Consider the following 121,896-nt stretch of genomic DNA (forward strand, 5'->3'; position numbering starts at 1 on the left):
GAAAACAAGACAAGACATTTCATACTTTTAGTCTACAGAAATAACATTCACAGATATTTGATCCAAATAGTTATATCATACATACCAATCTACCAGTGGATGCCAAATGACTCAATCTTTCCTGGACATTTCTCTCTTGGGACAGATCTTCAGGAGGTGCTGGTACTGGTTTGTTTGCACACCCTATAAAAGTTAAACAATGCAGAGTTTCAGTACATCACAAGAGCCCGTTCAGCAGGGGTACCAAAGTGAACTGTATTGCCTTATAGGAAAAAAGGTTATATGCAGGTAAGTTAATATTCCATTGAAAACCTTTCAACTGGGAAAGAATCGCTGATCCGAGTTGAATTAGGGCTGAAGCATCTTTCTACTCATCACTCAGGAATCTGACATCCTAACCAGCATCGTCAATAGGCTCATTTTTTGCACTTAAATGCATTTAATGTTGTGCCAACCCTTTCTGTGTGGCACGCTTAATTCATTACCTCACGTTACTTAACACTAGCACTTCATCCTAGATCAAAATTCTTTCATCAGATAGGTTTGGAATAATTATACTTCTGGGCATTTTCCACAGTTGCAAGTGGACGCGGTGCAATAATGTCACATCCCCACCAGATACGTTACTGAAATCGCAATGACAACACTGTTACACAAGGAGGCATGAGGTCGATGATTCATACCTAAATTTCGTAGACGTAGCCAATTATTCCTGACATTAACTTAAGGAAAGCTTCCCTAAATAACACTAGCACAAAATAGTGACTTTTTAATTTATTTCACACTTTAAAGCACCCAATTTTCTTCACTGTTGGTAAAGTGGAACTAATGCTTCTAAAGACCTAAAGAACAAAATAACATTTACAGCAGACCAGCTCATAAGAACATAAGAAGCAGGAGCAGGCCATACAGCCCCTCGGGCCTGCTCCGCCATTCAATAGGATCATGGCTGATCCGAGCCTAGACTCACGTCCACTTCCCTGCCCGCTCCCCGTAACCCCTAATTCCCTTATCTGCTAGGAAACTGTCTATCTCCGTTTTAAATTTATTTAATGTTGCAGCTTCCACAGCTCTCTGAGGTAGCAAATTCCATAGATTTACTACCCTCTGAGTGAAGAAGTTTCTCCTCATCTCAGTTTTGAAAGGGCAGCCCCTTATTCTTAGATTATGCCCCCTAGTTCTAGTCTCACCCATCAGTGGAAACATCCTCCCCGCATCCACCCGATCAAGCCCCCTCACAATCTTATGTTTCGATAAGATCGCCTCTCATTCTTCTGAATTCCAATGAGTAGAGGCCCAACCTACTCAACCTTTCCTCATAAGTCAACCCCCTCATCTCCAGAATCAACCGAGTGAACCTTCTCTGAACTGCCTCGAGAGCAAGTATATCTTTTCTTAAACATGGAAACCAAAACTGTATGCAATATTCCAGGTGTGGCCTCACCAGTACCCTGTATAACTGAAGCAAGACTTCCCTGCTTTTATACTCCATCCCCCTTGCAATAAAAGCCAAGATTCCATTGGCCTTCCTGATCACCTGCTGTGCCTGGATACTAACCTTCTGTGTTTCATGCACCAGGACCCCCAGATCCCTTTGTACTGTAGCACTTTGCAGTTTCTCTCCATTTAGATAATAACTTGCTCTTTGATTTTTTTCTGCCAAAGTGCATAACCTCACACTTTCCAACATTATATTCCATCTGCCAAATTTCTACCCACTCACTTAGCCTGTCTATGTCCTTTTGCAGGTTTTTTATGTCCTCCTCACTCACTGCTTTCCCTCCCATCTTTGTATCGTCGGCAAACTTGGATATGTTGCACTTGGTCCCCTCTTCCAAATCGTTAATATAGATTGTAAAGAGTTGGGGTCCCAGCACTGACCCCTGCGGAACACCACTAGTTACTGATTACTACAGACACAAGAACAAAAATATGTAGAATTTATTAAAACAAAATAAAATTACTGCTCTGACCTATGTTTAAAAACACAAAAGTTAAAGGTTTGTTTGGTTTGATGTAGAATCATTCCTTTACTTTCTAAGACTGTACTGTAGATGTGGGTGTATGACTGCAGTCTGCCAAATTCCCAACCATAAAACATTCTGTAGGGAGGAAGAGAGAACTTGTAAGCAGTTTTGTCAGTCACTCTTGCACATCACTTAGCAGGCAGCGCAGGACATATACAGGTGAAGGCATGGGTTGTTCACCTTCTTGGCTACAGTTTGTGTGAGACCTAGGTAAACCTGAGTTTTGTGGGGGTTGGGCAGGCAAAAATAGAGGGGTAGTATGACCCATGAGGAGTTCCTAACTAGGGTCATGTTAATGTAGCAGCATTTTAACTAGAGGCCAGATACTTCACCCAAAGGTTGGGAAGAGAGCATCAAAACCAACTAGGACCATTTATGAACATCCCATCCCATCAAGCTGGCGATAGCCACACCAGAAAAGACCTACCACCACATCACCTGTCAGCCCTTTCAGCCAAGGGTGGTGCAGATAATAGAAAAATATAAATGAGCTCTGGAGACAATTAGATGCATTCAGAGAAGGAAAGATTTAAATTGACAGCTGTCAAAAAGGGATAGGATTGTTGGGCTCAGTGGAGAATTCTTATTCCTAAAAAGTTCTCATTAGCGCACCTCAAAACAATTTAAACCATTTTAACACCATGGTTGCAAAAGCATGCATATCAAATTCCTCCATAAAGAATAACCACTGTATAAATAACCTTCTCAATTCTATTTTCCTCTCTCCCTCCCAAATGCCACCAGCAGGCATTGACTCTTGCCGAGATGCAGGTCCATGGTTACTAGTGCTTTCCAGTAACGTGCCCTAGTGGTCGTTCTTTATGCATGAACCTAGACAGCGGTATTGGCAAACTATTTGCCCGAGGGGACATTGCAGTTAAATCCAATCCTGTGCTCGCCCAACGTCTACACACAAGCACATCCAGAAGAGCTCGCTGGACAGCAATTGAATGGGAAACTAGACAGATTTTACTTCATCTATATGGTTCAGCGATTCAAGAGAATAAAACCAATATGCTGGGGAAAGCCCCAAGTTCCACTTTATAGTGGAGTAGAGGACTCGGCCATGCGACTTGTGCAATGTGTCCAATGTCCACTATGAAAACACATTTGTATGTGCAATTACACAGATATTGGAGCATTTCTTGAAGCCCAGACATGACCAGTCAGTTGATCACTCAACATTCACTCTAATAATACTCCATCTCATAAACTGCATTGCCTACCATCATTTAAAGTTTCACCTCCGATAGAGCTCTATTCGCCTTTCGAAAAATAGTTTGTTATTGTCCCAGGTAACAGTAGAGCGGGAAATTACTGTATAGCAAAAATGCACATTCCTGTGATAACTAGAAAGATCCAATAGCCAATTTCATTTTTGATACATATGCATCACAAACTGGCCTTCAGATCCTTTCCGCCACTCCAGTTTCACAACACTTCATCTCGTTTCCCCAGAGACATGATTATGTGCGTCAAATCAGTTGGCAAAATTCTGTGTAGTTTTCTTTGCGCTTCTGATGTCTCCTTAGTTCCACCCCGTGCTTGTGATTTCACTTCACCCCGCCCTGTTATGCTCTTCGATTTTCTTTTTTTTTCCCCACTTGTGTTATGCCTTGATACATTTCATGGGGCTTCTAAGAATGATCATGCCGCCCAAATTGTAGCTTCTAGTGGTTGTGGTATTTGTGATCGCGATGCTGTTCCAGAGAACCAGATCCAGAAGCTGGAGGAATCTCGGGGAAAACTGTTAGTGTTTGTGGGATAAAACCCCATTCTGCACCTAGAGCTTTTGTAGTAACATAGACTGGAACCATGTAATTTATTTTTATATGTATCTGTTGTGTTTGTACTGCTATACACAACTACATAAACTAATAAAGCAGCAGAGACAGAGTAACTTCAAGTGATCTTTACTAGGTAACTGGATCTTCGGCACTGACTATACAAATCGATACGCGTCTGTTATATACGCTCGCAACTAAGGATGTACATTCGCAAAACAAAGTAGTCCCTTCAATGTTGTATACATTACACTTCCTCCCCCTTTAGTTTAATAGTATATTAATGCAAAATTTCTATAATTAACATACAGAGCCTGTCTTTACAGTAACCTTTTGGTTTTCTTAAAAGTAACAAAATTCAAATTCCAACATGACATTTTATTTTGTCAACAGCCCTTTTACAAGTCAAGTCTCTGGGGAGGCCTTCTCTGCCTCTCTGGGTAACGTCTCTCCAGACTCTTTTGCTTTGGGGAATGTGACTGTACAGGTACAGATGCATCAGGTGAGCTATCAGCACAGGATGAGGCTGGTGCTGATGCTGATGAATCAGGAGTGTCTGTTTCCATGTCAGGTGAGTCTGGGCGAGGTATAGGGGTGTTTTCCACCTGAACATCCAGAATTTGGTCCACATGACGTCTCAAAACATTCTCTCCCACATCCACAGTATACATCAGTGGTCCCTCTCTTGTGGATTTTGTCCCTGGTTGCCACTTTTCCGTCCGGAAATCACGAGCAAGAACTGACTGTCCCACACTGAAGCTTCTTGTTGGCTTAGCATTCAAATGTTTGAACTGTTTGTTCTCTACATCACGACATACATTCGGTTTAAGAAGGTCCATGCGAGATCTCAGGTTCCTGTTCAGAAACATCATCGCTGGAGTCTGATTAGTGGCTGCGTGTACTGCGTTCCGATAAGCAAAGAGGAAATTGTCCATCTTGTGTTGCAGTGGTAGGATTCTCGCTGTACATTGCTTTGATGGCCTTCTTGAAAGTTTGTACGAATCTTTCTGCCAAGCCATTTGTAGCTGAATGGTACAGGGCAGATGTGTAGTGCTTGATTCCATTTTTCCTCATGAAACCTTGGAATTCGTCAGAGACAAATTGTCGTCCATTGTCTGTGCAGATTTGTTCTGGTAGGCCATTTCTAGCGAACATGGTCCTCAGAACTGAAATGGTCTTTTCAGATGTGGTTAATTTCATTTTATTGACCGTGGGCCATTTGGAATGTGCATCGACTGCAATCAAGAACATGGAGTCCATGAACGGTCCAGCAAAGTCAATGTGCACACGTTGCCATGGTGATGAGGGCCATTCCCATGGATGGATGGAGAGGGGCTTGTGGTGGTGCATTCTGGACCTTTTGACATCCTGAGCAGCTCTTTGTCAGGTCCTCGATCGGTTTGTCAATTCCCGGCCACCACACGTAACCACGGGCAAGGCTTTTCATCTTTACCATACCCAAGTGTCCTTCATGCAGTTCATCTAGCACTCGGTTACGAAGCTTGGGAGGAATCACAACTCGTGAGCCGCACATCAGTGTTCCCTGACACACTGATAACTGCTCCCTTCTAGCTGAGAATGCTGGAAACAATGAGTCACCATGCGCTGGCCATCCCTTCACAGTGATGTCATAAACTTTTGACAATGTAGGGTCATTGCGTGTTTCTCTTTCAATGAGGGAGTTTGTCACTGGTAGCTGCTCAACTATTGTTGTGTGAAATACCTCTGCTGAGTCAACTGTTGTAGTTCTCAGAGGTCGGCAGTGGTAAACGTGACAACCCATCGGCGTTGCCATGTTGCTTGGTCCCCTTGTATTCAATGTCATACAGGTGAGCCCCTAGGAAGAGTGACCATCGCTGCAGCCGTTGCGCCGTCATCACTGGAACGCCCTTCCTTGGGTTGAAGATTCAAACGAGAGGCTGGTGGTCAGTTAACAGTGTAAACTGTTGACCATACAAGTAGTGGTTGAATTTCTTGACTCCCCACACAAGGCTGAGGGCCTCTCAGTCAATCTGTGCATAATTGCGTTCAGCTGTAGTCAATGATCTTGAGGCAAAGGCTATTGGTCTTTGAGCCGTCTGGGAACTTATGTGACAACACGGCACCAATGCCATGGGGTGAAGCATCACATGCCAGTCGAATAGGTAAGGATGGGTCAAAGTGAGCTAGCACCTCTTCTGAAGTAATGAGCCCTTTACTCTCTTGAAAAGCTTGTTCACAGCCGTCACTCCACTTCCATTGTGACCCTGTCCGTAGCAGTGCATTTAGTGGATGTAACACTGGATAGGTTGGGCAAGAACTTGTGATAGTAGTTCACCAGTCCAAGATATGATCTCAACTGAGACACATTTTCAGGTGTTGGTGCATTAATCACAGATTCAATCTTGTCTGGAGACCTGTGTAAACCGTCCTTGTCAATCACATGTCCACAGTATGAGATTTCCTTTTTGAAAAACTCACACTTGTCTCGGTTCGCTCGGAGCCCATACTCCCGTAACCTGATGAGCACCTGTTCAAGGTTGGAAAGGCGGTCGTTGTCATTCTTGCCAGTAATGATGATGTCAAGATAACACCGAGTACCTGGGATCCCCTGCAGGACTTGGTCCATTGCCAGATTGCAGGAGCTGATGCTATCCCGAATACCAGCCAATTGTACTGGTAAAGGCCTTTGTGCGTATTTATTGTCAGGTACTTCTTTGATGCATCATCAATTTCCATTTGGAGATAGGCCTGGGCCAAGTCAATCTTTGTGAAGCGTTCCCCTCTTGACAGGGAAGCAAAGATGTCCTCAATGCGAGGCAATGGGTACTGTACTGTGTGGAGGACTGGGTTAACAGTCACTTTAAAGTCTCCACAGATGCGCACTTTTCTTGGCTTTCCTGGTTTTGTGCTGGAGGTTTTCTTCATCACTGGAACTATAGGTGTGGCCCATTCACTCCAATCCACCTTGGACAGGACCCCGAACTGCTCCAAGTTCTCCAGCTCTGCTTCCACTGAAGGACGAATTGCATAAGGCACTGGTCTGGCCTCGTGGAACTTTGGATTTGCGTTCTCCTCAATCTTAATTTTTGCTTTCATGCCCTTAAGTGTTCCTATTCACTTCTTGAACACTTGCTGAGAGTCAGAGAGTATTTGTGACAGTCTCACAGGAGAGGCGTTGCTGTCCTCCTTTGCTGACACAAACAGTGCTTGGATGATGTGCCAATCCAACTGTATTTTCCTGAGCCATTCGCGTCCCAGCAATGGTGGTCCTCCATTTTCCACTACATAGAGGTTCAATTGCGGTATTTTTTTTTCTTTGTATGTCACTGTCACTTTTATTTTACCTTTGGGGCACACTCTTTGTCCTGTGTATGTCTTTAACAGTACTTTAGTTGGCCTTAGCGGTATGTGTGAAAACAGTCGTTTGTAGTCATGTACAGAGATCACTGTTAAAGCTGAGCCTGTGTCCAACTCCATTTTCAGCCTAACTCCTGCCACTTCTAAGTAACCCATATTATTCTGTGATCCTCTGTTTCTTTCACACTGTGTAGTTTTAGACAAGCCAGATCCTCTTCCTCCGAGTCTGTGTCACTTTTTTCTTTATCCGAACTGTCTCCAGTCACGTGGTGTACCTTCGTGTATCTATCTTTGAAAGGTTTCTTGTTTTCAGTCACTTGATGTACCTTCTTGTTACTCTGTATTGTATCAGTTTTCTGCTTCTTATTTGCTTTGCAGACTCTTTCAATGTGCCCTCGTCTGCCACATTGTCTGCAGTCTTTATCTTTAAACCAACAGTCATTGTGGTCATGTGACATTTTGCCACAGCGATAGCAATTCTTTTCTTGTTTCAGTGACATTTTATTAGTTGAATATTCCAGGGATTTTTGTTGAATTTCTAAAGCGCCACGTGCTGCTGCTTCCATTGATATTGCGATACTCAGAGCCTTCTCCAATGTGAGGTCTTTTTCAGACAGGAGCTTCTTTTGTGTGCTTTCACTTTGCATGCCACACACAAATCTGTCCCTCAATGCGTCTGAGAAGCCCACTCCAAATTGGCAATGTTCTGATAATTTGCGCAACTTTGCCAAATATTCAGAAATGCTTTCATTTTTGCTCTGGTTCTGTTTATGGAATTTATAAATCTTTCAGCTGTGAGCAGTGGTTTGGGGCTTAAATGGTCTTGGAGTGTGTCCACTATTTGAATGTTTTGTTTGCTGGCTTTTCAGGGGTTAATAAACTACGTAGCAGCCCGTATGTCTTTGCACCCATAACACACAGCAAAACAGTGGCTTTCTTTTCTACCTCCACTCCGTTAGCCTCACAGTACAACTCCACTCTTTCAATGTAAGTTGCCCAGTCTTCAATGCTGCTATCAAATGCTGCAATCGTGCCAATCATCGCCATTTTTTTTTTCCAAACCCGTTTTTCTTTCTTTACTAGTTAGCTAGCGTCATGCAAGTCCTGTGCACTTTTCACTTGACCTACGTATCCCCTGCCTAGCTTAGCAAGCGTGCTCCATTTTCTCTACCTTCTCGCTCCTTTCTTCCAAATTTCGGTGTCCTCTGGATGCGATGCCAGAATAGGAAGACGTAGGTTCATAATTCTCGTCGCCAATTTGTTGTGTTTATACCGCTATACACAACTACATAAAATAATAAAGCAGCAGAGACTGAGAGTAACTTCAGGTGATCTTTACTGGGTAACTGGAACTTCGGCACTGACTATACAAATCGATACGCGTCTGTTATATACGCTCGCAACTAAGGATGTACATCCGTAAAACAAAGTAGTCCCTTCAATGTGTATACATTACAGTATCTATTACATAATAAAAACTCATTTCCTAATCCCAAACCATCCCCTTGATGGCACATTATCAATAAAGCAGCTGCACTTAACAAATCTTGTGTTTGTTTGTAAATGTTTTATTTTGATGCCGTTTGCAAGGCTGCAGCTGGCATGGGCTAGGCCTGTGCTGGGTAGTTACAGCCGTTGCACGAAAGCCCAAAATTTGGAAGTGTTTATATGTCTTTGAAGTCAGTATATGCATGTGCCATTTGACTGAAAAAACCACTGGTCAAGATCGGGCTTGCTGTGCAACTGAATTATATTAAACTAATAAATCATTAATGCAGATATTGCATATGTATATTGGCCCAGAAATTCGGGTCTCCACGGGTGAGTACGCGCTGGGTACTCACCCGTAGGCTCAACGAAAGTGCCGGTTTCGTGCATGCACTGCGCATGCGCGGGAAACCGGAACTTCCGTTCCCTTAAAGGAAGGGGTTCAGAGGTCAAACGCGTGCGCCGGAGAAGTAGCGCGTACGCCTGGAACTTAGGTTTTTATTCCAGGTTTCTCCGGGAGGGTAAGTCTCCAGCAGTTACACTTTTTAAAAAAAAAAGCAGGCGCAAGGCCTCCTTTTAACAAGGTAAGTGGTGAATTAATTAAAATTAAAACATTTTTTCCACAGGTTTATTATTTTTAAATACTTTAAAGGTAAGTTTATTTTTAGCCCCGTTAGAAAATGTAATTAATTTTTCCAAAAATTTAAATTATTGTTTAAAATAGTTATTTTATGTAATTTATTTTAAAAATGTGATTTAAAAAAAAAAATGTATTTGACGTTTTAGTGATGTTTTGGGGCTTATAGTATTTATAGTTTTGACAGCTCTTCCCGTCAATTTTATGAATGAAGCTCTCCATGGCCCACGTGATCCCAGGGGACGCTTCGAACTAACTGCGCCCCTGGGATACGCAAGCACTGCGCTGGCAGTTGGAGACGGCCCAGGATCGGAATCCCACGCGGGCCCACAGCACAACGGCCGGCGCGCAAGGTATGTGCAGGTCAGAGGCTTGCGCCCGCGGGAAGCCCCCGACCCGAATTTCTGGGCCAATATGGTTTTGTAATTCCATGAGTGAATTTACAAGAGTGGGAAAGTTGCAATGATGTTATTGTCTGCTGCACCATTGGGAATGAGAATTGCGTTCAGTACCATATTTATACAGTATGTATATTTTTCAAAAATGCTTGCTTAAGGTACAAAGAACTTGCAAATTAGAAAGATAATTACATGAGATGTCTCTGGTCAGTCGGAGTGTGGAGAAAAGAGAGAATCTCAGACCAAGAAGGGGAAGGACTGGAGGATAGCAGTCAAGTTGTATGTAAAACAAAATTAATAATAAATATATGTTCAATTGTAAAACTAATTTATATACAGAAAATGTGTGTGTTGTGTTACAGGGGGGTCTGTAGAGAGTTTTTCCTAACACGGGAGGAGCAAAAAGGTTGAGAATCCCTGTTCCAGACAAGCCTGCTGGCACTTACTCAAACATGCATAATGGATAATTGGCAAGTACTGGAGGACAACTGTTACCCATGCAAAAACAAGCTACAACGTGAGACAAAAAGTTCTTGCAGATAGCAACAGTGTGTGTAATCAGGGCTCCATTGTACTTCTTCCACAATGACATCTTACATTTATACATGCTTCATACATTTGTACAGTTATTTCAATAGAGGTGCGAAAAAAATATATATTTAGGAAGCGCACCAAGAAAAACAAAGTGACTGTGGGTGGGCATTTAAACAGATTTTTAAATCAACTGCACTTAGACAGTAGCAAGGTCCTGAACGTCAGCTCTCAGTCCCATGGCATTTTAAACTACATTCCACTTTAGCTGGTGACTCCCAAGTCTCTGATTCACCACTGTAACGTACTACCTGACACTGCACCACCATCTTTCCCATTAGTAGAAACACATTATGCAGCATTGAAGATTCTCCATATTGAGAATGTATTTTGCTTTAGAGGTAAATAGCCGAGTAGCGTGGATTCCATAAACTAATAGCTGAATTAAGGACCAGTATTAAGCGGATCATTTCCTTAGAGCCTCAGTAAATATCAGCTTTGTGTTTGCCTTCAGGGCCCCGAATAAAAATATAATTTCTATATTATAAAGTTAAACGGTGCTTACTAGAAAATTACCAGAGTATTTTTGTGATCTGTAAACGTGTATTGTACTTGCATATTGATGTATATGGCTTAGGCCCTTCATTGCTAAACATTCACTAATGTTTCTAAAGGCATTAGAATGTAACAAATTTACATATGCTTTAAATTGGCCATTCTTCATTCAACATGGCAAAACACTATCTTAAATTATGGCCATTTGTCCCATCTTAGTTCATTCATCTACTGTATAAAGACCCAAGTTGCACCATCTAATTGTTTCTTAAATGATTCTAAGGGTTTTTGTTTCCACTACTCTGTCATTCCACGTGTTGATCACGCCTCAGTGCTGAACTGAAATGCCAGCCGAGATTATGTGTTCAAGTCCTCGGAGCGGGGCTTGAACCATGACCTTCTGACTCAGAGGAGACAGCGCTACCACTGAGCCAAGTTGGCACCAGCAACAACTGAGGGAAGACAAGGCACCAAGAGAACTCGACATTTCTTCAAATAGTGCCACTGGATCTGTAAACTTCCATCTGAACAGGCAGAGGCGAGTTTGGTTTACAACTCACGCTAAAGAGGTCAGACCTCACTATTGACAAAATAGATGGGAATCTATGAATTCTTGTTTGCTCAAGAGTACAGTTTGGTGTTGCACACACTCTAAAAGCTTCTTGGTCTCATTCGACATCCATCTGCTTGAAAATTCTGTGCTGCACAGTGCCACTACAGCTTTCCCCTTCCACCTGTCTCCTGAAGGTATGGACATGCTGGAGCACAGTTCCATGGGTGCTGGTAACCACCTAGTATCTCACTGAACTGTAGACATATGCATGGGGCCAGGTAATGCTGGCAGATTATGAGATTATTTGGGCCATCACAACCAAACCCAAACTGTTTGTCCACTCCACAGTGACACCTACACACTTTATCTACAGTTTAGTGGTGCCATTAGCCATGTATGCTCCGGTTTTAGAATTCATCTTGAAGTTAAAATGCTTTTGCATCTGCTTCATTAGAAGGTTCTCAGTTATGGCACGAGGCAGTTATATTATATATACAAAGCATGCATTCTCTTTTGCTCCACCCTCACCACATATCAGACCCCAGCTGAGCCGATAATCGATATTTCGCTCCAAAGTCTGAGCCAATAATAAGTGAGCCAGTTGTCATTTGGCACGTGAACGAAGCCGGGGCTTTTTTTGGGGGGGGGGGAAAGAGAATAGAGCAACCACCCCTTCCTCTGTGGGGTAGATGGAGGGTGGAACATAACTGGTCACATCTCAACACATTTCTTCCAATTACATTTACACTAATCTGTGAAGCATTTATTACAACACGCATCGCATGAAAGATGAACAAGCCATCTATAAGTAACAGAAAACACTTTTCTGCAAAGGCCAACTCAAAATTAAAAGAAAATAGCTGCTTATACTAGTCTTCGCACACGACTTTTTCCAATGAATTTCCACACTATTTTGTGATTTCTGATCAATTCTCATGCTTTACTGTGCACTTTTTTTTGGAAAATGCTGATCAGGATGTTCGTATGTAGCAGTCTGAGGCCCTTAAATAAATTGTGAACAGTTGGTGATAAAGCTGCAGTTTAATCTGGGGAGCGGGAGGACACCAGACACAGAAAAATCAGAAGAGCAAGTTTTGAATTGCTTAAGGAAATCACCTGGAAACAAAACATCATCACAGTTCTTCTTACTCGAGGTATTCATTTCCTCCCTTGACCCTCTTATTTCAAACAGAAACATGCTTCAGGGATAAGAATATAGCTGAAATGAGCGTGCCGAATTCCCCAAAGTGAAATTGGAATCTCACAAGAAAGCACGCATAGCCGGAGGAGGCAATTATCTAGGAAGACAGACCAATACCACATCACCAACAAACAGTTTATCTGCTCATCTCATTTGCTGTCCGTGGGATCTTGCTATGCACAAATTTGCTGCCTTATTTGCCTACATAAGAATCACGACTGCACTGCAAGGTTATTCAATGGATAGGAAGCACTCTGGGACGCCCTAAAGACATGATAAAGAAGCTACTGTATGTAAATTCAAGTTCTTTCTTTCCGAGGTGGATCTTCTATTTTACAAGTTGAACAGCAATCTAAACATATACACAAAGTGCAGGAACCATTTCTATCAAGCCAGAATTGTAACATAGTTTACCAGGCAAATTAGAAAATGAATTTCATACGAAATATAATTCCATACTTGTACTGTTTGCACGCTTAAGCTCACATGCAAAATAGCAGCATTTTCACAAACAATGAAAATTCCAGGCCTGTCATTGACTTGACAACTGGCAATTTCATCAGCTCTAGTTCTGACTCCAGCTAATGCTTACTTTGCTTATAGTCATGCATCTTTGATCATCCTTACAAGGGGCATTGGGAAGGTCGGACTGCAATTATTGCAGTAATCAGTATCAAGCCGAAATAACAATGCCTCCTGCAAGGTTACACAGTATGCTACTGTGTTGGTAAATATGCACACAGCAGCATACTTGCAGTAGCCAAGTATCAAAGGCCTGATGACTCGAGCGCAGACAGAGTTGTACTGAGCTTAACAAACTATGTAGTGTCATAGACCGCTTTGCGGAACACCTCCGTTCAGTCCGTAAGGGTGACCCCGAGCTTCCGATCGCCTGTCATTTTAATTCACCGCTCCATTCCCACTCAGACCTCACCGTCCTCGGCCTCTTGCATTGTTCCACGGAAGCTCAGCGTAAGCTCGAGGAACAGCACCTCATCTTCCGATTAGGCACTTTACAGCCTTCCGGACTCAATATCGAGTTCAACAATTTCAGATCATAACCTCGGCCCCTATTACATTTTTACTTATATTTTTTATCCACACCTTTGTTTTGGCCCTTTCCCCCCACCCCCCCTTCTTTTTTTTTCTCTCTCCCACATGGCAGCTGTCTCCCATTCTGCCAGCGCATTTCACACCTAATCTAGAGCCGTCTTTTGTCTCCACTAGTCCCATCACCATCTCGTCTCGTTTTGAATACCTCTTAATGTCTCTTCTATTTTGTTCTCCCCCAGCCTGGCCTCTTAATCTATTTCATTTCCTGTGCTTCTTTAGTCTTGACAAAGGGTTTTCACCCGAAACGTTGACTATTTTTCTCTCCATGGATGTTGCCTGGCCTGCTGATTTATTCCAGCATTTTCTGTTGTTATTTTGGATTTCCAGCATCTGCAGTATTTTGCTATCATATGTAGTGTCATTTATTATTTCAGCCAATACACAATTGCAAAGTTTATCTTGTTGATACTGGAAATAGGAAGCAGATTGCAGAATGGATCCAACCAACTAAGTGCCGTCACCAGGGTGTCAAGAAAGTTCAACTGTGGGCGTTTAAAATTTTTGCACTGTGTCCACTTGAACTATGAAAACACCAGTTAAAGACTGTGTCCTTCCAAACATGGTTTGTGCCTAGGACACCAGCTGGAAGAGTATTAAAATGAGGATGAAGCATTGGTAGTTACATGCCGCTGGTGGGAGCAATTTGATGGAATGAACTGAACATCATGCAACATTAAGCATATTGATTAAAAAAAATACAACAGGAAAAATTTTGCATCAAATAAAATTATATTTAAACAAATGTTATCACTTGGGAGGGGAACCAATATATTAACTATGTGCTATGGAACACTTATTATGCACCCTCTCAGTTTAGGCATAAACCAGTACCACCTCATTTGCAGGCACCATGAGCAGCGTCAATTCAAGTGGACTAGGCTCATTACCCAAAGCACGGCTATTCCATGCCTGGTCATGTGTGCTAACTCGCACCAAGTCGCGTTCACCCATCTCCCCTGTGCTTACTGACCTACATTGGCTCCCAGTTAATTAACGCCTCGATTTAAAAATTCTCATCCGTTTTCAAATCCCTCCAAGGCCTCGCCCCTCCTTATCTCTGTAATCTCCTCCAGCCCCATAATCCAGCTAGACCTCTGCGCTCTGCCTATTCTGGCCCTTTGAACATTCCCGATTTTAAATGCTCCACCATTGGTGGCCGTGCCTTCAGCTGCCTGGGCCCTAAGCTCTGGAATTCCCTCCCTAAATCTCTCCGCCTCTCCACTTCTCTTTCCTCCTTTAAGATGCTCCTTAAAACCTACCTCTTCGACCAAGCTTTTGGTCACCTGTCCTAACATCTCCTTGTCATGTCAATTTTTTTTTATAACACTCCTGTGAAGTGCCTTGGAACATTTTCTTACGTTAAAGGTGTTACAGGAAACTTTCTGGTATCCGGCACGGACGGGACCGACGTGGTGCCGGTTCATCAACAATTCCGGATAACCGAACGCTATAGTAAAAGATACGGACCTTAGAGCTCCATATAAAGCAACAAACCCTGTTGCTTAGCAACAGCTTCAGAACAACGTCCACAAGGTGCAAGCGTCTCTGTAGCTTAGCAACAGCTGCAGCCAAACCCTTGCCTTCCTCCATTTGTTGCTGTGCAAGTAATAAAAGTTACCTGAACCGACTCCTGAATTTTGCCGGTTAACTGACATTTCCGTTTATTTAGGGGCCGGTTAATCGAAAGTTTCCTGTATGTAAATATAAGTTGTGTTGTCATGTGACTAAAATCTGTTCAATTATTTTGAAATCCAAGCAATCCACCCCACTACCGAAGGAGAAAAAACAAATGTACTGAGTAGAGAAGAATGCTAGGAACTGAGCTATGCACAGAAATGTCATTTTCGATTAGAATGCTAGGAAACCTCACAAAGCTCAGAGTCCAGAGTGTCTGATAAAAAAATAAAGGTATGCTTCCCATGAATGATAAGAATAGTCCACGGTAGAGGGCTACTCGAAAAAATTCCTCTGAAGCAGAGAAATAACTGGAATCATAGTAATCATTTATAACTCAAAACTGTCCCCTGTACAATATGAAATATATGTGCATGCAGCACTAAAAGCTATTAAAAATTCATTTCAGTGTCTGTGCCTCATAATAGCAGGTAGATAATGTTTAACTGCTGCACTAAACAGAGCGATACATTTTTCAAATCACACTGCAGTTTTTGATCTTTTCGGAGATGGACCCTTAAGCAGAAGTTTACAAAAAAATATACAAATTCAGTTTTGCAAATTGCGATTGATGTACTAATAAATTTACAAATGGGTTTGACTAGTCTCAGTCTATTTCCAAGTAGATGTGCATGTACAGAACAATGTTTTCCCCACATTCAGTATCAAATGCCATTTTGGAAAAGTTACTTTCAGTAGCCAAAAGATTACTGATATATCAGATGCCCGAGCCAATGAAAAACGATGTCTTTTCATGAGGAACGTCTTCTAGAAATAGTGTTTTATACTATGTGCACAGCTGTGCCAACCCCAGCGCAGCATAGATAAATTAGGTCAGTTTTACCAGGGAAGAAAATCTGAAACTTTAGGAGCTAAAATCAAAAGGTTTATAGTTTAAGAAACACGAGTGGGAAAGACCACTGCAGTCCATCTGGTCGATCTAGCAGTTTCAAAAGTATCATACGCTATTTTCTGCACCACTCTCTCTCACAAAATTCATGCACGTGAACTGTACTCAAGTGTTATAATGTTCCAATTCTGTGGGAAACATGATAATGTTTTTTGTAGAATGATAGTCAGTGTCTAATAAAGGTGGAGTAAATATATTGGGCTCACATCCTGGAGTTTCTGTTCCATTACTAACCTCAGCAGTATCTGATCATTGAACAAAATTCAGTGCGTTATTCAGCAAGATCAGTGGCATCCCAAAAAAAGGCCTGCCGTTGGGTCTCACTGTTGCTTCTTGCTCATTTACCACAAATTACCAATACTGTGGCTCCTCTGTTACCTGTTAATATCTAGGGATGTTTGGGGGTTAAATTGGATGCTGTATCGTTGAGTATATTCAAGGCTGAGATAGATTTTTAGACTCAAAGGGAAATCAAGGTATATGGAGATCGGGCAGGAAAATGGAGTGGAGGTCGAAGATCAGCCATGATACTGAATGGCAGAGCTGGTTCGAGGGGCCGTATGGCCTACTCCTGCTCCTAATTCTTATGTTCTAAATGTATTCATTTTTCACAATGTGCATGATCCAGTACTATGTGCACAGCCATGCCAACTCCAGCACAGCATAAATAAATGGGCCAGTTTTACCAGGGAAGTAAAACTGAAAATTTAGGAGCCAATATCAAAGGTGGCACTGCATTATAATTTGGCAATCCCCTCTTCTCTCTCTCCTCCACCCTGCTCCAATCTTCCCTTCCAAACAAGAAGGTTTTCTGCAATTTATTACTACAAAACTCAAATGCAGCCATTCATTTGTAAATAGTTTCAAAATTAAAAGCAGTGCCTTTTGGCTGAATGGGTGAATCCAATACTTGGGGTGGAGCAAGAGCCATGCAGATCGGCACGATCATGGTTTTGATCCAAAGTCTGTGTTGAGTTAGCTGACTTCTGTCTCCATGGCGATAGAACTGACGTAAGGAGCTTCCATGCCCCAAAGCCAGAGAAAAAAATAATGACCTGAGGTTCCCACTTTCGAGCGTCTCTGGGCGGGCATCAGGTAGGAGCATTGGGCTCAGTACTTGAAGCTCCCCGCAGTCAGACAACCTGACAACAGTCACGCTGTAGGCAGACACACTAAGGGTAACCACTTGGGCAATGTACCAGAAGCCTGTGCTTCCACAGTTAAGTAGTAGTCAAATAGCTTCAGGACAAGAAAACGAGGAGTAAAGAGCTACAGTAAACCACAGTTTTATTACATATACAGTTATCCTGACTATGTTGTTGATTTCATAACCTGTTCACCTGAGCAACATTAATACGATAGCAAAATACTGCGGATTCTGGAAATCCGAAATAACAACAGAAAACGCTGGAAAAACTCAGCAGGCCAGACAGCATCCGTGGAGAGAGAAACAGAGTTAACGTTTCAGGTCGAATTGTTGGGTTACCTCCACAAGGATCTAGAGGAAACACAGTGAAATAATAAACGGCACATTCACAGCTGTTTTTTCTATGGCGTATTGTTCCATCGACATTAAAAGTGTGAATCACAAAATTGCTGGGACATTTATCCTGAAGCGACTGAGGATGAATCAGCTCAGGAAGTGAAACTAGTTGGGGCAGTTATTTTCCCAAACTGTAGCTGCAACAGTTTTCTAAAATTATTTAATAGAATTACTGCACAGCAGGATCAAGATCTGATCGAAATCCCCATCCCTGAACCACAGCGATACTGCAGTACTCGGGTGTTCCAAAGTGCCATATCAGAGCAGCAGGGCGCAGGGTTCAAACTCTCTCATCCCCTATCTACTGAGTTCCCAATCTTGACCATGCCATCAAGGGAGAATTAGAGATCAGGCATTATCCTTTAGAAATAAAGGGAAATATTACACTGCAAATTACTCTGTGCAGTTCTCTTGAACCTATCAGCATTAAGTAAAACAATATTGGCACTGGACTGACAACATGCTTTCAGTTAAGAGAATAATGCCCATGAGTGAACTGCAAGGTAAAAATAAGCACTCCCTCCAAACAGCGCAAAGCATCAGTTCTACGAAAGAGGAATTGAACACTGGTGTCACAACAAAAACAAGTTATACATAGGCATGTGGTTGTCAGAGGTAAATTTGTAAAGACTGTAAGCTATTTGTAAGAGCACAGCGCAGTGACACATCTGAATTCTTGAGTATTCACAAACCAATCTCCATGGTCACTTGAGCACCGCCACAAATATTGGTTTCGATCACACGTTCACTTCAAATCCTACTTCTACGATCCAAGCCCCCGGGCATCCAACTATCATTTGAAGCTCCCTACCTCATGGCAGCAAGGCTTTTAAGGGGAGGCAAATCGTGATGGTAGGACCTGTCATTGCATCGCTGACCAGATGTCAGAGCAGTACAGTCCCCACCACTTACACTGTCCCCATTTATCCCAGGCAGCCACCTACAGTATATCGGGTAAATGGTGCTAACCATTTGCAATTACCATAGGCATCAACTACACGGGACAACTATTTCAGGCCATTTAAGCAGCTATAACAACAGAAAATGCTGGGAATACTCAGCAAGTCAGGCAGCATCTGTGGCGAGAGAAACCGAGCGAACGTTTCAGGTCGATGACCTTTCGTCGTTTAAACAGCTGCTCCCGCTCCATAGCCACATTCTTCAGAATCACCTTGAAAGGCAAGAACATTCCTAAATTCCTTTTCCTCACGGCCAACCACCTCCTCCGGTCTTCCTCACTAACTGTGACAGGCCAGCCCAAGTCTGCAGCTACTTTGTCGACTCTCCTTCCAAGTCAAGTCCGCACATCGCCTTTAAATTTCCAATTTCTCCAGCTTCACCATGAATTTTGTCCATGAATTCCATCACCTGATCCCATAACTCTATCCACCGCTTCCTGGTCCTAGGCTAGCTTACATCATCAACTTATCCCTATCCTCTTGCACCATCCACACCCCTTTCAAAACTACTCTCTTCACCCCCCTAAGAATGCCCTTGTGAGCTCGCTTTCTCCAAATGAGTCATTACCATAAAATTCTGTGCTCTTCTCTCCCAAAGCCTCTTTTCGTTTCTTCAATCCAACTTACAACTTTGGGTGGGCGTGTGTGCTGTGAGGAGGATGCCGAGAAACTCCAGGATGATTTGGACAGGTTGGGTGATTGGGCAGAAGCATGGCAGATGCAATATAACGTGGATAAATGTGAGGTTATCCACTTTGGTGTCAAAAACAGGAAGGCAGATTATCTGAATGGCAATAGATTGGGAGAAGGGGAAGTGCAACGAGACCTGGGTGTCCTTGTGCACCAGTCGCTGAAGGTAAGCATGCAGGTGCAGCAGGCGGTTGTAAAGTCCGCGCCGCAATAATACACGGACTTCGGGAGAACAGTTTAACAGGTACTTTACTGAACAGGAGGGCAACGTCAGACTGAAATACAGAAGCCTGCTAGGGCCTTTTATACAGGGGTGGTCACTGCCGGTACTGCAGTCTAAAACTAGTTATTCCCTTAAAGGTACATACACAACAGCGGTTAAGGAGGCAAATGGCATGTTGGCCTTCGTAGCGAGAAGGTTCGAGTACAGTTAGTTAACCTGCAGTTGTACAGGGCCTTGGTGAGACCACACCTTGAGTATTGTGTGTGGTTTTGGTCGCCTTATCTGAGGAAGGATGTTCTTGCCATGGAAGGAGTGCAGCGAAGATTCACCAGGCTGATACCTGGGATGGCAGGAATGACGTACGAGGAGAGATTGGGTCGATTGGGCTTGTCCTTGCTGGAGTTTAGAAGACTGAGAGGGGATCTCATCGAAACTTATAAAATTCTAACAGGACTGGACAGACTAGATGCAGGAAGGGTGTTCCCGATGGTCGGGGAGTCCAGAACCAGGGGTCACAGTCTAAGGATAAGGGGTAAGCCATTTAGGACAGAGATGAGGATGAATTTCTTCACCCAGAGAGTGGTGAACCTGTGGAATTCTCTACCAAAGAAGGCAGTAGAGGCCAATTCATTAAATATATTCAAGAAGGAGTTGGATATATTTCTTAAGGCTAAAGGGATCAAGGGGTATGGGGAGAAGGCAGGGACCGGGTACTGAATTTGGATGATCAGCCATGATCTCATTGAATGGCGGAGCAGGCTCGAGGGGCCGAATGGCCTACTCCTGCTCCTATCTTCTATGTTTCTATGTTACAACCCATCGGCAGTAGCGAGGCTGCCCTAGTCAAAATCAGCAGTGATGGCTTATTTGACTGCGATTGCAGCATGCTGCCCCAGCTTGATCTCTCTGTTGCCATCAGCCACTCCATCCTCCTGCACTGCCTCTGCACCACGGTCTGTCTTCACAACAGCTATTCCTATTCGCCCCAATGTAATCATGATATTTCCTCTTCTGCCTGCACTGTCATCTGTGTAAGCTTATGTCTCCATCCTTGGTCTCCTCATCATCTACATGTTAGTTCCCAGCAACACCATCTAGAGCACAGGGTCAGCAACCATAACTGATTTTACTTCACCACCAGTCAAGTCTATGGTTGTTGTCTCCTTTTAGGACTGTCTGACATTAAGTCGTGGATTTGCCCAACCTTCTTTTGGCACTTCAGAACAATCCTCTTTGCTTCAGACTACCACCTACAAGCCTGTGTCACAACTCATCAGCCTCCCAGACTGCGTGCTCCGGTTGAACCAGGCATTCCTACCTCTCTCTTGCTGCCAAAATCTTAATCCACACGTCCACTACTCAAGATTGATTTCTCAAATATTATGATCAACTTCTCTAGTCTTCAGAGACACCAGTTAATCCAGACCCCTGCTGCTCATGTTCTCTTCCACACTGAATGTCATGCACAGGCACCTATACCCTTGCCGCGTTCCACAGCCCTCCAGTGCATCAACTTAAAGGTCTTTGCCTTCATCTCTGCCCATGGTCTTGCTCCAGCAATCTTTCCCAGACCCACAGCCTCCGCTCCTCCGCCTCCATATTACAGCTTGTCCCAGCTCTCTGCTCCATCAGAGGCTCAACTTTTAGCAACTTTGGTTTCACTCTTGTAACTCTTTTCCAAAACTAGTTCCACTTCAAAAAGCTTAATGCTCCTTTTCATTTACCCCCCAAAATAAATCCCTACGTTTCTCCTGATTGGAGTTCTCTTCTCCCCCTCCTAATGTGCTAACATCCTTTTGCACAAAGGGCATTACATAAATGCAAATTATTGCATAAAAGTTCCAGAACCAGTCCATTCAATTCTACATTTTGCTGAAACTTTAAAGTCATCAGCATAAACTCACCCTGTAACAAATAAAATATATTATCGTAACAATAATAGTCACTGCAGTGCCAACAATTTCTTTTGGCGTGAAGAACTGGATTCTAACAGTAAACCATCAGCTCTGGCCTGAGTCAAAGCGAAACTATCAAGCCCTTTCTATTTCCTGCAATTGCCACACTACAAGTAATTAAGCTGCACTCTTACTGCCAAGCGGAAGTTTACAATGCTCCGACGTCGGCACAATTTTTCTTGGCACCCAGATTCTTAATAAGTGAGTCATAAACCACGAAACATTACAAAAATACTCCCATTAAAACAGGTCTTTCAATACACGTCATAGCAATTTTTTTAGTTTTTATTTTTTTTAATTTTTTTTTAAAAAAGGCTCCCTTTGTGCTAGACATAGAAGTAGAAATAAAATGGAATCATGTCCCAAGATGAATCACTGCCTTTGGGAAAAACTGGGGAAGAAAGCAAATTCTTGAAATACGACTACAGCAACAACATCTGATTTTATAAATCAGAGTAATTTTAAAAAGAATTGCATTTATATATCGTGCCTTTCATAACCTCAGGACGTCCCAAAGTGTTTTACAGCCAATGAAGTACTCTTTGAAGTGTAATCACTGTTGTAATGTAGCAAAACGCAGCAGCCAATTTGCGCACAGCAAGGTCCTACAAACAGTAATGTGATAATGAGCAGCTAATCGGTTTTAGAAATGTTGGGCGAGGGAATAAATATTGGCCAGGGCGTTATGAAATATTTACTTTCAAACACCTGTTATTTTAGATGCCGCTTTCCAAAATGACTACCCTTAATACAGACTTTAGAGCCACGTTTCATTTGGGAATCTTTAGAAGGCAGTCAATAGCTACAGGTTGAAGACTTTACTTACTCAAATTATTAGGTGGTCTTTCTGTACAGATAGTCCAAGATTGGTTAATATACCTGGGCTACATTGTACAGCCCACACAACAGCCATGAGATACAATTTTACCCAGAATACTCTTTCTCCATACAAGGAGATGAAGTCTGCAATGTAAACAAATAATCTGCAGATATTTTCAATAGTTCAACTGTGGAGAAATTGTGTGTATCCTACAAACATTGCCATGACAACCCCACAACCTACAACACAGGTAACATTCCCATGTGTGCTAAGTACATGCAAAAGTCAAACACCACTTTATACACCTGTGCCAACATCACCTTTGATGTGCAAGAAACAATTTTATCAGGATAACCATCTTCTGAAGTATTCTAAAATAGTTTCCTATTTGCATTACACAAGTCTGATGGCAACACATCTTTAACTTGTAACAGTGTACAACCAGAGACAGATCAGGCACCCACATTTGCCTAAGGTATAGTACATATCCAAGGGTGCAGTGTAGTGGTGCTGAGCGGCTACGGCACTTTCCTGCAGGAAGAACGGAAAATCAGAGGGGAGAGAAAAATCAGTGGCCTGAGTGCTTATTGTAGCTAGCTATTCTGGCATAATCTGCCCCCACTCTCTCAGCCACAGAGGTCAAGATCATGTAGCCTGCAGATGGGAGATAATGTACATGGAAAATTGCATGAATATTTAATACAAAGTTTATGGCCAGACTCGACACTTTAAATACACACACACACACACAGGTGAAGCAAGAAGTGATATTCGAGAAGAGAAAAATGAAAACAGCAGCACAACACCCCAATCACAAACAGAAACAGCTGACTCACAAAGGGAAATTAATTTGGAGGTGCACACTTATTTATGCAGTTCAACATCCAAAGTCCACAATCAACTCTTTGAAATAATTTACATCACATAAAAAGGATACAAAACAAAATGCTAAACAATTTCATAGTGGCTGCCAACTCACTCCAGTCGCATTAGACATTGCTACACGCTGTATCTGTGGTGTCACAGGTTGAATAATGTGGACCTCAAGCAAGTATTCATTTTTATCACGTGTATTAAATGTTGGAAGTACAGTATGTCTGTTGAATGCAGCCCTGGAAGTCTGCACACTCTGCTCTCCATCATAGCAATTTTGATACACTAGTTGGGCATTCAACTTGCCTACAAGAGCTAACTACGTTAATCTCATTTCTCTGCCTTCTGCCTCCCAAACCCCATTTCCTAGAGAGAGTAAATGTGAAAACTAATGAAACATAAAAAGTTTTGCCTAAGTATGTATTAATTACCTCAAATATTCAAGTGTGTATGCATGTGTGCGAGTGACAGGAGAGGGAGAGAAAAAGAAACTATCTTTCCTCACAATAAACCGAACAGAGGTTAGAGGGTTCTTCAAGAGTATTACTGCATTTAAAATCAAATACCATACCTAGATGATTGAAGGCTATTTTTAGAAGCTTGTAAAGCAGGAAAAAAATTAACTTGCGTGGAATTCTCTGCCAAAGAAGGCAGTTGAGGCCAATTCATTAAATATATTCAAGAAGGAGTTGGATATATTTCTTAAGGCTAAAGGGATCAAGGGATATGGGGAGAAGGCAGGGACAGGGTACTGAATTTGGATGATCAGCCATGATCTCATTGAATGGCAGAGCAGGCTCGAGGGGCCGAATGGCCTACTCCTGCTCCTATCTTCTATGTTTCTATAACACCCGTCAAATCCTCTGGATGTCCCAAAGCCCTTCACAGCTGAAGTGCAGTCACTGTTCCTATGTAGTCAAACTTGGCAGCCAAATTAGCACACAGCAAAGTCCCACAAGCAATAATGTGAATGAATGACCAGTTAATCTGTTTTGGTGCGTTTGGTTGAAAAATAAATGCTGGCCATGGCACAGGGACAACTTCAAATGGCCTCCTTCTGTGCTGTACATTCTATGTCATTCGATACAACTCCCTGCTCTTCTTCCAAACGTTTCACAGGATTTTATAGCCATTTGAACAGTCAGAGAGGGTCTTTGTTTAACGTCTAATCTGAAAAATGGCACCTCCAACAATGCAGAACTCCCTCAGTATTGTACTGAGGTCTCAGCTTAGATTATGTGCTCAAGTCCTGGAGCTACCAATCTTAGACTTTTAAAATTAACCACTTTTTAATTGGATAAATATTTTCTAATTTTTATGGCTATATTTACAGCATTTTACTATAAAGAAAACTCCCATACTTTGGGGGCAATTTCACTTTACTCTAGTTAGAACGGAGTGTCCAATAGAGAAAGGGATAAAGCTGGGAGCAAGTGATGCTGCTTCAGCTCAGAATCCATAGTTACAAAACTTCGACAATGCTAGTGGTCAGCTGATGGTAACCTGCATTCAATATACATTAACTACATTAAACAATAATTTTGATGCAGTCCACAAATTAGCTGAGTTCATAACTCCTTCACATGTGCATGTTAAGAGTTCCTTAAGCTCAATGTAACAATCAGGCCTGTAATAGAAACAATTTTAATGCTTTTTCTCATCAGCCCTTCTCCTAAAAGTAGTTCACTCTTGGCTTGTGAATGGTTCCACAGGCACATGTCCTCTAGTAAAAGTGCCCAGTATCCATGTGTGAGCCTCTACAATGAGTGTTGGTAGGCTATTGGTGTGGGGAGGATCACAGCTGAGCTGTGCTTTGCGGATACCCATGCAAGCACTTGCAGCAGAGGACCCTGAACATGAACCCAGCTCATTTTTAGGGCAGTGGCGTACGGAACCTCGCCCATCATCCTGCACAGCAGACTGGACACCATCAGCAACCTTCTCGGTCTGCATGGCACAGGTACTCACAGGATAAATCCACAGCCTCATTGGAGGAGCCAGAACAAAGTTCAGGAACAATCCCAAAATGTTCTTCAAGGTCAAGACTGAAAAAAAATGAACGAACTCTAAGTTGAAGGAATGAAAGCACACGCTTAATGGAAAGGCATTAAAGGCTATCGACAAAGATTGGAGTTTAAAAATACATAATTCTCAAAGTGCAAGTTAACATAGATAGAGCCATAAAAATGGCCCATAGAATTGGAGTTTTATAAATAGGGTATAAGAGTAACAAAGTCATGATGAATTTATACAAAGCATTTGGTTAGTTCACAAATAGAGTACTGTGTGCAGTTTTGGGAACCCCATTATAGAAAGCATATTAAAACCAGAGAGAGCATAAAGTAGATTCATTAGAACAATGCAAAGGCTATATTTTAATTTTTTTAAATTCTAACAATGGAAAATGCCATCAAATAAAAGCTGCATAATGACATTCTAGATCACACACATATGCACAACAGAACTGCAGTCCATATCACATGGTTTTGACTGCAAGAGGCTGACTCTCATCTTTGGCCAAGACACCTGCAAAACAAAAATGCCCCAGAGAACTGCACCTACCGAGAACAGAGTAGAATACACACTGAAATGTGTTCCAAGGATGTAATCCATTTTGGAATTAGAAACATTCATAAACCTATCAAGTTTTTGCAATTGTACTTTGTGATATTATTGAGACTCCTTGACTTGTTATTCCACATACTGTAGCTATTGGAAAAAATTTACAAATATATCACTCTCAAGGTAGTCGCATATCTCAAGGTTCAGATGACGTATATAGGAGAACTGTTTTGAGCTTTGCTCTTAGTGCGTGGCAATCCGAACCTCTCAAAAGGTCAGTTTTGTAGCTAGACGCTACATTTAACACATGGCACCAAATGTTGAAGAAAAAAAAAAGTTACGCCAATCCAATACGCTTGTTGTGAGGAACTGGACTAATCGTCTCATATTTCTCGCAGTATTGCAAAGCACAAAAAAAAACAAAGCTTGGATGAGCAAAGTCTATAATTCCTTCCCTTGGGACTGCCCTTTGACATGGTGGGAAGGCTTGTGTGCTCCTATGACCCCCGAGAGCTACGTTGGCAGGAGTATAACTCAGGGTCGGGCCACCAAAGCCAGACAGGGCGATAGGTGGGAGCCAGTCTTGAGGCAGACCATCAGTCCCCCTGGCAGGTAACTGAGTCAGGCCAGCAACCTGTCGACGCAAAAGTGCTTTCTCGTTACAGATAAAACCCAGGAGGCAAAACAAGTCTGTTACAATGCTGCAAATATAAACACCAACTGGGGAAAACCACAATCTGCTGGATGCAAGTAAGGTAATACTCTGATCAGAGTCAAATATCTTGCTCTGGACAGGCAGTACTGGAAGAAATGGGTCACCTCATGTGTCACTAGGCATAGGAGACGATCAACCTAAACTCTACAATTGTATTACTCAGCATTTTTCACAGCTTTGTAGTTGTAAATTGTACAAAATTTTCTCGGAGTAAAGTTACTTCTTTTTTACATTCACACTCACACACTTACTGATTTCCACACGGATTACATTCCGATAACAGACAAACTTTATAGCCAACCTTAAACATTGGACATCACCAGAGTTGCATGAATTTGTTGCAGCCTTAAGAAAACAAGATACTTTATCCCTCTGCACATTAATGCAAAAGCTATTTTCTAAATTTAAAAGCATTATGTCTACTTGGATGCACTGTTAACAAATACGTTTCACAGTGATCTGATGCAAGTTGTGGGAATCATGATTTCTACCCGGATATGAAGGATCAAACAAAGTTTAACAACCCAACAACTGAATTAGAAAGTACAGTCTTACATCTAACTAAATATTCAAGAACCAATGAAGCCAGAATTATAAAACAAAGTTTGAGCAAACAGTACCAATACAATTAAGCTTTCTATCTTACAGATGAGATGCTAATCGGTAGCCCTGTTTACATGTTCAGTTGGATATAAAATATCCCAAGGCACTATTCGAAAACAGTAGGGGAGTTCTCCCAGTGTCTTAGCCAACAGTCATCCCTCAAAATGACACCACCAAAACAGGTCACCTTATTTATCTCATTTGCTATTTGTGGAACCTCGCAAATTGACTGCCACATTTGTCTAGAAGCCAATGACTACATATCAAAAGGCATTCATTGGCTATGAAGCATTTTGGGACATCGAGGACGTGAAAGGTGCTATATAAATGCAAGTTTTCTCTTTCCTACTGTAAAGCAAAACTAAATTAGAACTGTAAATACATGTTGACCTCTAGCTGTTAGCCTAAAGCAGAAATAGTAATCTTGTACTATGTGGGTTCATTCTGTGCAAGGTCAGCACATTTCTACAGCAATTGTGTTTCTGGTAAAATGTAAATATACATTAAAAGTTAATCAAACTTTTATGATAGCATCAGTTTGCCACAATAACTTGCATTTACATCACACCTTTAGAGTAAAACTTCCCACAGCACCTCACAGGAGGATAATCAGATAAAAATTGATATTATTACTGGACTACTGTACATGGTAAAGCACTTGGATTAGTACCAAGGTTTCATCTCCGATACCCTTTACTGTCCAAGGTCAGAGAGTTCCCACACACCTCAAAAAGATCATTAAATAATGCATCAGATTGTTTAAAGCCCCACCAGCATTGAACTTCGCACCTTAACCTTTTCAATAAAACTGGGAGGATTTGAAACCACTATCTGCTTAAACTGTCAAAAGAAAATGTTTGGGTGGAGTGGGGAGAGAACAGTCTGGGAAATGTGATGCGGGTCATGTCCTTATAAACACTAGATTGAAGGCTGGGAACAAGTGTCCATCCTTCCAAAAATCTAGCACAATAATCTAGGCTGACACTCCAGGGCAGTGCTGAGGGAGTGCTGCACTGTTGGAGGTGCCGTCTTTCGGACGAGACGTTAAACCGAGGCCCCGTCTGCTCTCTCAGGCGGACGTAAAAGATCCCATGGCACTATTTCAAAGAAGAGCAGGGGAGTTATCTCCGGTGTACTGGGCCAATATTTATCCCTCAACCAACATATCCAAAACAGATTATCTGGCCATTTTAACATTGCTGCTTGCTGTGCGCAAATTGGCTGCCGCTTTTCCTACATTACAACAGAGACTGCACTTCAAAAACGGATTCCATTGGCTGCAAAAGCACTTTGGGACGTCCTGAGGTGGTGATAGGCGCTGTAGAAATGCAAGTCAGTCTTTCGTTCCCATAAACCTCAAAAAGACCATTCAACAATGCACCAGATTGTTTAAAGTCCCTCCAGCACTGAACTTTGGACTTTAACCTTTGCAATAAAACTGGGAGGACTTGAAACAACTATCTACTGAAAACTGTCATAAAAAATGTCTTGTGGTGGGGGGGTCGGGAGAAACATTCTGGGAAATGTGATGCGGATGCGTGTCCTTATAAAAAATCGAGATTGCTGTTTGTGGGAGCTTGCTGCGCGCATCTTGACTGGCCCTTTTCCTACATCAACAACAGTGACTACACTTCAAAATAAAAAGTACACGATTGGCCGTAAGGTTGGTGAAAGGCGCTGTACAAATACAAGTTCTTTCGTTCCAAAAAAAAAAGGTGGTAAAAAAAGTTTCTGTGGACTGAAACTTTCCCACTTTATTTATGGGCATGTCAATATTATATAATGGTAAAAGAAAAACAGCCCGCAACATTGTCATCGGAAGTTGTTTGGGAAGCCTCGAAATGCGAGGCTGAACGGCCCCGGCAGAGGCCTTAGGGTGGTGGGGGGGGAAAAAAGAGAACTGCTCTCCCTGCCATTAGCCCCAGTTAACAAGTCCAAACGCCTCCCCCACCAATAATCACCTCATAAATAACCAGAGGTGGTGGTGGGGTTGGGGGACTGAAGCGGCGGCACAAAATAAAAATTTGCAATACCTGAAATTTCAGCGAAGACGGAAACTTTACCTGAGGGAAGAGAGAGAGAAAGCCGCTCAGATTTTTGATTGGGGGGGGATTAGTTGGGAGATTTCGCTCACAGCAACAGACTTCCCTCCGCCGCCATCTTGCAGCGCCCGTTCACGTGACCCGATCCTCTCTTTCTCTCTCTCCCCCCCTCCCCTCCGGAAACAATCTAGTCCCGCCCCTTCCCGCCTCGCTATTGGTCGCCCGACGTCATGGAAACCGACTGTCCTGCCGCGGCACGTCTATTGGTTGGCGCGCGCGTCAATCAAGGCGAAAGTGGCGCTGCCTGGCCAGAGGCGGCGCTAGTTCTGTTCTCACGCCTGTTGCCACCTGTGTGTGTGTTTTTGCCCCCACCACTCACTTCCAACTCTGTTCTCAGTTCATCAGTCAGCATGCTTTAATTCTAAAAGCACTTAAACCATAATTGCCCCCCCCCCACCTTTTGAGCACTGTAAAAAAGAAGGCTGAGGGGTGACCTAATAGAGGTCTTTCAAACTTGAAAGGTTTTGATAGAGTGGATACACTTGTAGGGAAGAGCATAACTAGAGGCCGTCAATGTAAGATAGTCACCAAGAAATCCAATAGGGAATTCAGCAGAAACTTTTTTACCCAGAGAGTGGTGAGAATGTGGAACTCACTACCACAGGGAGTGGTTGAAGCGTATAGTATAGATGCATTTAAGGGGAGGCTGGACAAACATAAGGTAGAAGGGAATAGAGGATTATGCTACTACGATAGCAAAATACTGCAGATGCTGGAAATCCGAAATAACAACAGAAAATGCTGGAAAAACTCAGCAGGCCAGGCAACATCCGTGGAGAGAAAATAGAGTCAACGTTTCAGGATGAAACCCTTTTTCTTGTAATGTAGGAAACGCGGCAGCCAAATTGCACACAGCAAGTTCCCACAAACAGCAATGTGATAATGACCAGATAATCTGTTTTTGTTTTATTGATTGCGGGATAAATATTGGCCAGGACACCCCTGCTCTTCTTCAAAGTAGTGCCATGGGATCTGAGAGGGCAGACAGAGCCTTGGTTTAATGTTTCAACTGAAAGACAGCACCTCTGACAGTGCAGCACTCACTCAGCACTGCATTGGAGTGTCAGCCTAGATTTTTTGCTCAAGTCGCTGAAGTGGGACTTGAACCCACAACCTTAATTAATTAATGATCTCGAAGTGAAGGATCCTCTTGGGAAGAGTGATCATAGCATGGTAGAATTTCAAATTCAGTTTGAGAGTGAGAAAGCCAGGTCTCAAACAAGTATCCTGAACCTAAACAAAGGTAATTACAAAGGTATGAAGGCAGACTTGGTTAAAGTGGACTGGGAAAATAAATTACAGGATAAGACTGTAGAAAAGCAGTGGCAAACAATTAAGGAGATATTTCATAGCTCTCAGCAAAGATATATTCCAGTGAGAAAGAAAGACTCTACGAGAAGGATGAACCATCCGTGGCTAACTAAGGAAGTAAAGGATGGTATCAAATTGAAAACAAAAGCATACAATGTTGCGAAGAATAGTGAAAGGCCAGAGGATTGGGAAATTTTTAAAAACCAGCAAAGGACAACTAAAAAAATGATAAAGAGAGAGAAGATAGCTTATGAGAGTAAGCTAGCAAGAAATATATAAACAGACAGTAGGAGCTTCTACAGGTATATAAAAAGGAAGAGAGTAGCTAAAGTAAACGTTGGTCCCCTAGAGGATGAGTCTGGGGAATTAATAATGAGAAACAGGGAAATGGTGGAGACTTTGAACAAATATTTTGTATTGGTCTTCATGGAAGAAGACACTAAAAGCATCCCAATAATGGATAATCAAGGGGCTATTGGGGTGGGGGGGGACTTAAAACAATCACTATCACTAGAAAGTACTAGGCAAACTAATGGGACTAAAGGTGGACAAGTCCCCTGGACCCGATGGCCTGCATCCTAGAGTCTTAAAAGAGGTGGCCGCAGAGATAGTGGATGCATTGGTTGTAATCTACCAAAATTCCCTGGATTGTGGCGAGGTCCCAGAGGACTGGAAAACCGCAAATGTAACACCCTTATTTAAGAAAGGAGGGAAACAGAAAGCAGGCAACTATCAACCAGTTAGCCTAACATCTGTCATTGGGAAAATGCTGGAGTCCATCATTAAGGAAGTGGTAGCAGGACATTTAGAAAATCATAATATAGTCAAGCAGAGTCAGCATGGTTTTATGAAAGGGAAATCATGTTTGACAAATTTGCTGGAGTTCCTTGAAGATGTAATGAGCAGGGTGGATAAAGGGGAACCAGTAGATGTTGTGTATTTGGATTTCCAGAAGGCATTCGATAAGGTGCCACATAAAAGGTTATAACACAAAATAAGAGCTCACAGGGTTGGGGGTAATATATTAGCATGGATAGAGGATTGTCTAACTAACAAAAAAGAGAGTCGGGATCATGAGTCATTTTCAGGTTGGCAAACTGTAACTAATGGGGTGCCACAGGGATCAGTGCTGGGGCCTCAACTATTTACAATCTATATTAATGAGTTGGATGAAGGGACCGAATGTAATGTAGCCAAATTTGCTGATGATACAAAGATAGGTGGGAAAGCAAATTGTGTAGAGGACGCAAAGAATCTCCAAAGCGATATAGATAGGCTAAGTGAATGGGCAAAAATCTGGCAGATGGAGTTTAATGTGGGAAAATGCAAGGTTATCCACTTTGGTAGGAAAAATAAAAAAGCAAATTGTTATTTAAATGGGGAGAGATTACAAAATGCTGAGGTACAGAGGGATCGGGGGGTCCTTGTACATGAACCACAAAAAGTTAGCATGCAGATACAGCAAGTAATTAGGAAGGCAAATGGAGTGTTGGCCTTTATTGCAAAGGGAATGGAGTATAAAAGTAGGGAAGTCCTGTGACAACTGTACAGGGTGTTGCTGAGACCACACCTGGAGTACTGCGTACAGTTTTGGTCTCCTTATTTATGGAAGGATATACTTGCATTGGAAGCAGTTCAGAGAAGGTTCACGAGGTTGATTCCGGAGATGAAGGGGTTGTCTTATGAAGAAAGGTTGAGCAGGTTGGGCCTTTACTCATTGGAGTTTAGAAGAATGAGAGGGGATCTTATTGAAACATATAAGATTCTGAAGGGGCTTGACAGGGTAGATGCAGAGAGGATGTTTCCCCTTGTGGGGGAATCTAGAACTGGGGGCATAATTTCAGAACAAGGGGGCACCCATTTAAATCGGAAATGAGGAGGAATTTCTTCTCTCAGAGGGTCGTGAATCTTTGGAATTCTCTTCCCCAGAGAGCTGTGGAGGCTGGGACATTGAATATATTTAAGGTGGAGATATGCAGATTTTTGAAAGGTAAGGGAGTCGAGGGTTATGGGGAGCGGGCAGGGAAGTGGAGATGAGGCTAAGATCAGATCAGCCATGATCTTATTGAATGGCGGAGCAGGCTCGAGGGGCCAAATGACCTACTGCTGCTCCTATGTCTTATGTCTTATGTTCTAACCTTCTGACTCAGATGCAATAGTGCTACCCACTGAGCCACTGGCTGACACTGACATTTACATATGTAAATGAATATATTTTATCATAGTTTCACACTGGTTTGCATATTTATGCATTTATTGTACATTTTGCTTTGGCGATTCATTCTGGGGATGTGGGCATCGTTTACAAGGCCGGCATTTATTGCCCATCCCTAATTTCCCTTGAGAAGGTAATGAGCCGCCTTCTTGAACCGCTGTAGTCCGTGTGGTGAAGGTACTCTCACAATGCTGTTAGGGAGGGAATTTCAGGATTTCGACCCAGCGACGATGAAGGATCGGCGATATTTTTCCAAGTCAGGATGGTGTGTGACTTTGAGGGGAACTTGAAGGTGGTGGTGTTCCCATGCGCCTGCTGCCCTTGTCCTTCTAGGTGGTAGAGTTCGCGGGTTTGGGAGGTGCTGCCGAAGAAGCCATGGTGAGTTGCTGCAGTCACAGTGCACTGGTGGTGGAGGGAGTGAATGTTTACGGTAGTGGATGGGGTGCCAATCAAGCGGGCTACTTTGTCCTGGATGGTGTCGAGCTTCTTGAGTGTTGTTGGAGCGGCACTCATTCAGGCAAGTGGAGAGTATTCCATCACTTCCTCCCCTTTCCAAAACGCATCCAAAACTCTACTGCCCGTGACCTAACTCACACCCAGTCCCATTGACCCTTCATCCCTGTACTCGCTGACTTACACTGGCTCCTGGTTAAGCAACATCTCAATTTCAAAATTCTCATCCTTGTTTTCAAATCCCTCCACCGCCTTGCCCCTCCCTATCTCTGCAATCTCCTCCAGCCCCACAACCACCCGACCCCACACCACCCCCGCCCCCCGAGATATCTGCATAGCTGTGCTCCTCTAATTCTGCCCTCGTGATCATCCCTGATTATAATTGCTCCACCATTGGCGGCCGAGCCTTCCGTTGCCAAGGCTCTTAGCTCTTGAATTCCCTCCCTAAACCTCTCTGCCTCTCCACCTCTCCTTCTTTAAGACACTCCTTAAAACCCACCTCTTTGACCAAGTTTTTGATCATCTGCCCTAATTTCGCTTTATGTGGCTCAGTGTCAAATTTTTTGTCTTATGACACTCCTGTGAAGCGTCTTGGGACATTTTACTACATTAAAGGCACTATATAAATACAAGTTGTTGTTTGTATTCCAGCCCCCTTGAAACAAAGGCCAGCATTCCATTAGAATATTGCTGTAGCTGCTATGGATCCAAAATTACATTACTCAGGCTTTCTCTCCTTCAGTTCCTACAGATTGATTCCCGGGATGAGAGAGTTGCCCTATAGATGAATTAATAGCGGAGATAGAAATTAATAGGTTTGATCTAATAGCCATTACGGAGACGTGGTTGCAAAGTGACTAAGGTTGAGAACTAAATATTCCAGGATACTTAGCTTTTAGAAGAGATAGGCAAAATGGAAAAGGTGGAGGGGTAGCCCTGATAATAAAGGATGGGATAAAGACTGTAGAGAGAAAGGATCTTAGCTCCGAAAATCAAGAAGTAGAATCAGTTTGGGTGGAGCTAAGAAACAGCAAGGGGCAGAAAACATTGGTGGGAGTTGTTTATAGGCCCCCAAACAGTAGTTGTAATGTAGGGCAGAGTATAAATCAGGAAATTAGAGGCGCGTGTAACAAGGGTAATACAGTGATCATGGGGGACTTTAATCTACATATAGACTGGGCAAACCAAATTTGCAGTAATAGTGTGGAGGATGAATTCATGGAATGTATACAAGATAGTTTTCTAGATCAGTATGTTGAGGAACCAACTAGGGAACAGGCTATTTTAGATCTAGTATTGTGCAATGAGAAAGGGTTAATTAATAACCTTGTAGTAAAGGGGCCCTTAGGGAAGAGTGACCATAATATGATAGAATTTTATATTAAGTTTGAAAGTGATTAAGTTAAATCCGAAACTAGGGTCTTAAATCTAAACAAAGCAAACTACGTAGGTATGAGGGGTGACTTAGTTAAGGTAGATTGGGAAACTACATTAAAAGGTATGACAGTAGACAAGCATTGGTTAGCATTTAAAGAATGAATACATAATTTGCAACAAAAATACATTCCTTTAAGGCACAAAAGCCCCACAGGAAAAGTGGTCCAACTGTGGCTAACAAGAGAAGTTAAAGATAGTATTAGATCAAAGGAAGAGACTTATAATGTTGCCAAAAAGAGTAGTAAGCCTGAGAATCGGGAGGATTTTAGAATTCAGTAAAGGAGGACCAAGAAATTGATAAAGAAAGGGAAAATAGAATACGAGAATAAACGAGCGAGAGACATAAAAACAGACTGTAAAAGTTTCTATAGGTATGTAAAAAGGAAAAGATTAGCGAAAGTAAATGTGGGTCCCTTACAGGCTGAGACAGGAGAAATTATAATGGGGAATAAGGAAATGGCAGAAAAATTAAACAAATACATTGTGCTGGATTTTCATTGGGCCGTGGAGTCGGGATTGGAGGCGTGTGGGGGTTTAAAATTCTGAAATTGGGGTTCCCGACCCCATCCCGCCCCCAACCCGCCTCCATGCCAGTTTCAAAGGAGGCGGGTACCCGCCCCACACTGGGACCCACCTCCCCGAGGCGGGAAGGTGATTAGTGCCAATTAACTGCCTGTTAACAGGTAGTTTACAGGCAGTTTTTAGTCTAATCCCTATTTTCATTGTTGAAATGTGGGATTTCCGACGGCTCCAAACCACGTCAAGTTAGCGAGGCGGGCCATCGGGATGAAGGGCTTGGAGGGTTCGAGATGTCCGGTGTTCAGGTGAGTGATGGGTGCCTGATTGCAGAGGTATGTGTGTTTGGTTTAAAGAAGTTCTACTAACCTTTACTTACGTTTACAGCCTTCCTTCCTTCAGGTCTCGGGAGTCCCTCATCTTACTGGCACAGAAAGCAGAATGGCCGTGAGCTGTCAAAATCTGCAGCCTCTGCTTTCTGTTCCAGGGAGATCTCTAAATCATTCTGAGAGGAAGGAATTAACCTGGAGTACAGATTGTCAGTGTTTGACAGCTTCAAACAGCTGTGAAACGTTGATATTTCATCTGTCAAAAGGCCTTGACAGGTGAAATTTCAATCTGTGACGTCACCTGTTGCCTGGTGGTCCTTAATTGGCCTGCTGAGCCTGCTGGGCGGGCTCAACAAGGTCAATCAAGTCTAAATCATGTAGGTTGGCTAGAACTCGATGGAGGCGGGACTACAACCCCAAAAGTTGTAGTCCCGCCTCCTACCCGTCTCCTCAATGAAAATCCAGCCCATTGTGTCTGTTTTCACAGAAGAAGACGCAAAAAACCTCCCAGAAATAGTGGAGAACCAAGGGTCTAGCGAGAATGAGGAACTGAAAGAAATCAGTATTAGTAAAAAAGTAGTATTGGAGAAATTAATGGGACTGAAAGCCAATAAATCCCCTGGACTTGATAGCCTACATCCTAGGGTTTTGAAAGAGGTGGCCATAGAGATAGTGGATGCATTGGTTGTCATCTTCCAAAATTCCATTGATTCTAGAACGGTTCCCACCGATTGGATGGTAGCAAATGTAATCCCACTATTTAAGAAAGGAGGGAGAGAGAAAAAACGGGGAACTACAGACCAGTTAGCCTGACATCAGTAGTAGGGAAAATGCTAGAATCTATTATTAAGGACGTGGTATCAGGGCACTTAGAAAATAATAATAGGATTGGGCCGAGTCAACACGAATTTATGAAAGGGAAATCATGTTTGATGAATCTGGTAGAGTTTTTTGAGGTCGTAACTAGCAGAATAGATAAGGGGGAACCAGTGGATGTGGTGTATTTGGATTTTCAGAAGGCATTCGATAAGGTGCCACACAAGAGGTTATTAAACAAAATTAGGGCTCATGGGATTGGGGGTAATATACTAGCATGGATTGAGGATTGGTTAACGGACAGAAAACAGAGAGTAGGAATAAACGGGTCATTTTCGGGTTGGCAGGCTGTAACTAGTGGGGTACCGCAAGGATCAGTGCTTGGGCCTCAGATATTCACAATCTACATCAATGATTTGGATGAGGGGACCAAATGTAATATATCCAAGTTTGCTGATGATACAAAGCTGGGTGGGAATGTAAGTTGTGAGGACGATGCAAAGAGGCTTCAAGGGGATATAGACAGGCTAAGTGAGTGGGAAAGAACATGGCGAATGGAATATAATATAGAGAAATGTGAAGTTATAATAGAAAAGCAGAGTATTTTTTAAATGGTGAGAGATTGGGAAATGTTGGTGTTCAGAGGGACCTGGGTGTCCTTGTACATGAATCACTGAAAGTTAACATACAGGTACAGCAAGCAATTAAGAAAGCAAATGGTATGTTGGCCTTTATTACAAGAGGATTTGAGTATAAGAGTAAAGATGTCTCAATGCAATTATTTAGGGCCCTGGTGAGACCATAGCTGGAGTATTGTGTACAGTTTTGGTCTCCTTACCTAAGGAAGGATATACTTGCCATAGAAGGAGTGCAACAAAGGTTCACCAGACTGATTCCTGGGATGGGGGGATTGTCCTATGAGGAGAGATTTAGCAGACTAGGCCTATATTTTCTGGAGTTTAGAAGAATGAGAGGTGATCTAATTGAAACATACAAAATTCTTACAGGGCTTGACAGGGTAGAAGCAGGGAGGATGTTTCCCCTGGCTGGGGAGTCTAGAACCAGGGGTCTCAGTCTCAGAATAAGGGGCCGGCCATTTAGGACTGAGATGAGGAGAAATTTCTTCACTCAGAAGGTGGTGAATCTTTGGAATTCTCTACCCCAGAGGGCTGTGGAGGCTCAGTCGTTGAGTATATTCAAGATATAAATCGATAGATTTTTGGATATTAAGGGAATCAAGGTATATGGGGATAGTGCAGGAAAGTGGAGTTGAGGTAGATGATCAGCCATGATCTTATTGAATGGCGGAGCAGGCTCGAGGGGCCGAATGGCCGACTCCTGCTCCTGTTTCTTATGTTCTTATATTGGGCCTAAACTCTCTGGAGTTTAGAAGAATGAGAGATGATCTCATTGAAACATATAAGATTCTGAAGGGGATTGACAGGGTAAATGCTGAGAGGTTGTTTCCCATGGCTGGAGAGTCTAGAACTCAGGGGCATCGTCTCAGGATAAGGGGTCAGCCATTTAAGACTGAGATGAAGAGGAATTTCTTCACTCAGAGGGTTGTGAATCTTTGGAATTCTCTACCTCAAAGGGCTGTGGATGCTGAATCGTTCAGTCTATTCAAGGCTGCGATAGTTAGATTTTTGGACTCTAGGGGAATCAAGGGATATGGGGATCAGGCGAGAAAATGGATTGAGGTAGAAGATCAGCCATGATCTTATTGAATTGCGGAGCAGACCCGAGGGTCTGTATGGCCTACTCCAGCTCCTAATTCTTACGTTCTTATGTTTGAAGTACTTACAGCACTGAAACAGGCCATTCGGCCGAACAGCTCCATGCTGTTTATGCTCCACACGAGCCTGCTCCCACCCCTTTTCATCTAACATATCCTTCTATTCATTTCTCCCTCATGTACTTATCTAGATTCTCCTTAAATGCATCTATGTTATCACGGCTGTCATTTGCCTCAACCACTCCCTGTGGTAGCGAGTGCCACATTCTAACCACTCTCTGGGTAAAGAAGTTTCTCCTGAATTTCTGATTGGATTTATTAGTAACTAGTTCTGGTCTTGCCCATAAGTGGGAACATCTTCTTTACGTCTACCCTATCAAACCCCATCATAATCTTGAAGACCTCGATCAGGTCACATCTCTTTTCTAGAGAAACGAGCCCCATTCTGTTCAAAAGCAATATACTGCGGATGCTGGAAATCTGAAATAAAAACAGAAATTGTGGAGAGAGATACAGATGCTGCCTGATCTGCTGAGTATTTCCTCACCAGGTCTTTGTGGGGTTATCCGGAGCCGAGTAGGAGACGACAAATCTATCCCTTCGGGTTTCAATGAGCCAGACTGGCTGAACTGTCACGAATACTGTAATGTCAAGCACCGTGAGCGTGCTCTGTTATCAGATTACCAAGCCTACCACAGGAATCGATTCTGTTCTAATCTGCCATCATCAAGCACATCATCTTAGCGCCAACTCAAAGAGACACCTTTTATTTTCAAGCACGACAAGGGAATATTTAGTACATATTCTAGGGTATGTCCCATTATAGCCCCTTGGTGAAAGAGGGTGTGCCTTCTGCTGATAAATGTGGTGGGATTTGCTACTCCAAAGGACCAATCCCATCAATGCTTGGAGATCTATTTGGAATTCTAAATCTAGAGAGTGAAGGAGTCATATTGGTAATGGCCATTTTCCCCCTCTCCTCTCCTCAGCTCATGGACTCTTGCTGAGGTACTATTTCGTGGTTGCCAGAACATCCACCACTTTGTTGAAGTGTCCATTCTTCAGGCATGAGCCTAGCAGAAGCAACTGGCTGTTCCATTGCAAGGAGTATTACAACTAAGAGCGATCCCTTCCTTACCCCTTGTCCACACCTTTTCTAGCAAGGGTTACTCAAATGGATGGCAACTGAAAATTGGATCCCTAGCTGAGGTCAATTACTGCTGCCTCAGTCAAGATTAACTAACTCAGTACAGACCAGGTATTGGACTTCAGCTATTCTTGCTCTACATTACGTCTGTAGCGTCAGGTCTCTAGTCACTGGTTAGGGGAGGTTTTTAAATGGTAAAACTGTCCTATTGGAAAAATCAAAAATCTTCCTCTTTAATACGAGTGGTCACAGTTCCTTCTCGACAATTGAGTGGAAATAAATGGCCCTTTGCAGCACGGAAAAAACAACAAATTAAAAGTTTGTTTTTTCTTTCATTCTCGGGATGTGGGTGTCACAGGCAAGGCCAACATTTATTGTCTATTCAGAGTTGGCCTTGAGGTGATGGTGAGCTTTCCTCTTGAACCGCTGCTGTCCATGTGGTGAAGGTGTTCCCACTATGCTGTTAGGTAGCGGAGGCGGCTGCAGTGCGGACCTGCGAGGGACGAGGCGACCGAGGCGGGATAAAAGCGCTAGAGTTCAGGTGAGGCCCCACAGCAGCAGCGGAGGCGGTGGCAGTGCGGACCTGTGAGGGACGAGGCGACCGAGGCGGGATAAAAGCGCCAGAGTCCAGGTGAGGCCCCACAGCAGCAGCAGAGGCGGCAGCAGTGCGGACCTGTGAGGAACAAGGCGACCGAGGCGAGATAAAAGCACCAGAGTCCAGGTGAGGCCCCACAGCAGTAGCGGAGGCGGCGGCAGTGCAGACCTGCGAGGGACGAGGTGACCGAGGCGGGATAAAAGCGCCAGAGTCCAGGTGAGGCCCCACAGCAGCAGCGGAGGCGGCGGCAGTGCAGACCTGCGAGGAACAAGGCGACCAAGGCGGGATAAAAGCGCCAGAGTCCAGGTGAGGCGTACCAGTCTCCAGGCTCAGAGGGAGGGAAGAGAAGTAAAAAGTAATTGAAGTGTGATGTCACCAGAAAGCAGGTAGGTGATTGGTTGGTGAGTATTTCTCTCTTTTTAAACTTTAACTCTGTGGTTTATAGTTACTAAGGTCGTTCTGGTGTAATGGGGACTGTTGGTAAACTATTTAACTGTAGTGTAATTGGTGGGATTGGTTGATTTAATTTAATTTCAATTAATTAAAGGGTAAGTCATGGCAGGACAGCCCGGCCATGTGGTATGCTCCTCCTGCGCGATGTGGGAACTCAGGGACACTTCCTGTGTCCCTGACAACTACGTGTGCAGGAAGTGTATCCAGCTGCAGCTACTGACAGACCGCATTGCGGCGCTGGAGCTGCGATTGGATGCATACTGGAGCATTCACGATGCTGAGGACGTCGTGAATAGCACGTTTAGTGAGTTGGACACACCGCTGGTAGAGGTTGGACAGGCAGGAAGGGAATGGGTGACCAACAGGCAGAGTACTAGGCGCAGGCAGGTAGTGCAGGGGTCCCCTGTGGACATCTCCCTCTCAAACAGATACACCACTTTTTCCGAGTACTGTTGCAGGGGATGGCTTATCAGAGGAAGGCAGCAGCAGCCAACTTCCTGGCACCAGGGGTGGCTCTGCTGCACAGGACAGGAGGAAAAAAAGGGGTAGAGCTATAGTAATAGGGGATTCTATTGTAAGGGGAATAGATAGGCGTTTCTGCGGCCGCAAACGAGACTCCAGGATGGTGTGTTGCCTCCCTGGTGCAAGGGTCAAGGATGTCTCAGAGCGGCTGCAGAACATTTTGGAAGGGGAGGGTGAACAGCCAGTTGTCATGGTGCATATAGATACCAACGATATAGGTAAAAACCAGGATGAGGTCCTAAAAGCTGAATATAGGGAGTTAGGAGGTAAATTAAAAAATAGGACCTCAAAGGTAGTAATCTCAGGATTGCTACCAGTGCCATGTGCTAGTCAGAGTAGAAATAGAAGGATATTTCAGATGAATACGTGGCTAGAGGAATGGTGCCAGGGGGAGGGATTCAAGTTCCTGGGACATTGGAACCGGTTCTGGGGGAGGTGGGACCAGTTCAAACCGGACGGTTTGCACCTGGGCAGGGCTGGAACCGAGGCCCTAGGGGGTGTGTTTGCTAGTGCTCTGGGGGAGGGTTTAAACTAAGATGGCAGGGGGTTGGGAACCTGAGCAGGGGGACAGAGGAAAGGGAAACAAGGATAAAAGCAAAAGGAAGGAAGGAGAAAAACAAAAGTAGCAGTCAGAGAAATCAACGGTTTAAATCAAACATGGCCACAGTAAATAATAATTCTAATAGGTCTAAGAGCGTTAAAAAAATAAACCTGAAGGCTTTGTGTCTTAATGCGAGGAGCATTTGTAATAAGGTGGATGAATTGGCTGCGCAAATAGAGGTAAACGAATATGATTTGGTTGGGATTACGGAAACGTGGCTCAAGGATGGCCAAGACTGGGAACTCAACATCCAGGGGTATTCGATATTCAGGAAAGATAGGCAAAAAGGAAAGGGAGGTGGGGTAGCATTACTGGTTAAAGAAGGGATTAACACAATTGTAAGGAAGGATATTAGCTCTGATGATGTGGAATCTGTATGGGTAGAATTGAGAAATACCAAAGGGGCAGAAAACGTTAGTGTGAGTGGTATATAGACCTCTAAACAGTAAAGCGGAGGTTGGGGATGGCATTAAAAGGGAAATTAAAGAAGTGTGCAATAAGGGCACAGCAGTCATCATGGGTGACTTTAATCTACATATAGATTGGGCTAACCAAATTAGTAACAATACTGTGGAGGAGGAATTCCTGGAGTGTTTACGGGATGGTTTCCTGGACCAATATGTCGAGGAACCAATCAGAGATCAGGCCATCTTAGGCTGGGTATTATGTAACGAGAAAGAATTAATTAGCAATCTTGTTGTACAAGGCCCCTTGGGTCGGAGCGATCATAATATGATTGAATTCTTCATTAAGATGGAGAATGAAGTAGTTGACTCAGAGACTAGGGTCCTAAATTTAAATAAAGGAAACTACGATGGTCTGAGGCAGGAGTTGGGTAGGATTGATTGGGGAATGTCACTCAAAGGGTTGACGGTGGATAGGCAATGGCAAACATTCAAAGACCGCATGGATGAACTACAGAAAATGTTCATCCCAGTTTGGCACAAAAATAAAACAAAAAAGGTGACTGAACCGTGGCTAACAAGGGAAATTAGGGATAGCATAAGATCCAAGGAGAGCACATATAAATTGGCCAGAAAAAGCAATAATCCTGAGGATTGGGAGCAATTTAGGATTCAACAAAGGAGGACAAAGGGATTAATTAAGAAGGGGAAAATAGAATGAGAGTAAGCTTGCAGGGAACATAAAAACTGACTGTAAAAGCTTTTATAGATATGTGAAGAGAAAAAGATTGGTGAAGTCAAGCGTAGGTCCCTTGCAGTCAGAATCAGGGGAATTTATAATGGGGAACAAAGAAATGGCAGCCCAACTAAATACATATTTTGGTTGTCTTCACAAAGGAGGACACAAATAACCTCCCAGAGATGCCGGGGACCATAGGGTCTGATGAAAGGGAGGAACTGAAAGAAATCAGTATTTGTAGGGAAATGGTGTTAGGGAAATTGATGGGATTGAAGGCCGATAAATCCCCAGGGCCTGATAATCTACATCCAAGGGTACTTAAGGAAGTGGCCCTAGAAATAGTAGATGCATTGCTGATCATCTTCCAACATTCGATGGAATCTGGAACAGTACCCATGGATTGGAGGGTAGCTAATGTTACCCCACTATTCAAAAAAGGTGGTAGAGAGAAAACGGGGAATTACAGAGCGGTAAGCCTGACATCGGTAGTGGGGAAAATGCTAGAGTCCATTATAAAAGATGTAATAGCAGAGCACTTGAAAAACAGTGACAGGACCGGACAAAGTCAACATGGATTCACAAAAGGTAAATTATGCTTGACTAATCTACTGGAATTTTTTGAGGATGTAACTGGTAAAATAGATAAGGGAGAACCAGTGGATGTGGTGTATCTGGACTTTCAGAAGGCCTTCAATAAGGTCCCGCATAAGAGATTAGCGTGTAAAGTTAAGGCACATGGGATTGATTTGGATAGAGAACTGGTTGGCAGACAGAAAGCAAAGAGTTGGAATAAACGGGTCCTTTTCCGAATGGCAGGCAGTGACTAGTGGCGTACCGCAGGGATCGGTCCTTGGACCCCAGCTGTTCACAATATATATTAATGATTTGGCTGAGGGGACTAAATGTAATATCTCCAAATTTGCAGACGACACAAAGCTGGGTAGGCGTGTGTGCTGTGAGGAGGATGTCGAGAAACTCCAGGATGATTTGGACATGTTGGGTGACTGGGCAGAAACATGGCAGATGCAATATAACGTGGATAAATGTGAGGTTGTCCACTTTGGTGGCAAAAACAGGAAGGCAGATTATTATCTAAATGGCAATAGTTTGGAAGAAGGGGAAGTGCAACAAGACCTGGGTGTCCTTGTGCACCAATCGCTGAAGGTAAGCATACAGGTGCAGCAGGCGGTTAAGAAGGCAAATGGTATGTTGGCCTTTGTAGCAAGAGGGTTTGAGTACAGGAACAAGGATGTCTTGCTGCAGTTGGACAGGGCCTTGGTGAGACCACACCTTGAGTATTGTGTGCAGTTTTGGTCGCCTTATCTGCGGAAGGATGTTCTTGCCATGGAAGGAGTTCAGCGAAGATTCACCAGGCTGATAGGTGGGATGGCAGGAATGACGTATGAGGAGAAATTGGGTCGATTAGGCTTGCACTCGCTGGAGTTTAGAAGAATGAGAGGTGATAAAATTCTGACAGGACTGGACAGACTAGATGCAGGAAGGATGTTCCCGCTGGTCGGGGAGTCCAGAACCAGGGGACACAATCTAAGGATAAAGGGTAGGCCATTTAGGACAGAAATGAGGAGGAATTTCTTCACCCAGAGAGTGGTGAACCTGTGGAACTCTCTACCACAGAAGGCGGCGGAGGCCAGTTCATTAAATATATTCAAGAAGGAGTTGGATATATTTCTTAAGGCTAAAGGGATCAAGGGGTATGGGGAGAAAGCAGGGACAGGGTACTGAATTTCGATGATCAGCTATGATCGCATTGAATGGCGGAGCAGGCTCAAGGGGCCGAATGGCCTACTCCTGCTCCTATGTTTCAAGGATTTTCACAGCAATGTTTGTCTAAGTCAGGATGGTTTGTGATTTGGAGGTAATGGTGTTCCCAATGAATCAGTTGCCTTTGTCCTCGGTGGTAGAGGTCGCGAGGTGCTGCCGAAGAAGCCTTGGCGACTTGCTGCAGTGCATCTTACAGGTAGTAGAAAATGCAGACTACACTGGGGGTGGTGGGGTTGGATGTTTAGGTTCGTAGATGAAATAGCAACAGCCATTTAGCCCCTGGCGTCTGTTCCGCTATTCAATAATTTTGGCTAATCTGTATCGCAACTCCATCCACCTGCCTTGCCTCTGTATCCTTTTATACCCTTGTCTGGTAAAAATGTATTGATCTCAGATTTAAAATTATTGAGCTAGCATCTACTGGTTTTTGCGCACAAGAGTTCCACACTTCTACCACCCTTTGTGTGAAGTGTTACCTAACTTCTCTCCTGAATGGCCTGGCTCTGATTTTATGATAAAATCCACTTGTCCTAGACTCACCCACCAACAAAAAAAAATCTCTCCACCTTCTCAATGCCTTTGAACATCCTAAAAACCTCAATCAAATCACCCCTTAACCTTCTAGATTGAAGGTAATACAAGCCCATTTGTGTAATCTCTCCTCATAAATACCGGTCAGACTGCTTGGTCCTGGCTGATGTTGAGCTTGTGCAGTTGCCACTGCACCCATCTAGGCAAGTGGAGAGTTCGGAGGTGAGCAACGCTCTGCAGAATATCCAGCTTTTGACCTGTTCTAGTAGCCATGGCATTTATTTGCACTACTCCAGTTGTGGTCAATGGTGACACCCCAGGATGTTGCTGGTGTGGTTGCTAGCAGATTACATGGGTAATAATTTTGTAGCTTAGTAAAGGCAAGACTGAGCCCACCTATGCATCAGCTCCTCTTCTTCATCTCAAATGTTGGAATTAACCAAATATATCAGTGTCGAATAATATGATGCAAAGTTGCGATATGGAGCTCCAACTGAATGTTGCTTTCCAAAATGTTGATGTAAACATCTGTTTTGTTTATCCTTAATATAAAAACTGGAATGAGGTAGTGTCCACTTATTCAGGTAAGCACAATTTGTCAAATACTTACCCAGATAGGAAACTCATTCTTTTAAAAAAGGGTTAGCGTTGAGCTTCATTGTGCGAGGCTTGTATACCGCTTTCCTGTGACACAATGTGCTTGATCAGGAATTAGAAATAACGAACTAAATGCACTTCCGTTTCTCAGCAGTCACAAAGCACAAAACGGACGGCAAAGATTGTAATCAATTGTATATTTATTAATAGGTCTAGAACAATTTTTCATATCATAAAATATCCAACACATTTTTTGATTGAGACAATTTGAAACAGTGCAGCCCCCGCCCCACCCGCCCCCTCTCCCTCCGCCCCTGCATAGCTTGCCAGTTTCGCCACGGCCAGGGTGCTCAGAAGCAGAGTCTAACTCGCACCTAACTTTATATGGCAAGCAGACAGCAAGTTTGCACAAAATTGCTATTTCTTTTATATGTAAAAGGACCGAGTGCAGAATTCCATAGATATTGTCCCACTGACTTGGGGTTTTTTTTTGGTGGGAGGGGGGCGGGGGAAACCAGGAACAGAGATGGGGGGGAAAAAATGGAGCAGTACTATTTTTAATTCCTCACTCATGTCCACTATTGGTAGAAGACCAGCAATGCAGCAGTAAAATATTTGTAGCAGTCAGAGAAACGTATGGTAAATATAAATATTGAAAGCTATAGCAAATATCCACAAACCCCAGTTTCCCATCCCAGATGTACAGTGCATAGCAGGAAACAGTAGTCAGAACCCAGCACATGTATACAGTGCGAAGAAAAAGAACTTGCATTTATATAGCGCCTTTCACTCCCTCAGGACGCCCCATAGCCAATGAAGTACTTCCTGAAGTGTAGTCACCAATGCTCCCTGGTACGCGGCCCATTCAAATTCCCGCCCATGTGCAGTTTTTTCCCTATTGTAAAGCCATCAAGCGGCCTGCGCAGAAGCTCCAGACAGCTGCGTGGTTAAAGGGAACATTGGTAGTCACTGTTATAATGTCGGAAAGAAGAACGAACTTGTATTTCTATAGCGCCTTTCACTACTGCAGGACGTCCCAAAGCGCTTTACAGCCAATTAAGTACTTATTGAAGCATAGTCACTATTGTAATGCAAGATATATTACATTAAAACAACATATTAAAAACAAGAATCAACTTTAAGAGTTTAGGAATGACAGAATTGTATGGAACACTTTTTAAACTCCCCTCTTTTATCTATTTTCTTCCTCTCTCTTAACTACAGATCAACCTTGGCTGAGAGGCAACTGCTTTACTGTTCTGTGATTGGCAATCAAGCTCACCAGTAACCCAAGATGACTCTATGGAAAGTATACAGCTGCCCCACAATGGCTGATGGTAACAATTCATCTAAACCCATACCTCATTATGCTTCTCAGCAACATCTCAAAGTGCTTCACAATGATTTAGTGTTAAGTGCAGTGACCATTATTATCTTGGCAAATGCAGCAGATATTTTGCACACAGCAAGATCACACAAGCTGAACGACCAGTTAGTTTGTTTCTGTGGTATTGGGTGAGGGAGGAATGCTGACCAGGACAAGGGGAACTCGCACGCTTTCTTCCACTAGTGCCATGGGATCATTAACGTCCACAACAGGCAGACGGTGTCTCCATCCAACCTCTCAGCTAAAAGACGGCACCCCCTGACAATGCAGCACTTCCTTCAGCACTGCACTGAGTGCGATGCTGGACTCCGTGCTAAAAATCAGAGTGAGACTCGAATCCACAACCTTCACGCGGATGAAATTTGGTAGGTGTACTCTTCAGCAACCAATGCCACACAGTCCAAGTTTCTACCCACCTCTGGGAATTGAATCGTTGCAAAGGTATGGTGCCACAGGCAGATGCCCTCCAATCTCTCACCCCGATGGACATTATTCAAACGTGAACCTTGACCGCGTGTCAGGAGGCTATTAAACAGCTGCAGGCAGCATAGCGGAGCCTCACACCCATTACCATGTACCTCCAAGCAGGGGTTACTGGAGAGCTATCAGCAGTGTAGATCCTGGTCGACTTTGCCCTCCGAGGTCAACAATAGCGATTCTATCGCCACCCCAGTTGAGATCAGCTCACTCAATGCTGACCTGCTGTCTACGGCTCACGGACTCACTTCGTTAAAATCTGCCGAGCCGTATATTTTATTTTTAATGCGGTTAATAGGCAATGCTGTCCCCCCTCGCAACTACCACCCCACCCCCCATCTCCAAGGTGAGAGGGGAAGCCAGAGTGTATTCAGTCGCGAAATGCAGTCAAGCTAAGAACTGCTGCCATCCTGTGGAGGAGACAAGTGAAGCCTGGAGATGGGCGATTCCACTCAGCATCACACTCGTTCTGGGAACTTTTTGGAGTATTCACATGGGAACTAAATCAGTGCAGTCGTGAAATCGCAATGAAACCATATTGACTGCAGTCGCATCAACCGATTTCAGCTTCACTTACAGAAGTTGGCTCGAAAAAGAGAAGGCTGAGAGGATGACCTGATAGAGAATGACCTGATAGAGAATGACCTGATAGAGAATGACCTGATAGAGAATGACCTGATAGAGAATGAAGGGGCTTGATAGGGTAGACAGAGAGAAAATGTTTCCACCTTGTGGGGGAGGATATAAATACAAGATAGTGACCATTAAACCCAATGGGGAATTCAGGAGAAACTCCTTTACTCAGAGAGTGGTTAGAATGTGGAACTCGTTACCACAGGGAGTGGTTGAGGCAAATAGCAGAGATCCATTGAAGGGGAAACAAGATAAGTACATGAGGGAGAAAGGAATAGAAGGATATGCCGATACGGTTAGATGAAGAGGGGTGGGAGGAGGCTCACATGAAGCATAAACACCGGCATAGTTGGGTTGAATGGCCTGTTTCTGTGCTGTAGACTCGATGTCACTTGATGTTTGTAGGTAAACCTAAATTGCACACAGGACTTTGGTCTGAAATAGGGAATCCAGATGAGCAGACCACAGCTCAAGAAAGGTCTTATGACCCAGACGCCTATTATACAATTCCTCCTCCACACATCGGGATACACTGAAGAAATCAGACAGTTTCTCTTCATAGCTCAGTCAGTGCAGGCAAGGTCACAGGTTTGACTGCTGGCATGTGCTAGATTAGCTAACCTTGGCTAAACTAGCATTGGGGAGCGAAGTGACCGGAGCGAGGTTTAAAAAAAAAAAGACATCATCCAGAATTTTCACCCCAGTGACCTCTGCTAGAAAGTATGTGTACATGTCGTGAGAGATTAGGCTTAGTTTTAATACCATGTCCTAGATGGTGGAATAGCCTGGCCACTTGAGTTAAGCGACAGAGGGCATCTGATGCCCAGAGAACCAAATCCCAGCCTGTCAATGGCTTCAGGAGGAGAAGAGTAAATTGCATGAGAAAAGTTATTTCCATAAACAATTTTAAAGAGGGACCTGGGGGTTTACGTACACAAATCTTTGAAGGTGGCAGGGAAAGTTGAAAGTATACTGGGTCCTTGACTTTATAAACAGAGGCAGAGAGTACAAAACCAAGGAAGTGATGCTCAACCTTTACAAATCACTGGTTAGACCTCAGTTGGAGTATTGTGTCCAATTCTGGGCACCAAACTTTAGGAAGGATGTGAAGGCCTTGGAGAGGGTGCCGAGATTCACTAGAATGGTACCAGAAATGAGGGACTTCAGTTACGTGGAGGGACTGGAGAAGCCGGGATTGTTCTCTTTAGAAAACAGAAGATTAAGGGGAGATTTAATAGAGGCGTTCAAAATGATGAGGGGGTTTTGAGAGAGTAAATCTCTGCCAGGAGGGTCGGTAACCAGAGGATACGGATTTAAGGTAATTGGCAAAAGAACCAGAGGGGAGATGAGGAGAATTCTTTTTACGCAGCGAGTTATGGTGATCTGGAATGCACTGCCTGAAAGGGCGGTGGAAGCAGAGTCAATAGTATTTTCAAAAGGGAATTGGATAAATACTTGAAGGGGAAACAAATGCAGTGCTATGGGGAGAGAGCACAAGGAGTGGGACGAATTGGATCGCATCCAGCAAAGAGCTGTCACAGGCACGATGGGTCGAATGGCTTCCTTCTGTGCTGTATAATGCTATGAATTGGCTATACTTAAAATACGTTAATATTTTGCAGCCAAGATTAATTTCAAGACTGTGTGGTTTACACACTGTGGCCGCTTTTGCATTTCATTCCGAGTTTTGATGCTGATGAATAGCAAGCCAGAGGCAAAAGATGATCAATCAGCGGTACAAGTGCATGCAGACACCTAAAACTAACCACCTCTCAAGCCAATCAGGGGTACCCGAGTAATTACCACATCTTAACAAAATTAATAAACAAGGTGGCTGCTGAACCATTTTTAAGTGAGAGAAACAGACTTATCTCCCTATTATTGCATCAGGCGACTTACCAGGATGGTAGAAGTCTTACTAGATGGGTCTTGATCTATCTTTCGTCCAACAATTCTTATGACCTGTTTCCTTTCACTGCTCTTGATCTCCCTTTCTGGTTCTTCCCTTCACTAGCTTTGCTCTTTTTATGCACGTTCAACACTTTATGTATCTCCCAGCATAGTGGGCGCGTATGATGGAAACTTCAGCATCCCACAGCGGACTGAATCGTACCAGTGTTAGAGTGCAGGGGACCGACATCTATGGCTAGGCATACAAATCCCAAGAGCAATTTACTTCAATTTAAACCACCACATTTAAAAAAAAGTCTACCCTTAATTCAGGTTATGCAATAAGTCATTTTTTAAGCAATACATTCCCACTTTGATGTGCTATTTTCAATCACAATTTATGTTATTGGCTAATTTCAAAAAATTTTTTAAGTGCAAACCCTCCCCCCTCACCCCACTTTGAATGATCTGTCACAAGGATTAGGGACATACTGAAAAATAAATGAGTCTCTGATGGCAGGTCACATAACAGATCACGCAGCTGTGTCAGCCTGACCTATCTGTGTACTCAATATATCAAAAAAAAATTCCGTGACAGAATCTTCTCGAGTGGGCAGCCTGGCCACCGGCAGATTCGACGCTGCAGGAGAAATGTTTTGAGATCAAGTCAAAAGCAGGTTGGGCGACAAGAGGCACTGGTCGACCAACAGCCAGCCATCATTTCTCCCACAGAAAGTGGACAGAAGAGAGATCGGAGGAAAGAGACACTGATGATGAATCACTCGCTTGCAAATTTGCATCTTAGCTCCGACACCTGCCCCGCACGCCCCTCTTTGAAGAAGGGACATCCCAAGTGGATTGTGGAAAGCCCTACGATATACTTGGTGGGGGGGGGGGGGGGGGGGGGGAGAGATGAGATGTACTTTTGAATTGTTAAGGCTGCCAATGTTCCCTCTAAATTGTCTTTGTTGTGCGTGACCTGTTTATTTCAATGCGTGGTTCCTTTAAACTTCTGCGCATGCGCTATTTCAAATGGAAAAGCTTGCGAGCGGCCTGCGCGGGACCTTGTAGATTATGGCACGGCCCACGCAGCTTAGAGGGAACACTGGACGCTGCCCCAACAATTATTTTCTTTTTATCCGACGTGGACAACCCCGTAAACAACTACAGATGTTTTACTTTATTTCCCGGTTTTGGATTGCCTTGATTCTCTTGGTCCTTTTTTTTGTCCCAAAACTGGAAGGTGATGAACCCTTCACTAAATCTTTGGTCGGGGAACGGCCTACCCCCTGCCCTGCCCCGCCCCCCCCGTTCCCCCAACCCAGCTCAAGCGAGGGGGGGGGGGGGGGGGGAAATGTGAAACATTTCTGTTGAACCTCTGCAATTTTAATGCTGTCTTCTGTACACACGTTGGGGGATCTGTAGCTCAGATAAGATAGGGCGTGTCCAGAACCGCCACCCCAGCAGACACTCCGCCGTCAGCAAACTCCGTGCTCTTTGTGCGAAGCAGGTGGCCAGGGCTTTCATTCATGACAATTTTATGACACTTCCTGGAAGATAGAAACACGGAGAGGGAGTTAATAGAAAAAAAAACCACACAAGCACAAATCATACACAAATCTACACGACACATGAAGTAGAGTCTCACCATCACGCACTGCATTTTCCCTTTTTATCTCCTCCAATTTTCCCCCCTTTCCTCTGCTGAGGGGGGTTGGCTCCTTGCTGAAGCAGAGTGCCATATATACTCTTGCCCTAATTGGCAATTCTACTTGCGAGAGCCTCGACAAGAGCATTAACCAGCAATTTTCCCTCCAAGCAATCAGAAAGGTCCTGCGTGGGGCCGCTCGCTGGCTTCTCCACCGTAAATACCGCACGTGCCCGTAAATTTAAAGGGACCGCGCACTAACAGAAACAGGCCGCGCAGAACGAAGCGCAGCTCACGGGGGGAGTGGGGGGGGGGGGGGGGAACATTGGTTACCAGACTTGCCAATTATGGAGCCCAGTTTTTGTACTTGCCCGAAGCGCACGCACACGCACTTCCAGCAGGGGCTGTCGGAGCAGTTACTTTGTTCGATTTGCCTCTTCCCAATTCCTTTTATGCATCACCCTGAATTCAGGCGCACAGACTGATCAGCCGAGGAACACAGGTGTAGGCTGGAGCTCAAGCTTGAAAGTGGCAGCACTGGCGTCAAATCAGCGTTGCACACTGATTGACGCCATATTTTGCCTGCTCTGCATGATGCCGGCAGTTGTTAAGTGTGCGCATGCAAACCCCTTTACCAAGATGGTGTCCGGCGCGCTTCCTGTCAGAAGTGTCTGTGCGCATCGCGGACATCATTTTCCACTGGTAGGAGGCCACGTATTGCCGAAAAAATGGATTCTACAGAGCCCAATTTCTTCCCCCATTTTCTTTAGACCCTGCCACCGATTCAACTGTCTCAAACTCACAATCCACTCATTTCATAGTTATCACAAAATCCTTATATTTCATAACTGACCCCCCGCTCTCCGGAGATGTACCGAGTACCACTGCGACCCAGAAAACATACAAACCGCTCTCACCGCCCCCCCCACCATGCTTTTTGTACCACCCTCAACAAAGCAGTGTCGCATTTCCGCTTCCCTTACTGATCAGGACCTGAAGGTTAAGAGGGTTTGCTAAACATTTGAATGAATAGCAGACAGAGCGTTTCGATCTCTTTTCACTTACGCTCCATCCAGACTGGCAGAAATAAAATTTCGATTGAAAAACAAAGCACGTATTACTGCCGTGGTTCCTTACCCGGCTAACTCCGTCACTAGAAGCACAGAACTGTCACAAGCACACACCAAAAGACACAACAATAGCCCTTTGAAACCCTCTTTCTCTATATACATCCACATTTAAAAACGGACAGTCGCTTATATCGGCCAAAGCGCGAAAACCACCAACCATTTGCATTAGCGGCTGTTTCAAATTGGCCGGTGGTTAGAGCGTCATAAACGCTCCGTTTATTTTGTGTAGCAACAGCTGTGTTTACTCACTAGTTGGCACCACGTTGAAGTACAATGAAACAAGAAAATAGCCCCTCTTTACACAACAGGTAATTGGGCATTATTACTTAAAACCCTTCTAAACCCCTGTAAGCAATGTTCCCTTCCATTTTTTTCCCGGGCGCACAGCCCCTTTAATGGACTGCGCGGCCCATTCAAATTCCCACGTGTAAAGCCGGCAAGCGGCCTGCGTGGGAGCTCCAGGCAGTTTTGCGACTGCGCAGCTTAAAGGGGAACATTGCCTGCAAATGGGGTGTGGGGTTAGAGTTTGTACTGAAGTCACGATTGCAGCAGCAAACATGGCTTCAATAGTGATCGACAGGATAGAGCATTGTTATAGCGCTACCCCGTCATCGCGTATAGCGGACAAATTGCATTTGCATGAACGCGCCCGCTATAACCGAAGGGGACTGTACGTGCCTTCTCCACCCTGGAGGTTGGTGGCCCCAAGAGAATGCAATATATTCCAGTCTTTGCACAAGTGATCAGTCCCTCATATTACACTAGCCCACTCCATCACAGGGCCATGCTCTTTGCCTGGTTACCGTTTTCACAGACAGTGACAAACCAACAACTTTCCTTGCGACTCCTGCACAATGTGCCCAGAGTCCACCATCTTTCTTATCAGAAGCAGCTTCATCAATTCTTCCTCCTCTTGTGCTAGTTCAAGGATTCTCTCCCAAGTCATTCTCATTGTCCATCCATTTTGAGCATGTCGCCATTCCTTCATCGTCGCTGGGTCAAAATCCTGGAACTCCCTCCCTAACAGCACTGTGGGAGTACCTTCACCACACGGACTGCAGCGGTTCAAGATGGCGGCTCACCACCACCTTCTTGAGGGCAATTAGGGATGGGCAATAAATGCTGGCCTTGCCAGCGACGCCCACATCCCGTGAATGGATTAAAAAAAAGTGACCAACAGCATGCTGACATAAAAACAGAAAATGCTGGAAATACTCAACAGGTCAGGCAGCATCTGTGGAGTGAGAAACAGAGTTAACGTTTCAGGTCGACGACCTTTAGTCAGAATTGGAAAATGTTAAAGATGTAACAGATTTTTAAGCGAGTGTAGTGACAGGGAAAGGGGGGGAGGAAAGAACAAAAGGGAAGGTCTGTGATAGGGCGGAAGGCAGGAGAGATTAAGAGACAAAAGGGATGATGGTGCGAGGCAAAAGGAGATGGTAATGGGACAGATAAACAAACAAAAGATGATTCTAGATGAGGTGTAAATGATAAAATAATCAACAGCTGCCATGTGAGAGAAAAAAGAATTGGGGCTGGGGATATGATCTGAAATTGTTGAACTCAATGTTGAGTCCGGAAGGCTGTAAAGTGCTTAATCGGAAGACAAGGTGCTGTTCCTCGATCTTACGTTGAGCTTCGTTGGAACAGTGCAAGTAGTACAAGTAAATCGCTTCACTACAAGCCCACTGACTCCCACAACTACCTGGACTACACTTCCTCCCACCCCGCTTCCTGCAAGGACTCTATTCCTTTCTCCGTCTCCGCCGCGTCTGCTCTGACGATGCCACCTTCCATACCAGTGCTTCTGATATGTCTTCCTTTTTCCTCAACCGAGGATTCCCCTCTACCGTGGTTGACACGGCCCTTGACCGTGTCCGTTCTATTTCCCCGCACTTCTGCTTGCACCCCTTCCCCTCCCTCCCAGAACCATGACAGGGTTCCCCTTGTCCTCACCTTTCACCCCACCAGCATCCCCATTCAACAGATCATCCTCCACCATCTCCGGCGTGATCCCACCACTAAACACATCTTCTCCTCCCCTTTCAGCATTCCGAAGGGACCTCTCCCTCCGCGACACCCTGCTCTGCTCCATCATCCCCAACACCCCTTCCCACATCAGCTACCCGTGCAAGCGCAGGAGATGCAACACCTGCCCTTTTACCTCCTCCCTTCCCACTGTCCAGGGCCCCAAACACTCCTTCCAGGTGAAGCAGCGATTTACTTGTACTTCTTGCAATTTAGTATACTGTATTCGCTGCTCACGATGCGGTCTCCTCTACATTGAGGAGACCAAACGCAGATTGGGTGACCGCTGTGCGGAACACCTCCGTTCAGTCCGTAAGGGGGACCCCGAGCTTCCGGTCGCCTGTCACTTCAATTCTCCGCTCCACTCCGACCTCTCTGTCCTCAGCCTCTTACACTATTCCAACGAAGCACATACATAGATACATAGAAGATAGGAGCAGGCGTAGGCCATTCGGCCCCTCGAGCCTGCTCCGCCATTCAATGAGGTCATGGCTGATCATCCAAACTCAGTACCCTGTCCCTGCCTTCTCCCCATATGCCTTGATCCCTTTAGCCTTAAGAAATATATCCAATATAGCACAACGTAAGCTCGAGGAACAGCACCTCATCTTTCGATTAGGCACTTTACAGCCTTCTGGACTCAACATCGAGTTCAACAATTTCAGACCATAACCTCGGCCCCTATTTTTTTGCTCTCACATGGCAGCTGTCGATCATTCCCATTTACACCTCCTCTAGACCCACTTTTTGTTTCTTTACTTGTCCCATTACCATCTCCTCTTGCCTTGCACCATCATCACTTTTGTCTCTTAATCTCTCCTGCCTTCCATCCTATCATAGGCCTTCCCTTTTGTTCTTTCCTCCCCTCCCCCCTTTCCCTGTCACTACACTTGCTTAAAAATGTTACATCTGTAACTTTTTCCAGTTCTGACGAAGGGTCATCGACCTGAAACATTGACTCGGTTTCTCTCTCCACAGATGCTGCCTGACCTGCTGAGTATTTACAGCATTTTCTGTTTTTATTTCAGATTTCCAGCATCCGCAGTATTTTGCTTTTGTGTCAGCATGCTGACATGCTTGCATTGAGCCTCTTGGTGTGATCCAGGTACTGTTATTATGTTAATAAAATGTACACGAAGTTTAAAAATAAAAATCCCACCGGGCTATGAGGAAAGGTCGGATAGGCTGGGGTTGTTTTCCTTGGAACAGAGGAGGCTGAGGGGAGACCGAATCGAGGTGTATAAAATTATGAGGGGACTAGATAGAGTGGATAGGAAGGACCTATTTCCCTTAGCAGGGAGGTTAATAACCAGTATTTGGTCAGAGGTTTAGAGGGGATTTGAGGAGAAATGTTTTCACCCAGAGGGTGGTGGGGGTCTGGAACTCACGGCCTGAAAGGGTGGTAGAGGCAGAAACTCTCATCACATTTAAAAAGTACTTGGATATGCACTTGAAGCGCCGTAACCTACAGGGCTACGGACCAAGTGATGGAAAGTGGGATTAGGGTGGAGAGCTCTTTGGCCTCCTTCTGTGCTGTAAATTTCTATGATTCTATGAGGGCACGACAATAGGCGTCAACACGCCAGGGTTAAGCAACAGCCAAAGCTCCCACTGCTGCTGGAACACCCACATGTGATGTTGGCGGAGAGCAAGAAATGACAACAGAAAACACTGGAAATACTCAGCAGGCCAGGCAATATCCGTGGAGAGAGAAACAGAGTTAATGTTTCAGGTTGAAACCCTTCTTCAGAACTGAGAAAAAAAAGCAGGAAATGAAACAGATTAAAAGGCAAGTTTGGGGGCTGGAAAATAGGGGAGGGGATGAAAGAACAAAAGGGAAGGTCTGAGAGGTGAAGAGACATTAAGAGATATTCAAGGCGAGACGAGATGGTAATAGGACAGGTAAAGAGACAAAGGATGGCTCTAGATGAAGTGTGAAATACGCTGGCAGAGTGAGAGACAGTTGCCATGTGGGAGAAAGGTAAAGGAAAAGGCACAAACCAAAAGTGTGGATAAAAAATATATAAAAATATAATAGGGACCGAGGTTATGATCGGAAATTGTTGAACTCGATATTGAGTCCGGAAGGCTGTAAAGTGCCTAATCGGAAGATGAGGTGCTGTTCCTCGAGCTTACGCTGAGCTTCTGTGGAACAATGCAAGAGGCCAAGGACGGTGAGGTCTGAGTGGGAATGGAGCGGTGAATTAAAATGACAGGCGACCGGAAGCTCGGGGTCACCCTTACGGACTGAATGGAGGTGTTCCGCAAAGCGGTCACCCAATCTGCGTTTGGTCTCCCCAATGTAGAGGAGACCGCATCGTGAGCAGCGAATACAGAATGACAAGGACTCCTTCAGATTCTGGAAAAAAAAATGCCTGATAGAAATGCAGACATTTTGGGGGGAGGGGTGGGGAAATCCACTGGATTAAAAAAAAAAATTTGTTCACGGGATGTGGGAGTTGCCGGCAAGTTATTGCCCATCCCTAATTGCCCTCGAGAAGGTGGTGTTCTTGAACCGCTGCTGTCCGTGTTGTTACGGTTTGGTACAATGGTGGCTTGCTCGGCCATTTTAGAGGGCAATTAAGAGTCAACCACATTGCTGTGGGTCTGGAGTCACATATAGGCCAGACCGGGTAAGGGCGGCAGATTCCCTTCCCTAAAGGACATTAGTGAACCAGATGGGTTTTTAAAACAATCCGATAGTTTCATGGTCACCATTACTGATACTAGCTTTTTATTCCAGAAATATTTAATTACCTGAATTTAAATTCCTCTGCTGCAGTGGTGGGATTTGAACTCATAGGAACAGGAGGCCGCCATTGAGCCCCTTGTGCCTGTTCTGCCATTCAACTGAGATCATGGCTGATCTACGACCTAACTCCATATACCCGCCTTTGGCCCATATCCCTTAATACCTTTAGTTAACAAAAAGCTATCAATCTCAGATTTAAAATTAAGAATTGATCTAGCACCAATTGCTGTTTGCGTTAGAGTGTTCCAAACTTCTACCACCCTTATCTCCAGATCATTTAGCGCAGGCCTCTGGATTCTTCTCCTTCTTAGGCAGTCCCTCGGAACCGAGGATGACTTGCTTCCACATTAAAAATGAGTTCTCAGGTGACTGATGAGTCCAATGCGGGACCTACAGTCTCTGTCACAGGTGGGGCAGATGGTGGTCGAAGGGGTGGGTGGGTGGGGTGCTTGGGTTGACGTACGCTCCTTGCGCTGCCTGCGCTTGGATTCCGCTTGCTTCCGGCGAAGAGACTCGAGGTGTTCGGCGCCTTCCCGGATGCTTCTCCTCCACTTTGTGCGGTCTTGGGCCAGGGATTCCCAGGTGTCGGTGGGGATGTTGCACTTTTTCAAGGAGGCTTTGAAGGTGTCCTTGAAGCGTCTCCTCCGCCCACCTGGGGCTCTCTTGCCGTGTCGGAGCTCCGAGTAGAGCGCTTGTTTTGGGAGTCTCGTATCGGGCATGCGGACGATGTGACCCGTCCATCAGAGCTGATCGAGCGTGGTCAGAGCTTCGATGCTGGGGATGTTGGCCTGAGCGAGAACACTGGCGTTGGTGCGCCTATCCTGCCAATGGATTTGCAGGATCTTGCGGAGGCAGCATTGGTGGTACCTCTCCAGTGCTTTGAGGTGCCTGCTGTACATGGTCCATGTCTCTGAGGCATGCAGCAGGGCGGGTATCACTGCTGCTCTGTAGACCATGAGCTTTGTCCTGGTCTTCAAACACTCTCTCCCTCAGGCGACCGAAGGCGGTGTTGGACTTCGTCATCGACATCTGCCCTTGTTGACAGTAGGCTCCCAAGGTCTGGAAAGTGGTTCACGTTGTCCAAGGCCTTGTCGTGGATTTTGATAATCGGGGGGGCAGTACTGTGTGGCGGGGGCAGGTTGGCAGAGGACCTTTGTCTTACGGATGTTTAGTGTAAGGCCTATGCTCTCGTATGCTTCGGTGAAGGTGTTGACGATGGTTTGGAGTTCGACCGAGTGAGCGCAGACGCAAGCGTCGTCTGCATATAGTAATTCGACGACAGAGGATGGGACGACCTTGGATCGGGACTGGAGGCGACGGAGGTTGAACAGTTTCCCATTTGTTCTGTAAATTAGCTCCACTCCAGAAACAATTACAGGAAACTTTCGTTTATCCGGAGGTTAAATGTCCGGAAAGCTCTATCTACCGGCAAAATTCAGGAGTCGGTTCAGATTATTTTTTTTTCTTTTCGTTGCTTCTTTTCTCCAGTCCTAGCTCTGTAGCTAAGCAACAGCTTCAGCTAGACGCTTGCAAGCTGCGCCGACTGTTTTGAAGCTGTTGCTAAGCAACAGGGTTTGTTGCTTCACACGGAGCTCTGAGCTCCGTATGTTTTAACATTAGCGCTGGTTTCTACGGCAGTTTTGATCTAACGGCACCAGCTCGGTCCCGTCGGTGCCGGATACCAGAAAGTTTCCTGTACTACTCCACTAACATCAACCACTATGCTACCATTCCTTTTAGAACATTTTCTTTACGATTTTGCTAGAAATTCTGAAACAGAAAACCCGCTGATAATGATGCCACCAACATATAGTTAATGGAAGAATTCTTTGTCCTTGGTGAGACAGGATCAGAATGGGCTGTACGTGGTTGAAAAGCCTGTCTATACTCAAAGCACTGCCATTCAGGCGAGGCTCCGGGGGTCTGCTCATCCCTGTGAAGCCATGCCACAGTGCGAGCCCAAGAAAGAAACTTTTAATTAAATAGCGGGATCTCGTCTCTCGGGAACATTTTAAAGCACTTCACAAACAAATAATTATTTGGAAAAGCAGAGAGAGTGTTATATAGGCAAACTGGCCACTATATTTCATGCAGCAAGATCCCACAACAGCACTGCAATGAATGATAAGAACACAAGAATTAGGAGCAGGAGGAGGCCATTCGGCCCCTCGAGCCTGCTCCGCCATTCAATAAGATCATGGCTGATCTTCAACCTCAACTGCACTTTCCTGCACTATTTTCATATCTCTCGATTCACCTAGAGTCCAAAAATCTCTCTCTCAGCCTTGAATATACTCAACGACGGAGCATCCACAGCCCTTGGGGTAGAGAATTCCAAAGACTCTCAACCCTCTGGGTGAAGAAATTCCTCATCTCAGTCCTAAATGACCGACCCCTTATCCTGAGACTGTGCCCCCCTGGTTCTAGACTCTCTAACCAGGGGAAACAATCTTTTTTAAAATTCGTTTTATGGGATCAGGGCGTCGCTGGCAAGGCCAGCATTTATTGCCTATCCCTAATTGCCCTTGAGAAGGTGGTGGTGAGCCGCCTTCTTGAACCGCTGCAGTCCGTGTGGTGAAGGTACTCCCACAGTGCTGTTCGGGAGGGAGTTCCAGGATTTTGACCCAGCGACGATGAAGGATCGGCGCTATATTTCCAAGTCAGGATGGTGTGCGACTTGGAGGGGAACGTGGAGGTGGTGGTGTTCCCATGCGCCTGCTGCCCTTGTCCTGCTAGATGGAAGCGGTCTCTCAGCATCTACTCTGTCAATCCTAGTAATATTGGTATCAGTAGATTACTAGATCATAGCAATGTTGGCCGTGACACTGGGAGAGCTCCCTGCTTGACTTCAAATACCCGACACACTGGAACAGATCTTATCTGAAGGTTGGTGCCTTTTGCAATGCCGCACTCGGTGCTCCACTGCAGGGTTGACCTGGGGCTCCTGGTCTTGGGAATGGTGCTTGGACCCACAGGAGGCGACAGTGCAACCAACTGAGTCAGCACTTCAGCAGAAAATGGGAGTGAGGGCGGGGAGCGAGAAAGGACAGAGCGTAATTAACGACAGATCAAGAACCTCTCCTTACCGGATGTAGACGCCAAACACTCCCAACTCAACCACACACTCTGACATTTTCAAAGCCGATCCTGGATGCAGCAAGTAATTCTTCACTGCCTGTGGCCGGATCCTGTCCATCAGGATATAGGCTGATCTCGTTGGCCCGTCTTTAATGTTCCCCAGAAGCTGCTTGAGCTCTTCTCCAAAAATGTTGTTTCCTGACGACAACGTGAAGAGCGAGAATTAAACACACAATATTTCGGTCAGGAAAAAAAAAAACATCTACTTTCACCAACCAATGGTTTCATCTTTGAAAAGGACAACATGCATTTTGACGTGTAGTAAACAACCCCAGCACGTTTGACAGAGGTAGGTGAAGAATGAATTGAGAAGAATTAGGGGTGGTAACTGAAGACATGGTTGAAGAGGTAGGTTCGGAGTGCGATCGACCTCGGATCCAGTGCCCTAGCTTGCTGCCACTCTTGCCTGGCCTAATGCAGCCGGCACATCTCCTGTAATGGCCTCTGCTCCCAATATGGTCATATTGGGTGTAGTCCAAAAATTCATTCTTGGTCTCCTCCTATTGCTTATCTACACGCTTCCCAAACCCAACTTCACTCCCCCATCGCCACTATGTTTATCCTACTGCTTAGCCAGTGACGTACGAAAACTTCTAGGCACTTGGTCTAAGCGTTAAAAAAAGCTTTAATCAACTGTTTTACAACATGGAGGTCTAGTTGTGTCCTTCACTAGTTCCTGTTAAGAATGTCCTGTGCAAGCTGGGCCCGTGCCCGAGTATTTATACTCTCCCTGGACAGCGCCACTCGCAGGCCGCTCAGTTGATTCATGTCAGCCAGTATTAAGTCCTGGATCAACAAGGATTTCCTTTCAACACAACATCGGCAAGACTAAAGCCACCTTTGTTCGCCTCTGGGCAAAAGCTTTGCACCGTAACACCTGCCTCCCGGACAGCTCCCTCAGACCAATAATTTGCAACCTCAGTGTGGACCCTGAGCGGAGCTTCAAGCCCCATATCCTAGCTACCTACCCTGCACAAAATCCCATTCCTCCAGTGCTCACCAACCTTCAAGGGCTTCCTATCTCTCCATGCACCGATTTTTAAACTTCTCGTCCTTATGTAAAAAATCTCTCCATGGCCTCAACCCTCTGTAGCCTCAATCAGCGCTATGTTCCCACACCCGTTCTTTGTTTCTCCCAATCCTGCTATCCCGTCGCATCCTCCATCCCACCTTCAGCTACAGAGCCTCGAAGCTCTTAGCCCCACAACACTCATTCCAAAGCCCTCATCCTTGCGACCACTTTGCCGTCCTTCAAAGGGCTTTAGTCACCCACTGCCAATACTTCCACTGCCACTTGCTGTCTGTTATTTTTCTCCTCCGTGAAGCCTCTTGGGATGTCCAAACCTACGAACCCACAACCTTCTGCCTCAAGAGGCGAGAGTGCGACCCACTGAGCTGAAATCTAGCACTCAAAAGGAACGAATCTTTTCTGTCGCCTCCCACCCACAGGGCGGTGTGTAAAATCGGACAGGATCGGTTAGGTGCGGATGATCCTCCTTGTCCGATTTTCCTCTCTGCGCGGCACCCAGGGCAAAAGGAAAAGTTGGCCTCCGATTTAAAATAAGAGAGTGCGACATCATCTTACCTCCTCCCTCCCTCTGTGGTTTCAGGACAAAGCTTTCTGGGTCTTCCATTGCTCGAGTTATCATTTCATCGCCCTCGGGACCCTGTCACCATAGAGAAAGTTCGAGTGAAATTATTAATTGTTTTTGGAGGTGCATGGTGAGTATGGACTTGTGGGTTAATTTTCTTCCATTTGCTAATGTAAGAAACCGGTTTTATCTTCACACTGACCAGATTTAGGAACAGCTTCTTTCCCAGGGCTGTCATCCTACTGAACTCCACAAATAAACTCTAAAGCCTGCACATCTGCCAATGCACTTTATTATGGTTATGTTTATGTTAATGTATTACAAGCCAAATGAATGTTGAATGTTTAAATGTCTTAATCTAAATGTACACTCTCGGGAGCCGCAAGCCTACATTTCGTTGTACTGCACTTGTGCACTAACAGTGACAATAAAGTTGATTATTATTATTATTAGTATACCCGCTTGCTGCTCAAAGTTTCCCCTCTCCCCATCCTCTAATTTTCTTCTCCACTCCTTCCTCTCCTGAAGCACTCAGTCAGGTTGGAGTCGAGTTTCCTGTGTACAGACAGACCTTCAGTACCCTCACTCATGAATGTCTCCTCTACCCCCCCACCCCCATTCTGCCACGAGGCATCAACTCCTCTTTTGAGGGTCATGGGTATCCTCTGGTACCTTACCCAAGTAGCCATTTATACATAAGTTTACGCACTGCGTGGACAAGCTCTCTGACCCCCAAGGGGCATCACTATTGAGTCCGTTCTGGCATTCACTTGGAAGAGCACACTCGTCGGTGGCGCGCAAAGCCAATAGGAGCATCCCTACTGTTGCTCAATTGAGATTCGATGCCTCAGCACAGAGTGTGTGTGTGTGTGTGTGTGTGTGTGTGTTGGGGGGGGGGGGGGGGGGGGCGGTTGAAGCTTGGACTTCCTTGGTCTGCATAGGCGAGGCTTTTATTCCCTCAAGTATAGAGGATTAAGGGGCGATCTAATTGAGGTGTTTAAGGTGATTAAAGGAATTGATAGGGGAGAGAGAGAAAGAGAAACCATTTTCGCTGGTGGGAGAGTCTGGAACAAGGGGGCATAACCTTAAAATTAGTGCTAGACTGTTCAGGGGTGATGTCAGGAAGCACTTCCTCACACAAAGGGTGGTGGGAATCTGGAACTCTCTCCCCCAAAAAGCTGTTGGGGGAAGACAATTCACAATGTCAAAATTGAGATTGACAGATTTTTGTTATTACGGAACCAAGGCGAATAGCTGGAGTCAAGATACAGATCAGCTGTGATTTAAAAAAATATTCGTTCATAGGATGTGGGCGTCGCTGGCCGGCATTTATTGCCCTCGAGAATGTGGCGGTGATTCTTTTTTTTTTGTAGCGGTTTGTCACAACTGAGTGGCTTGTTGGGCCATTTCAGAGGGCAGTTAAGAGTCAACCACATTGCTGTGGGTCTGGAGTCACATATCGGCCAGACCGGGTAAGGGCAGCAGATTTCCTTTCCTAAAAGGACATCAGTGAACCAGGTGGGTTTTTACGACCGTTTCATTCTACGTGCCTATATTTGTATCGTGGTCACCATTACGGATACTAGTCCAGTAACATAATCACTATACAGGAAACTTCGCGATATCCGGCACCGACGGGACCGGCGTGATGCCGATCTATGAAAACTTCCGGACAGACCAGCGCTAATGTTGAAGGATACGGAGGTTTTCATCTCCGTATCTGACAACAAACACTGTTGCTTAGCAACAGCTTGTAAACAGTCGGCCCGTACCTTGGAAGCGTCTCTGTAGCTTAGCAACAGCTTCAGAGAGGCTTTCCAGAGACTGACTTTTTTTCTTCTCCTAGCATTTTTTTAAACAAAAAAAAACCTAACAAAACGGCTACTGATTTCTGCCGTTAGATCGAGGTTTCCGGACATGCAACCTCCGGATAAACCAAAGTTTCCTGTACTACCGTTCTTGTATGGCGGAACAGGCTGGCGGGGCTGAATGGCCGACTCCTGTTCCTATGCATGGACCAGCTAGTCAATGCCTTAACCAGCGGAGCCAGCACTGTAAGAACATAAGACATAGGAGCAGGAGTTGGTCATTTGGCCCCTCGAGCCTGCTCCCCCATTCAATAAGATCATGGCTGATCTGATCTTGGCCTCAACTCCACTTCCCTGCCCGCTCCCCGTAACCCTCGACTCCCTTATCATTCAAAAGTCTGTCTATCTCCACCTTAAATATATTCAATGTCCCAGCCTCCACAGCTCGCTGGGGAAGAGAATTCCACAGATTCACGACCCTCAGAAGAAATTCCTCCTCATTTCCGATTTAAAAGGGTGCCCCCTTATTCTGAAATTATGCCCCCTAGTTCTAGATTCCCCCACGAGGGGAAACATCCTCTCTGCATCTACCCTGTCAAGCCCCTTCAGAATCTTATATGTTTCAATAAGATCCCCTCTCATTCTTCTAAACTCCAATGAGTATAGGCCCAACCTGCTCAACCTTTCTTCATAAGACAACCCCTTCATCTCAGGAATCAACCGTAAAATGCAAATGTAAATAAGTCTCCTGCACCATTTCCTACTCTATTTTAATATGACCTCCCTGACAATGCACTCAGGATAAAATTTTACATTTCCACCCGTGAGATTGACAGGAATATTTCAGTGTCACAGTTTGAACGGGAGGGGAAAGCTCGATTATCGACAGAGTGGGAGCAGTGAACGCAAAAAGCGGAGGGGTCAATGGTTCGCGTTTCACTCTAGGTGCCTATCTTTGCATCGCAAACCCACCCCCCGACTGCAACGCAACTTTCTTTAAACACATCAACGCGGCGTCTAGTCATTTGCGCAACCGGTCACAGGTAAGCATGTAGGTGCAGCAGGCGGTTAAGAAGACAAATGGTATGTTGGCCTTCATAGCGAGAGGATTTGAGTACAGGAGCAAGGATGTCTTGCTGCAGTTGTACAGGGCCTTGGTGAGACCACACCTTGAGCACTGTGTGCAGTTTTGGTCGCCTTATCTGAGGAAGGATGTTCTTGCCATGGAGGGAGTGCAGCGAAGATTCACCAGACTGATGCCTGGGGTGGCAGGAATGACGTATGAGGAGAGATTGGGTCGATTGGGCTTATATTCGCTGGAGTTTAGAAGAATGAGAGGGGATCTCATTGAAACTTATAAAATTCTAACAGGACTAGACAGACTAGATGCAGGAAGGATGTTCCTGATGGTCGGGGAGTCCAGAACCAGGGGTCACAGTCTAAGGATAAAGGGGTAAGCCATTTAGGATTGAGATGAGGAGGAATTTCTTCACCCAGAGAGTGGTGAACCTGTGGAATTCTCTACCACAGAAGGCAGTTGAGGCCAATTCATTAATATATTCAAGAAGGAGTTGGATATATTTCTTAAGGCTAAAGGGATCAAGGGATATGGGGAGAAGGCAGGGACAGGGTACTGAATTTGGATGATCAGCCATGATCTCATTAAATGGCGGAGCAGGCTCGAGGGGCCGAATGGCCTACTCCTGCTCCTATCTTCTAGGTTTCTATGTAACTTCCCCCTGCCCACTCCCAGAAAGAGCAGGCATTTAGAATGCGTGGCAGTGGTAAAGAGCGTCTTTCTTTACCTTATCAATGCTGTACAGGCCCACGAAGGTAGCGCGGATTCGCTCAGCAGATTCGGGGCAATCGGGCAAGAACTTCTCCACGACTCCAGCGCGCGTCAATTCCTGTTGCACTTTCTTGGTTCCCACCAGGTGGGTGGCAATATCCGGGCATTTAATTGCCTTGGAACGTTCAATCAACAATCGCGCATCCCAACACTAAGACAAAGACGGAAAAGAGAGAAAAAAAGGGTACATTACACCGTGTTAAAGGACAAATTGACATTAAGAGTCCTGTGTAAAAAAAAGTCTTGCATTTATATAGCGCCTTTCACAAACCTTGGGACGTCCCAAAGCGCTTTACAGCCAATGAAGTACATTTTTTTGAAGTGTTGTGATGTAGGAAACACGACAGCCAATTTGTGCACAGCAAGCTCCCACAGACAGCAATGCGATAAATGACCAGATCATCTGTTTCTTTAGTGATGTTGATTGAGGGATTTAAATATTGGCCCAGGACACTGAGGATAACTCCCCCGCTCTTCTTCGGAATAGTGCCACGGGATTCCGAGAGCGCGCGCAGACTTGGCCTCTGTTTAAACGTCTCATAGAAACACAGAAGATAGGAGCAGGAGTAGGCTATTCGGCCCCTCGAGCCTGCTCCGCCATTTAATGAGATCATGGCTGATCATCCAAATTCAGTACCCGGTCCCTGCTTTCTCCCCATATCCCTTGATCCCTTTAGCCTTAAGAAATATATCTAACTCCTTCTTGAATATATTTAATGAATTGGCCTCAACCGCCTTCTGTGGTAGAGAATTCCACAGGTTCTCCACTCTCTGGGTGAAGAAATTCCTCCTCATCTCAGTCCTAAATGGCCTACCCCTTATCCTTAGACTGTGACCCCTGGTTCTGGACTCCCCCCGCCATCGGGAACATCCTTCGTGTATCTAGTCTGTCGAGTCCCGTTAGAATTTTATAAGTTCAATGAGATCCCCTCATTCTTCTAAACTCTAGCGAGTACAAGCCCAATCGACCCAATGCCCCCTCATACGTCATTCCTGCCATCCCAGGTATCAGTCCCTCTGTACTGCGCTGGAGAGCGTCAGCCTAGATTTTTTGTGTTCAAATCTCTGGAGTGGGGCTTGAAACCCACGGCCTGCTGACCCAAGATGCGAGAAGCACTACCAACTGAGCCACAGCGCAAGGTATGTGCTTGCTGTTAACAGACCTTGCATCCCGTTGTCACAATATCTGGTCACGTTTTTCTGTCGACGTTTACCATCAGAAATGTTTAGCTCAACATTTCCATTTCAATTTTGTTGCAATAACCCAAACGATGAAAAATGCAGGCTCTGGCCACTAGGTGGCTCCGTTGACTACTTTTTCCACAACATCACAATCTACCCAAGGTTGAGGTCGACCACTTGGTCCGTCTTAATTCATACATCCAAAAGAAACCCTACACTCCTCTCAGAACTGCGCTTAGTTGCTCCTTAAATGATTCCAGGGTTTTGCTTCCACCATTCTGCGTGGAAACCTACTGCAAGTTTTGATTACTCTCTGCATGAAGTAGAGCCTCCTGATTATCAGACCTAAATTTACCCATTCACTCGTCTGAACCCATGTCCCCTTGTCCCACTCCCACTGTTTAATTCAGGTAGGATTCCAGATTAACCATTTACTATCTTCTAAATTTTTCCATCCATCTCAATCTTGAAAGCTCCAATGGTCACCACAGCATCCACAGCCTTTTAGGGGGAAGAGAATTCCAGATTTCTGCTCCCCTTTGTGTGAATAAAATTCCCGATTTCCCTCCTAAGTAAATAGTCTAGTTCCAATTTGGACACAGTACTCGTGCTGTACCAGAGCACTATACAGTTTGATCACTATTTCCTCTGACTTATTTTGAAATCCCTTCAAGGCCTCCCCCCACCCTCCCCCTCCGCATAACCATCGCCAGCCCTACAACCCTCCGAGATCTCTGCGCTTCTGCAAGTCTGGCCTCTTGCGCATCTCAGATTTCCATCGCTCCACCATTGGCGGCCGTGCCTTCAGCCGCCTGGGCCCCGAGCTCTGGAATTCACTCCCTAAACCTCTCCGCCTCTCTCTCCTCCTTTAAGACGTTCCTTAAAACCTGCCTCTTCCACCGAGCTTTTAGTCACCTGTCCTAATTTCTCCTGGTGTGACTTGGTGCCAAATCTTGTCTGATAAAGCTCCTGTGAAGTGCCTTGGGATGTTTTACTTATGTTAAAAGCACTATATAAATACAAGTGGTTGTTGATGATATAATCTACTGTTTTGCCTTTGCTGATTTGCCTTGGTTTGACATGTTGAGCATGGAATCCACCAAGACTCCCAGGTCCCTTTATCTTCAGCCATAGCTATTTCCACATCATGAAGTGCGCATGGCCCTCATTTTGTTTCCGATGTGCAATACGCTACACTTGCCTGTACTGAATTTCACCTGCCATTGTTCAGCCCATTCACATATTTCGCTTGGCTCATTCAGTCATTTCTAGGCTGCCTCCTTCGACTCCACTGCCCCTTCGAGTTTTGTTACCACCTACAAACTTAACCAGTGTGCATGGAGTTTAAAAATCCAAGTCATTAACGTAAATTTAAAATTGCAGTGGTCCCAGTTCTGAGCACTGGGGCTCCCCCCACACTCAGCACTTCCCTACACACCCTGACATTACGCGGGTGAACTCAAGTCTTTGGCTGTAGCGCATAAATGAGCGATAACATATCGGCAGCCCGTTTTACTTCAATGGGGAAAGAACACCGGACAGGGTGTAAAGCTGGCTCCCTCTATCACCAACTTCACCCCTCTAACCAGTTTTCTACCCTTCAGCCAAGTTCTTATCCATTCCCAAGTTTTGCTCTGAGCCCCCTACAGCTTGGAGCATCACTAGCAACTTTCCTGTGGAACTTTATCAAATTTCTTTTGAAAGTCTAATTCCACACTGTGGGGTTTACAACAGCCAACTAGGGCTACCACTTTTAAAAGGAATCAAGGAGTTTGGTGAGGTAGGATGTTGCCAGGACTGAGGAATTTTAGCTATGAGGAAAGACGGGCTGTTTTCTTTGGAACAGAGGAGGCTGAGGGGGGACATAATTGAGGTGTATAAAATTATGAGGGGCCTTGATAGAGTGGATAGGAAGGACCTATTTCCCCTTAGCAGAGAGGTCAATAACCAGGGGGCAGAGATTTAAAGCAATTGGTAGAAGGATTAGAGGGGATTTGGAGAACCTTTTTCACCGAGGGTGGCGGGAGTCTGGCACTCTCTGCCTCAAAAGGGTGGTAGAGGCAGAAACCCTCATCACATTTAAAAAGTCCTTGGATATGCACTTGAAGTGCCAGAACCTACAGGGCTACGGACCAAGAGCTGGAAAGTGGGATTAGGCTGGATCACTCTTTTTCGGCCGGCACAGACACGATGGGTCGAACGGCCTCCTTCTGTGCCGTAAATTTCTACGATTCTATGATCTTTCTCACCCAAAGCTACTGTTAACTAGATTTTTGCTAAACAGATCAGCCTCAAGTTTATTCCCGATAAGTCTATTCCATTATTTTAACGGAACTGAAGCAAGACTAATGGGTCTGCAGATGCTGGTGTCCGTTTGTCTCCCTCCCAACTTTGTTGCCACCTTGTATATATTTGACCGTAGCAATTTCAAAATGCCCATTACAGGATGTGGAAGATGTTAGGAAGGGGATGGAGAATTAGTTTTGCAGAAAGAAATTGCACAAAATTTCCTTATTTATATAAATCCTTATCTGAGGAAGGATGTTCTTGCCACGGAAAGAGTTCAGCGAAGATTCACCAGACTGATACCTGGGATGGCAGGAATGACGTACGAGGAGAGATTGGGTCGATTGGGCTTATGTTCGCTAGAGTTTAGAAGAATGAGAGGGGATCTCATTGAAACTTATAAAATTCTAACAGGACTAGACAAACTAGATGCAGGAAGGATGTTCCCGATGGTCGGGGAGTCCAGAACCAGGGGTCACAGTCTAAGGATAAGGGGTAAGCCATTTACGACAGAGATGAGGAGGAATTTCTTCACCCAGAGAGTGGTGAACCTGTGGAATTCTCTACCACACAAGGCAGTTGAGGCCAATTCATTAAATATATTCAAGAAGGAGTTAGATTTCTTAAGGCTAAAGGGGTATGGGGAGAAAGCGGGTACTGAATTTGGATGATCAGCCATGATCGCATTGAATGGGCCGAATGGCCTACTCCTGCTCCTATCTTCCATGTTTCTAAAAGCATTGGAGAGAAGTATTGGAGAGGGGCGAATATTGAAGGACATTAGATTGGTGAAGGGGTTTGCGGACCTGTTGACTATGTTGGAGGGGGTATATTGCACCTTCCGCAACCTCAGGACATCCATTTACAGTCAATGAAGTATTTCTGATGTTGCAACATAGGAAACGGGGCAGCCAATATTCAAGGTCGCACAAACAGCACTGTGAGAACGACCAGATAATCAGTTTTAGTGATGTTGGTTGAGGGATAAATATTGGCCAGGACACCGGGGAGAACTCCCCCTGCTCTTCCTTGAATAGTGGCTGTGGGATCTTTTACGTCCACCCGAGAGAGCAGACGGGGCCTCGGTTGAACGTCTCACCCGAAGGACGGCACCTTCGACAGTGCCGCACTCCCTCAGCACTGCACTGGGAGCGTCAGCCTGCATTTTTGTGCTCAAGTCTCCGTATTGGGGACTTGAACCCACATCCTTCTGACTCAGAGGAGGGTGGTACCCACTGAGCCACTGGCTGACACCTATCTGACAGGGTCCAGCTCTTCATACAACACGTCCTCAACCCAGAAGTCTAAACGAGTGCAGCGCTGCTTTAACACAATCATTTTAGATGAAATCAGCAGAGTACAGCTGCCTCAATTTTCTCGAGTCAAAGATAACTTTTGAAGTTATTTTATTGCATAAGCTTCGCCATCTCTCCTTCGGGCTCCCCATTGCACTCCATATTTTAAAGGTAATTGGCAAAAGAACCACAGATGAGGAGAGTTTTTTTTTAACGCAACGAGTTGTTGTGATCGGGAACGCTCTGCCTGAAAGGGCGGTGGAAGCAGATCCAATAGTAACTTTCAAAAGGGAATTGAGTAAATACTTGGAAGGGGAGATGGGGAAAGGGCAGGGGAGTGGGACGAATTGGAGAGCTCTTTCAAAGAGCCGGCACAGGCACGATGGGTCAAATGGCCTCCATCTGTGCTGTTATCATTCTCTGATATCATTTTCCAGCCAAAAGGGCAGGCAAGCGAGCATCCTGCTTCCAGGCCTCCAAACAGCAGTAACTCTCCGAGTGGCCATTTTTTTTTTGCACTCTTATGTTAAAAATTACCAGCGCAGCCCGACGAATGTGACATTTTGACAAAAGTCTAATTCATTTGATTCCTGGGATGAGAGGGTTGTCCTATGAGGAGAGATTGAGTAGATTGGGCCTGTACTCTCTGGAGTTTAGAAGAATGAGAGGTGATCTCATTAAAACATGTAAGATTCTGAGGGGGATTGACAGGATAGATGCTGAGAGGATGTTGTCCCCTGGCTGGAGTGTCTAGAACTAGGGGTCACAGTCTCAGGATAAGAGGTCGGCCATTTAAGGCTGAGATGAGGAGGAATTTCTTCACTCAGGGTTGTGAATCTTTGGAATTCTTGGCCCAGAGGGCAGTGGATGCTGAATCATTCGAGTATATTCAAGGCTGAGAGAGATTTTTGGACTCTAGGGGGAATCGAGGGATGTGGGGGTCGGACGGGGAAGTAGAGTTGAGGTGGAAGATCAGCCACGATCTTATTGAACGGCGGAGCAGGCTCGAGGGGCCGAATGGCCGACTCCTGCTCCTAATTCTTATGTTCTTATAAACACACACACACGTACACAATTAAAATAAGTCTAAAAAGGCTGCTCCACCCCACCAATGGCGGTGTGTTTATCCAGTGAACATCTGTGCCACATAAACCAAGAAAGTCCCACGTCTGTGTTAGAGTTAGTTGACCTTAACCGAGGTGTTACTATTGGCCTTGCCAGTGAGCAAGAGGAGGAAGATTCGTCAGAAAGTTTAAAAAAGAACCGCGCACCAACCTCTTCGCAGTAGTAATCCTCTGGACTGTACCCAGTACGAAAGTAAGCGACTGCAACTTCATAGCCATCTCTAAACATTAACACAACACAGACGTCCGTTATTGTTACAAAACTATTTCAAACTTTAATTTTCAAGTCAGCTCAGGGTTGATTACTGTCACTGCAGGCGAGTAGAAATTCACAAGAGCACTCTGATGATTATGGCTGTATACAAACTGGCAGAATGGAGTAACAGGAATGCCTACTCCATTTATAAAACAAATTATATACAGCAAAAACTGTATGAGTTAGAATTTACAGCACAGAATCAGGCCATTCGGCCAACTGGTCCGTGCCGGTGTTTATGCTCCACACGAGCCTCCTCCCTCCCCTCTTCATCTCACCCTATCAGCATAGCCTTCTATACCTTTCTCCCTCGTGTGTTGAAACTGTCAACTGCACTTTCTGGAAATTGTATATAGTCCATTAAATTGTAATGAACCAAATCCAGCCAAGTGGCCCATGTTTCACGCAGAGAGAAAACTAACAAAACTTTTAAAATGAGTATTTGTTCACTATAGAACTCTAACCACGGCGCATTAAATAGGGGTTAAAAGTAAAGTCGAGTATTTGGCCAAGTTACTGCTTGCCCAGAACAGGTGGCTCGAGTCCACTAGACCGAATCCTTTCTATCACAGCCAGGAAACGCCAAGAAAAACACTCACACGAAAAGTCTTTTCTGGTCATCCAAAGTCCCCCTCTCGTTTATGTCCAGAGTCTGTCTCCGTACTACACGAATATTTCTGTACAAGGTAAAGCGAAATGAATGAAGCAATTTATCAACTTTAAAAAACGTCAAATATCAAAAAGGGAAACGAGAAGGATTCATAATGTAAAAGGCTAACTTTGCATTCTCTTCTTTCCCCCACATTCCCCCTCCCTTAGCAGAGAGGGTCAATAACCAGGGGGCATAGATTTAAAGTAATTGGTAAAAGGATTAGAGGGGAGTTGAGGAGAACTTTTTTCACCCAGAGGGTGGTGGGGGTCTGGAACTCACTGCCTGAAAAGGAGGTAGAGGCAGAAACCCTCAATCACATTTAAAAAGTACTTGGACATGCACTTGAAGTGGCGTAACCTGCGGGGCTACGGACCAAGAGCTGGGAAGCTGGATTTGTTTTCATTAGAGCAAAGGAGGTTGAGGGGATGATTTGATAGCGGTGTACAAGATTATGACGGTTTGGATAGGCTAGACGGAGAAAGGCTGTTCCCACTAGTTGATGGTACAAGGACTAGGGGACACAGATTTAAGGTTTTGGGCAAGAGATACAGGGGGGCTGTGAGGACATTTTTTTTTTTTTTTTTTTATAAACGCAGCGAGTGGTGATGACCTGGAACTCGCTGCTGACGGAAGTGGTGGAAGCGGAGACACTCAATGTTTTCAAGGGGAGACTGGATAGGCACTCGAGGGAAATAAACTTGCAGGGCTACGGGGATAGAGCGGGGGAATGGGACTGACTGGATTGCTCTACAGAGAGCCGGCACGGACTCGATGGGCTGAATGGCCTCCTTCTGTGCCATTATGACTCTGATTCTAAGCGGGATTAGGCTGGGTAGCTCTTTTTCGGCCGGCACAGACACGATGGGCCGAATGGCCTCCTTCTGTGCCGTAAATTTCCATGATAATTTTCCACGTATTTCTGTGCCTGTTTGCCCGTCTCTCTCCTTTTGCCATTCCTTAGTGTACAGAATGGGCATGTGGTGCCCCCTCATGCCTCAATGCACTGTTAGCTGATTGTGGGGGGAGTGTTAATGCACTGTATAAAATGGGTTATACCCAGAGACTCGTTATTTTTTTTTGTTAAATCAAGTAGCATATAATGCAAAAACCTGAAAGGGATTAAAGGGCAGTTTATCACTAATCCTACGTGGAAATTGAGAATGCCTTAGCAACTCAAATTTGAAACACACTCTTGGTACATTTAAATTGCAAAAAATACTATGGGAACTGGCTCTGCAACTCCCGGTATTGCAGAAACTGTCCGGCTTATATTGCAAGTAGATTTCTACATTGCCAGATCCACACGAAGGCATCACAAAATCAACAGGGGAAGGCAGCACACACGTCAAATGCTCCAACCTGCAGTGCTTAACGCACCAACACACAGTCGGCCCTGCTTCCCTCAGTCAGAAATCAATGATTCCTGGCAGACGTGGCCGCAGGCGCGTAGAAAGTCCCAAGAGCACTCTGCCGATTAGGGCGGTCGACAAAATGGCAGAATGGAGCAACAGGAATGCCTACTCCATTTATAAATAGATAAAGACTTGGCACCTTTCACGACCACCGGACGTCCCAAAGTGCTTTACAGCCAATGAAGTACTTTTTGAAGTGTTGTCACTGTTGTAATGTGGGAAACACGGCAGCCAATTTGCGCACAGCAAGATCCCATAAACAGCAATGTGATAATCAGGTTTTTAAGTAATGTTGGTTGAAGGATAAATATTGGCCAGGACACCAGATATAACTGCCCTGCTCTTCTTCGAAATAGTGGCCGTGGGATCTTTTACATCCACCCGAGAGAGCAGACGGGGCCTCGGTTTAACGTCTCATCCTGAAAGACGGCACCTCCGACAGTGCAGCACTCCCCTGGGAGTGTCAGCCTAGATTTTTGTGCTCAAGTCTCTGGAGTGGGACTTGAACCCACAACCTTCTGACTCAGAGGCAAGTGTGCTACCCACTGAGCCACGATATAAAAAAAAATTATATGCAGTAAAACTGCATTACTGTACATAAAATTGTACAGTACAGAAACAGGCCACTCGGCCCAACAGGTCCGTGCCGGTGTTTATGCTCCACACGAACCTCCTCCCACCCTTCTTCATCTCACCCCATCAACTTATCCTTATATTCCTTTCCCCTTCATGTGTTTATCTAGCTTCCCCTTAAATGCATTACATGGTGATTCTGTCGGTGGCGCCAAAGTTACACGTACCAATAAAGAAACCAAGCTCGCATTATCCTCATCATGTCTTCATGATGTCTCAAAAGTGTTTCACAACCAATTGATTAGCTTTGAAGTGTAGACACTGCTGAGATGTAGGCCAACATGGCAACCAATTGCACACATCAATGTTCCACAAACAACAAATGAGATGAATGGACAGTTAAACTTTATTTTTTAATGGTTCTGATAAATGTGGACCGTTGGCCGGATCAGTAGCAGAACTACCCGTTACTCTTGGAACAGTGCCATGGCATCCTGCATCCACTTAAAACAGGCAGATTTAAAAAAATTCTGGGGATGTGGACGTCACTGGCAAGGCCAGCTTTTATTGTCCATCCCTAGTCGCCCTAGGAACATAAGAACAGGAGGAGGCCGTTCAGCCCCTCGAGCCTGTTCCGCCATTCAATGAGATCGTGGCTGATCTGTGACCTAACTCCATATACCCGCCTTTGGCCCATATCCCTTAATACCTTTGGTTAACAAAAATCTATCAATCTCAGATTTAAAATCAACAACTGATCTAGCATCAATTGCCGTTTGCGGAAGAGAGTCCCAAACTTCTACCACCCTTTGTGTGTAGAAGTGTTTCCTAATTTCACTCTTGAAAGGTCTGGCTCTAATTTTTTAGACTCTGCCCCCTAGTCCTAGAATCCCCAACCAGCGGAAATAGTTTCTCTCTATCTACCCTATCTGTTCCGCTTAATAGCTTGAAAACTTTGATCAGATCACCCCATAACCTTCTAAATTCCAGGGAATACAACCCTAGTTTGTGTAATCTCTCCTCGTAACTTAACCCTTGAAGTCCAGGTATCATTCTGTTAAACCTACGCTGCACTCCCTCCAAGGCCATTATATCCTCCCTAAGGAGTGGTGCCCAGAACTGCTCCCAGTGCTCCAGGTGTGGTCTAACCAGGTTTTTGTATAGCTGCAGCATAACTTCTGCCCCCTTGTATTCTATTGCCCTCGAGAAGGTAGCGGCGGTGGCCATTCTTCTTCAACAGCTGCAGTCCGTGTGGTGAAGGTACCCCACAACAATGCTTAGGTAAGGAGTTCCAGGACTTTGACCCAGCGAGAATTAAGATCTTGCTTCAATGCTTCATCCAAAAGCTGGCAGCTCCAACAAGGCAGCACTCCCTCAATACTGCGCTGAAGTTCCCACCTGGATGATGATACTCTGGTCCGGAGTGGGGCTTAAACCCATGACCGGAGGTGACAGTGTCAACAGCCGAGCTAAGCCGACACCAGAATTAAGGGGTAGATGAGTGAGAGAGAGAGGGAAGGGTATCGACAATAAATCCATTAACTAGGACAGCAGCCCCACCAACCATCCAGTTATGAACTAGACGGTCTAGGTTTAGAATGGGCTGTCTGCAAATTCCCCAAGACGTAAACAGGACATAAAAATCTGGGACTGAAAACGAAAACCCATTTTCTTTGACAAGCTACATAGGATATACGGCACAGAAACAGGCCATTCGGCCCAACCAGTCCATGCCGGCGTTTATGCTCCACTCGAGCCTCCTCCCGTCTTTCCTCATCTAAATCTGTCAGCATAACCCTCTGTTCCTTTCTCCCTCATGTGTTTATCCAGCCTCCCCTTAAATGCATCGATACTATTCGCCTCAACCACTCCCTGTGGTAGCGAGTTCCACATTCTCACCACTCTCTGGGTAAAGAAGTTTCTTCTGAATTCCCCATTGGATTTCTTGTTGACTATCTTATATTGATGGCCTCTAGTTTCTGCTCTTCCCCATAAGTGGAAGCACTCACTCGGTGTCAGAATTCAGGTTTCATCGAGATTTGAATTCAGATCACTGGTATTCAAAGTCCAGAGTGCTCACCATTACGCGAGATCTGGAAGCAATAATACTTAAGAGGGTATTCACTTTTTAAAAAAAAATGAATTTTCACTGTTGGCAAAGTAAATCTTTAGAACTTGAGCCCCACTCTGTGGCTCTGTCCAAACTTTGCAGCCTTAAATGATGATCCTTTGACTTGCCAGCAGACTGCTCTGCTGGGGAAGGGGGTGGGAAGATATCGCTACGCGCTCCCCTGTTCAACATTTCTAGAGAAACCGAAAAAGGATTTTTTGAAAAAGTGCATTTGTGATCTCGCTAAAATTATTGAACAACGGAAGCCTCCCTGCTGCTAAATCTGCCCCCCCCCCCCCCCCCGCAACACCCTGTGAAGCTCTCCAGTTATAAACATAGAAGATAGGAGCAGGAGTAGGCCATTTGGCCCCTCGAGCCCGCTCCGCCATTTAATGAGATCATGGCTGATCATCCAAATTCAGTACCCTGTCCCTGCTTTCTCCCCATAGCCTTTGATCCCTTTAGCCTCAAGAAATATATCTAACTCCTTCTTGAATATATTTAATAAGTTGGCCTCAACTGCCTTCTGTGGTAAAGAATTCCACAGGTTTACCACTCTCTGGGTGAAGAAATTCCTCCTCATCTCTGTCCTAAATGGCTTACCCCTTATCCTTAGACTGTGACCCCTGGTTCTGGACTCCCCGGCCATCGGGAACATCCTTCCTGCATCTAGTCTGTCTAGTCCTGTTAAAATTTTATACGTTTCAATGAGATCCCCTCTCATTCTTCTGAACTCTAGCGAATATAAGCCTAATCGACTTAATCCCTCTTCATACGTCATTTCTGCCATCCCAGGCATCAGTCTGGTGAATCTTCGTTGCACTCCCTCCATGACAAGAACATCCTTCCTCAGATAAGGCGACTAAAACTGCACACAATACTCAAGGTGTGGTCTCACCAAGGCCCTGTACAACTGCAGCAAGACATCCTTGTTCCTGTACTCGAATCCTCTCGCTATGAAGGCCAACATGCCATTTGCCTTCTTAACCGCCTGCTGCACCTGCATGCTTACCTTCAGCGACTGGTGCACAAGGACACCCAGGTCTCGTTGCACTTCCCCTTTTCCCAATCTATTGCCGTTCAGATAATAATCTGTCTTCTTGTTTTTGCCACCAAAGTGGATAACCTCGCATTTATCCACATGTTACTGCATCTGCCATGTATCTGCCCAATCACCCAACCTGTCCAAATCATACTGGAGTTTCTCTGCATCCTCCTCACAGCACACACGCCCACCCAGCTTTGTGTCGTCTGCAAACTTGGAGATATTACATCTAGTTCCCTCGTCTAGATCATCAATATATATTGTGAATAGCTAGGGTCCTAGCACCGATCCCTGCGGTACCCCACTAGTCTCTGCCTGCCACTCGGAAAAAGACCCGTTTATTCCAACTCTTTGCTTCCTGTCTGCCAACCAGTTTTCTATCCAAGTCAGTACCTTACCCCCAATCCCATGTGCTTTAACTTGCAAGTGTGGTCAGATATCCAATTAAACTAAACCCGTGCCTCGCTAACCTACCCCAGTCGACACATACTTATTCCACAGCTCCATTTCCAAACAGCGTTGGTCAAAGATATTCCTTGTGACTTTTTCAATCAGGAAGAGAACCACTGCCCTGGATAAGACACACAGAATAGCACAGTGCAGGTTAGTGTTACACAACGCATAGCAATCAATCCACTTAGAGTTCTTGATCAACAGCAGGACTGTGGTCGAGAGAGAGAGAGAGAGAGAGAGAGAGAGTGTGAGTGTGAGTGTGAGTGTGAGTGTGAGTGTGAGTGAGTGTGAGTGAGAGTGAGAGTGAGAGTGAGAGTGAGAGACCACCGAAGCAGCACTCCAGGCCAAATATACTGGGTAACATTAAGCAAATTAAGTCAAATTCAGTTTTTATTTGAGGGGATGCAAAGGTTTTTTGCCAGTGCTTTGGAGATCTTCATCTGTAATTTTGTCTCTTTTTCTTTGCATAAAAATGAATACCCAGTGGCTGTACCTGGAATATACAAAGTAGCTGCTGTTAAGATGGGAGTGGTGGAAGTGGAGACCCTCAATGTTTTCAAGGGGAGACTGGACAGGCACTTGGAAAATAAACTTGCAGTGCTACGGGGGTAGAGCGTGGGTAACGGGACTGACTGGGATCGCCCTACAGAGAGCCGCACGGACTCGATGGGCCGAATGGCCTCCTTCTGCTAATCAAAGGGATATGGGGATAGGTGGAGTTGAGGTCGAAGATCGGCCATGAGCTTCTTGAATGGCAGAGCAGGCTCGAGGAGCCGCATGGCCGACTCCTGCTCCTAATTCTTATGAGAGCCACCGAATTATGGGAATGGGAATGAATTCCAGCTGGATTCGAACCGCCTTGTGGGGTTCCCGTTCCGGGATTCCATCCATTATGCCGTAGTTTAGTAAATATATCATCCACCCCAACGTTTCCCCCTAATTTTTTTTGTGTGTGCGTGGTGCCTTTAAGGGGCCGTGCGGCCCATTCACAGTCTCGCGCATGCGCGGAATTTACCATCGGAAAAGCCACTCAGCTTAGAGGGAATGTTAGGGCAAGGAGAGAGGAAAGAGGGAGAAGTGCCCCTGCACTTGTTTAAAAGCCTTTTGCACCTCCAACTTTTTCCAGTTCTGACGAAGGGTCATCGACCTGAAACGTTAACTCTGTTTCTCGCTCTCCACAGATGCTGCCTGACCTGCTGAGCACTTCCAGCATTTTCTGTTTTTATTTCAGATTTCCAGCTTCCGCAGTATTTGGCTTTTGTAAAGGGAATGTTGATCCACCCCCAAAAGATATTTAAAAGTGAAGGAAAAAGTTTTAAATATTCACGAACAACAGTTCGTGGTGTTGACTGATGTTTCCTTCATGTTGAAATTGGACAAATGGATAACATGCGAATGATAAACGGAAGATAAATACTTTACACTTTTTGCTCTCTCAATTGCCCAAGTTGGTGTAATGAGCGATTCAGACCAGCAAGTCGCAGGTCTGATTCTTGCTGTGTTTGCTGATCTCAGTCAGAGTTTAGGGTGCTAAATTTGACCTCGGCCTCCAATACCAGGGGCGGTGGGGGGGGGGGGGGCGGGGGAAAGAGAAAAACAATTTCAGCCACAGTTCCCACTCCTGATATTGTTGGAAATGTAACTGTATTGAAAGAAAGAACATAAAGGCTTGCATTTCTATAACGCCTTTCATGACCTCAAGACGCCCCAAAGCGCTTTGCAGCCAACTGAAGTGTAGTCATTGCTGTAGGAAACATGGCCGCCAATTTGTGCACAGCAAGCTCCCACAAAGAGCAATGTGATAATGCCGGCATCCAAACAACCGGAAATCTCGGTTAACCGGCAAAATTCAGGAGTAGGTTCAGTTAAGTTTTTCTACATATTAGTGGCCGTTTCTTGATTCTTGGCTGTGTAATCAGGGGTTTCTGCACTTGTTCCTAAGCAACAGGGATGCTTGGTCTGTGGCCGGGCATCTTGCACCTGTTGCTAAGCAACAGGGAAGCCTGGATTTGTGGCTGTGTACGGAGCTCTCGTACCTTTTAACTATAACTCTGTAATCCGGACTTTTTGATAAACCGGCACCACGCTGGTCCCGTCGGTGCCGGATAAAAAAGAGTTTCCTGTAATCTATTTTAGTGATACTGGTGGAGGGATAAATATTAGCCTGGACTCCCCCTGCTCTTCTTCAAAATAGTGGCCATGGGATCTTTTTACGTCCACCCGAGAGAGCAGACGGGGGCCTCGGGTTAACCTCTCAGCCGAAAGACGGCGCCTCCGACAGTGCAGCACTCCCTCAGTACTGCACGGCTCAAGTCACTGTAAGTGGGACTTGAACCCACAACCTGTTGACTCAGAGGCGAGAGTGCTACGCGCTGAGCCACTGGTTGACACCTGCGCCATCAGGTCATACCAGACATCAGGTAATCCTAAAATCAGGCTCGGTGGCAACGGCTCCCATGGCTGAATGGCCTGCCGACACTTATTGGCTACTAGGCAAGGTCACAAAGGCCGGCAACGCACATGGTGCCATCCTCAAGCAAGAGGCGATGCTTTGGGGAGGAAATTAGAAACATACTTTTTGAAAAAATCCACACAAAATTTGCCGACTATCAGGTGACTAAATTTACTGCTTCCAGACTTGAGGTTCTTCCTCCTCCACCCGTCCCACACTTGTAACTGGTTACCAGACTGTCCTCGAGTTTGAATGCTACTTACTGCGGCGACCCATACATGTGCCAGGCTTTGGCAATTCCTTCAGCAATGCCTTGCGACGCGTTGTTAGTCAGGATCTTAGCTGCTTCATCAGGTTTCCCCCAGAGGTTCAGTACGTGCCTGCGTGAAACACAAGAGCAAAGGTCACATCAATGTCCACTGCTTCGTCAAGACGTTAAAAACTAGGTAACACTTAAATGATATAATTTTAAACGGGGTTCAAGACCTTGGGGGGATCATATACACAAATCTTTGAAGGACAAGTTGCTAAGGCTGTTAAAAAGCATACGAAATCCTGCACTTTATAAAGAGAGAGACATGGAGTACGAAAGCAAAGAGGCGACAATAAATCTTTATAAATCACTGGTTAGGCCTCAGCTGGGGTATTGTGCCCAATTATGGGCACCACACTAAGAAAGGATGTCAAGCAATGTTCCCTCTAATTTCTTTTTGGGTGCATGGTCCCTTTAATGGGTTTTCAAAATTTCTGTGGTTTTTCCATTCAAATGCTCAGAGTGGTCTGCGCAGAGCGGGATTAAACCGAGTGGACTTGAACAGAGTGTTTTATTTGGAGAGAGTGGGAATTTGGAGAAGAGGGGGAAGGAGTTGTTGCTTTTGCCTACACTACTTGTCGGGCTTTGTGTGACAGGTAGCTATTTAATTTCAGTACCCTTAACTTAAGCTAGATCAAGTAAGTAGTCAAGAAACTACACTGTAAACTAAGTTACCTAATTACAAATTTAATTAAATAAAACAAGGTCATATAGGGATGACGGTGCAGGTGGTGTGCTGCAACTGCAGCATGTGGGAGTTTGTGGAGAGCATTGTGATCCCGGACAACCACGTTTGCAGCAAGTGCCTGCATCTTGAGGAACTTCAGCTTAATGTTTTTGAGTTGGAGTCTGAGGTGCAGACATTGCGAGGCATCAGGGATGGGGAGAGTTACCTGGACACTTTGATTCAGGAGGCAGTCACACCCCTTAGGTTAGGTAGTGGCACAGGTCTGGTTAGTGGTCAGGGACAGGAGGTTGTGACTGCAACTCAGGCAGGTAAGGGGACCCCAGGTGCAGTGCTGGAGTAGCCTCAGCCTTTGCTCTTGTCCAACAGGTATGAGGTTCTTGCTGCTTGTGTGGATGAGGGAAAAGCCTGCAGGATGGATGAGCAAGCTGACCATGACACCATGGTGCAGGAGGCCATTCAAGTGGGGGGGAGTGAAAGGGAATGTAGTTGTGGTAGGGGACAGTATAGTCAGAGGGATAGATACTGTTCTCTGCAGCCGCGACCGAGAGTTCCGAAGGTCGTGTTGCCTGCCCGGTGCCAGGGTTAAAGACATCCCCTCGCGGATGGAGAAGAACTTGGAGTGGGAGGGGGAAGATCCAGTTGTCATGGTCCATGTAGGGACCAACAACATAGGTAGAACTAGGAATGAGGTTCTGCTGAGTGAGTTTGAGGAGCTAGGATCCAAAATTAAAAAGCAAAACTTCAAAAGTAATAATCTCCAGATTGTTACCTGAGCCACGCGCAAATTGGCATAGGGACAAACAGATTAGAGGTTTAAACGTGTGGCTCAGAGTGTGTTCCACAGAATCACAGAAACCCCACAGTGCAGATAGAGTCCATTTCAGATCGAGCCTGCACCGACACATATCCCACCCGATCCCCGTAACCCCTACACCAACACATATCCCACCCTATCCCCGTAACTCCACGTATTTAATCACCCTAACACTAAGGGTCAATTTATCATAGCCAATCAACCTAACCCGCACATCTTTGGACTGTGGGAGGAAACCGGAGCACCCGGAGGAAACCCACGCAAACACAGGGAGAATGTGCAAACTCCACACAGACAGTCGCCCGAGACCGGATTCGGGTCGTGTTGTGGGAGGAAGGGGTTTCAGTTCATGGGGCACTGGCACCAGTACTGGGGAAAGAGGGAGCTGTTCCGTTGGGATGGTCTCCACTTAAAGCAGACTGGGACCAGTGTCCTGGTGAACCGAGTAACTAGGGCAGTAGACAGGGCTTTAAACTAGCGAAGGTGGGGGGGGGGGGGGAAAGAGGATTCAGGAAAGAGTAAATTTAAAAGCAGCGAGAGAAATGTCAAGGCTCTAGAGCAGAGCAGAGTTTTGGGTAAAAATAAGCAGAGTGGGTCAGGAAGGGACAGAGAGTAACAAAGGTAATAAGGCATCAGTGACTGAGGTGACATCAGGGAAATAGAAATGTCAAAGCTAAAGGCACTATACCTGAATGCACGAAGCATTCGCAACAAAATAGATGAATTAATAGCGCAGATAGAAATGAAAAGGTTTGATCTAATAGCCATAATGGAGACATGGTTGCAGAGTGACCAAGGCTGGGAACTAAATATTCCAGGATAATTAGCTTTTAGAAGAGATAGGCAAAATGGAAAAGGAGGAGGGGTAGCCCTGATAATAAAGGATGGGATAAAGACAGTGGAGAGAAAGGATCTTAGCTCCGAAAATCAAGAGGTAGAATCAGTTTGGGTGGAGCTAAGAAACAGCAAGGGGCAGAAAACATTGGTGAGATTTGTTTACAGGCCCCCAAACAGTAGTTGTAATGTAAGACAGAGTATAAATGAGGAAATTAGATCCGCATGTAACAAGGGTAATACAGTAATCATGGGGGACCTTAATCTACATATAGACTGGGCAAACCAAATTTGCAGTAATAGTGTGGAGGGTAAATTCATGGAATGTATACAAGATAGTTTTCTAGATCAGTATGTTGAGGATCCAACTAGGAACAGCTATTTTAGATCTAGTATTGTGCAATGAGAAAGGGTTAATTAATAACCTTGTAGTAAAGGGGCCTTTAGCGACGAATGACCATAATATGATAGAATTTTATATTGAGTTTGAAAGTGATTTAGTTAAATCCAAAACTAGGGTCTTCGATCTAAACAAAGCAAACTACGTAGTTATGAGGGGCGAGTTGGCTATGGTAGATTGGGAAACTACATTAAAAGGTATGATGGTAGAGAAGCAATGGCTAGCATTTAAAGAATTAATACATAATTGACAACAAATATGCATTCCTTTAAGGCACAAAACCCCACAGGAAAAGTGGTCCAACTGTGGCTAACAAGAGAAGTTAAAGACAGCATTAGATCAAAGGAAGGGACTTATATTGTTGCCAAAAAGAGTAGTAAGCCTAAGGATTGGGAGGATTTTAGGATTCAGCAAAGGAGGACCAAGAAATTGATAAAGAAAGGGAAAATAGAATGAGAGTGAAATAGTGAAAGACATAAAAACAGACTATAAAAGCTTTTATAGGTATGTGAAAAGGAAAAGATTAGCAAAAGTAAATGTGGGCCCCTTACAGGCTGAGACAGGAGAAATTATAACGGAAATAAGGAAATGGCAGAGAAATTAAACAAATGCTTTGCGCCTGTCTTCACGGAAGAAGATGCAAAAAACTTTCCGGAAATATTGGAGAACCAAGGCTCCAGCGAGAATGAGGAACTGAAAGAAATTAATATTAGTAAAAAAAAAAATAGTACTGGAGAAATGAATGGGACTGAAAGCCAATAAATTCTAGGGTTTTAAAAGAGGTGGCTATAGAGATAGTGGACGCATTGGTTGTCATTTTTCAAAATTCCATAGATTCTAGAATGGTTCCCGCGGATTGGAAGGTAGCAAATGTAACCCCACTATTTAAGAAAGGGAGGGGGGAAAGAGTGAAAACGGGGAACTACAGACCAGTTAGCCTGACATCAGTAGTAGGGGAAAATGCTAGAATCTATTATTAAGGATGTGGTAACAGTGCACTTAGAAAATAATAATAGGATTGGGCAGAGTCAACACGGATTTATGAAAGGGAAATCATGTTTGACAAATTTGTTCGAGTTTTTTGAGGTTGTAACTACCAGAATAGATAAGGGGGAAACAATGGATGTGGTGTATTTGGATTTTCAGAAGGCATTCGATAAGATGCCACACAAGAGGTTATTAAACAAAATTAGGGCTCATGGGATTGGGGGTAATATACCAGCATGGATTGAGGATTGGTTAACGGACAGAAAACAGAGAGTAGGAATAAACGGGTCATTTTCGGGCTGGCAAGCTGTAGCTAGTGGGGTACCGCAAGGATCAGTGCTTGGGCCTCAGCTATTCACAATCTACATCAATGATTTGGATGAGGGGACCAAATGTAATATATCCAAGTTTGCTGATGATACAAAGCTGGGTGGGAATGTAAGTTGTGAGGAGGCTTCAAGGGGATATAGACAAGCTAAGTGAGTGGGCAATAACATGGCAAATGGAATATAATGTGGAGAAATGTGAAGTTATCCACTTTGGTAGGAAAAATAAAAAAGGAGAGTATTTTTAAATGGTGAGATTGGGACATGTTGGTGTTCAGAGGGACCTGGGTGTCCTTGTACACGAATCACTGAAAGTTAACATGCAGGTACAGCAAGCAATTAGGAAAGCAAATGGTATGTTGGCCTTTATTACAAGAGGATTTGAGTATAAGAGTAAAGACGTCTTACTGCAATTATATAGGGCATTGGTGAGACCACACCTGGAGTATTGTGTAGTTTTGGTCTCCTTACCCAAGGAAAGATATACTTGCCATAGAGGAAACCCTTCAAGGACACCTTCAAAGTCTCCTTGAAAAAGTGCAACATCCCCACCGACACCTGGGAATCCCTGCCCCAAGACCGCACAAAGTGGAGGAGAAGCATCCGGGAAGGCGCCGAACACCTCAAGTCTCTTCGCCGGGAGCAAGTGGAAGCCAAGCGCAGGCAGCGCAAGGAGCGCACGTCAACCCAAGCACCCCACCCACCCGCCCCTTCAACCACTGTCTGTCCCACCTGTGGCAGAGACTGTAGGTCTCGCATTGGACTCATTAGTCACCTGCGAACTCATTTTTAATGTGGAAGCAAGTCATCCTCGGTTCCGAGGGACTGCCTAAGAAGAAGAAGAAGAGTGCAACGAAGGTTCACCAGACTGGTTCCTGGAATGGGGGGATTGTCCTATGAGGAGAGACTGAGTAGACTAGGCCTATATTCTCTGGAGTTTAGAAGAATGAGAGGTGATCTCATTGAAACATACAACATTCTTACAGGGCTTGACAGGGCAGATATTTCCCCTGGCTGGGGAGTCTAGAACCAGGGGTCACAATCTCCGAATAAGGGGTTGGCCATTTAGGACTGAGATGAGGAAAAATTTCTTCACTCGGAGGTTGGTGAATCTTTGGAATTCTGTACCCGAGAGCGCTGTGGCGGCTCAGTCGTTGAGCATATTCAAGTTGGAGAACGATAGATTTTTGAATATTAAGGGAATCAAGGGCTATGGGGATAGTGTAGGAAATTGGAGATGAGGTAGAAGATCAGCCATGATCTTATTGACGGAGCCAAATGGCCTACTCCTGCTCCTATTGCTTATGCCGGTGACCGGCCTGCGCGGAACCTCCAGACCACTGTGTGGCTGCGCAGCTTAACTGGAACATTGATGTCAAGGCCATGGAGAGGGTGCAGAGGAAATTTACTAGAATGTTACCAGGGATGATGGATTTCAGTTACATGGAGAGATTAGAGAAGCTAGGATTGTTATCCTTAAAGCAAAGAGGTTAAGGGGAGATTTAATTTAGGTTTAAAATGAGGGAGAAACAGTTCCCACTGGAAAGGAGTGTCGGTCAGCAGAGGACACAGATTTAAGATAATTGCCAAAAGAACCAGGGGAGAAACGAGAATTTTTTTAAGCCGCGAGTCTAACCTGGTCTGCCCCTTTTCGGCCAACTACTCTGTGAGGAAATCATCAAGTTGGCACATCCCAAGGCCAATTACAAGCTAGCTGCTAAGGAAATTTTCTGTAGGTTGGCGCCTACTTGTAAATCCCTAACCGCTGCCACTGGAGAGAGGCCAGATTATCAAGGTCAGAACAATGCCAGTGTAGGAATTGGTAAATTCCTGACGAAAATACCGAGAGCGAGTCAATCAGCTAACCAAAACGATGTTTAATGCAAACTGGTGAAAGTAACAAACAAAAATGCAGGAGAACAAATCAACAGGTCCTTGCTTAATGCTGGCTCCACGAGGACCGAGAAGGGGAGGCCCCTCAGTCCGACGTCATCACGTTTCCCGCCATTGGGAACGTCACGTGACCCACGCGATGACGTCATCGCGTTCGGTCTTAACCCTTTAGAGACCGTACTATTTACATACAGCGAAAGAATACAGATTTAAAGGCAATTATATACATTCATATAAGAGTTCCTTGGTGGCTCTGCCACATGCGCCCCCCCAGAATTGTCTTTAATAACAAAAGTCAAACGAAGAGGAGGTCGGACAAGCCTGTTCGAACGACTCCTATATTCCCGGAGAGGAATTTGCTGGGCAGTTGATGAACGGGTGGGTGGAGCGATCCGGTCAGGTGTGGTAGCAGCGGGCGGTCGACCACGACGCGGTGGCTGTGCAGTTTCGACTGGTTGTTCGAGGTCCAGGTGCGCGGGCTTGAGGCGGTCGATTGAAATGTGGTCGGGCTTGCCACCGATGTCGACCAAAAAAGCTCGTCACCCGCCTGCAATACTCGGAAAGGGCCCGTATAAGGAGGCCTGAGCGGACTGCGATGGGCATCGTGACGGACAAAAACGAACTTGGCCCGCATTAGCTCCATTGGGATGTGGGAGGCTGGAAAACCGTGATGTGACGTTGGAATTGGCTGGAACACTTGGGCTGCTTCCCGGTGAGCTTCCAATTGGTCGGCTGCGGACCACGGCTTCGTTGGTGACGGCAGGAACTCGCCTGGCACCCGAAGTGGCTGGCCATACACCAGTTCCGCGGCAGATGACTGCAGGTCTTCCTTTGGTGCCGTACGCAAACCAAGCATGACCCAAGGCAGCCTGTCTACCCATGCAGTGCCCTGGAGGTTGGCTCTCAGCGACGCCTTCAACGACCGATGAAAGCGCTCACATAACCCGTTGGCCTGTGGGTGGTAGGCCGTGGTGCGATGGAGCTTGGTGCCCAAACAAACCTAAGGCTACAGTGTTCCAAAGTTCGGACGAGAATTGTGGACCGCGGTCAGACGAAATATCTGATGGGACGCCGAACCGTGCCACCCACGAGGAAATAAAAGCCCTGGCGACATCCGCGGAGGTAGTGGACGTTAGAGGAACCGCCTCTGGCCATCTTGTGGTGCGGTCGACCATGGTCAGGAGGTGAGTGAAACCTTGTGATGGCGGAAGTGGCCCAACGAGGTCGACGTTGACGTGGTCGAAACGGTGTTCCGGTACTTCGAAGGTGGCCAAGGGGGCTTTAACATGACGTTGCACTTTGGCAAACAACGCAGGTGTTCGCCCAGTCGCGGACGTCCTTGCGCATCCCTCTCCAGACGAATTTGGATGTCAGTAACTTTTGAGACGCCTTCACGCCGGGATGTGAAAGTCCGTGTATGGCGTCAAAGACTTTCCGACGCCAGGAAACCGGAACGATCAGGCGGGGATCCCCCAAGGAGATGTCGCAGAGCAAAGAGGTACCCGCCGCGTGGAAATGCACATCTGTTGGCTGGAGGCAGGAGTCGGTACGAAATGCCTGAGTTTCCTGGTCGGCAGCCATGTGTGAATAATCTATTCCCAGCTGGACGGCCTGGACGGACGCCCACGAGAGGCAATCTTGCCGGCCACGTGACGGGTGTCGGTGGTAAACTCTGAAATAAAGGTGAGTTGTCGCTGCTGCCGAGCCGACCACGGTTCGGTAGTCTTGGCCATAGCAAAAGTCAGCGGTTTGTGGTCCACAAACGCGGTGAAGTGACACCCTGCCAAAAGAAAACGAAAATGGCGGATAGCCAGAAACAGCGCCAACAACTCCCTGTCGAACGCGCTGTACTTGCACTCATTACTGCGCAGTTGGCGACTAAAAAACACCAGTGGCTGCCACGCGCCATTGACCCACTGCTCCTGCACGGCTCCGATGGCGTAATCAGAAGCGTCGGTTGTAAGAGCGATGGTGGCTCCAGGCAGTGGGTGTGCCAACATCGTTGCGTTTGCGAGAGCAGCCTTTGTGTCTCTGAAAGCACAATCCATCTCAGGTGTCCAAACCACGGGTTCCTTTCCCGGTTTACCTCTGAGGGCCTCAGAGCGGTTGCATCAGTTGCGCGGCCCTGGGAACAAAACGGTGGTAAAAATTTACCATACCCAGGAACTCCTGGAGGGCCTTGACGGACTGTGGCCGCGGAAATGCTGCGATCGTCTCCACCTTTGACTGGAGTGGCGTCGCCCCCTCCGAAGTGATGCGGTGGCCCAAAAAGTCCATCTGCTGCAGCCCGAACTGGCATTTGGCCGGGTTGATTATCAGGCCATGCTGATGGAGGCGGCGAAAGAGGGTGTGCAGATGACTGAGGTGTTCTTCTTTAGTGGCGCTGGCGATCAGGATATCATCGAGATACACAAATAAAAATTTACGGTCCCGCAGCACCTAATCCATAAGGCGCTGGAACGCCTGAGCTGCATTTTTGAGCCCAAATGGCATTCGGAGGAACTCAAATAGGCCGAAGGAGGTAATAACCGCCGTCTTTGGGATGTCCTGGGGGTGTACAGGCACTTGATGGTACCCACGGACGAGGTCAACCTTGGAAAAGATCGAATTCCCTGCCAAATGCGCAGAGAAATCCTGGATGTGTGGTATGGGGTACCTACCCAGAGTTGTGACATCATTAAGCCGTCGGTAGTCCCCGCAGGGCCGCCATCCACCGCCGGGTTTAGGGACGATGTGGAGCGGCGAGGACCAGGGACTATTCGACCGGCGAATAATCCCCAACCGCTCCATTGTGGCGAACTCCGCCTTAGCGGCCGCGAGTTTGCTGGGTTCTAGTCGCCGAGCCCGTGCATAGACTGTGGAGCCGGTCGTTGTAATGTGGTGCTCCACCCTATGCTTGGCGGTCGTGGCAGAAAAGGTGGGCCTGGTTAACTCTGGAAATTCACCGAGAAGGCGGGTGAATTAGTTGGGCGCTGGCGAAGCGCAGGAGACTGTGTGCGACGCGACTGAACCTCGAAAGCACGGGATGGAGTTGGACGTGGTGGCATTGATCAGCCGATGATTTTTTAAATCGACCGACAAGCTGTTGGCGCATTAAAAAATCGGCACCGAGGATCGCTTGCGAAATTTTGGCGGTGATAAACTCCCATTGGAAGAGCTGACCCCCGAAACACACCTGGGCCCATCGTTTCCCGAATGTACAAATAGCACCGCCGTTGGCAGCTTGGAGGGGACAACCGCGCCTCCCAGCCCGGATGTCGAGGACCGAGGCGGGAAGGATACTACACTGCGCTCCCGTGTCGCATAAGAACCGCCGGCCTGAGATGGAATCGGTGATATATAATGGCTTCACGGAATCGCCAATCGCCATCGTGGCCGTGGGGCCTACTTCAGGTTCGGTGTTCCCGTCGTGCGGTTGGTGCTGGTGTTTCTTCGTTGCTTTAGGCTTGAACCTGCAGGGAGGGCGGCAGCATCGGGCCGAAACGGGCGTGGTAATAACACCAACCGGATGGTGGAGGCGTCAGGGCGGGGCCCTTCTGGGCGGGATGCCTCATGGCGGCGCAGTGTTGTTACATGACGGCATAAATTGTGTCGGCCTCGGCAGCCAGCGCCACACAATCAGCAGTTTCCGACCTCGCGAGGGCCGCTTGCACCTGCTCGGGCAATTGGCTCAGGAACAATTCCCGAAAGAGGAAACACTGCGGTTCTGAACCAAGGAGCGTGAGCATCTGGCTCATTAACTCCGACGGCTTGGAGTCGCCTAACCCGGGCAGCGTGAGTAACCGCCGTGCGCGTTCTGACTTTGTGAGGCCGAATACCTGGATAAGCCGCGCCTTAAGGGTGTCGTACTTGCTGTCCGCCGGGGTTTTTTCCAGCAGGCTGATAATCCTCGAAGCCGTGGAGCTGTCGAGTGCGGAGACCACGTAGAGGTAACGGGTCTGATCCTGCACTACGTTCCGAAGTTCGAACTGAGCCTCTGCTTGCACGAGCCAGGAGGCCGCCTGTTGTTCCCAAAACTGAGGGAGCTTCAAAGCCACTGCGTTTGCTTCCATCATGTCACTGCGTCTCGCTTCCTCCGCGAAGATCGTCCGCGAAGATTTGGGGTCACCACTGTAGGAATTGGTAAATTCCTGACGAAAATACTGAGAGCGAGTCAATCAGCTAACCAAAACGATGTTTAATGCAAACTGGTGGAAGTAACAAACAAAAACGCAGGAGAACAAATCAACAGGTGCTTGCTTAATGCTGGCTCCACGAGGACTGAGAAGGGGAGGCCCCTCAGTCCGACGTCATCACGTTTCCCGCCGTTGGGAATGTCACGTGACCCAAATGATGACATCATCGCGTTCGGTCTTAACCCTTTAGAGACCGCGCTATTTACATACAGCGAAAGAATACAGATTTAAAGGCAATTATATACATTCGTATAAGAGTTCCTTGGTGGCTCTGCCACACCAGCAGAAAATTGACTTGCTCTTTTTACTTTTTCTATTTAAAAAGTAAAAGATAGTTAGGCTATGATTTATTTTGCATCTTAACAAATGACATTTGAGATTATTAACTTAGGCAATAAATATCAACATATTTACACCAGGTGCAAGTACAAACTTGGCATGCGTGCCAAAGTGTGGCATTCTCAAACCTAACCCTTTGAGTTGCGGCGGTAGCAAGCTAGACGAGATTCTTGCATGTACTAACAGACCTTCTGTGATATTGATCATAGCATGTTAACTAATGCCCGGTTTTATAAAGACAGGAGGATCACACTGTGCAATGCGTCTAATACTCAGCTGTACTTAACATGTACCTATTTAAGGCCACAATTTTGAATTCCCGCAAATTGCCGGATCCTGAGGCCAGAGTTTAATGGCCGTCTGGCGAGTGAAGTTTGCAATTTGCCAGGTCCTCATCAGAAAGAAAAAATCAACATCATTTAATATAATTATCTGCCATTCCTGTACAGCATTCTCACAGATCGGTCCATTAATGGTTGAAGCACTGCCTGTCCGAACAGGAGTTTTACTGGAACATGTCCTATTCTGATTTAGAATTATGGGTAAAGGACTCTCTTGGGGATAAATGTGCCATACAGATACTCATGGTGGCAACAAGCCTGCCAACAGGAAAGTCCCCCAGGTTCAATCCCTGGTCTGCGCTTGGATCAGCCACAAGTTGCCTCCCTGTCCCGGAGACGGGGAATGAGAAAGAGGGGAGAAACTGCTCTGGGTTTCTGCTGCTGAGCACTATCCAGTGACGTTTTGCCCAACCACCAGCCCCCTCCCCCCAGAGGCCAGCCGGTACCTTTGCAAGACATAAACGAGCATAAAAGAGGCACTGCCTTCAGAAGAAGAGAAGAAACTTAATTAAGAGTGATGTAATAAAACTCACTACGCACTTGGTTCGAGTATAAAGCAAGGCTTTAATCAACTTGTTTCAAAACATGGAGGTCTAGTTATCTTTCACTAGTTCCTGTTTACACAATGTCCTGGGCAAGCTGGGCCCACGCCCGAGTATTTATACTCCTTGGACGGCGCCATCAGCTGGCCGTCCAGTGTTATTTCATGAGTCTTTCTTCATGGATCATAAGATTCATGTTCATGTACATAAGAGTACATGGAATATTTCACCAAGTATTCAGCGAGCGCTGGCAGACTATTGGACAGCAGCTGAGCCCGATCCTCTCCTCGCTTGACACCCACGTGCTTCTGGTACGGGCTGCTGCTGAATGACCATTAGGGGCGGCAACCCTGGCCAAGTTTACTTTACGCAATCCAAGGGCACTGAGGCGCACACAGGATAGACTGGGTCATTCTGGCCTGCACAGCTCTGACCCGGAGACTTTACATCTGAGCCATTGGAGAGCCAACTATAATACTTTTAGGATCCAAGTTGGATGAGGCTGCAGATATAGATTATGGAGCTAGACAGACAGACAGAGAGCTGGACATATAGAGAGACACAGACAGAGAAAGATAGATATAAATACAGGAAACTCTCGATTTACCGGCACCTAAATAACCGGAAATCTCTGTTAACCGGCAAAATGCAGGAGTAGGTTCAGGTAAGTTTTACTTCAGATTAGTGGCCGTTCCTGGATCTGTGGCCATGTAACTGGGGTTCCTGCACCTGTCGCTATGCAACAGGGACGCCTGGATCTGTGGCCGGGGTTCCTGCACTTGTTGCTATGCAACAGGGACGCCTGGATCTGTGGCCGTGTACGGGGCTCTCGTACCTTGGTAAGTATACCTCTCTGTAATCCGGACTTTTTGATAAACCGGCACCACGCCGGTCCCGTCGGTGCCGGATAAAAAAAAGTGTTTCCTGTACAGCACAGAAACAGGCAATTCAGCATAACTGGTCCACGCCGGTATTAATGCTCCACACGAGCCTCCGACCACCGCAGATTGCAGGAGACTACTTGTGTCTGTACACAAATGAAAGATCAATTTAAATTTTGAGTTCAGCTCTTACCGATGTACATCTGGGACCCGGTCAGCCAGTCCTGCGTAACTAGCAGCAATGGTGTTAATTTCTATTTGTTTCAGGGAAGTGCTGTGATCATGTCTTTTGTCAAACATGTAGTCAGATCGGTTTATACCCAAAGTAATAGGCTGAAGAAGGAAAGAGAAAAGAAAAAAATTACCAACTTGGTTGACTCAAAGAACAGAAGAGGCGGGGCACTTTCAACACAAAATGCTTCCCCATTTAACTTCCGCATGTATAAATTTTAAGAATTTGACGAAGTTCTACATTTTGTTCCCCAAGGCCTCACCAATCTTCTCCCCTCCCACAGAGGTCACTCACTGGGTAGCGATTAGGAGTGGAAACTGGCTGTTTTACCCGCTCTAATCCAGAAGCATCGAGGACAATTTCAGCACCTTCGCCGCTGCTTAACTCAGCTATCTCAACACAGGCTGGCATCAAACCTGAACGATCTCGACGACAACTTGTTTTTATATAGCGCCATTAATGCAGTAAAACCGTCTCAGTGATTCAGCGAGTGCATCAACCATCGGAACTGCCAGGGAGAACCTTTTAATTGAACTTTTTTTTAATTTTTTAAATCTTACCCCTGCTAGAAAGTCCCTATTAGGCGAGGACAACATATGATTCCTCTCATGCTCAAATATCTTGCAGGCACTTTTTCCTCCAACGCCATCCCTGCAGCAAGACTCCCAATTGAACAATGGTCACTTGGGTAAAGTACTAGAGAGAGTACACAGTCCCCAAGCAAGGAGTCGACATTTTCAGAAGAGATAAAGGGGAAAAATTAACTATATGTAGGAGGCCATTCGGCCCCTCGAGCCTGTCCCGCCACGCAATCAGATCATGGCTGATCTGTACCTCAACTCCCATTTATCCGTGCCTTTGATCCATATTGCTCGATATCCTTATCTAACAAAATTCTATTTAGATCAGTCTTGGCAATTTCAATTGACCCCCCAGCAGCACTTTGGAGGGGAGCGAGTTCCAGATTTCCACTACCCTTTGTGTGAAAGAGTGCTTCCTGATTTAATTCCTAAATGACCTCACTCCAATTTTAACGCTGTGCCCTCTTGCTCTGGATTTCCCCCCACCAGAGGAAACAAACAGTTTCTCTGTATCTACCCAATCAAATCCCTACCCCATTTTAAATAACAACAGAAAATGCTGGAAAAACTCAGCAGGTCAGGCAACATCCGTGGACAGAAATTTGAGTTGACGTTTCGGGTCGAACCCTTCTTCAAGGGTTCGACCCGAAACGTCAACTCAAATTTCTGTCCACGGATGTTGCCTGACCTGCTGAGTTTTTCCAGCATTTTCTGTTGTTATTTCGGATTTCCAACATCCGCAGTATTTTGCTATCCCCCATTTTAAATACCTCGATTAAAGGTTCGTTTGCACGCCATATGCACGTGTGCTTTATCCTTTCTGTGTGTTTGTTGGTAAAAGGGCAAGATAGAAATCAGAGTGTTTTTTGATTGAGTGCTTTATTTTCCTGGTTACTGAATAGTGATAGATAGTTGTAAAGTAAATATACACATGAAATACATTTGCTTGTATTGAGAAGAGTGCTTTTATTAAATTTATTTGTTCCTGGGATGTGGGTGTCATTGGCAAGGCCAGCATTTATTGCCCATCCCTCGTTGCCCTCGAGAAGGTGGTGATGAGCTGCTGCCTTGAACCGCTGCAGTCCGTGTGGTGAAGGTACATCCCACAGTGCTGTTAGGGAGGGAGTTCCAGGATTTTGACCCAGCGACGATGAAGGAACGGCCGATATATTTCCAAGTCAGGATGGTGTGTGACTTGGAGGTGGTGGTTTTTGCCATGTGCCTGCTGCCCTTGTCCTTCTAGGTCGCGGGTTTGGGAGGTGCTGCCGAAGAAGCCTTAAACAAGGTGCTTTCTATTAAAATGAGTGCACATGGCTAAAACGGTGTTGCTGCTGCCAAAAATGTGACTAGTCGGCAATTTTTATTGGACAACGCTGCCCTGGAGCATTAGTGGTGAGAAGTCCAAAAACTGTGATGTCGTCCAATGCAAATCGGATAATCTGCATGATGGGGGCAGGGAGCAGCAATGTCAGATTGTAAAGAGCTGCTTACGTTTATGCTCCATTGTAACTCATTTGGACTAAGCACAAAAGTAATTAGTGAGCCCCACATTCAAGGCGAGGGCATTTGCCTGCCCGAGCTGAACCACTCAGTTTAGGGCACTGCACCCAAGTGAGGAAGTTAAGCGAGGGAGTGTAACAAATTACGTGGGAGGGGAGGGGGGAAAGGCTGGAAGAGTTTCCTCCATGGGCGAGTGGATAATGGTGCAACACTTGCCTAAGCCATACAGACCAGGTGGCCCCCAAGTTCAGCTCCTGGCCTGTGCTGAACCAGGTGATGGCAGCTAGGGCAGCAGTTAGGCTACTACTATTGGTCTCAATGTCCCCCCCCCCCCCCCGGGCTAAAGCGGGGTGGGGAGGCCCTCCTCGTCAGGACAGCCTGTTGACACTCATTAAATGGCCCCGTCTTGGGAGGACTCAGGGCATCTGTGGTCACTTTGGAGCCACGAAAAAGCTAGATCAGAGTATTTTCTAAATGGCGAGAAGCTAGGAACTGTGGAGGAGCCGAGAGAGTTAGGGATCCAAGCACAGAAATCACTAAAAGCTAGTGGACAGGTACAAAAAATAATGGAAAAGGCTCATGGAATGTCAACCTTTGTCTCAAGAGGGCTGGAACTTATGCTACAGTTGTATAAAGCTCTGGTCAGACCCTATCTGGAGTGACTGTGTTCAGTTCTGGGCCCCGCACCTCAGCAAGGATATATTGGCCTTGGAGAGGGAGCAGTGCAGATTCACCAGAATGATATCGGGACTAAAAGGGTTAAATTATGAGGACAGTTTGCACAGACTGGGCTTGTATTCCCTCGAGTATATAAGATTTAGGGGTGATCCAATTGAGGTGTTTAAGATGATTAAAGGAGTTGATGGGGTAGATAGAGGGAAACTATTTCCTCTGGTTGGGAGGGGAAGTCCAGAACAAGGGGGCGTAACCTTAAAATTAGAGCCAGGCCGTTCAGGGGTGATGTCAGGAAGCGCTTCTTCACACAAAGGGTAGTGGAAATCTGGAACTCTCTCCCGCAGAAAGCTGTTGAGGCTTTGGGGGATTGGGGCCGGGGCGGTCAATTGAAAATTTCAAAACTGAGATTGATAGATTTTTGTCAGGCAAGGGTATTCAGGGATATGGAACCAAGGCAGGTAAATGGAGTTAAGATACAGATCAGCCATGACCTAATTAAATGGCTTACTCCTGTTCCTACGTTCCTTCCTATGTCAGCGTATCAAGGAGCGCGATAAAACAGACTCGGTCACTGATATCTTCCCACACTGTTCAAGTCAACAGCCGGGGTCAAGGTTGACCAACAAGTAGCATTGCAGGACATCGTGGCGAAGGGTTGGAATGTCCCGTATTATCAGTTTAGGAAGACAAATGTGGAGGTGGCAGGGAAAGGGAGAAAAAAAATCCCACTAGCAAAAGTACACAGCAGCTTCAGGACTTGTTTAATGCAGTACCAACAGGATCATAGAAAGTTACAGCACGGAAGGAGGCCATTTCGGCCCATCATGTCCACACCGGCCAACAAAGAGCTATCCAGCCTAATCCCACTTCCCAGCTCTTGGTCCGTAGCCCTGCAAGTTAGAGCATCCCAAGTGCACATCCAAGTACTTTTTAAATGTGGTTAGGGTTCCTGCCTCTACCACCCTTTCAGGCAGTGAGTTCCAGACCCCCACAGCCATCTGGGTGAAGACATTTCCCCTCAAATCCCCTCTAAACCTTCCCCCAATTACTTTAAATCTGTACCCCCTGGTTTTTGACCCCTCTGCTAAGGGAAATAGGTCCTTTCTATCCACTTTATCTATGCCCCTCATAATTTTATACACCTCAATAAGGTCTCCCCTCAGCCTCCTCTGTTCCAAGGAAAACAGACCCAGCCTATCCAGTCTTTCCTCATAGCTAAGATTCTCTACTCCCGGCAACATCCTTGTAAATCTCCTCTGTACCCTCTCTAGTGCAATCACATCTTTCCTGTAATGTGGTGACCAGAACTGCACGCAGTACTCTAGCTGAGGCCTAACTAGTGTTTTATACAGTTGAAGCATAACCCCCCCCTGCTCTTGTATTCTATGCCACGGCTAATAAAGGCAAGCATTCCATATGCCTTCTTAACCACCTTATCTACTTGGCCTGCTACCTTCAGGGATCTGTGGACATGCACTCCAAGGTTCCTTTTTTCCTCTACACTACTCAGTGTCCTACCATTTAATGTGTATTCCCTTTCCTTGTTAGCCCTCCCCAAATGCATTACCTCACACTTCTCCGGATTGAATTCCATTTGCCACTGTTCTGCCCACCTGACCAATTTACTGATATCTTCCTGCAGTCTACAGCTTCCTTCTTCAGTATCAGCCACACAGCCGATTTTAGTATCATCTGCAAACTTCTTAATCATACCCCCTATATTCAAGTCAAGATCGTTGATATATACAGGAAACTTTGTTGTATCCGGCACCGACGGGACCGAGCTGTTGCCGATCTATCAAAAGTGCCGGACAAACCAGCGTTAATGTTGAAGCATACAGAGGTTTTCATCTCCGTATCTAACAACAAACACTGTTGCTTAGCAACAGCTTCAAACAGTCGGCCTGTACCTTGGAAGCGTCTCTGTAGCTTAGCAACAGCTTCAGAGAGACTTTCCAGAGCCTGACTGTTGAAAACAAAGCCACGAGAAGAAAAAAAACCTAACAAAACGGCTCCTGATTTCTGCCGGTAGATCGAGGTTTCCAGACATACAACCTCCGGATAAACCAAAGTTTCCTGTACCACAAAAAGCAAGGGACCGAGTACTGAGCCCCGTGGAACCCCACTGGAAACAGCCTTCCAGTCACAAAAACACCCATCAACCATTACCCTCTGCTTCCTGTCTCCGAGCCAGTTTTGAATCCAACTTGACACTTTGCCCTGGATCCCATGGGCTTTTAACTTCGTGACCAGTCTGCCAGGTCACACTTAAAATTCCTCACTTAAACTGTTCCCAATACTGCCAGTGATGGTGATGTTGTACAGCTCAAAATCCTCTCCACACACAACCCACACGTAGGTCAGATTCTATAAACTACATTGCTGAAAGTTTCCCACAGTTCAAGGCAGTGTCTTAGGCCCAACCATCTTTAGCTGCTTCATCAATGACCTTCCCTCCAACATAAGGTCAGAAGTGGGGATGTTCGCTGACGACTGCAGTGTTCAGTGTCATTCGCAACTCCTCAGATAATGAAGCAGTCCATGTCCACATGCAACAAGACTTGGACGACGTTCAGGCGTGGGCTGATAAGTGGCAGGTAACATTCGCGCCACACAAGTGCCAGACAATGACTATCTCAGACAAGCGAGAGTCTAACCACCGCCCCTTGACATTCAACGAAATTACCATTGCCGAATCCCCCACCATCAACATCCTGTGGGGGGGTCACCATTGACAAGAAACTTAACTGGACCAGCCACATAAATACTGTGGCAACAAGAGCAGGTCAGGAGGCTAGGTATTCTGTGGCGAGTGTCTCACCTCCTGACTCCCCAAAGCCTTTCTGCCATCTACAAGGCACAAGTAAGGAGTGTGATGGAATACTCTCCACTTGCCTGGATGAGTGCAGCTCCAACAACACTCAAGAAGCTCGACACCATCCAGGACAAAGCAGCCTGCTTGATTGGCACCCCATCCACCACCTTAAACATTCACTCCCTCCACCACCGGTGTACCGTGGCTGCAGTGTGTACCATCTACAAGATGCACTGCAGCAACTCGTCAAGGCTTCTTCGGCAGCACCTCCCAAACCCGCGACCTCTTCCACCTAGAAGGACAAGGGCAGCAGGCGCATGGTAACACCACCACCTCCAAGTTCCCCTCCAAGTCACACACCATCCTGACTTGGAAGTAAATCGCCGATCCTTCATCGTCGCTGGGTCAAAATCCTGGAACTCGCTCCCTAACAGCACTGTGGGAGCACCTTCACCACACGGACTGCAGCAATTTAAGAAGGTGGCTCACCACCACCTTCTCAAGGGCATTAGGGGTGGGCAATAAATGGTTGTCTTGCCAGCGACGCCCACATCCCATGAACGAATTTAAAGAAAAGAGGACCGTACACTCTCACACACTCGCCGATACATTTTCTTTTAAAATCAGAAATCCTGGTGAACAGAACGATCCCTTACTTTTAAAAAGGCTCCATTTCCCCCCCCTCCCTTCAATAGGATAAAACAAGATACACTACCTGGCTAATACCTTCTGCAAGCACCTGCTTGTAGATCTGGAAGAGGCGAGCTGTAAATTCATCGACTTCTACGGTGCTGCAAGAGATAGCAGAGAAGTCGTATTTGACAAGGCAGCAGCAAAGCATTAAGGTTCCTCGCTGCACAATGGGAACGCTGCCACATTAATACTCTGCAATTGAAAGAAGGCAGAACTTGCACTGCACTCTGCCAAAGGTTAGGCTGCACCAGCAGAACGCTTTCGACATATTTTCACACACTAACCTACAGGCCTGAATTCATACATACTCTAGCAAATCTCCCAACATGCTGCTCACGGCAAGCTAGAGGATGCAAGCTTTTATAAAAAAGGACAGTACGGTACGTTATACCATGCACGAACCATCTGGAGTCCCGCGTTCAGTTTTGGGCACCGCACCTCAGGACCGATCACCTCAGCACAAGTCACTGGGCAGCGATCAAGAACAGGAACCCACAGACGATTTCTCCCTCCCTCCCTCGCCCAGTGGTGTCGAGACCAACTGTTGCAACCCGACTGCCACAAAGGCCGAGACCAGCCAGCTCAGCACAGACTGATAATCTAATCTGGGACTTTCCTGGCTTAAATCAAACACAGTCTTCAGCAGCTGAACCATCAGGGCTGCCATATATGATTTGGAGAGGTGCTGCCATGGTCTCAAGACTGTAGCTTGCTGGAAGAGACATACCGACATAATTTATTGTATCAAAACACTGAAGGAATTTACAGATTTTAAATTTATTTTTAACATGTACATTTCTCACAACAATGTCTAATCTCCCATAGTGTTGCTCACTTACTTATGCACTGTTTTAAAATGATATAAATATTATGCCATTCATTACAGTGTATTATTATTCTACTGTTAAGACGGAGCGTTGCTTAAGCTGGCCTGTCCCTTTAAGGCCCGAAAGACTGATTGCGCTAAGTAAACCCAGCCTGAGGTTATTCAGAGTTTAATTAGGAACAGGAGGAGGCCATTCAGCCCCTCGACTTTGTTCCGACATTCAATGAAATCATGGCTGATCCACGACCTAACTCCATCCACCGGCCTGGACTTCATATCCCTCAACACCCTTGGCGAGCAATTATCTATTGATCTCAGATTTATAATTATTAATTGAGCTAGCATCTACTATTTTCTGTGGGAGAGAGTTCCACACTTCTACCATCCTTTGTGTGAAGAAGTGTTTTCTAACTTCTCCCCTGAATGGCCTGGCTCTGATTTTAAGGTTGCCCTCGACTCCCTCATCAAAGTTTCTCTCCATCTGTCCTCATCAATTCCTTTCAAAAATCCTAAAAACCTCAAATCAAAATCATCCCTTAACTTTCTATATTCCAAGGGAACACAGGCCTAGTTTATGTAATCTCGCCTCATAATTCCCAAACTGCTATGGTGGGAATTGAACTCGCGCTCAATTACTAGCCCAGTAACATAGCCACTTGGAAAATAAACCAGTAAAAGTGGTTGCCAGGTGAACCGGCAAGGGTTGGTTGCCAAGTGAACCGGCATGGGTTGGTTGCCAAGTGAACCGGCAAGGGTTGGTTGCCAAGTGAACTGGCAAAGGCCGATCTATCCTTTCTAGGGGTGCGATGCGGTTTGGTCAGAAAATGTTGCCGTTTGGAACGTGCTCGGCAGTTTCAGGTGGCAGCTCAGAATCACCCAGCACTTCCCGAGATCGTTTTTGCACCTGCAACACTGCGTGATGCCCACAGGTGCTAAAATTTGCCTGCAGGAGAAGGAGGTGAATCAAAAAAGAGAGAAAAAAAACAAACACAGGCACACAGAACCAATTAACACTTGCCAGCCCAAAAACAGTCATCCTCGCTCCAAAAAGAGCAGCCTGTCCCAAGTAATAACGACAGACCATGTTCTTTGTGCAATTGCACGTCCCACCCCGAGGCGTCTTACCTGGCGAGTGCTTGGGTTAGAAATTTGGAGTCTTGGCTTATTCTGTCAACCAGTATGTTGAAGTCTTGCTGCACCTCAAACGCCTGTGTAAACAGTTCCTTCGGTACCGGCGACGGGAACAGACTAAACGGTGCATAGCTGGTCGTCTAAAAAGGTAAAAGATCGATTCCAGTCACTAGGTGAAGCATAGAAATTGTCAGCATTAAAGAGACATTACCAAATAAAGCATACCGAATCAGTATCAAAAAGAAAAGAAACACTACAAATGCTGGAAATTGGAAACAAATAATTGAAAATGCTGGAAACACACATCAATATCTGTGATAGGTTAATGCACTGGGTGTAGACTCCGTTCTGACGGAGGGTCAGTACCCAATGTTCCCTCTAATTTCTTTTCCGGGCACGGTCCCTGTAACTGGCTGCTCGGCCCATTCAAATTTCGCGCATGCGCGGTTTCTCCAGTTTTAAAGGCGGTGAGCAGCTTGCGCGGGACCTCCAGACCGCTGCGCGGCTTAGGGGTAACGTGGTCTATACCTAAATGTTAACAACTTGCATTTATATAGCGCCTTAACTGTAGTAAAACGCCTCCAAGGCGCTTCACAGGCGCGTAATCGGATTTTTTTTTTTTTTTTTTTTAAATTGACACTGAGCCTGAGGAGACGACATTTGGAAAAGTGACCAAATGCTTGGTCAAAGAGAGAGAGAGAGAGATAGGTTTTGAGGTGGAGAGGTTTAGGGAGGGAATTCCAGAGCTTAGGGCCCAGACGGCTGAAGTCACGGCCGCCAATGGTGGGGCGAAAGAAACGGTGGATGAGCAAGAGGCCGGAATTGGGGGAAACAGAGTTCTTGGAGGCTTGTAGGAGCTGGGGGAGGAGAAAAATAGGGAGGGGGGAGGCCATGGAGGGATTTGAACACGAGGATGAGAATTTCAAAATCAAAGCGTTCGGGGACGGGAGGCAATGTAGGTCAGCAAGCATGTGGTGGTGGCGGGAACAGCCTTTATTTTTTATACTTTTGGGTAAAGAACCTGTTAGAACTGGATCTAGTATCAACATATTAATATGTCTTCTCTCTTTACAGACCTGTTGTGTGTTACTCTGTTTTTAGATCTTACCGAATCAGAGTGTTACTGATCCAAAAAATGGCAGACGAGTCAAGCCCCTCCCCACAAAAGGAGAGCAGTCTGTGAGTGAAGGCTCCCTTACAAACAAACAATCATAAATACAGCTGTCGCTAGTCTCATGAAAATAATCCGGCTGTTGCGTAATTGTCAGCATGGCATGTAACACAATATGCTTTAACTGTGGGAGAACATATTATTCTCCCTCACTGTAAGCAGACAGAATGTCATGCCAGAGCCAACACTCAATGCGATAGCAAAATACTGCGGATGCTGGAAATCCAAAATAACAGAAAATGCTGGAAAAACTCAGCAGGCCAGACAACATCCGTGGAGAGAAAATAGAGTCAACGTTTCGGGTCAAACCCTTCGTCAGGACTGAAAAAGCACAGGAAATGAAACAGATTAAAAGGCCAGTCTGGGGGCTGGGAAATGGGGATGAGAACACAAAAGAGAAGTGAAGAGACATTAAGAGGTATTCAAAACCAGACGAGATGGTGATAGGACTAGTGGAGACAAAAGATGGCTCTAGATTAGGTGTGAAATGCACTGGCAGAATGGGAGACAGCTGCCATGTGGGAGAGAAAAAAAGGGGGAAGGGCACAAAACAAAGGTGTGGATAAAAAATATATATAAAAATGTAATAGGGGCCGAGGTTATGATCTGAAATTGTTGAACTCAATATCGAGTCCAGAAGGCTGTAAAGTACCTAATCGGAAAATGAGGTGCTGTTCCTCGAGCTTACGCTGGGTTTCCGTGGAACAATGCAAGAGCCCGAGTACGGTGAGGTCTGAGTGGGAATGGGGCGGTGAATTAAAATGACAGGCGACCGGAAGTTGGGGTCACCCTTACGGACGGAACAGAGGTGTTCCGCAAAGCGGTCACCCAATCTGCGTTTGGTCTCCCCAGTGTAGAGGAGACCACATCGTGAGCAGCGAATACAGTATACTAGATTGCAAGAAGTACAAGTAAATCGCTGTTTCACCTGGAAGGGGTGTTTGGGGCCCTGGACAGTGGGAAGGTATAAGGGCAGGTGTTGCATCTCCTGCACTTGCACGGGAAGGTGCCAGGCAAAGAGGAAGGGGTGCTGGGGGTGATAGAGGAGAATTTCAAAATCAAAGTGTTCGGGGATGCTAACTCAAAGAGTGGTCTCACTTCTTACAAGGGTAAATATTAACTGCCTCATAGAAACAGAGAAATAGGAGCAGGAGTCGGCCATTCGGCCCTTCGAGCCTGCTCCGCCAATCAATATGACCATGGCTGATCCTCTATCTCAATATCATATTCCCGCTCTCTCCCCATACCCCTTGATGCCTTGTGTCTAGAAATCTATCTCCTTCTTAAATATATTCAGTGAAGGCCTCCACAGCCTTCTGTGGTAGAGAATTCCACAGGCTCACCAACCTCTGAGTGAAGAAATTTCTCCTCATCTCAGTCCTAAATGTCCTACCCCATATCCTGAGACTGTGACCCCTCGTTCTAGGCCCCCCAGCCAGGGGAAACATCCTCCCTGCATCCAGTCTGTCTAGCCCTGTCAGAATTTTATACGTTTCAATGAGATCCCCTCTCATTCTTCTAAACTCTCGTGAATACAGCCCTAGTCGACCCAATCTCTCCTCATACAACAGTCCTGCCATCCCAGGAATCAGTTTGGTGAACCTTCGCTGCACACCCACTATGGCAAGTACAGGAAACTTTGGTTTATCCGGAGGTTAACTGTCCGGAATGCTCAAGCCACCGGCAAAATTCAGGAGTCGGTTCAGTAAGTTTTTTTTCTTTTCGTTGCTTTTTTTTCCACCAGTCAGGTTCTGCAAGGTCTAGCTAAAGCTGTTGCTTAGCTACAGAGATGCTTGCAAGCTACGGCCGACTGTTTAGAAGCACAGGGTTTGTTGCTAGATACGGAGCTCAAAAGCTTCCGTATGCTTTAACATTAGTGCTGGTTTGTCCGGCAGTTTTGATGGGACGGCAACAGGTCGGTCCCGTATATCACAAAGTTTCCTGTATATCCTCTCTTGGGTGAGGAGACCAAAGCTGCACACAGTACTCCAGGTGTGGTCTCACCGAGGCCCTGTATAACTGTAGTAAGACATCCTTGCTCCTGTACTCAAATCCCCTTGCAATGAAAGCCAACATACCATTTGCCTTCTTAACTGCTATTATTAACCTATTATCCTAAAATTTACATAAATTAACATATTCAAGCATTTAAAAAAAAAAATTCATTCTCTTGACATGGGCATCATTGACAAGGCCGGCATTTATTGCCCATCCTGGAGATGGTGGTGGGCCGCGTTCTTAAACCGCTGCAGTGTGTGGGGTTCGTAGCAGTTCTGATACAACGCTGTGTCTTGCTCGGCCAGTTCAAAGAGCAGTTTAGAGTCAATCACGTTGGTGTGGGACTGGAGTCGAAAATCTAGGCCAGACCGGGCAAGGACGGCAAGTTTCCTTCCCTAAAAAAGGACACTTGTGAACCAGTTGGGTTTGTAAACGACAATTCGACAGCTTCACGGTCCAACTGAATTCAAATCCCCAAATTGCTGCGGTGGGAATTGAATTCACGTTCAATTATCAGTCCCGGCCTCTGGATTACTAGCCGAGTAACATAACCACTTGGAAAATAAACCGGTAAAGCTGGTCGTTAAATAAACCAGTAAAGGTGGTTGGTAAAAGCAGCGAAGGCGTTCTTCCTGAATCCTCTGGTGGGTGTCACTTTGGCGGCGGGATCAACATTGGCCGCGGGATATACAGCATAGAAGGAGACCATTCAGCCCATTGTGAATGTGCTGAATCATTCTTCTACGATATAAACTTGTAGTCGTGACCAGAGTCCCAAATGATATGTTGCCTCCCCGTATGCTGCAATGAAGGACAGACCCCCCTTGTGGCACAGCGAGGGCAGATGTGGGGGCTCAGTTTAGCATCTCATCTGAAAGATGTCACACCTCAGACAGGGCAGCGTTCCCTCAGTACTGCGCTAAGTGCCAGCCTAAAAGTGGAATGATTTTCTGATTTAGCGGGATAAATTTCTCTCTTCTCTCATCAAAGTTGAAGTGTCAGGGACCTGCATCCTGGCCCAATTGAAAAGCAGTGCAAAAAAAAACCTGCAGCTTGGCCCATCTCAACAGTCAAGAACAAACAACTTTCATTTATAGAGAGCCTTTCACGTCTTCAGAACGGGCTTGAACCCACGACGTACAATTATAGGATATACGGCACAGAAACAAGCCATTCGGCCCAACCAGTCCATGCCGGCGTTTATGCTCCACTCGAGCCTCCTCCTGTCTTTCCTCATCTAACTCTAGCAGCATAACACTCTATTCCCTTCTCCCTCATGTGCTTATCCAGCTTCCCCTTAAATGTCTCGATGCTATTTGCTTCAACCACTCCCTGTGGTAGCGAGTTCCACATTCTCACCATTCTTTGGGTAAAGAAGTTTCTTCTGAATTCCCTATTGGATTTCTCGGTGACTACCTTATATTGATGGCCTCTAGTTATGCTCTTCCCATGAGTGGAAACACTCTCTCTATCGACCCTAGCACTATTTCGAAGAAGAGCAGGGGAGTTCCCCCTGGTGTCCTGGACAATCCCTCAACCAACTTCACTAAAAAAAACAGATTATCTGGTTGTCATCACATTGCTGTTTGCGCGAGCTTGCTGTGCGCAAATTGTCTGCTGCATTCTTACATCACAACAGTGACTACGTGTCAAAAAAAAATACTTCCATTGGCTGCAAAGCACTTTGGGATGTCCCGAGTTTGTGAAAGGCGCTATACAAATGCAAGTTCTTTCTTGAGGGCGAGTTGGGAGTTCAGAGACAACAGTGGGAGGAACAGGATCGGGTCGGACGGACAGGACAGGACAACGAGGGGCAAATAACAAGAATAAGTTCGGGGGCTAACTATCCTAAGTTTGGCTGTGAATGAAAATTGTTACATTGGAGGAAGTGTGCATTCAAAAAAGAGATATGCTCACAGAACTAACCTCGGTGCTATTCGGTTCCTCCTTGGTCCTCATGAGGACTCCACGAAGAAGAGCTGCATCTTTCGCAGCGATCGTCAGGTGCTGGATAAGACTATTGTTCTGCAGTATCTCATCTGCGGCAACTGGAGACATAAGAACCTGCAAGAAAACAATGCAACAACACAGCAATATTAGAATCACTACATATTGGGGCATCCAATTTTCTTCCACTTTGCCCACCACCACCCCCATCCTCTCATCAAATCTTGCCTATAATTGTACCCTTTAAATTCTCAACGTCACAGGAGATCCGTTAATGCGAGCACACTGACAGGAGGGAGGCATCTAGTACCCTTCCACTAATATTGGTCACCTAAACAGGCACCTGTTAATACATGAGGAACATTATACAGGACCTGCCCGGTAATCTGCTCGACAAAGGCAACTCTACAACAGTCAACAAGACATCAAGCGTGGCTGAAGTTGAACTCTGTGGGTTACGGGGCGAGGGGCAAAAAGAGGGACAAAAAAATTCTTACAGATCACAAGGTCGCCTGTATGTCACGTGACAGCACAGCACACTAAACACACAAGAGAAAAAACACAACTTCACCCCACCAACCACAAGAGTTAACAAGGGCTGCCTCATTAATGAAAAGTATATGTTAAACCATTTTGGTTCCAATATGGAAAGCATGTAGGATAGAGTACCACCTGTAGGATTTAGTAAACATTGTTAAGATTTTGTAACCATTGTTAAATAACTGTAATGTGTGAAATTGTATGTTAAAAACCTAAAAAGCCTGTATAAAATGGCGAGCGGCTGAGAAGTAAAGCAGGATGGGGAAACTATGCCAACTTGATTGTAATTCTGTAAAATGGTCTGTTAAGTAAACAAGGAGATCGTGGGGAACAAGAAATTCAGCAACATTGCAAAAAGAAGACAGGGGGCTGGAGACAGTCACCACATCCCTGTCTTCTCAAAAACGCAGAACCGGCCAAACAATGAGCTGCAAGAAACTTTGTGCTATCCGGCACCGACCTGTTGCCGTCCCATCAAAACTGCCGGACAAACCAGCGCTAATGTTGAAACATACGGAGATTTTGAGCTCCGTATCTGGCAACAAACCCTGTTGTTTAGCAACAGCTTCTAAACAGTCGGGCGTACCTTGCAAGCATCTCTGTAGCTTAGCAACAGCTTCAGCGAGACCTCGCAGAGCCTGACTGGTGAAAAAAAAAAGCAACGAAAAGAAAAAAAACCTAACGCAACGGCTCCTGATTTTTGCCGGTGGCTCGAGCATTCCGGACAGTTAACCTCCGGATAAACCAAAGTTTCCTGTAATTAAAAAGCAAAAAAAACATCTGTGAGAACTCAGTGTGAAGGTTGTTCTCAGATAAGGATAGCTTGCTTACTGACTGCCACGTAGGCAAAAGGGAGAAAAAAGGGGATAGAAATACAGCTATTGAACACCGAAAGCAGCGCGAAGCCACAGGAAGAAGCAGCTTCAGTCAACAGAACACAGCAAGAGAATAAAGAGACCGCACCGCAGTCACTCGGAAGGAGCGCTGGGGTTCGATGAACAGACTGCGACTATCTTCTTGTTAAGTATTACTTCTTTGTACTGGATATTTAATGCTTAATAAACCTGTTTTACTGATACACAATATACCTGTACCCAGAGTGGTTTGTGTAATCACAGACAAATTATTCTACAAAGAGCTTTTAAAGCAACAAGCACCGGGTCTGAGGCAGATGTGCCCTTTTTGTTTGGCTCTTTTCTCCTTCTTGATGCTGAAACTGCCCAGCACTGTAGAATCATGGAGACTTACAGCACAGAAGGAGGCCATAGAAACATAGAAGATAGGAGCAGGAGTAGGCCATTCGGCCCCTCGAGCCTGCCCCGCCATTCAATGCGATCATTGCTGATCATCCAAACTCAGTACCCTGTCCCTGCTTTCTCCCCATATCCCTTGATCCCTTTAGCCTCAAGAAATATATCCAACTCCTTCTTGAATATATTTAATGAATTGGCCTCAACTGCCTTCTGTGGTAGAGAATTCCACAGGTTCACCACTCTCTGGGTGAAGAAATTCTTCCTCATCTCAGTCCTAAATGGCTTACCCCTTATCCTTAGACTGTGACCCCTGGTTCTGGACTCCCTGACCATCGGGAACATCCTTCCTGCATCTAGTCTGTCCAGTCCTGTTAGAATTTTATAAGTTTCAATGCGATCCCCTCTCATTTTTCTAAACTCCAGCGAATATAAGCCTAATCGACCCAATCTCTCCTCATACGTCATTCCTGCCATCCCAGGTATCAGTCTGGTGAATCTTCGCTGCACTCTCTCCATGGCAAGAACATCCCTCCTCAGATAAGGCGACCAAAACTGCACACATTCAACCAAAACTGCACATAATAAACCTGTTTTACTGATACACAATATACCTGTACCCGGAGCGGTTTGTGCAGTCACAGACAAATTATTCTACAAAGAGTTTTTAAAGCAACAAGCACTGGGTCTGAGGCAGATGTGCCCTTTTTGTTTGGCTCTTTTCTCCTTCTTGATGCTGAACCTGCCCAGCACTATGGAATCATAGAAAATTACAGCACAGAAGGAGGCCATTCGGCCCATCGTGCCCACGCTGGCTCTTTGAAAGAGCAGTCGTGCTTAGTCCCTCCGCACCCCCCGCTTTCTGTCCGGAACCCCGGTCAGTTCCTCGTCCTCCAGAACTCGTCCGACTCCCTTTTAAAATTATTCATGGAATCAGCTTCCACCACCTTTTCAGGTAGAGCGCTCCAGAACCCGACAACTTGGGAAGTGAAAAAAACTCTCATCTCCCCCTCTATAAATTGCACAATTTTAACAGCAGTTGCGTACAAGCTCTATAGATACGGAATTCCAAAATGGCTGCTGGGCCGGCAGCCCTTCTGAGCTGCTCTTCTCTTCAACTGTGTCCGTGGTCATCCATTGCCATCTTTTGCCCTTTCTTTCCCCCAAATCTCCTTTCTTCAATTGCTTAAGATACCCTGCCTCTGATAGTGAAGGCATTTCAGCCCAAACTACAAGTTTAAAGGTACCCCCTGCAGAGTCCACTGTCCGTCTGCCGGCGTCTCTCTTTCTCACCGAGCTCTTTCAATTGCCGGAACTCTGCTGAAACTTGACCTCTAATGACTGGATCCCTCGCGGGCAGGGCTTTGCCGACAACACGGTTTGACTCCGCGGCCTTGGCGCGGCTCTGCTTTTCAGTCGCTTCAAGTCTTAAGCTGCGCAATTCTTTTGTTATGAAAACAGAAAATGCTGGAGAAACTCGGCACTTTTTGCGCAGTTTCTCCGGCATTTTCTGTTTTTATTTCAGATTTCCAGCATCTGCAGTATTTTCTTTTTGTATCAATTCTTTTGTCAAATTGGTTTTCGATCTCCTGGACTTCTCTGGACATCTAGACTATGTTTCTGCACTGGATTACACCATTAGACTTACCTGCTCTGACTCCATCGCTGCTGCTACAGTTTACCTTTAAGCTTACGAATGTGTCTCTGCTGAACTGGTTCGACTGGATTTTCAGCTCCGCTCTGCAGCCTTTACTCCACTGATGAAGTAACAGAGAGGACCGATAAAGGGAATGCAATGGATATTGTCTACATCGATTTTCGGAAGGCGCTTGACAAAGTACCACATAGCAGGCTGGTTAACAAAACTGAGGCTCATGGAATGGGTGGGTCAGTGGCAGTTTGGATAAGGAATTGGCTTAAGGACAGAAAACAGTGAGTTGTGGTAAATGACTTTTTCCAGACTGGAGGATGGTCGACAGTGGTGTTCCCCAAGGGTCAGTGCTGGGGCCACTGCTTTTTAAAAAAAATATATATATAAAAATGATCTAGATATTGGAATAGAGTAGAATTTCTAAATTTGCCGATGACATCAAACTTGGGGATGTGGCAAACAGTAAGGATGATACCAATCTACTGCAACAGGACATAGAAAGACTAGTAGAATGGGCAGACAAGTGGCAGATGGAATTTAATACAGAGAAGTGTGAGGTGATGCATTTTGGCAGGAGGAACAAGGAGAGGCAATATAGACTTAATGGCACAGTTATAAAGAGTGTGCAGGGACAGAGGGACCTGGGAGTTAATATGCATTGGTCCCTGAAGGTGGCGGGACATATTGAGAGAGTGGTTAGCAAAGCATATGGGATCTTGGGCTTCATAAATAGAGGTATTGAGTACAAAAGTAGAGAAGTTATACTGAACCTTTATAAAGCGCTGGTTAGGCCACAGCTGGGTTTTTTTTTTTTAATTTGCTTATGGGATCTGGGCATCGCTGGCATTTATTGCCCATCCCTAATTGCCCTCGAGAAGATGGCGGTGAGCCGCCTTCTTGAACCGCTGCAGTCCGTGGGGTGAAGGTGCTCCCACAGTGCTGTTAGGGAGGGAGTTCCAGGATTTTGACCCAGTGACGATGAAGGATCGGCGATATACAGGAAACTCTTTGGTATCCGGCACCTACGGGACCAGGATGGGGCCGGTTGATTAAAAATTCCGGATAACGAAGAAGGGACATGGAGTGACAATGGCCCAGCGTACGAGAGCCCCAATCACACAGCCAGATGTGCTGGAGCCCCGATCACACGGCCACAAGTGCTGGAGCCCCGATCACACGGCCACAAGTGCTGGAGCCCCGGTTACACGGCCACAGGTCCAAGGGACCCGGTTACACAACCAGAAGTGCAGGAGCCATGGTTACACGGCAAAATGTACGAGAACTCCGGTTACACAGCCACAAATATACAGTATACGGAAGCCTCAAAACCTACTCCTGAATTTTGCTGGTTATTAGAGAATTCCGGATAATTAGGTGCCGTTTATGCGCTATCAACAATACCAAAGACTACGAAATGGACTTATATGAAGTAGGCTTTTATTGACTAAGAACTAGAGCATGCCTCTGCTAGTGAATCCATCCTAAGAGCTCCCGGGGGAAGGGTGGTGAGTCACCTTTATACCCGGGCTTAGGGCTGGAGCCAGGGGCTGAGACATGCCTGGACTTGTACAGGGTTAACAGTGGTTTACCACACAGGCATGTACAGGTTAACAGTGGTTTACCACACCGTTTAAACAAGAGTTTCCTCTACTTTTAAGTCAGGACGATGTGTGACTTGGAGGTGGTGGTGTTCCCATGCGCCTTCTGCCCTTGTCCTTCTAGGTGGAAGAGGCCACGGGTTTGGGAGGTGCTGCCGAAGAAGCCTTGGCGAGTTGCTGCAGTGCATCTTGTAGATATAGAAACATAGAAGATAGGAGCAGGAGGCGGCCATTCAGCCCCTCGAGCCTGCTCCGCCATTTAATGAGATCATGGCTGATCATCCAAATTCAGTACCCTGTCCCTGCTTTCTCCCCATATCCTTTGATCCCTTTAGCCTTAAGGTAGTACACACTGCAGCCACAGTGCGCCGGTGGTGGAGGGAGTGAATGTTTAAGGTGGTGGATGGGGTGCCAATCCAACGGGCTGCTTTGTCCTGGATGGTGTCAAGCTTCAGGAGTGTTGTTGGAGCTGCACTTATGCAGGCAAGTGGAGAGTATTCCATCACACTCCTTACTTGTGCCTTGTAGATGGTGGAAAGGCTTTGGGGTGTCAGGAGGCGAGACACTCGCCACAGAATACCTAGCCTCTGACCTGCTCTTGTTGCCACAGTATGTGTGTGTGGCTGATCCAGTTAAGTTTCAGGTCAATGGTGACCCCCCAGGATGTTGATGGTGGGGGATTCGGCGATGGTACTGCCGTTGAATGTCAAGAGGAGGTGGTTAGACTCTCGCTTGTTGGAGATAGTCATTGCCTGGCACTTCTGTGGTGCGAATGTTACCTGCCACTTATCAGCCCAAGCCTGAACGTCATCCAGGTCTTATTGCATGCGGGCATGGACTGCTTCATTATCTGAGAAGTTGTGAATGGCACTGAACACTGTGCAGTCATCAGCGAACATCCCCATTTCTGACCTTATGTTGGAGGGAAGGTCATTGATGAAGCAGCTTAAGATGGTTGGGTCTAGGACACTGCCCTGAGGAACTCCTGCAGCAATGTCCTAGGGCTGTGATGATTGACCTTCAACAACCACAGCCATCTTCCTTTGTGCCTCCAGCCAGTGGAGAGTTTTCCCCCCCGATTCCCACTGACTTCAGTTTTACTGGGGCTCCTTGATGCCACACTCAGTCAAATGCTGCCTTGATGTCAAGGGCAGTCACTCTCACCTCACCTCTGGAATTCAGCTCCTTTGTCCAGGTTTGGACCAAGGCTGTAATGAGGTCGGGAGATGAGTGGTCTTGGCGGAACCCAAACTGGGCATCAGTGAGCAGGTTATTGGTGAGTAAGTGCCGCTTGATAGCACTGTTGACGACACCTTCCATCACTTTGCTGATGATTGAGAGTAGACTGAGGGGGCGGTAATTGGCCGGATTGGACTTGTCCTGCTTCTTGTGGACAGGACATTCCTGGGCAGTTTTCCACATTGACGGATAGATGCCAGTGTTGTAGCTCTACTGGAACAGCTTGGCTGGAGGCGTGGCTAGTTACAGAGCACAAGTCTTCAGCACGATAGCCGGGATGTTGTCAGGGCCCACAGTCTTTGCTGTATCCAATGCACTCAGCCATTTCTTGATATCACATGGAGTAAATGGAATTGGCTGAAGACTGGCTTCTGTGATGGCGGGGACCTCAGGAGGAGGCCGATATGGATCATCCACTCGGCACTTCTGACTGAAGATGGTTGCAAACGCTTCAGCCTTGCCTTCTGCACTCACGTGTTGGGCTCCACCATCATTGAGGATGGGGATATTCATAGAGCCTCCTCCTCCCGTTAGTTGTTTAATGGTCCACCACCTTTCACGACTGGATGTGGCAGGGCTGCAGAGCTTTGATCTGATCCGCTGATTGTGGGATCGCTTAGCTCTGTCTATAGCATGCTGTTTCCGCTTTTTAGCATGCATGTAGTCCTGTGTTGCAGCCTCCCCAGGTTGGCACCTCATTTTTAGGTACGCCTGGTGCTGCTCCTGGCACGCTCTTCTACACTCCTTATTGAACCAGGGTTCGTCCCCTGGCTTGGTGGTAATGGATATGCCAGGCCATGAGGTTACAGATTGTGGTGGAATACAATTCTGCTGCTGCTGATGGCCCACAGCACCTCATGGATGCCCAGTTTTGAGCTGCTAGATCTGTTCTGAATCTATCCCATTTAGCACGGTGGTAGTGCCACACAACACGGTGGAGGATGTTCTCAGTGTGAAGACGGGACTTCGTCTCCACAAGGACTGTGCGGTGGTCACTGCTACCAATGCGGTCATGGACAGATGCATCTGCGACAGGTAGGTTGGTGAGGACGAGGTCAAGTAGGTTTTTCCCTCGTGTTGGTTCTCTCACCACCTGTCGCAGGCCCACACTGGCAGTTTTGTCCTTTAGGACTCGGCCAGCTCAGTCAGTAGTGGTGCTACCGAACCACTCTGGGTGATGGGCATTGAAGTCCCCCACCCAGAGTACATTGTGTGCCCTTGCTACTCTCAGTGTGTCTACCAAGTGGTGTTCAACATGGAGGAGTACTGATTCATCAGCTGAGGGAGGGTGGTAGATGGTAATCAGCAGGAAGTTTCCTTGCCCATACTTGACCTGAAGCCATGAGAATTCATGGGGTCCGGAGTCAATGTTGAGGACTCCCAGGGCCACTCCTTCTCAACTGTATACCACTGTGCCGCCACCCCTGGTGGGTCTGACCTGCCGGTGGGACAGGACATACCCAGGGATGGTGATGGAGGAGTTTGGGACATTGGCTGAAAGATATGATTCTGTGAGTATGACTATGTCAGGCTGTTGCTTGACTAGTCTGTGGGACAGCTCTCCCAATTTTGGCACAAGTCCCCAGATGTTGGTGAGGAGGACTTTGCAGGGTCGACTGGGCTGGGCGCGCCGTTGCCGTGTCCGTAGCCGGTGCCGAAGTCGATGCCGGGTGGTCCGTCTGGTTTCATTCTCATTATGTTTCGTAGCGGTTAGTTACAACTGAGCAACTTGCTAGGCCATTTCAGAGGGCAGTTAAGAGTCAACCACATTGCTGTGGGTCTGGAGTCACATATAGGCCAAACCGGTAAGGACAGCAGATTTCCTTCCCTAAAGGACATTAGTGAACCAGATGGGTTTTTACGACAATCCACTAGTTTCATGGTCACCATAACTGATACCAGCTTGTGTCCAGTTCTGGTCACCACACTTTAGGAAGGATGAGAAGGCCCTCGAGAGGGTGCAAAGGAGATTTACCAGAATGGTTCCAGGGATGGGGGATCTTAGCTACAAAGGACAGGTTGGAGAAGCTGGATTTGTTTTCATTAGAGCAAAGGAGGTTGAGGGGTGATTTGATAGCGGTGTACAAGATTATGACGGGTTTGGATAGGCTAGACGGGGAAAGGCTGTTCCCACTAGTTGATGGTACAAGGACTAGGGGACACAGATTTAAGGTTTTGGGCAAGAGATACAGGGGGGATGTGAGGAAAAACTTTTTTATGCAGCGAGTGGTGATGACCTGGAACTCGCTGCCGACGGAAGTGGTGGAAGCGGAGACACTCAATGTTTTCAAGGGGAGACTGGATAGGCACTTGAGGGAAATAAACTTGCAGGGCTACGGGAATAGAGCGGGGGAATGGGACTGACTGGATTGCTCTACAGAGAGTCGGCACGGACTCGATGGGCCGAATGGCCTCCTTCTGTGCTGTTATGACTCTATGACATGCTGTCCGGTGACTCGTTCTACCGGTTTTTAGCTTTGCTAGTCGCTGGCTTGTGGTTTTACTTTTTCTCCGTCGCTCTGCGATATCTGCGCTCCTCTAATTCTGCCCTCTTGAGCATCCCTGATTATAAAATCGCTCAACCATCGGTGGCCGTGCCTTCTGTTGCCTGGGCCAAAAGCTCTGGAATTCCCTGCCTCGCTACCACTCTTTCCTCCTTTAAGTTGCTCCTTAATACCTACCTCTTTGACCAAGCTTTTGGTCACCTGCCCTAATTTATTCTTATGCGGCTCAGTGGCAAGTTCCTTGTCTTAAAATACTCCTGGCAGTGCCGTGGAACGTTTTACTATGTTAAAGGCGCTGTATAAATACAAGTAGTTGTTGTTGTTGTATCAAAAGTATCAATGTGATACCCGCCCTGCTGTATGCCTCAGAGACATGGACCATGTACAGCAGGCACCTCAAAGCACTGGAGAGGTACCACCAACGCTTCTCCGCAAGATCCTGCCAATTCATTGGCAGGATAGGCGCACTGTCAGTGTTCTTGCTCAGGCCAACATCCCCAGCATCGAAGCTTTGACCACGCTCGATCAGCTCCGATGGACGGGTCACATTGTCCGCATGCCCGATACGAGACTCCCAAAACAAGCGCTCTACTCGTAGCTCTGGCACGGCAAGAGAGCCCCAGGTGGGCAGAGGAAACGCTTCAAGGACACCCTCAAAGCCTTCTTGAAAAAGTGCAACATCCCCACCGACACCTGGGAATCCCTGGCCCAAGACCGCGCAAAGTGGAGGAGAAGCATCCGGGAAGGCGCCGAACACCTCGAGTCTCTTCGCCGGGAGCAAGCGGGAGCCAAGCGCAAGGAGCGCACGTCAACCCAAGCACCCCACCCACCCACCGTCTGCCCCACCTGTGACAGAGACTGTAGGTCCCGCATTGGACTCATCAGTCACCCGAGAACTCATTTTTAATGTGGAAGCAAGTCATCCTCGGTTCCGAGGGACTGCCTAAGAAGAAGAAGATGATCAATGGCCAGAACAAAATTCGTGACACTGCAGGTTACTATCCGCACGTTAACCTAGCAACATTTGGCATTTTATTTTCTTCTTGTTTCTGGCCACTGTTGCATCAAATGGTTTTGTGGTTTGTCTATATATTAAAAATCTTACTTCTGTACACTTTTACCATTACAGATTCCTTTTCCCACATCTATAAATGAAAACGACATCTGGAAGAGTTAATGGGACAAGTTTATATAGGCAGTACCTCGGGGTCCAGTGCTGAAACCACTCCTGCTCCTAATTTATAGAAATCACCTGCATTCAAAGAGTTTAAAATTTGTAGATAACACCAACAACAATAACTTGTATTTATATAGCGCCTTTAACGTAGTAAAACGTCCCGAGTATTATAAGACAAAATTTGACACCAAGCCACATAAGGCAAAAATTAGGGCAGATGAAAGAGGTAGGTTTTAAGGAGCGTTCTAAAGGAGGAAAGAGACGGAGAGGTTTAGGGAGGGAATTCCAGAGCTTAGGGCCTTGGCAACAGAAGGCACGGCCGCCAATGGTTGAGCGATTATAATTAGGGATGCTCAAGGGGGCAGAATTGGAGGAGCGCAGGTATCTCCGGGGCTGGAAAGGGGGGGGGGGGGGGGGGCGCGGTTGTGGGGCTGGAGGAGGTTACAGAAATAGGAAGGGACAAGGCCATGGAGGGATTTGAAAACAAGGATAAGAATTTTAAAAATCGAGGCGTTGCTTAACCAGGAGCCAATGTAGGTCAGCGAGCACAGGGGTGATGGGCGAACGGGACTTGGCGCGAGGCAAGACACGGGCAGCCGAGTTTTGGAGGGGCAGTGGAATCGGAGGAGATAGCTCAGAAGTTACATAGAAATGCACAGAAGTTACAACAACAACTTGCATTTATATAGTGCCTTTAACGCAGTAAAACGTTCAAAGGAGCGTTATCAAAGAAAATTTGAGACACACAAGGAGATATTGGGACAGGTGACCAAATGCCTGGTCAGAGAGGTAGCTCTTAAGGAGGAGAGAGAGGTAGACAATTCCAGATCTTGGGGCTTAGGCAGCTGAAGGCACGGCCACCATTGGTGAGGCGATGAAAATCAAAGATGCTCAAAAGGCCAGGATGGGAGGAGCGCAGAGATCTCGGAGGGTTGTAGGGCTGGAGGAGGCTACAGAGATAGGGATCGCCACCGAGGCCATGGAGGGATTTGAACACAAGGTTGAGGAATTTTTATTTTTTATTTTTTTAAATCGAGGCCAATGCAGGCCAGCGAGCACAAGGGAAGATGGGCGAATGGAAGTTGGTGCGAGTTAGGACACGGGCAGCCAAGTTTTGGATGAGATCACGTTTATGGAGGGTGAAGAGCGGGCCAGGAGAGAAAAACAGAAACATCTGATTCAGCCCAACCAGTCTGTGCTGAAATTTAGCCTTCATGTGAACAAGCAGTACCAATCACATTTATCCATCCTGTTCCTGTATCCCGAGATCCACCTATCAAATCTAATCTTGGATGTTGAAATAGTTTCTGCTTCAACCACAAAGCCTGGTGATACACTCTCACAAATCTCTGCTTAAAGCAGTTTCTCTTCCTCACTGTTCTAAATCTCTTACATTTAATCTTGTATCTATGGCCCCCTCGTTATAGAATTGGACAAGATGTGCAAGTGGGCTGAACAATCGCTGCTGAAATTTAATACAGACAAGTGGACGGTGCTACAAATAGGAAGCAAAAATAGATGACATGCGTACTGTACCCATAAGTGGTGTTTAAATACCTACTGATGAAGCTCAAAGACCCTCGGAATCTTAGTGGACTTGATGCTAAACATGTCCCACCACTGCAGAGTAGCAAGACAACAAGATGTTGAACTACATAATTGAAGCAGTACAATACAAGTTAGAAGCGACAGTGATCAAATTTTATAGTCCTGTCCGACTGCATCTTGAATTAGGGTTGCCAACCAATGCTCCCCCTAATTTTTTTTTGGATGCGTGGCCCCTTCAAATGTATGCGCATTCACAGTTTTTCCCCCCAAATGTGAAGCCCGCAAGCGGCTGCCAGAGTGCAGCTCAACGGGAACATTGTTCCCAACTCTGGTCGGACATATTTCTGGAGGTTTCATTACAGGATCTCCAGCCTCCAACCACCTGCCTACTCAATCAGCCTTCCTCCACTCCACTAATTTTTAGAATAAATCAAAAAGTGTTCAAAGAAACTGAATAAAAAAGTTTTTTTTGTAAATGGCCGATGATTTTTCTGCTGGGTTGCTCATGTCCAGGAGATTATACTTCAATTCCTGGAGACCCCAGGAGAATTTGGGAGGGATGGTGTCTTTGTTGTGCGCGGTTCCTTTAGCTTTCTGTGCACGCGCGGTATTTCTGATGGAAAAGCCTGCGAGCAGCCTGCGCGGGACCTTGCAGATTACTGGCGCGGCCACGCGCGCGTGCAGCTTAGAGGGAACATTGTTGTCAACCCTATCTGGAATACTGCATTCACTTACAGACTCGGAATCATACAGCTCAGAAGGCAGCCATTCTTTCAAAGCTGTGCCGGCTCTTTGAAGAGAGAGATATCCAATTAGTCCAACTCTCCTGCCCTTTCCACATAGCACTGAAAAGGTTTCCTTTTCAAGACTATATCCAATTCCCTTTTTGAAAGTTACTATTTAATCTGCTTCCACCGTCCTTAGAGGCAGCGCATTCCAGATCACAACAGTTCGCAGCGCTAAAAAAAACATTCTCCTCATCTCCCCCGGCTGGTTCGTTTGCCAATTGTCTTAAATCTGTGTCCTCTGGTTACTGACCCTCCTGCCACTGGAAACAGTTTCTCCCCATACCGACTCTACCAAAACACCTCATAATTTTGAACACCTCAAAAGGCCATGACTCAGTGGGCAGCACTCTCCCCTCCGAGTCAGACGGTTGTGGGTTCAAGTCCGCGCTCCAGAGACCTGAGTGTATAATCTAGTCTGGCACTCCAGTGCGGTACCGAGGGAGCGCTGCATTCAGATGCCGTCTTTCAGATGAAACGTCTGCCGCCTCGGGGGGCATTAAAAAAATCCAATGGCACAATTTCAAAAAACAGCAGGGGGCAGGGCAGGGCTCTCCCCAGTGTCCTGGCCAACATCACTAAAATAGATTATCTGGTCATTATCACATTGCTGAAAGTAGGTTCTTGCTGTGCGCAAATTGGCTGCCGCGTTTCCTACATCACAATAGTGGCTACACTTCAAAAAGTACTTCATTGGCTGTAAAGTGCTTCGGGATGTCACGAGGTCGTGAAAGGCGCTATATAAATGCAACTCTTTTTTTAATTAACTTCCCCCTTACCGTCTCTGCTCTGAGGAGAGAGACCTCTCGTCAGAAAGAAACAAGGGAGACAATCAAGCGCTGGAGGCAGTGTGGCAAAAAACTCCCAGAAACCTGAATTATGAGCGAACATAAGACGGAGGAGCAGGAGTCGGTCATTTGGCCCCTCGAGCCTGCTCCACCATTCAATAAGATCATGGCTGATCTGATCTTGGCCTCAACTCCACTTCCCTGCCCGCTCCCCATAACCCTCGACTCCCTTACCTTTCAAAAATCTGTCTCTATCTCCACCTTAAATATATTCAATGACCCAGCCTCCACAGCTCTCTGGGGAAGAGAATTCCAAAGATTCACAAACCTCAGAGAAGAAATTCCTCCTCATTTCAGTTTTAAATGGGTTATTCTGAAATTATGCCCCCTAGTTCTAGATTCCCCCACGAGGAGAAACATCCTCTCTGCATCTACCCTGTCAAGCCCCTTCAGAATCTTATGTTTTAATAAGATCCCCTCTCATTCTTCTAAACTCCAATGAGTATAGGCCCAACTTGCTCAACCTTTCTTCATAAGACAACCCCTTCATCTCTGGAAACAATTTCGTGGAGTTGGACTTTTCAGCTTAGCAAGGAGGCACCTGAGAAGTGATCTTAGAGAAGCAAGTAAGGGTACAGAGAAAGTTAACCCAGCATATTACTTTAAATTAACTTGCAGCTGTAAAACTAGGGGGGGGATACAGATTCAAACTAATAAAAAAGGTAAATCTAGAGAGAGTCAGGGAAGCAAAAACCCTGGAATCCTTTAAAAACTAGATGATACAATATGGAAAGGGGCTGGATGTTGAAGATCTCTCTGGCGAGATACATGAAAATGAGCTATCTGGACTATAATTATTTTATAATAATCTCTCCCTTTCACTCTGCGTGTTATTTAAACAGGAAGCGCCAAAGACGTACAACTTAGCATGCTCGAATGGAAGGGGAGGGATTAAAAAAACTCACAGAAGTAACCAAATCAAATTAGCTAAATTACTGCAGTGAAAGACAAGATTTAAAAAAATACACACACAGTAGCAGCAGTTTGCACACTCCAGGAAACAATGCAGGCAGGAGAAATAACTGCACCAGTCGGCCTTGCACAGTGTGTGTGTGTAGCCAAGCGGGAGCAAGTTCACACCAGGCCCTGAGCAAAGGTCGGGCTTTGCATCCGGATTTCCTTTTCTCTGCAATTAAATTTCACACACACACACACAATCTCGACGGAAAGATGAAAACGAAAACCCAAATTTGAACTTCGGGGGCGGGCTCTCGGTTGCAAACTTTTAAAATAAAGTTTAAAAAAATACAACACCAACAAGATTAACAATCGCTCCACAACCCTCAGTGGCCAGGGAGGCTTTTCCAGCCAAAATCTATCTGGCTGTTCTCTGGGATTTAACGGTTCGGATGATGGATTATTAACCGTTGATTTTTTTTTTGCGGGTAAAAGATTATTTGCAGTTTTTTAAAAATAATAATAATGCATGCTAGAGGCGCGATGATTACCTCGGTTTCTGGCTTTTTGGGTACAATCAGACTTGGCAGCCGGCCCTGCATCTTGTCACTCCGGCAATAAAAGTGGCTACACTCGGCACATGCGCTACTTTCGCCCCACCAGCCCAGTGAGTGATTGACAGCTCGGCCAGCCACTCGCGGCCCGGCGTGGCGCCGGACAGGGGGGCGGGCCCTTGCCCCTCGCGCGCCCTGCGTGCGTCGGTTGCCACAGCGACCGTGTTGCAAAAAAAAGGGGGGGGGCCGATGAGCACGTGATCATTCCCCCAAGCTAGACTGAGACACAGCGCCGCCTCTGGTCAGCTGACCATCAGATATCTGTCTGTCTGTCTTAGGCAGTCCCTGGGAACCGAGGATGACTTGCTTCCACATTAAAAATGAGTTCGCAGGTGAACTGATGAGTCCAATGCGGGACCTACAGTCTCTGTCACAGGTGGGGCAGATGGTGGTTGAAGGGGCGGGCGGGGTGGGTGGGGTGCTTAGGTTGAAGGGGCGGGCGGGTGGTTGGGGTGCTTAGGTTGAAGGGGCGGGTGGTTGGGGTGCTTAGGTTGAAGGGGTGGGCGGGTGGTTGGGGCGCTTAGGTTGAAGGG

At 45.9% G+C, this 121,896-nt stretch overlaps 2 protein-coding genes across 5 annotated transcripts in view; both read right to left on the reverse strand.

Moving 5' to 3' along the window:
* The window catches only part of LOC147108866 (E3 ubiquitin-protein ligase Itchy-like), a 105,227-nt gene extending 75,871 nt beyond the window's left edge, over window positions 1-29,356 (reverse strand). The window contains exons 1-2 of one of the 2 annotated variants that reach the window (XM_086005786.1): window positions 29,217-29,356; window positions 86-183 (exon numbers count right to left, since the gene is read on the reverse strand). The gene's annotated coding sequence lies outside the window, so the exon portion shown is untranslated. Of the gene's footprint in view, window positions 1-85; window positions 184-29,186 lie in introns of both variants that reach the window. The other variant, XM_086005787.1, reaches the window with a different exon arrangement.
* Window positions 29,357-45,732: 16,376 nt separating this feature from the next.
* Window positions 45,733-121,399, reverse strand: gss (glutathione synthetase). 3 transcript variants are annotated; one of them, XR_015080678.1, is made up of 14 exons: window positions 121,301-121,399; window positions 106,692-106,829; window positions 101,591-101,736; window positions 99,662-99,737; window positions 93,337-93,476; window positions 80,874-80,990; window positions 78,196-78,276; window positions 72,513-72,590; window positions 71,809-71,878; window positions 65,727-65,921; window positions 62,107-62,188; window positions 60,470-60,659; window positions 47,948-51,375; window positions 45,733-47,917 (listed from the first exon to the last, which is right to left on the reverse strand). XR_015080678.1 is itself a non-coding variant. In XM_086005788.1 (13 exons), the coding sequence occupies exons 1-13, from the start codon at window positions 121,349-121,351 to the stop codon at window positions 51,252-51,254; spliced, it is 1,488 nt and encodes a 495-aa protein (XP_085861914.1). In that variant the 5' UTR covers window positions 121,352-121,399; the 3' UTR covers window positions 45,733-51,251. The 3 variants fall into 3 exon arrangements, 2 of the variants coding, with proteins under 2 accessions (XP_085861914.1, XP_085861915.1); XM_086005788.1 differs by having other exon boundaries at window positions 45,733-51,375; XM_086005789.1 differs by lacking the exon at window positions 121,301-121,399 and adding an exon at window positions 110,151-110,237 and having other exon boundaries at window positions 45,733-51,375.
* Window positions 121,400-121,896: the final 497 nt, after the last annotated feature.

Source organism: Somniosus microcephalus, chromosome 13 (genome assembly GCF_052327205.1).
Source record: "Somniosus microcephalus isolate GS21.2 chromosome 13, FLI_Smic_1.0, whole genome shotgun sequence".
Lineage (NCBI taxonomy): Eukaryota > Metazoa > Chordata > Chondrichthyes > Squaliformes > Somniosidae > Somniosus > Somniosus microcephalus.

Coding starts and splice junctions, on each gene's coding strand:
- gss (XM_086005788.1), bottom strand. CDS start 121,351: ATGCAGGGCCGGCTGCCAAGTCTGATTGTACCCAAAAAGCCAGAAACC. Junction 78,277..80,873: donor CACATGTATGGGTCGCCGCA/GTAAGTAGCATT, acceptor TGTCTTATCCAG/GGCAGTGGTTCTCTTCCTGA. Junction 60,660..62,106: donor ACCACAGAGGGAGGGAGGAG/GTAAGATGATGT, acceptor CGTTGTCGTCAG/GAAACAACATTTTTGGAGAA.